Genomic DNA, 144,179 nt, shown 5'->3' with positions numbered 1-144,179 from the left:
ATACAAGCATCATTGGGCTACAGAGGAACTGCCCTAGGCAGCACTCAGGCAACATTGGGGCAAAACTGGGGCAGAATCTTACAAGCAGTGGGTCAGCATCTTACTAGCAGTAGGGCAGCTCTCGAGCACAGGAAGGCAAGTTTCAGAAAGGACAACTAGGGCAGCATAAAAGATGCAGGATGTGCACAGACACAGCCCAAAGTAGCAACCAGGCAACATTGTGGCTACACTCATTCAACAGTGAGGCTGCTTTCCAGCTCTAATGCAGCACTAACACGGCACTTGAGCAGCACTAGAGCTGCACACAAAGTAACCAGCGCAGCACTCAAACAGCTCACAGGCAGCCTTAGGCCACCATGCAAGCAGCACTGCCACTGCACTCAGGCAGCCCTGGAGCAACGTACACGCAGCTCTGGGCTTCACCGACGCGACCCTATGCAGCTCTATGCAGCTCTCAGGCAACATTGGGCCTCACTCAGTCAGTACTGTTATAGCATTCAAGCAGAGCTGTAGCAGCTCTGAAGCAGCACTAACACAGCCCTCAGAAAGCATCCAGACCTCCCTGAAAAGCCCTTGACAAACAATGAGACTGTGCTAAGCAAGCCCTGGCGTAACCTAAAAATAGCTCTGTGTTGCACTTATGCAGCCCTTTGCAGATCTCAGGCAACATTTGGGCCTCACTCCTCCAATACTGTTACAGCATTCAAGTAGTGGTGTAGCTGCATAGAGGCAACCATGGGGCAGCACCTAGGCATATCTGGATTGCAGTCGAACAGCACTGCGGCTGCACTCAGGCAGCATCCTGGCATGCTTGCCGCACGCTCGAATAACACTGCAGCTGCACGCGTCTCAGGTAGCATCCCGGCACCCCTGTAGCACCCTTGAACATCACTGCAGCTATACTAAGGCAGCATCCAGGAATCCCTGCAGCACAGCTGATTAGCACTGGGACTGCCTTCAGGCAACATCTGTCATTCCCGCAGCACACTCGAACAGCACTGTGGCTGCACTTAGGCAGCATTCCCAACATCACTGCAGCACACTCTAATAGCACTGCTGCTACATGCAGGCAGCATCCCGGCATCTCAGCAGCACACTTGACCAGCACAGAGGCTGGACTCAGGCAGCATCCTGCTATTCCTGCAGCACACTCGAACAGCACTGCGGCTGCACTCAGGCAGCATCCCTGCAGCACCATCAAACAGCATTGCAGCTGCAATAAGGTGCTTGCCTGCAGCACACTTGAAGAGCATTGCAGCAGCAGCCCCGCAGCCTAACCTCACAGCACTGTGGCTGCCCTCAGGCAGCATCCCGGCATCCCTGCAGCACACTCGAACAGCTCTGCGGCTGCACTCAGGCAGCATCCCGGCATCCCTGCAGCACAGTCTAACAGCACTGCGGCTGCATCCATGCATCTCTGCAGCACACTAGACCAGCACTGCAGCTGCACTAAGGCAGCATCCCAGTATCCCTGCAGCACCATCAAACAGCATTGCAGCTGCATTCAGGTGGCATGCCTGCAGCACAATTGAAGAGCATTGCAGGAGCATCCCCGCATCCCTGCAGCCTAACTGCACAGCACTGTGGCTGCCCTCAGGCAGCATCCCCACAGCACACCTGAACAGCACTGCAGCTGCACTCAGGCAGCATTCCTGCAGCACACTTGAACAGCACTGCACCTACACTCAGGCAGGATCCCGGCATCCCTGCAGCACCATCGGACAGCACTGTAGTTGCACTGAGACGGCATGCCTGCAGCACACTAGAAGAGTATTGCAGCTGCACTTGTCTCAAGCAGCATCCCTGCAGCACACTAGACTAGCACAGATACTGCACTCAGACAGCATCCTGTCATCCCTGCAGCACACTGGAACAGCACTGCAGCTGTACTCGTCCCAAGCAGCATCCCTGCAGCACACTAGACTAGCACAGGGACTGAACTCGGGCAGCATCCTGTCATCCCTGCAGCACAGTCGAACAGTACTGTGGCTGCACACAGGCAGCATCCCTGCAGCACACTGAAACAGCACTGCGGCTGCACTCAGGCAGCATCCCGGCATCCCTGCAGCACACTAGACTAGCATAGGGACTGCACTCGGGCAGCATCCTGTCATCCCTGCAGCACAGTCGAACAGTACTGTGGCTGCACTCAGGCAGCATACCAGCATCCCGGCATCCCTGCAGCACACTGAAACAGCACTGCGGCTGCACTCAGGCAGCATCCCGGCATCCCTGCAGCACACTGGAACAGCACTGCAGCTGCACTCGTCTCAAGCAGCATCCCTGCAGCACACTAGACTAGCACAGGGACTGCACTCGGGCAGCATCCTGTCATCCCTGCAGCATAGTCGAACAGTACTGTGGCTGCACACAGGCAGCATCCCTGCAGCACACTGAAACAGCACTGCGGCTGCACTCAGGCAGCATCCCGGCATCCCTGCAGCACACTTGAACAGCACCGCAGCTGCACTCCGGCAGCCATTCTTCGTATGCAGAATCCCTCTTAGAGACAACAAACGAGGATCACGTTTGCTTTCTGTAGACTCTTTAGTTTCAGGCCGCAAATGTCCCTTCCTCAGGCAGCCTTCAAATGCAAATGAAACTACTATTCACAAACCAGAACACCATGTAAGAAAACTGGAGGGTGCGAGTGTGCGGGACTAAAGTGTTCCAGTACCTGGTAAACCAAGGGAGCTACAGGAAACGTGCAGTGTTGAGTTCTGTTGTCAGAGGCCAATCAGAGCCACCACCTGCAGGAAAAGGTGGGCGACATGAATGAATGATTGAATTGAACGAGTTTCAAAGGATAAAGAACTAGGGGAAGCTGCGGGCTGGAGTTACAGCTTGAATGTGAGGTAAAAACAGATTTTAATACATATTAGGCAAAAACTCAGATGCACGGAATTTCCTACCGAGGATGCTTGATAATTGTCTGGGGAAGTGATCTATGTGGCCCTGGCCAGGTTGAATTTGAAAATACACACTTTCTAAGCAAAAGCATAGACCCCCTGAAATCTAAACGACAATTATATGCTGCAAAAATGTATGGTGCAAACATACCAAGCACACAATAATATCCGACTAAAAAAATCGATATGTTAAAAATTCCATATCTCAGAGAAAAGCCCGTCCCACTTATTAGATATCTGTACGAACTCTAAAACGAGTGGATCATTTTGACTGTGGTTAAATGTTCACTGTATGGGCATACTTCTTCTGACCACTTTTGTTACTCTATGTTGTTGCGAAATAAATTTTAGATTTTTGTCGGCATTTTACCCCTGACCACTAACTCTCAAAGGGGCTGATTTAAGAAAAGTTATTGCGTCTCTTAGTGCCGCACCCCCACCGCCACCATGTGTGCACCGTATTTAAAATACGGGGCACCATGACGCATGGTAGGAGGCCATAGCGTCAACATTTTTAACACTATTGATGTACTGTTCAGGGTTAACGACAAAAGTTTTGTGCTAACCCTGAACAGTACATAGGGGCCCATTATAAATAATTGTGTGGCCCTTTTTAATGGCTGCTCTGAGCAGGCATTAAAAATGCCGGAAAAAATGAAGCAAAGAAATCTTTTAGATTTCTTTGCGCCATTTTTTCAGATCCACCAGCGTACATTATGCCTGGCACAAGGGGTTACAAAGTGGCGCAAAGCATACATAGCACCACTTTGTAACTCTTTTGCAGCGATTTTCGCCTTGTTGGGCCATAATAGTGAAAGAAACAATGACGCTAATGTGGCACCGGGAGGCACTAGACCCCTTGAAATCTGCACCTTATCCTAAATCAAAGCACCAGTCTTTCGCAAGGCCTCTTGTTTTTTCTGTTTTTTCAGTGTTTCTGCCAGGTGGTATGGTATTCCTCTTAGTTTATAATCTATTTAATCCATTTAGGCCATGCATAGGTATCTTATTGCATTTTCCTTAAATAAGCTGTTCTCCTGAGGTGGAGCTCACTAGCCTTGTTCTTGCAAAATATTTCCTCGTTGAGGCGCGCTCTTTGAAGCCGCTTAAAGAAAATAACCGTAATCAGCCTGCCTCTTTACCTGGATGTGCTCAAGTGTTTTTCTGTAGCAACATGTTGAAAGGATAAGGTTTAGCCCTGATGGTAAGTAGCGCCCTCGCCATTAGCAAAAGAAACATTTCCCTTCATCTGTGATTTGTGAGAGATTTGCCTGACAGCGGCAGGTAGCAGGGAGTAGCTCACCTGCAGCAGAAGGTAAACCGCGACTGGATCCATGTGGTGGGTACTATTGCAGCAATCCCTTGGTCAGGGAGCAAGGATGTTCAGCGTAAGTTTAGGAGGGCTGGATCTATGCAAGGTTTTCACTACACCCACATAAATTTACACACAATTAATCTCAAAGGGACTTTGAGCCATATATATGACCCGGTTTGCGTCGCTCTTGCACCACGCAACATAGTGCAAGAGCGATGCAAACCTTGACTCAGATTTTTGAAGCCACATCAAGCCACTTTGCACTGTTTTGAATGGCTTCAAAAATCCAGAGTAATGCAATGCAGCACAAATTGCTGAGTTGCCTTTCCCCTGCACCAGGGAGGCGTTCCATGGACGTTGCGTGAGTGTCCGCACCCAACTCCCACGGTTTTTGATGTATTTCCAGATTTCCCAAACCTGGTAAACCTGAGAATGAGCCAGAAAGATACGCCTCCCCAGGAGAGGCGTAACAATGAGAACTATCTCTATTTCTCCTCATTTTTAACTCTTTCTATGTGTGCTGCATTTTGCTACACTTGTGGTGGAACAATCAGTGCTGCAGTCCCCGAGGGACACTTAACTTACCTTACGCCAATTGGGAGTAAACCAGTACTTTTGAGGGTTAGAGCTTGTGCACTGAGACCTGGGCAGCAAGGCCCAGTACATTACAGAGTCATTACATTAACATCTAATAGTCAAAATATGGGGGTAAAAAAAATGTGGGGGTGAACCTGCAAAAAGCCATTTCCCCACACATTTGCCAAACTCAGATTAGGGATCCAGTTTTAAATGAATACCCAGGAGCACATCTTTCCTTTTATACAAGTCTTGCTGTCAAGATACATAAATCTGCTGAGGCTCACCCCCAGGAAGAGTGGTGGCCTGGTCCCCCTTAACTCAGCAGTCAAGCGGAGCTGAACAACACCTGTGACAGATTCACCTGACCATTCAGAACATAACCTGTCTCCTCTCACTTAGACACATAAACACCCTCCCAGTGCTCTTTTATGACGATCTCTACACACTGCCATTGCAGGCCCGTGGCCTTCGTTCTGTTTCTGGGGCGCACGTTCAGCCTAAAGGGTATTTTGGAACCAGGGTCGGACTGCGACAAAAATAGGTTTGGGCACCAAGATAAACATGGCCCCCTTTTGCGAACCATATATTTATTTATTTATGCATTTTTATATAGCGCTGACATTACCCAAAGGTGTAAGAGTGTTTTATAAAAGAAACAGAGTATTACATAAGGAGATGATATCATAAGGCAATCAACATTACCTGGGGCGTAGAGTTACATCAGAAAACAAGCACGGTAATACAATCCTAGGCCCAAATTTACAAGTAACGACGCATCACTGCATTGTGGCAGTGACGCATCAAAACAAATTGCACGCAACACGACATAATCCTACACCATGGATGCGTCATATTTACAATATGGTGCACCATGTTGTAAGGATCCTGCCTGCGCCCAAAAAAATGACGCATCCTGGTGCGTCATGTCATAAACAATTCTGACATATCTGCCGCAAAAGTGGTGCAGGCTCAACTTGCGGCACGTAAAGTGACGCAAATCGACCTTGAGTCCGTTTTGTCTATTAAATGCATTGAAAAAGTACAAAACAGATGCATTCAAAAATACAACTTTTCCAAAAACCTCAGCAGACAGCAATGGAGCAGGCAGCAGGCAGTAGCAGCAGAGACACCAGCTAGGATGTTCAGGCAGAGTCACAGGGGAAGAGGAAGTGTAACTTTAGTGATGAGGAGAATAAAGCTTTGATCACGGAGGTGACACAGCACCAACACCAGCCATTTGTCACCTCCAAATTGCCATTGAGGAGAAAAGAGGCTATTTGGAAGGCCATTGTTGAGAAAGTCAACAGCGTGGGACAAGAGAGAAGGACCATTATTGACTGTAAAAAAGCACTGGCACGATTATAAGCGCAGGATGAAGGAAAAACTGGCAAACAACATGAAGGCAGCAATGCAGACCGGAGGAGGGAGCCCTGCACCCCAGGAGGAGCTGGATGCCTTTGAGGAGTGGGTGGCAGCTGTCATACCAGATGGGTTGGTGGCTGGAGTCCCCAGATAAGACAGTGCAGCAGACAATGAACTGACACCAGCATAGGGTAAGTAACAATAAGGGGAAATGGGTGTCACAAATGCAAGGTATGCACTGCTGCTAGCTATGTCCCAAGGCTCTGCTGTACTGTCTGCAGGGCATAGGGCAGGAATCCAGAAATGCAAATGAAAGGTCACTCACACTGCCCAGTAAAATGTTGCACAGCTCAGACAGGCTCCGTCATATGTACCCAGAATAATTTGAAAGTGCAGCAATAGCCCATCCAAACATGTGCATTGTGGGACATGTAGTGCAATGCACAAAATCAGGGCCAAAATAAGTAACTCATGACACATGGCAGTAATGCAAGCATTCTTGCTTTGCTGCCCTGTGTCCAAAGAACAGGGCAACATGCACAATATCTGCAATATATGCTGTATTGCTGTCCTCTCCCCTGCACTGGTGCACAGTGAAATGATATGCCCCAACACAGGGATCCTTGCACCATGGTGCAAGGGTGCCTGTGTTGCGGGGATGATTGTTTTTGTGCAGGAAGGGGCCCCTTCCTGCACAAAAACAATCCAAAGAGGAGTTTTCCTGTTTCTATGTGTGCTGCCAAAAGTAGCACACATAGAAAGAGGAAAAAACGGGGAGAAATAAAGATATTTCACCACTTTGTGTCACTTCTACACCACCCCAGGTTCCCAAAACCTAGTAAATCTGGAAATGTGTCAAAATCCATGGGTGTTGCGTGGGAACACCCACGCAACACACATGGAAATGCCTCCCCGACGCAAAGTAAGGCAACGCAGCAACTTGTGCTGCGTTGCCTTTCACCATATCTACAAGGCCATATAAAGCCTCACAAAGTGGCTTTGTGTGGCCTTGTATATATGGGTCAGCCGCCTGCACCGCCAATGCATCAAAAAAGCGATGCTACGGCGGCGCAGCCCGCTTGTAAATATGGGCCAAAGTGTCAACTTGACACTTATTTTCCATTTGGATCGTGTTAAACATGGATCTGTTAGGTGACATGTCAAAATAGACAGCCAGCACAAAGGGCAAGAGTCAGTGACGTTTGGATACTGATGTGGATGCCATCAGTCAAGTGGCAAACAAAGTTAGATACGTCACAACTTCTAGCACTACTACCAGGTGGGGTACAGATTTCACTAAGGTCCACAATAGAACACATGCATATCGGGTATCCACACCTATTGATGTTGGTTGGTTGGTGTTGAAGCCTCAGAGATGACATGTAAATGTGCAAGTGAATAGAATACAGTTGAAGGATGTGTCACCCTTTGCAGACACTCTAATGAACCAAATATTAACTTGGATGTCTCTCAGTGCTACCAAATATACAAGTGTGACATCCACCATAGGCTAAGATTTTGCACATAGTGCCCATTGTTTACAATAACGGTGCCAAAGAAGACTCCATGTCACATAAATGTTGTGACAGAAATAGGTGCAACAAGTGGCGTACATACCCGCACACATTTCTGCAGTATAACACTTAACTGATGGTTAGGGTTGTGCAGGATAAGCAAACTGTTGCATGAGCATAAAAGTCTGTCTGGTCATACACTGGTTGTAGTGGGAATGCAGACATACTGTCATGATAAAGCCAATAACAGTGTAACTTGCACTTAAAAACTCTGTGTAATGTACATCCTGGAAAACAAATTCTTATTGAAGTCAAATAATATACTGAGGCAGACAGTCAAACAGTTTAGTCATACCAACATCTCACAAAGAATACCCTCAACATTGTTCTCTCTCATTGCAGAGGATGTACCCATGCCTCCTGAGCAGCTGCCTGTCCGGGATGACGATCTGGCTGAGAATGACAGCTTGCCCACCCTTGAGCAGGACACTCTCCGTGAAATTCTGAGCTCCCTTGGCACACCTCCTCCTGTCACAGCAAGAGCCAGTAGCGTTCCTGGGTCTTAGCAGCCCCAGCCCTGGACTCTGAGGACCCCCAAGTAGTGTTTCAGCGTAGGGCGGTAGGAGTTCAGTGTAAGATGCTAAATGAGGTGCGGGTGGGGATGGAGACCATGGCGGGCACCCCGGAGGCAGACAACACAGGTGCCTCAGTCCAAATAAGGACACCTCAGACGCAATACCAGGCACCCACACTCCACTTTGTGGACTACAGCAGTCCCTGGCTGATATCGCTGGTGTCATGAGGCAGAGGCATGAACAACTGCCCTGCCAAAGAGGCACCATCGAGGTAGCCAAAGACCTTGGGGCTATTCGTTACATCCTGCTGTCCATGGAGCGGAAGCAGGACAGATACATCGCTACTATGGGTGCCTATCACGGTGACATTGGAACTCTGTTGGCAAACCAGCAGGACATTCTTATTGCATTGCTGCCTTACCGCTAGGCAAAGAGAAATTCTGCTGTGGACTGTGGAGCCACTTTTTATGCCCCTGATGTCTGTGTGCCTCTCTTGCTCTCAACCCCAGAACCTACAACACCACACTCCCAGGAAGTAACACACACATCAGAGGATGAACGTATGGGCTTCACCACTGTTAAATGTAAAAGTTCAGATAGCAGTTTCCTATGCCAAAATGACACTTTTCCCATTGCCCTGTGCTCAGAACTATGCCAGTAAACACCACAACTGGTAAAGAGCCTTATTTCTTGTCCCATCTGTTGACCTCAACCATGTCAGAACTGTCAACTTGGTCTTGCTAGTGGCAATTTGTGAATTCTCCCCATCACTGAGACACTCCTCTACTCCTCATGACACACGCAAAGGCTAAGGCAAGTACTCTGTTTGGACATTAAAATGCAAAAAAATAGCTTAAGTGAGCCTTTGCAGCAACTGTGCCTGTCAGTGAAACAATGTTGCACATGTAAATAAATGTACAGAACCAAATCCGTGTGTTGTATGTTTGTAGGAGTATGTATGCAAGATAACATGGGGTATTGTCTGAGAAAATGTAAAAATAACTCTCCAAAGGGACACAGGTGTAATGGTGCCATGGATAAAGCACCACCATATAAGGGAATTAGGTCATGTCTGTGCATGTCTGTAGAATAGATTGTAGGCACCCAAGCTCCCAAGCACTGACTGAAACATGTCACATGTTGTCAATGTAGAGGGTGAAATAAGCCACAGTCCTGCTGGCGACCCTATCCGTGGATACTAGGCTACAAGCTACACTGCTGTGACAAGCAAATGAGGGAAGCATCAGTGGGTAATGTCCTGTCAAACAGTGTGTGAGCTTGGAGTGGCCAGATAATTGAAAATGGTGCACAATAAAAGGACCCCACAATGTATGGGGCCTGAAACAGAAACACATATAGAAATGTAGTAACAAATCCTGGTCTGGCGTGTCTCCCCTTTCACATTAAGAGTGTCACTGACATGGCACAAAGTTATCTGCACTCACAAGGTAATTCCATGACAAACCTGACACATTCATCACCACATGCATCTTGCCAAGCAACACATGCCTAAAAAAGCAATGCCAACAAATCAAAAGGCATGTAGTAACCATTACGTAGGCACATACACTGACACCTGCACAGAAAACATGAGCTATGCTTGTATGTTTCAAATAACTTTTATGTGAATTCAAACATATCCAATAAAAAACAACCTACCTACACTACCCTAACCTACTTAAAACACATATCTATCCTCAACAAAGCGATCTAACCTACACTGATAAAGCGTAGAGGAAGTCAGTGATTATCAGACATTCCTCAATATGTGGTCAACATGTTTCGCGTCTCTTATGGTCCACACGGGTCCTGAAGAAGCGTCATAGGATCCTTATTATTTTTCTAGTGAGTGTTTGAGCATTATCTCGATTTAACTCCTTTGTCATTTTTAATCTTGGCCACCACCCAACATCAATGAATAAATGATTATTTAGTGAGGGTTCTGAGCCAATTTTATTCTTTATTTGATTTTTCTCCTCTCTTTTCGGACTCATATTTGGTTCTGTGGCATCATCGATAAAAAAGACCTCCGGCAAACAGCCCCCCTTCGGGGGAGACCGTCAGACATTGCAGCGCCGGTCTGACGAGGAGCCGTCCGATGATGAAGCATGACATCTAACATGGTGTGTGAGGACTCTTGCTCCTATTAATTAGGACTCCCTAGTATTCTCTCCCTTTATCTTTCTTGGAACAGTGTATTGTATTATAAAACTGTGTTCTATAGGTAACCCTGTCGACCGTTGCCTATAGCCTGGCCTCAGTGAGGGGGAGCAGCTGGACAATGGACTCCTTATGCAGACAGTAATAGGTGATGGCCTCTTCCTCCCTCAAGGCAATCATTGAGATCAGCTGCCAATATATGGGTTCCCTTCCCCTGCGCTGCCTCTGTGGTGCGGGGATGGTGATTGTTGTGATGATGGCGGAGGTGATGTTGGGGTTGCAGTTGTCTTCTTGTTGCTATTACATCAAGTAGTTATTTTTCCATGTTGTCATAGACCTTCCCGGGGTGTTTTTGGTCTGTTCCGCTGATGTATGTGTGCCAATCCATCAGGTTCAATGCTGGTCTGACCAGGCATTACTCCTGAGGGTGCATCAATTTTATAAAAGTTTGGAAATATGGCTGCATTATCTTGCCTCATTTTGACAGGGGGAATGCCTACCTTGCATATCATTATCAGTTTCTGACAGAGTGAGAACCAAGGCTGAGCATAATCGACGCAGTGAGTGTATAAGTTATGCTAGAGGCCTCTAACGTCACACTGTGCATATGTGGTTATTGTTGCACCACCGCAGTATCAGGAAAAATGTGCATTGGTGGCACAATCTCCCTCAAAATGAGGCCCTTTGTGTCGTTTTCTCATTATCACACACGGCATGTTGTCTGGGGAGAAGGCCAATTTATTAAATCTGTGTACAACACCGGATCATTGTACGCGACAGCCATGCTTGGTCCATTTACAATATTGCATGGTCGGGCTGATGTTGCACCATTGGCAGTATATAGTGGTTCTTGTCCCGCCATGCTTTTCTGTTTACAAATGATTTGTATATTGTGATATTTCAGAATGTCTAACATATTTCCCTAGACACATTGATGAAGCATATGTGGACTGTGTGGCTTAAACAGTGTTACCAGGCACATTGTAATGGCCACATTTCCAAGTGCCTTCGTGCATCAGAAACATCACTCTTTGTGATAGTCTGGTGCCTTACACTGGTGGCCCATAGTTACAGGGCCATGTTCTCCCACCCTGTATGGCTTTTCTCGCCCTTGTAGAAATGTACTGCATCACTGCAGCATTAGTCCTTGCATTGGCTCACCCTGCAACAGGGGTGCATTCCAAGGATTTCATGTTGGGTTTTCCCACAAGACACACATGGCATATGACACCTTTCCATATATCAGTGTTAATGTTTACTGAAAAATGTGTTTACATCTGCCTCACCAGGTGAGGCATTAGGCATGCACAAATATACTCTGAGGCATACCTTTACTTCTCCATGTGTGGTCCTATTCCTATGTGTGTTGCATTCTGCAGCACAAATGGGAGGTTGAATATGACTCTCATAAACGTATACGTGCAGGAAGGTGTCCCTCCTGCCCATACACAATCATCCCCACAAACCTCGCACCATTGCAGCCCATTGAGCGCCACAACAGGGGACAAGGCCAAGACTTTGTTGTTCCTGGTAGATGAAAGGATTGTGGTCATGCCCTGCGTAAGGAGTCTGTGATTATGGCCCTAAGTGACTCAACTCACATCCATCAGACTATGAGTTCACTCTAATATCCGTACCACGTATATGGCAGTACCAGTGGGTGGCTGGACACCATACACATTGTATTGGGAAATTGATTACATTTATTCCACTGTTTGATGGGGTTGTGTTTTCTGACATTATTTGCAATGCTACACAACACAATCTAAAAGGTAGTCCTGACTTGGGCACATTACAAGAGCATTTTTGAGTCTTGTATTTTCAACAGAGCTGTATTTGGCACAGCTCTACAGTTTGCTCTTGCATGATATAATCCACCCTTGTTTTTATACATCGCAACATACCTTTGTGGCATGCCAATAAGTATGACATCAGATTGTCATTTTCTATGCATTGCAGTAACTTTATTTTAAGAATGCTTACGCATTGCAGATTGTGAGTTTGTAACTTTTATTGACCTGTACTGTGCTCCACAAAATGATTATTTTAGGATTGCTAATTCTCAGGCCTCTGTGAAGAAATGATTGACAATCTGCTTTCTTCGACGTGAACCAGCCCTTGAGGCCACATTTATATGATGGTCATCTTATTGCCCTTTTTCATTATCTGGGTCTTCCTGCTCCAAAATTTCGTCCTCCCAGGGCACATTGGTCTGTACACATATGTTGTGCAGGATGCTGCAGACCATGATGATTTTGCAGACCACTGCAGAAGAGTACAGCAATCTTTCTTCCTACAAATCAAGGCACCGGAAACGAGATTTCAGGATGCCAAATGTCCTTTCAACAGTGGACCGTGTCCTGCTGAGGGCATTGTTGTAGATGTGCTGTGCTGTAGGATGTGCATGAGGGGTCATGACCCATGGCTGCATCATGAATCCTTGGTCAGCTGTGAAGACAAGAGGGGTACAATTAGTTGATGTCCATGAAGTGTGCTATGCCCACAATCATTCACATAGTACCAGTGCTTAATTTGTAAATAAAAATGTGCTGGTGCCCAAAGCCCTACTCTTAAACGTGCGGCTGCTGCAATTAAACGTGCAAACACGGAATACTGAGGCAGTGTAATCCTGAAGCCATCTCGGACCTCTTCAATGCATTTAAAGCCACTCCCTGCCCATTCAGCTCACTCTTGCAGCTTTCTGCTTTCTCCCATTGTGGCACGTTTTCGTTTTTCTCTTCTTCCGTCTTTCCTATATGTGTCTTTTGCTTGCAGTAAATTCTTGAGGCAGAAAAATAAGTGCCGGAAATAACATGCACAAACTAAGCACTGCATACTACTATAGTTCATGATGGACTCATCAACCTCTCTCACAGTAATGGAGGTGTTGTTACACTGTTTTTCATACAAGCACTTTTACACTTCATTGGACTGACACTGTACTATACATACATTTGTTGCTGTATTAGTGTTACATTTACTATATTTTTCAATTGTGTGTGCCAATGGCATGCCGATGGCAACCTGGCATTCTCATGTATGTCAATTTGGCAATGGAGCGGACACTTCTCTCACAATTCAAATTGGTTCTTCTTGATAAGTTAGTTATGTTGGCAAATCATGGACTCATACATGTTGTAAAGAGGGGATTTTGACAACTGTTGATTATGTTGTCCCATTCCTACAAAAATATTTGGATGTGACAGTAGTACTCACTGGCATACATTGGCTACTGCCATGTAATCTTACTGAATGCATGTCATCATGTTACATGATTGTCTACACAGGGCAGTGCACTGCGTCTACTGTATTGACAGTACCACACATGTTGTATTGTTTTTTATTTTTGCACTTTGCAATGTATATGTGGGACTCACAAGACTACCCAGCCTCACTTATTTAGTAAAGTGTTGCCAATTGTGTTGTACAAGATGCATTTTTCTGTGCTTGGCATCGGAAGTTGCTGAGACTTTACATCAGTGCCACTAGACAGGCAAAATGTAGACATGGTCCATGTATGGCTGCCTGGTTTCTGGAGTGTGATTTGTGCAAAAGGGACTACCTTGCTGCACATTGTGAGCACTAGTCTGACATTTGGTATTGGTATTTGAATCACAATATTCAACCGACACCGGATGGCAGATGGGACAATGCCGTAAGGGAACTACTTTGGCAGGGGTGCACATGGCCTGTGTATGCTAGGTTTGTTATGCATCATAATTTTTCAAAGGTGTTGGATACTTAACATGGCTCAGGAGCATGGAACTTACTTGTGGACACACAGGTGGGAAAAAATGGAGGCATTTCCTTGAACAAAGTTTTGTTACACAGCATTTCCTGTGTGTTTGCATTGGTGAGGCTATTTCTGAAATTTAGAACCACGCACAGGCCATCATTCCCAGCTTGTTTCCATATGACAGCATAGGGAGTCACTTATCTGCACTACCCTACATTAACTGATATTCATATATGTGACATATGAATGACATACAGCACATTTGTGTGTCTGCTGCATGCACATTATCACAGATAGGTGAATTATGTGAACACATGCCCTCTTACATCACAGTGCAGTTGTGTCTGCATTTGGCACTCACTTCTTATGATACCATCAATGACTTCCTGCATTTGGATTAAGAAGGTAGTCTAATAACATTTAGAATATGTGCTGCATAATGCAGCACACATATGAATAGTAACTTTTGACACAAAACAATATATGTTGTCTTTGTTTTACCTCCCCAGGGGTGACATATATATGTATTTATTGTGCAGATTACCATGCTCTTGCTCATCTTGAAAAGTGATCACTGCATTAGGTGTTGGACAGATGACCTGAACATGAGGTCCATGTGACACATCCTTGATGCAGAGTGGGGTGGTGCAACACTTTGCAATACCTTTCATTTTCAGTGGTGTATGAAAACCTGTGGTAGCCCCCCCTGCAACATACATGTAGGGTGCAACCCACACTGGCCCAGCTTTTGTGCTGGTGGCACCTGCAGCAGCAGTCTATTTTTAGAGCCACACCATTACCTCCTTCTCCACAGACTCTCTCAGTGCCACTCTCCAATAGTGACCCTGAAGTCTCCATTGCCCCTCTTGGACTTACATTTATATTCCTTTTTTGTAGCACTACTCATACTTTACTGACCTTTTTGTAAGCTGCTTGGTACATGTTCTATGCAGCAGGCACTTTGATCCAATGCCCTAATTTGTGCCACATATAAACTGACACTACAGTAAAGTCCAAGTTCTCATCAGCAGTGACATTTCTCAACAGAGTAATTTTGACATTTTTATTGTTGCCTGAAAACTGCTGCATGCACAAGCAAAATAAGTAACTCGGAACACATCATATCTCTTTCTACACAGCATCCCCACCAAAGCCAATGCATTGGTCACGCAAGCCTTACACCCACACTCACACCGAGTCAGGAACTAAAAGGCCAGGGGCCCATGCATAGTGTTTTGGAAGCCCCCTGAGTTTGTCCCTCCCCTCCCTCCCCCCAGGGCCTGTGTGGGCTATTGTTAAACGACTGTGCCTTCGGTCATATCTAGGGAGCCATACGAAGGCACACAGTATGACTTACTATGGATTCATATATATCAAAGGAATGCTGTGTCTCAGCAGAGCGTAATGAAAATGGACACGCAAGCAGTACTGGCTTATTTTATATGAGGGCCACAGTAATTTTCGAGCTCTGTACATGTGTAAGTTATAGGGTTGTATTGCACATACACCATGTGCCAATTCACAGGTATGAGGGATACACCTGCTACATATGCACTGCCTCACTCGTCCAACACATATATGACTATGTTCAGCTACATAGTTTTCTGTAATGAATTAGGTTCTGTGTTTGGGATGTACCTACCAACCAATAGGCCATTTCCATATGTCCCATTCTGGAAGCAATCATAGATGATGGAATGCCTGAAGATGTAGGTATCATGTGCACTCCCTGGGTACTGTGCCAGCACGTGGATAACCATCCCTAGATGGTCCACAATTGCCTACACAGTGATTGAATATGTGTGCTTCGGCTGCAGTAGAGGTGGGGTTTTGCAGCAGGAGGCATCAGTTGCCCATGTGTGCTGTCCACTGCCCCTAACACATGTGGAAAACCAGCAATGGCGTAGAAGCCCTGCTTGTTTTCCAGTTGTTTCTGGTGTGTGCTGGGGAACTTGAGGTACTGGGGTGTTAGGCATATGATGGCATCCAGGACTAAGGGGAGGAAAGTGGAAAAAGAGTTCTGCGAGACCCCTGCCACTCTGGCTGTGGTAGTTTGGAAGGACCCAGATGCCAACATGTGCAATACAGCCATCAGCTTAGACTGCAGAGGGATGTTAGTGAACCTCTGAGATGTTGTCTGCAGCTTTTGTGCTATCTGATGCAGGAGCCGGACAATAGACTTCCTCTTGCCTATTGCATTTGACGACCTTATCCTCCCTTAGGTCAATGAGGGTAGTCCTTTGCCGGTAGATACGCTCCTTTCTCATGTGCTGCCTCTGCGATGGTGGAGGTGGTGCTGCCCGTCTTTGCCTTGGTGCTCCTAGCTGTAGTAGTAGTAGTTCCATGGTGTGATTGAGCTTGCAAGAGTGATTTTATTCATGTTCTACTTACATGCTGGTACACCAATGCGTCATTTTTATGCCTGGGTTTCCAATGTGCAGGAATTCTCATGCATTTTAGAGTCTGTGCGTCATTTCCTTGCGATGGGTCACTTTCCCAAAATCTTGTAAATATGGATGTGTCAGTTCTGCATTGGTTTTTGAGTGGGAACGCCTATCTTGCTTCTTATTAACTTAACCTGATGCAACCAGTTGTCGCGCAGGATTAAAATGACGCACAGGGTACAAAAGTGACGCATTCAAGGGAATGCATCACTTTGCAAATATGGAGCAGTGACTGCACCGCTGCTGCATAAAAAAAAATGAGGCATCGACGGCACAAGCTCCTTGTAAATATGGGCCCTAATCTTAATGGAACAGGATTTCACCTGGATTCAAATGCTTGTTGGAGTCCACTGAACGTGAGGTAGTATTAGAGGTAAAAATATTGATTGAAACTGGGGAGGAGGGGTTAGCTAAAATGTCTTTGAAAGAGAAGGGCGTGCAGTTTAGTTTTAAAGACAGCCATCGAAGTGGCGGTGTGTCAGTCTGGAAGTAAGTAGTTCCATATTCTGGTTGCACTTCCTGTGAATGATTTTGCCATAAGTCGTTCCTTTTTAAATGTCAGGGTCTCTAGCAGAGTTTGTAGGCCAGGTGACGTGGAGTGGATGTGTGCGGGGTGCAGATAGTTAAAGTGGTCTACATTGGCAAATTAGACCAGTTTTGAACTTGTAAAGACACGCTGTGTAAGTGATTTGCAAGGTATGGGGGGGCTGCATGCATATGTGTTTGATGCAGTGAAAGTTTATTGTCAATCAGCAAAATGGTACTCACATTATCAGTCTTGGAATGATAAAAGGCTAAGTGGAAATGATATCACGGTGTTGAAAATAGCTCATTACACTCTACAAAACGCACAGTTCGTCCCTCTTCATGATGCAAAACTTCACTTTATCTCTGTTAACAACATCCTTGGCCCAGCCCCGTCCTCTCCAAAGCATTGGTCCTGTACACAGTGCACAGAAGCAGTTTTATAGTAGCAGTTGGAGCCTGCAGTTCACGCCTCTGTATTTTGAATAATAACCCCAAGAGGAGACAAACAGGGTGTTATGTGCCTTTCTACACACAATGTTGAACAAGAGTCCATCTTTCGCCTGCCATCACAGCCTTAAGTCCCCGCTTCCTGGCCCACACTCAACATGACTTCCAGATGTGCTCCCACCAACACAGAGAAAGGAACAGGATCTTCCCATCATGCCTTGTTCCAGTCTAACATTTGTGGTTGCTTGTGTCCCCAGCTGACAAAGACTCCACATTCCTCCTTCAAACAAGTGTTGTGGTAAAAGCAAGGAGTGCTAACGAGGACTTGACTTGAGCACGCTGTCCTCGCGGCCTGTGAATGAAGGCACGCATGGACGTCTAGGTGTGAAGCATGCACGCTGTTCAAGCGCTGCTCACGCACAGTCACGTACAAGCGTGGGCACGTGACCCGCGGCCATGTTTGCGCCCCTGGTCGGTGACTGATGTGCGCAGAGTGACAGGTCACTTGTAGCACTGTTTGCACTCTGCTGTTGGTAACCTTTCCGTGTGTGTCGAAGGAAGAAAACAGCACCAACAGTGTTCAGGGTAAACCTCGTGCAGCCCGAAATAGCAGGAGGAGCTTGGAATGTATATGGAATTCACCCTGTTGCTAAAGCAACACAGTTGGACAAGGAGACAAAATTCTATAAAACACTAAAAGCGCCGCATCTAATTGTTTATCTTTTTGTATTGAAAAAACACGGAGAAGTAAGGTTATTTTGCCTCATTGAGCCTCCCACGGGAAGGTGTAGGCCTTTGACACAGTCCCAGGTTTACAAATCCTTGTAAATCTGGGAATGCATCCAAATCCATGGGTACTGCGTGGGAAAACCCACTGCAACGCCCATGGAAGGCCTCTTTGACGCAGAGTAAGGCAATGCAGCAACTTGCACTGCTTTGCGTTACACCATATGTACAAGGCCATGCAAAGCCACGTAAAGTGGCCTTGCAAGCTCTGTAGATATGGGCCTGCACCGCAGGTACATAAAAAAAAGTGACACACCAGTGGCGCAAGCCGCTTTTAAATATGCCCCGAGTTTTTAGGTCTGGTGTGTGCCAAGGCCATTGGATTCCTAAAATTATACTGCTAATATACTCATAGCGGCTTTCAGCTAGACAGCTTCATCCATTAGTCTGTTATTGTGCCGTTCAAGTTTCTCTTCTGCCCACTAAGACACGTGGCAAATGTCCAATCCACGTCAACCATTGGCTAACTTCACTGAGAATGACAATATTGTTTCTCTCTACAAGGAAAAGACCACTATGGCAATCTGTGCTTTTTGAAACCCAGACACGTTTGTACTGTTAGCCAATGTTTGTTTTTTCGATTGACAAGGGCCGGCAACTTTTCCCGACAATAAACATCAGCAAAAAACTTTATTAAATAAGCATTGACAAAGCCAAAAGGTTGGAGGCCAATGCCAGAGCTATTGTCTTTACCAATGGTTGTTTTATGTGTTTATTACATAAGGCGGCATAATCCATCATACATGTGAAAATGGTGTGAAAAAAGGCTGCTAATATTGCTGCATGTTGAGTATTTGGCCTTACAACATGCCCATATGGAGCCAGGGTTGTCATAAAATGGGTTTGAAGGAATAAGTGTTCAATATGCCCCAGGCCCAGCTCTTCTTCACCAACATTAAATTCAAGATTTTTAATTGCAAGTGAGCTTTCTGTCTTCACTAAAAATGAGGCCAGACCTCTAGATGGCATATTTTTTAATACTTAGAAATAAGTGCAGATTTACAGAGCTGGCCAAAATGGAAGAGACATACGGAGGGATCTGAATCAAATTTTGTTCTAAGGCCTTGAACTAACTTCTAAAAAGTCAGTGAGGAGTTGACTTGTAAATATATTTCCATACTCCCTCCCTACCAGCCTGAAAATCGAACCCACTTTAGTTTACAGACGCAATCCACTTCAGACCAGCTGGTCCTCCGTTTTCATCCTTTTTAGCCTACCTTTAAACTGCCATGACGTGTCAGTTGTCTTTAGGTGTCACAGCAGCAAAATGATACTCCTGGGTACTGTGTAATACTCTGAAGTACTTAACTATATCATGAATTCTATGTAGAAGTTACTGTGTAATTTTGAGCTATATTTGGAAAATGGTCAGAATTTCTTGTAATGCTTACCTACTCTGCTCCATAGGGAGCTAGTATAAAAATATTTTCCAGGCCAGTTTCCCCCCAGCTACCGTGGAAGAGGAGTAAGAGCCTGGTTTGGGCAGTAACATTTCATTTTCTAATTCAGGTAAGGTAGGACCAAGCAAAGAAAGATTTGTGCATGTGGCTGAATGGAGTGTTAGAAGTTTACAAAACTAAGCTTCAATTTGGTAACCTTTTTCCTTTTTTAAATAAAAAAATCTTTGCCGAACTTTACAATGTTGGCAAACGTTCTGATAAAAAAGCAGGTGAAACACGGTGTGAAAGGCAGTTTTAATTAGAGAGGAAAAAAACAAAACACATTTTTTTTGCCAGAACGTTTGTAGGGAAAAAGCTCATACAAACGCTATTTTTGTGAAAAATTTCACAAAGATCATACCTTTTGTAACTACAAATATGCAACGTTTTTACCTTTGCACATGTACCCTGACAACTTGAATTCCTCGCACTCATTGTCTTGAGGTAGATGTGGGCTGGAGATCTTACGGGTCAGTTTGCAAGCTGCATTGGCCGGTTTCTACATTTACAGTTTTGCAATGTTTGCAAGTGAGTGATGTGCTTGAAGCAACTGTTGATGCACAAAGTGATTTCCAATAACCTAAGCTGTTGTTTAGAAGGGTGTCCACCTCCATTTCCTGGATGTGCCTAAACGCCTGGGTTGAAACACTTTCTTTATCACTGTAAGGAAATGCCTCCTTGGCATGGTTGCCCCCTGACTTTTTGCCTTTGCTGATGCTATGTTTACAATTGAAAGTGTGCTGAGGCCTGCTAACCAGGCCCCAGCACCAGTGTTCTTTCCCTAACCTGTACTTTTGTATCCACAATTGGCAGACCCTGGCATCCAGATAAGTCCCTTGTAACTGGTACTTCTAGTACCAAGGGCCCTGATGCCAAGGAAGGTCTCTAAGGGCTGCAGCATGTCTTATGCCACCCTGGAGACCTCTCACTCAGCACAGACACCCTGCTTGCCAGCTTGTGTGTGCTAGTGAGGACAAAACGAGTAAGTCGACATGGCACTCCCCTCAGGGTGCCATGCCAGCCTCTCACTGCCTATGCAGTATAGGTAAGACACCCCTCTAGCAGGCCTTACAGCCCTAAGGCAGGGTGCACTATACCATAGGTGAGGGTACCAGTGCATGAGCATGGTACCCCTACAGTGTCTAAACAAAACCTTAGACATTGTAAGTGCAGGGTAGCCATAAGAGTATATGGTCTGGGAGTTTGTCAAACACGAACTCCACAGCACCATAATGGCTACACTGAAAACTGGGAAGTTTGGTATCAAACTTCTCAGCACAATAAATGCACACTGATGCAAGTGTACATTTTATTGTAAAATACACCCCAGAGGGCACCTTAGAGGTGCCCCCTGAAACTTAACCGACTGTCTGTGTAGGCTGACTAGTTTTAGCAGCCTGCCACAAACCGAGACATGTTGCTGGCCCCATGGGGAGAGTGCCTTTGTCACTCTGAGGCCAGTAACAAAGCCTGCACTGGGTGAAGATGCTAACACCTCCCCCAGGCAGGAATTGTCACACCTGGCGGTGAGCCTCAAAGGCTCACCTCCTTTGTGCCAACCCAGCAGGACACTCCAGCTAGTGGAGTTGCCCGCCCCCTCCGGCCAGGCCCCACTTTTGGCGGCAAGGCCGGAGAAAATAATGAGAAAAACAAGGAGGAGTCACTGGCCAGTCAGGACAGCCCCTAAGGTGTCCTGAGCTGAGGTGACTCTGACTTTTAGAAATCCTCCATCTTGCAGATGGAGGATTCCCCCAATAGGGTTAGGATTGTGACCCCCTCCCCTTGGGAGGAGGCACAAAGAGGGTGTACCCACCCTCAGGGCTTGTAGCCATTGGCTACTAACCCCCCAGACCTAAACACGCCCTTAAATTTGGTATTTAAGGGCTACCCTGAACCCTAGAAAATTAGATTCCTGCAACTACAAGAAGAAGGACTGCCCAGCTGAAAACCCCTGCAGCGGAAGACCAGAAGACGACAACTGCCTTGGCTCCAGAAACTCACCGGCCTGTCTCCTGCCTTCCAAAGATCCTGCTCCAGCGACGCCTTCCGAAGGGACCAGCGACCTCGACATCCTCTGAGGACTGCCCCTGCTTCGAAAAGACAAGAAACTCCCGAGGACAGCGGACCTGCTCCAAGAAAGGCTGCAACTTTGTTTCCAGCAGCTTTAAAGAACCCTGCAAGCTCCCCGCAAGAAGCGTGAGACTTGCAACACTGCACCCGGCGACCCCGACTCGGCTGGTGGAGACCCGACACCTCAGGAGGGACCCCAGGACTACTCTGATACTGTGAGTACCAAAACCTGTCCCCCCTGAGCCCCCACAGCGCCGCCTGCAGAGGGAATCCCGAGGCTTCCCCTGACCGCGACTCTTTGAATCCAAAGTCCCGACGCCTGGGAGAGACCCTGCACCCGCAGCCCCCAGGACCTGAAGGACCGGACTTTCACTGGAGAAGTGACCCCCAGGAGTCCCTCTCCCTTGCCCAAGTGGAGGTTTCCCCGAGGAACCCCCCCCTTGCCTGCCTGCAGCGCTGAAGAGATCCCGAGATCTCTCATAGACTAACATTGCGAACCCGACGCTTGTTTCTACACTGCACCCGGCCGCCCCCGCGCCGCTGAGGGTGAACTTTCTGTGTGGGCTTGTGTCCCCCCCGGTGCCCTACAAAACCCCCCTGGTCTGCCCTCCGAAGACGCGGGTACTTACCTGCAAGCAGACCGGAACCGGGGCACCCCCTTCTCTCCATTCTAGCCTATGTGTTTTGGGCACCACTTTGAACTCTGCACCTGACCGGCCCTGAGCTGCTGGTGTGGTGACTTTGGGGTTGCTCTGAACCCCCAACGGTGGGCTACCTTGGACCAAGAACTAAGCCCTGTAAGTGTCTTACTTACCTGGTTAACCTAACAAATACTTACCTCCCCTAGGAACTGTGAAAATTGCACTAAGTGTCCACTTTTAAAACAGCTATTTGTGAATAACTTGAAAAGTATACATGCAATTTTGATGATTTGAAGTTCCTAAAGTACTTACCTGCAATACCTTTCGAATACGATATTACATGTAGAATTTGAACCTGTGGTTCTTAAAATAAACTAAGAAAAGATATTTTTCTATAACAAAACCTATTGGCTGGATTTGTCTCTGAGTGTGTGTACCTCATTTATTGTCTATGTGTATGTACAACAAATGCTTAACACTACTCCTTGGATAAGCCTACTGCTCGACCACACTACCACAAAATAGAGCATTGGTATTATCTCTTTTTGCCACTATCTTACCTCTAAGGGGAACCCTTGGACTCTGTGCATACTATTCCTCACTTTGAAATAGTGCATACAGAGCCAACTTCCTACATTGGTGGATCAGCGGTGGGGTACAAGACTTTGCATTTGCTGGACTACTCAGCCAATACCTGATCACACGACAAATTCCAAAATTGTCATTAGAAATTCATTTTTGCAATTTGAAAGTTTTCTAAATTCTTAAAAAAGTCCTGCTAGGGCCTTGTGTGTTAAGTCCCTGTTTAGCATTGTCTTTTTAGAGTTTAAAAGTTTGTTAAAAGTTTTGAATTAGATTCTAGAAACAGTTTTAGATTCTTAAAAAAGTATTCCAACTCTTAGCAGAATAATGTCTGATACAGAGATGCAGGTGGTGGAACTCGACACCACACCTTACCTCCATCTTAAGATGAGGGAGCTAAGGTCTCTCTGTAATATCAAAAAAATAACCATTGGCTCCAGACCTACCAAAATTCAGCTCCAGGAGCTGTTGGCAGAGTTTGAAAAAGCCAACCCCTCTGATGATGACCTCACAGAGGAAGAAATTAGTGACTTGGAGGCCAATGTCCCTCCTCCAGTCCTAAATAGGGAGAACAGGACCCCTCAAGTCCTGTCTCCAACTGTGTTAGTCAGAAATAGTGAGTCCCTCACAGGAGGGTCCCACATTTCTGAAATCACTGAGGATGCTCTCAGTGAAGATGACCTCCTGTTAGCCAGGATGGCCAAAAGATTGGCTTTAGAGAGACAGCTCCTAGCCATAGAAAGGGAAAGACAAGAGATGGGCCTAGGACCCATCAATGGTGGCAGCAATATAAATAGGGTCAGAGATTCTCCTGACATGTTAAAAATCCCCAAAGGGATTGTGACAAAATATGAAGATGGTGATGACATCACCAAATGGTTCACAGCTTTTGAGAGGGCTTGTGTAACCAGAAAAGTGAACAGATCTCACTGGGGTGCTCTCCTTTGGGAAATGTTCACTGGAAAGTGTAGGGATAGACTCCTCACACTCTCTGGAAAAGATGCAGAATCCTATGACCTCATGAAGGGTACCCTGATTGAGGGCTTTGGATTCTCCACTGAGGAGTACAGGATTAGGTTCAGGGGGGCTCAAAAATCCTCGAGCCAGACCTGGGTTGACTTTGTTGACTACTCAGTGAAAACACTAGATGGTTGGATTCAAGGCAGTGGTGTAAGTAATTATGATGGGCTGTACAATTTATTTGTGAAAGAACACCTATTGAGTAATTGTTTCAATGATAAACTGCATCAGCATCTGGTAGACCTAGGACCAATTTCTCCCCAAGAATTGGGAAAGAAGGCAGACCATTGGGTCAAGACAAGGGTGTCCAAGACTTCAACAGGGGGTGACCAAAAGAAAGGGGTCACAAAGACTCCCCAGGGGAAGGGTGATGAGACAACCAAAACTAAAAATAGTAAAGAGTCTTCTACAGGCCCCCAAAAACCTGCACAGGAGGGTGGGCCCCGAGCCTCTTCACAAAACAATGGGTACAAGGGTAAAAACTTTGATCCCAAAAAGGCCTGGTGTCATAGCTGTAAACAGCATGGACACCAAACTGGAGACAAGGCCTGTCCCAAGAAAGGTTCCACTCCAAACTCCCATCCAGGTAACACTGGTATGGCTAGTCTCCAAGTGGGATCAACAGTGTGCCCAGAGCAAATCAGGGTCCACACTGAAGCTACTCTAGTTTCTGAGGGTGGGGTGGATTTAGCCACACTAGCTGTCTGGCCGCCTAACATGCAAAAATACAGACAGCAACTCTTAATTAATGGGACTAGAATAGAGGGCCTGAGGGATACAGGTGCCAGTGTCACCATGGTGACAGAGAAACTGGTTTCCCCTGGCCAATACCTGACTGGAAAAACTTACACAGTCACCAACGCTGACAATCAGAAAAAAGTACATCCCATGGCAATGGTTACTTTAGAATGGGGAGGGGTCAATGGCCTGAAACAGGTGGTGGTCTCCTCAAATATCCCAGTGGACTGTCTGCTTGGAAATGACCTGGAGTCCTCAGCATGGGCTGAGGTAGAACTAAAAACCCATGCAGCAATGCTGGGTATCCCTGAACTGGTGTGTGTGAAAACCAGAGCACAGTGCAAGGCACAGGGTGAACAAGTAGAGCTGGAGTCTGGAAGAATGGCCCAGCCTACCAAGAGGAAAGGAAAGTCAGTTGGGAAACCAACTGCAACACAGCAAAAGAAAGGGAACCTCTCTTCTCAGGAAGAAGTTCTGCCCTCTGAGGGAACTGAGCCTTTGGAGCTTGAACCTTATCAGGTTGAGCTCTTAGGCCCAGGGGGACCCTCAAGGGAGGAGCTGTGTAAGGGACAAGAAACCTGTCCCTCTCTTGAAGGCCTTAGGCAGCAAGCTGCTGAAGAGTCCAAAGGCAAGAAAAATGGAACGCATAGGGTCTATTGGGAAGATGGACTCCTGTACACTGAGGCCAGAGACCCCAAACCTGGTGCCACTAGGAGAGTGGTAGTGCCTCAGCTGTTCAGAAAGTTCATCCTAACATTGGCCCATGACATTCCCCTTGCTGGACATTTGGGACAAACCAAGACGTGGGAGAGGTTAGTCAACCACTTCTACTGGCCCAATATGTCCAACATGGTTAAGGAGTTTTGCCTCTCCTGCCCCACCTGTCAAGCCAGTGGTAAGACAGGGGGGCATCCAAAGGCCCCCCTCATTCCACTTCCAGTGGTGGGGGTTCCCTTTGAAAGAGTGGGTGTGGACATAGTTGGTCCACTAGAACCTCCCACAGCCTCAGGAAATATGTATATCCTGGTAGTAGTGGATCATGCTACCAGGTATCCTGAAGCTATTCCCCTTAGGTCGACTACTGCCCCTGCAGTAGCCAAGGCCCTCATTGGTATCTTTACCAGAGTGGGTTTCCCTAAGGAGGTGGTGTCTGACAGAGGTACCAACTTCATGTCAGCATACCTAAAGCACATGTGGAATGAGTGTGGAGTGACTTATAAATTCACTACACCATACCATCCACAGACTAATGGCTTGGTTGAGAGATTCAACAAGACATTAAAAGGCATGATCATGGGGCTCCCAGAAAAACTCAAAAGGAGATGGGATGTCCTCTTGCCATGTCTGCTTTTCGCTTACAGAGAGGTGCCACAGAAGGGAGTAGGATTCTCACCCTTTGAACTTCTGTTTGGTCATCCTGTAAGGGGACCACTTGCCCTTGTTAAAGAAGGCTGGGAGAGACCTCTCCATGAGCCTAAACAGGACATAGTGGACTATGTACTTGGCCTTCGCTCTAGAATGGCAGAGTACATGGAAAAGGCAACCAAAAACCTTGAGGCCAGCCAACAACTCCAGAAGTTTTGGTATGACCAAAAGGCTGCACTGGTTGAGTTCCAACCAGGGCAGAAAGTCTGGGTTCTGGAGCCTGTGGCTCCCAGGGCACTCCAGGACAAATGGAGTGGCCCTTACCCAGTGCTAGAAAGGAAGAGTCAGGTCACCTACCTGGTGGACCTGGGCACAAGCAGGAGCCCCAAGAGGGTGATCCATGTGAACCGCCTTAAGCTCTTCCATGACAGGGCTGATGTGAATCTGTTGATGGTAACAGATGAGGATCAGGAGGCAGAGAGTGAACCTCTCCCTGATCTTCTGTCATCAGACCCAAAAGATGGCACAGTAGATGGAGTGATCTACTCAGACACCCTCTCTGGCCAACAGCAAGCTGATTGTAGGAGAGTCCTACAACAGTTTCCTGAACTCTTCTCCTTAACCCCTGGTCAGACACACCTGTGTACCCATGATGTGGACACAGGAGACAGCATGCCTGTCAAGAACAAAATCTTTAGACAATCTGACCATGTTAAGGAAAGCATCAAAGTGGAAGTCCACAAGATGCTGGAATTGGGAGTAATTGAGCGCTCTGACAGCCCCTGGGCTAGCCCAGTGGTCTTAGTCCCCAAACCTCACACCAAAGATGGAAAGAAAGAGATGAGGTTTTGTGTGGACTACAGAGGGCTCAATTCTGTGACCAAGACAGATGCTCATCCAATTCCAAGAGCTGATGAGCTCATAGATAAATTAGGTGCTGCCAAATTCTTAAGTACCTTTGACTTGACTGCAGGGTACTGGCAAATAAAAATGGCACCTGGAGCAAAAGAGAAAACAGCATTCTCCACACCTGATGGGCATTATCAGTTTACTGTTATGCCCTTTGGTTTAAAGAATGCCCCTGCCACCTTCCAAAGGTTGGTGAATCAAGTCCTTGCTGGCTTGGAGTCCTTTAGCACAGCTTATCTTGATGATATTGCTGTCTTTAGCTCCACCTGGCAGGATCACCTGGTCCACCTGAAGAAGGTTTTGAAGGCTCTGCAATCTGCAGGCCTCTCTATCAAGGCATCCAAATGCCAGATAGGGCAGGGAACTGTGGTTTACTTGGGCCACCTTGTAGGTGGAGGCCAAGTTCAGCCACTCCAACCCAAGATCCAGACTATTCTGGACTGGGTAGCTCCAAAAACCCAGACTCAAGTCAGGGCATTCCTTGGCTTGACTGGGTATTACAGGAGGTTTGTGAAGGGATATGGATCCATTGTGACAGCCCTCACTGAACTCACCTCCAAGAAAATGCCCAAGAAAGTGAACTGGACTGTGGAATGCCAACAGGCCTTTGACACCCTGAAACAGGTAATGTGCTCAGCACCAGTTCTAAAAGCTCCAGATTATTCTAAGCAGTTCATTGTGCAGACAGATGCCTCTGAACATGGGATAGGGGCAGTTTTGTCCCAAACAAATGATGATGGCCTTGACCAGCCTGTTGCTTTCATTAGCAGGAGGTTACTCCCCAGGGAGCAGCGTTGGAGTGCCATTGAGAGGGAGGCCTTTGCTGTGGTTTGGTCCCTGAAGAAGCTGAGACCATACCTCTTTGGGACTCACTTCCTAGTTCAAACTGACCACAGACCTCTCAAAAATGTGAGTAGCACTGCTTATGACCCTAAAACTCTGAAATTGCAACAAAGCCCTTGGGGCTCAGTGCAACATTCAGAGACTTTTCAGGGTTTTAGTTGTCAAAGTTGTAAGACAGAAACAAGCAATTAAGTTATGGCTAAAAATGAAATAATTGATATTAGCTGCAGGCGCTAAACATCTTCTCCAAGACTGTGAAATTAGCCAACTTCCTACAATTCTATCTGTCATGCACTGGATAGCTCAGTCAGTCTTGACCTTTATATCAAGAGAAATACTATGGCCCAGATTTATGAGCTTTTGAAGCAGGGCAGCACAAGTCACCTTGCTGCGCTGCCCTGCGTCAAAGGAAAAGGGCAGGAAATGCACCGTATCTATGCAATATGGCACATTCCAGTCCTTTCACACTGTGCTGGCACATTTTGGGGTGCCCAGCGCCAATGCAGGCACCTTTGGACCACTGTGCAGGGCTGTCTGCATTGTAGGCAGGATTGTTTTGTGCAGAAAGGAACACTTTTCTGCACAAATACAATCCTGGGAGGCGGTTTCCTCTTTCTATATGTGCTGCAGAATGCAGGAGAAAGAGGAAAAAACAAGGAGAAATAAAGATATTTCTCCTCATCGTGCCTCCCCTGGGGAGACGTCTGGTTTTGGTGCATCCCTAGGCTTTCAAGCTCTTGTAAATCTGGGTATGCATCAATATCCATGGGTTTTCGTGGGAACACCCACCGCAACGCCCATGAAACGCCTCCCCTGCACAGAGTAAGGCAACGTAGCGATTTGTACTGCCTTGCTTTACTCCTTGCTTTGCGTGGCCTCATAGATATGAGTGCAGGGTTTGCACCGCCGCTGCATCACTTAACGCAACAGCAATGCCAGGGGCTCATAAATATGCCCCACAGTGTGCTAGATATCAGCTGCTCTGCAGCGTCAGACGCGCCATCCCCAAACACGATTCAAACCTTCTGTACAGACACTTACGATATATCACAGAGAATATGGGAATCCTCAAACAACAGGACCACCTAAGTGCAGCCGAAATCCTCCCGAGCCGCCCTCTACTTCGCAGGCAGGCTGATCACTCTTCGGAGAAGATTTGACAGAATGACTCCCTAGGGCGGTTAACACTTGGATCTCGCTCCACTTATAAAACGGCTTGTACCATATACTTTGAGAAACACGCGAAGCAACTGAAACACTGCGCACGAAAACAGAACTGTCCAGTAGAAACCTCAACCATGAAACTAAATCAAAACTACTTGTCAAACACTTGCTTAAAAAATGTCCACCATTAAACTAACTCACCTTTTTAAGGACTGCACATCAGATCTTCAATGCACCCATCTCACATAAAACATGTTCCCTCTTTGTAAGTCTTCACAGCCACAGTGGTCACCTAGTAAACATCTCTGACTTCATTCACGCCTGCTGATAGACACGTCCTATCGTTGCACTGCTGCTGATTTCTAATGTATAAATCCTGCCAGTTGCACCACAACAGTACTTGACAAATTGTGTCCACTTCTTATCACTATGCAGAGGTTTGAGTAACCTCTGTGTCTCCTGCAAGTACTAATCACACCCTCACCCTGTACTCTTTCCCACAACTGCTACCTATTGCAAACCTATATACACACCTTACTATTGTACTGCTGTTAAAGTGTAGCCACTGCTGACTACAAATGTAAATGCCCTGGGCTTACACTGATGCCAAAGATCTATATAGCTTTCCTTGCCTCACTAATGTAGTTATGTGAGTTCTTTTCCACTTGCAGGTTGTGTACAAGTTTGTATCTGAATACCCTTTGCTGTAAAGCGTCTGGCAGTATTGGGGTTCTAGAATACGGTATCAAAAGATCAAAATCAATTCTCAACGTTACACACAAGCTATCAGCGCTCTTGGAAATCATACTCTTCTCAGTCAGAAGATTAGCAGTAGCAAAGGTAGCTTTTGTTTGGCAGGAGCGGCCTCTAGTGTATATTTCGTAGTAACGCGTGTGTTTTGCATGCAGAAAAATTAAGGCCCTGTGATTTTAAGAAAAGTGGCGCTGCATCCAATGCAGAGCCACTTTTCTTGCGCCCTTTAGCGCCCCCTAACGCCACTATGTGTGCGCTGTATTTAATGTATGGTGCACCATGGCGGTAGTTAGGGAATTAGCGTAAAAAATGTTGACGCTAGTTTGGCGCTTTGCAGCATTAGCGTCAAAAATGTTGACGCTAATACTGCAAAGCACTTGAGGCCCATTATAACTAATTGTGTGCCTCCTTTTAACACCTGCTCTGTGCAGGCAATAAAAATGCTGCAAAGAAATCTTTTTGATTTCTTTGAGCCATTTTACACCCCCGTGAATACATTATGCTTGGTGCAGGCATAATGTGGTGCAAGGGGTTACAAAGTGGCGCAATGCATGCATTGTGCCACTTTGTAAATCTGGTGCGGCGATTTTGGCCTAGTTGGGCCACATTAGCATAAAAAAATGATGCTAATGTGACGCAAGGAGGTGCTAGGCCCTCTTAAATCAGGGCCTAAATCTTTTTAGGAGTTTGCAAAATTCTGGTCATTTGCATCCTCGTAATTACACAATATCTTCGCATAGTTGTCCAAAATAAGGAGTAATTACACTAAATTAAAATCTGTAATTTGCGCTATATTTTAGTACGAAATACGTCCTCCCCTCCAGTTTTTGCTACAAGGACATATTTAAACAAAAGTATAGAAAACAACAGTGGCTTGAGTTCTGTTGATCCCATGCATTTGGGGTGAAAATATTTACAGCAAATGGCACTATTCATGGTATATTTTTCAGTGAATGGTGCAAAATCATGCAAAGGAGCATAATGGTGTAATTCGGGAATTTTGCATAACAAGCGTAACACAAAATTCCAGAATCTACGTAAATCATGCCAGTGCCATTTGAATTTTGCCTAGGCTAAGAGTCTAAACCGGATTCTAAAAGAGGCCCATGGCGATGCAGGAGCAACAGGGGCCATAGTGCAAGCATGCACAATGACCCACATCCCCTAGTTTCTTAGTAAAACAAACAGCTAAAGTTGGGGTGGAATAGGCCCCTCACAACACGAGGTCCTGGTGCCACTTCACCTGCAGCACAATTGGAAGCTTTTCCCGGATACAAGAGCAAACAGTAGTCCTTAGTTTGTGCCGGTGTTTGTAGGTGGTGGGCACTAGCACTCAGTTTTGAGAACCATGACTTATCCGTCTTTATTAGATTATGACCCAGAGCAAGAGAGAGAAAGGCAGAAAAGGTAGAAAGGACAAGAGAAAGAAATATAGGAAAATATTGGCAAACAAGAAAAGCATGGATGAAAAATAACCTGCAAGAGTCAGATCAGGGCGTTCACAGGTGGGGGTTGGTGAAAGAAAGAGGCATCATGTAGATTTATGACCAGTCATGCTTGGCATATGGCAACACTGGCATCTGTAATGCTGGTGGCTCCTAAGGATACCGTTGTGGCTCTAAACGTAAGGGCATGCACTACCCTTGCACCATCCTAAGGGGCACAAGAGCGATGCAACTCTTAAGTTGGATATATCAAGCCATGCAAGGCCATCTTGTGTGGCTTGATAAATCTAGAGTAACGCAACGCAGTGCAAATCGCTGGGTTACATTATTCTACCTGGGAAGGCGTTTCACAGGTGGAGCGTGGGTTTTCCCACGCATCCACCCATGGATTTGGGCACATTCCCAGAGTTACCATTACTGGCAGACATGGAAGTGTGTCAAAATGCTATGGGGCTTATTTACAAGCCCTGAGCGCCACCGGAGCGTCACTTTTAGTGACACTCCAGTGGTGCTGTGCCCTTTTCCAGAATCACAAGGTGAAGCTAAGCCACTTTGCGTGGCTTAACGCCGACTTGTTAATATGGACCCCCCCCATGCAGTTTTCTGCGGCAGAGGGGTATGCAATGGGTGTTGCTATGGGCGTTTCCATGCAACACCCATTGCTTTTTACACTGCCCCAGATTTACGAGAAATTGTAAACCTGAGGCAGTGCCAAAAACTAACACCACCCCAGGGGTTGCGTTAGAGTGGCGTAACAAGGAGAAATACTTTTATTTCTCCTCAAATTTGCTTTTTCTCTGTGTGCTGCATTCTGAAGCACACATAGAAAGAGCAAAACACCATTAATGACTGTTTATGTGCAGGAAGGTGTCCCTTCCTGTACAAAAACAGTCATTAAATAATGACGATTTGCAACTTCTATGTTTGCTTCATTCTGCAGCACACATAGAAGTAACAAATCACCATTATTGATTGTTTATGTACAGGAAGAGACACCTTCCTGCACATAAACAATTATTCCGTGCAATGCAGGCACGCTTGCACTATAGTGCAAGGGTACCTGCATTGGCACTAGGCAGCTAATTTCTGCACTAGCACAGTTGGAGAGGTCAGAAATGCGCCGTTTCTTGTAGATTTGGCGCATTTCTGCCCTTTCCCGGTGGTGCAGGCGGCACAAGAAGACACTTGCAGGAGACACAGAGGTTACTCAAATCTCTGATAAGAACTGGACACAATTTGTCAAGTACTGTTGTGGTGCAACTGAAAGGATTTATACATTAGAAATCAGCAGCAGTGCAACGACAGGAAGTGTGTAGCATCAGCAGGCATGAATGAAGTGAGAGATTTTTACTAGGTGACCACTGTGATTGGCTGTGAAGACTGGCAGTGAGGGAACATGCCTTATGTGAGTTGGGGGGCATTGAAGATTGGATGTACAGTCTTTGAGAAGCCCCTATGTCTCCCCAGGTGAGGCATAACGAGGAGGAATATATTCATTTCTCCTTGTTGCTTCCTTTTTGCATTCTGCAGCACACATAGAAAGAGTAAAATGCCTTGGAGGATTGTTATTTGTACAGGAAGGTCCCCCCTTCCTTCACAAACACAATCCTGCTTACAATGCAGGCACCCTTCCACCATGATGCAAGGGTGTCTGCAGCACATTGTGCGTGATTGTGGGTAAAAGACAGGAATGCACCGTATTGTGTTAAATATGGCGCATTTCTTCCCTTTTACTATCATGCGGCACAGCAATTGACTTGTTGCGCTGCTTGATTTTTTTATAAATATGCCCATTACTGCTTTACAAAGTAAACTCTGTCGAACAGTATTCACGTCCATTTTAACAGAGTGATGATTGGGAGAAACCGTGGCCACTCCCGCTTTCCTTTAAGAACCTTTGAATGTTTAAAAAATTGTTAATGACGTGTGCCAAAGGGCCACAAAAACATTCATACACATTACGCACCATTTTTAGTACCAAGACCTGCTGCAAGTGTTATTTGTGCTGCGTTTTTGTACCAACTAATAACTATGGAGTTCAAATGAACCTTTAAGGTATCAAATTGTTTTCTAGGTTCACATAACAACTTAAGATGCGATGTGAAAACCTCTCTCAGAGCCACACGAGCAGCATGAGATGGGAATGGCCGTCAGACCATGCTGCTCTGCTTTCAGTGACAAATAAAGATGCTGCATGAAGTGAGCCCTATTTCCTATCACCCGCTGCTATAAACAAGTGACGCCTCTCACCCAACTTTCCCTCATGGGGCCTCCTCACTGACGCACCCACCCAAACAGACAGGTCCGCCTGTGATTGGTCCAGAATGGCAAAATGCCACATTTGTGGCAGAAGCGGGCTGTTCAAATGCCAATTGCCATAAATTAATATATGTCTTACAAACCATCAACAAGACAGTCTTTTTAGGTTTTTCTTAAATTGGTTTATTAAAGGCCTTATTTCCAAAGTGAGAGGCCACGTCAAAAAGTATCCCTCCACGCAACGGGCCAGGGGACATTAGTTCTTCGAAAGAAATGATTCATTGATTCCTAATTTTAAAAGAATGTGTATAAAACAGCTACAGGTCTCAGTACTTGCAGGTGGAATACTATGTAAAAGTAAAACCGAGGTGACAAACTGACCTGCAAAGATATCTGGGCCAGTTAATGACGATGCAAGGGTGTGCTGTCTACGAGTGCCCCCTGGTGGCCTCATGGCAAATCCTACTTGCCGGTCGAGCCTGCCTTTGCTGCTCGCTTCATCCCACCCATGACTCCTGTCTACAGATCACCCATTCGCCAGGGAGCCTGAGGGAGCAGAACCCCATGTGCAGCGTTCTGCACGAATGCCATATCCCGCCGTCTGCCTCGGCGTAGCCAAAACCCAAGAGGAAGGCAGCTCTGGCCACCATCCTCTGAACGTACCTGCCACATTTCTTAAATCCATGCGTCACCTGCTGCTCCATACCAGGTGTTTCCTTTGAATTCTGGGACTTGTAGTCCTGTTTTATAACAGAATAAATAAATCTACAAGTCTCAGAATTCAAAGGAAAAACCTGGACTGGAGCAGCACACCATGCGTGGAACTGGGAAACTTGGTAGGACTGGGGGAGGGAGCTCAAGGGGCAGTGGAAAGAAAGAGGAATGGGGAGTGTTACGGGTACTTAAAATGCAATATTTTTCAAACTAATCAACATATTTAAGGGCTTCAAAACAGAGGAGAGAGAATGTGTGTTTTTGTCAGTGTGGGTATGTAAAAATCACAGGTGAAATTCAATAGACTTCATATTATCCGACTTAACACACTTGTACTCAGCTATTTAGTACAGAATACATTTTTAAAGGGGTGTAACACCCCCAAACAACCCTCCCCTCCCCCCCTAGGGTGACCAGATTTTGAGGAGCAAAAACCAGGACAGGTCAGAGATAAAAGAAGGACTAATGACTTTACACTCACTTTTAGATCTGGGAAGTCCCGTTTTTTTGCGCATCTTTGTGAATGTGTGCCTATACATGTGTGTATATTTACACACACACACACACATTTACAATACTATAGACAGGACATATAAAATTAGCTATGGCTTGGCCTCCCACCCTGCACCCCCAACCCGCCCCACCCACCTCTCTGCTCCCCACTCCGTCTCCCCGCTGGGAGCAGACAGGGGACTTTGTTGCCTGACAGTAACAGATAAATTACTTTAATTATTGCATACTTTGTAGGCCTCTGTTAAAGGAGAGCATACCTTGAATTTATGCATCGTTAGATAATCCGACCTTTGTCCCAAAAACCGGGACATTTATGTAATGATCTGACCCTTGTCCCAAAAACCGGGACATTTGTTTAAAACTAAGAGAACCGTCGGGACACCGGGACAGTCCTCTAAAAACCGGTACTGTCCGGGGAAATCCGGGACGTCTGGTCACCCTACCCTACACCCCCCACCCACCTCCCCCAAGAGCTACACCCCTGGGAGAAGGGCAGGCAGCTCTGGCCACCATTCTCTGTGATCATGGGGCCCAGTCGCCCGCCAGCCTAGTTCCCAGAGTCATTGGACATATAGGGAAGGCCAGTTTGCAATGTGCCTGAATCCATTTATGCTCCCACAAGGAGGACTAATGAACATAAATTATGTCTTTATTACAACCTTTACATCACCAGCACAATCTAAGTGGACCCCATCACCAGAGGGGAGGAAAGCCTGGCTTTCTCGGGCACCGGCATTCACTTAGCTCCTTCAGGAGATACGTGAACACAGATCCCTGCAGCCAGAGCCTCTCTGCTTCCTGCACGTGCACTGAGTGACCCAACCTGTCTGCATCCTGCCTCGTGCTGCTGGTCCAGGAGCCTTCAGGGTAGCTGGGGAGGACAGGACCTTACTGGGGCCGCAGAGGGATCACTGCTGTTGTACCCCTTCTGATGGGAACTGCTGAGACATTGTGACCCACATCCAGTGCACAAACTGGGACGTTTATGAGTCCCTTATTACGGAGTGGGACCTCTTTACCGTTTGACATGTGGACTGGATCACCAGACACACTAAACTTTTGGGGCCTCATTTACAAGAATCTGACACATCAACATCGATGCGTCAGGTTTCTTAGGCTTCCCTAAGATCCCCTAATGACGCCATGAATGTGCTGTATGCACAATACAGAGCTTTATGGCGCACAATTTCACAGATGCATCAGAAATTCAGACTTATCTTTTGGTGCTAAACTCACGCATTGCTGGAGTAGCGTTGTTAAAATGACACTACTCCAGCAATGCAATGCGAGTAAGCTCCAATTGGAAAATGCCCTGCATCAATTTTTGCGCCTGCTCTGAGGAGGCAGTAAAATTTTGATGCAGTGAAGTCGTAGAATGACGCAGTGAAGTGCTGTAAATTTCACTGCATCAATTCTGCTTGGCTTTTTTGCTTGGGAACGCCTACCCTGCATACATTATACCTGGCACAGGTATAATCTGACACAGGGCTTTACAAACTGACACATTTGGCCCAATACGTCCGTTTGTAAATCTGGAGCAGTGCGGTGCCCTTCTAGCGCCACCACTGCATACAAAAAAATTAAAAAAAGCATTTGCAACGCAATGGGTCTCGCATTTGCTCCCTTTAGAGCTATTGCCATTGAAAATTCCTAACTAGACTTGTTATGCCACATAAAATGAAAAGTAAAGCAGTTGCCATAAGCGAGCTGATTCAAAGCGCCATGGCCGCCATGAGCATGAGCGCGAATAAGAGACACAAAAGGAAAAAGAAGTTAGCTCACAGTCAAACATATCAGCAAATGTGCAATTATCTATGTAACAGGGTCAGTCTGGAAGGCGGTAACAAAACCTCCCCAAGGAGGGACAAAAGTAAACCATTTACCAATGATAACAAAGGATTTTTGAAAGGCAAGCCCACGAACGAGTGAAAGTAATGGGCATGAGGTGGGCGTGGTTAAAAACCCACAATACTTAGAACAGGTCAAAGTGCTTGCGCGCTCCATCTAAAATTGACGCAGTGGTGGAGCAAAGGGCTTGTAAATGAGGCCTTGGCTTTTGCCAAGTGCATCATTTGGGCCATCATTGCCCCTTAGACACCTGGGTTGCATCTGCTTTCCCTTTGAATTCCCAGTTGTTGCACAGACTTTGCCTATGGCTTAAACTGTTAGGGGCATATTTATGAGAGGCTGGAGCATCACTTTTTGCGATGCTCCGGTGGCGCTAACCTCTCAACCATATCTATGAGGCTACGCAAAAACCACTGTGCGTGGCTTTGAGTTGCTTCGTACATATGGAGTAAGGCAAGGCAGTGTAAGTTGCTTGTTGCCTTACTCTGCACCAGGGGGGCGTTCCATAAGCGCTGCAGTGGGTTTTCCCACATAACACCCATGGATTTTGACGCTGCCCCCAATTTACTTAATGATGTAAACCTGGGGCAGCGCCAAAACCATACGCCTCTCCAGGGGTGGCGTAACAAGGAAGAATATTTTTATTTCTCCTCGTTACTTCCTCTTTATATGGGTGCTGAATTCTGCAGCCGACATAGAAAGAGGAAAAAGCCTCTGAGGATTGTTTTTGTGCAGGAACGTGCCCCTTCCTGCACAAAACAATCCTGCATGCAACAAAGACCGCCTTGCACCATGGTGCAAGGGTGCCTGCGTTGGTGCTAGGCAGCACATTGTGCACTGGCGCAGGGGGAAAGGACAGGAATGCATCGTATTACATAAACATGGTGCATTCCTGCCCTTTCACATTGGTGTGGGGCAGTGTAGCAAGAAGACTTACGGCATTGCCCTACGTCAATTGCCCACAAATACGGGCCTTAGTTTGTGGTTGCAGTCTGCCCATCCTTCCTACCTGTGCCCACCTACCCAGATGATATCCTCTCCATTGACAGTGGTGCAGGCAGATACATGTTAGTTACCCCCCCCCCCCCCCCCTTACTTGTTGCAATTCTCTTCACCTGACAGGCCTGCAGTTTCCTGTCCTCTGTCCATGTCCACAGCAAGACATTTTTTCCTCAATTCTGCCTTCTGACCCTTATCCTCACTAATTTCCTCTTTCCTGGAGCTCTCTTGCCTCCCTTCCCTTCTTTTGCTTCTGGTCCTTAAAACTCCATTCTGCATCACCAGCTCTCCCATCCTGTAGGCATCATGTTTCAATCTTCGCTTTGGGCACCCTCTCGTCACATCTGCTCTGCCACATCTCCTGCTTGCGTCTCCTCCTCCATCCAGCCATACACTGTTTATGTGCAGGAAGTTGTCAGTTCTGCACATAAACCGTCATTAAATAATGACAATTTGCAACTTCTATGTGTGCTTCATTCTGCAGCACACATAAAAGTGATGACTGTCCACGAAGCACCTCTGTTCGCTGCAGTCCTTCTCCCCTACACAGCCATGAATTTTAATATATTCATATTCCAGGGGGATGTAGGTGTATCCCCAACTGAGGCCAACCCACTTGGCTACTTACCTGCTAAAGGCCAAATTTGCAAACCTTTTTTGCTGTTGCAAATTGTGCTTTTTTGATATCTCGTAAACCCGTTTTGCTATCCAGACAAGCATTTTTGACTCTCAAAAGAAGATGACTGATCCACACTGTGTTGCAATGAAGAAGACACAGGAAAGGATCCTCATTTCCAACTGAGATGCAGTAAGGCATACCTCGATAGTTTTGAGCCACAATTGCAACTGTAAATCATTGAACCGGTACTGACATCTGAAAGTAGGTGGTAACTCATTTCCATAAGTGGATGGTGTTCTCCTGGGATGCTTTCCCTATTATCAATCATGCTGGGAGTCTCTGGCGGCAGGGATGGCGGGGGGCACAGATAGTAGGCAGTGGTTCCCCGGGCAATCTGACCACAAAAACAGTAAGGCACTGAATTATTCACCCAAATGGCCAAACGCTGCCCCTGAGCCCCATTACTAGACAGCAGCATCGTTACTTCATCTCCAACGAGCGTGTGAGAAGGCAATAGATACAGCTTACCTGTCAGTAAGTAGCTGAAAGAGAAGTGAGGGGTGTGGCAGTGTATATGCTCCCACCTTGCTCTTGGGCTGATGCTCAACCTCCCTTCCCCACAACACACTTACCTCCCAGTTTGGAGTGTGTGGTATCAGGCAGTCAGGGGGGTTCAGCAAGAGTAGCAACAGGTAGAAAGTCATGGAGGGATACCGGCCTTACCGTGGTATGAAGGACATCACTCTGGCGATGAAATGACAGCTGAGAGGAGAGGATACCTGGACAAAAGGAACACCACAGATCGTTTCACCGCACAAGGCAGAACTGCAGCAGGTTAAACTCACGGATGATATTACTGGAAACAATGGTCCACGTTTCTGACAGCCTTGAGGGAAAAAAAACTAATAAAAACTAGAAATGCTTGCGAGCCAGATGAAAGCAGCAGAAAATAGCCTAACACCACTTTTGACCAGGTATCATCAACCAACATCTTCGGAGAGTTCAAAAGATTCCAGTGTATTTGCTAGGAACCTGAGGCGGGTCTTGTCTCCCTGCATTTCAAGAGTATATTACCTCAGACAGTGAAGGGGACCAAGTTTACAGTGGCAAGAGTAACATGCAAAAGCTATTCAAATGGTCCTTCATTCTCACCTCAAGAAGGGTAATGGGAGAACAGAGGGCTTCTCGTTACCAAAACAATGTAGGCTCGGGAGATGGTCCAGAGAAGGACTCTCTGCACATAAGACGTAAACAAGCAAGTTTAGAGTAGACTCACATTTCTACTACTCAGAGCAAGAACAAGTGTGCAGTGCCCTGGGAGTGTACGTAGAGAGAGAAGCTACATTACGAGATGATTTGTATTATGGCACTCAGGTCCTCACTGGCGAGAGGACGTACTAGAAGATGTAAGTATTCGCCGTTGAGGTATCAAAATGTGGAAATCTAGGTAAAATTACTAGTAAGAGCAAGATTATGGACCCAGGTGCATGGTAGGTGGTGGCCGTCAAGACAAGTGAACAATTTAAAAATGGCTATTTATTTAAAACAGGCTTCTCCAACCAGTAGCTTGCGAGCTACTGGTAGCTCTCCAGATTCATGCAAGTACCTCTTCTGTGTGCAGCCCAGCTTACTAAATTAGAAACTTCTGTTTGTTTGAATTAATATATGCATACCAACATTGAAATGAAAAATAATTTCCTAAACCACTCAAATGCCCAGAGGCATCTTGGCACTCCTGCTAACTGAAGGAGACTACTACTAGTACAACATGTTTTAGCAAAATAGCCAGGTTTTTACTACTTTCCTAAAAGCAATCCGATTTGGACTTGCTTTAATGTATAACGGATGGGAGTTCAAGAGTTTTGCCATGCCTTGAACAAAGCTTCTCTCGCCTCAAGAAGCTTGCCTGGCCTTGGGGACCACAACTTCCATGGCTGTAGAGGAGAGCATCATTCTGGCTGGGGAGTACCAAGTGAATATGTACTTGAAATAAGCTGGCCCAGAGCCATGGAAAGCCTTGAAAGCCATGCACAAGGCTTTAAACTCGATGCAGTTTTTATGGGTAACCAGTACAGTTTGACTAGCGCCTGTGCTGCAGATTGGTATTCGGGAATTTTCAGCTCAATCATGCCAACGCATTTTGCAAAATTTGAAGCTTATTAGAACATTGGAATGTTGGGAGCTCCATTGAAGACAGTGGAGTGCTCCGGGCTTCTAATGACCGATAGAAGCCCAGAGCTCCAACGTTACAATGTTTTTCACACAGCAACAGCTGTGAACAAAAGCCTCAAGGAGCCAAAGGAGGTTTCAATCCCCTTAGGCTCCGTTAGGCCTTTGTTTTATTTATTAGAACATTCTGCCCTCTAGTAGCGGAATGTTCTAATAGGTCTTATAGCCCTTCGTAGCTGGCCCTTTAATGGCTGGTATAGCCCGCTACCGCAGGCTGTGTTAAGACTTTTTTTCGGCACGTTCAGGTATAATGCATTGCACTAATCCATCTTAGAAAGGCCAAGGGCAGTACCCACTGTTTTTTGTAGTTCAAAAGGAATGTAAGGGAGTACTTTCCTATTGCACTTTAAAGTGGAAAAAGTTGAAGTGACTGTTTTTATTTGATTTTCAGTTTATTGTCAAAATACATTCCAAGGTTTTTTTGCTTTGCTAACTGGAGAGGGTAAGGTTCCAAGTTCTTGTGGCCACAAATTTGGAGTCCAGAAATAGGTGTAATTTCAAAATAACAGTAGTTCCATCATGCCTGAATTGAACTTCAAGCAATTTTTATTCATCCAGTTGCTAACTTGCTGCATACATCTGTGAAACCTAGCAGCTGTACCTTATGGATTGCTGGATATGGTAACAACAATGTGTGTCATCTGCATAAGTTATTACAGAAAACCAAAGGTCTTTCTGAGCATGATCCGAGTGTGACAGAGTATGAATTCAAGAACGACAATGTTTGCATTTTCAGAGCCCATGAGCTGATGTTTATAGAAAAATAGCAACATTTCTAAAATATATTTGAAACTTATATTTGAATAATAAATCATGAGGCATATGGGAGACATAACATTAACATTATTACCTTGATACCGGGGGCATTGCAGGTAATGCTCTTCTTTAACTCATGTAGAGACACTCCAAATTGACAACGTCCATTTTACATTACTGCTGGCAACCATTCCCGATAGCAACAAAAGGGATAATGGACGGAGTGTTGAAACTTTTCAAGCACTCACCCCCAGTCACAGATCTGGGTTTAATCCATCATTCTTCTGCTCACTGTGCCACCCCAGTTTGGACCCAGCCATATGTAACTCAGTCTTGACCCTGTTCCCCATGGGAACAGTCCAGCCCAAACTGCCAGGCCAGGTACTCCCTGGACCGGAAACAAGCATCTTGGGACCGGTTTCAGGGTATCACCCTTCATCAGCCAGACTAGCTTGAATCCAGTGGCACAGTAAGCAAGGGACCCACGTCTGGGCATACCCTTCCCACTTAGGGCAACTTTAGCAACACAAAAGGATGATGGACGGAGTGTTGAAACTTTTCAAACACTCACCCCCAGTCACAGATCTGGGTTTAATCCATCGTTCTTCTGCTCACCATTGTTACACCTGCCTGAAGTAGACCCAGCAGTTTGCTGCAAATCCCTGTCTACACTTTTTGTAAATAGAGATTTGAGGCAAAATCCATAGGAAGTTGCACGTGAACACCTATTACCATTTACTATTTCAACACAACGTAGGAAGCTCAACAAATAAAACTCCATCCTTTTCCTATAGAGGGCCATCAGCAACCAAGATCAGAAATAATTGCAAGGCCAAAGAACCAATCTACTGCCAAGGGCACCTTTACAAATCACACCTAATAAACTTCTGACACCTTCACATCTCTTGCCCCAACATCACAGTAGTCAAAAGCTCTTTTCATTGAATACAAAATCTTATTCTCTGATATCATCATGGCCAAAGTCACTTAAATAAGGTGTCTTCCTTTCACCCCTTTGAGCACCTAAATTAGCAACCTTTCAAAGACATGGTTGATTAAAATCCTTAAGACTTAAATGTTTTGATCAAGCAAGACAAAAAGGTGGCTGTGACCGGGTAAGGTCTGTGAGAGACAGAATACAAGGAATATCCATCCCACATTATGCTTGCTTTGTCTGATTTCATACCTTGTGCCACAGTGCTAGTAAGCCTCTGCGCTCCCAGGTGCGTTAAATTGGACCCAGGCAGGGTTCGGCTCATTTCTTAGCCAAACTTTCCAGTCTGTGAAGAAATCAAGTTAATTGCCTAAAGTAACTCCTTTCATAGTAGAGACTGTCGAAGAGCAGATTCCTCAACTTGTGAATTTCCAGAGGCCTCGGATGTGATGTCAGGGCCACTAGGTCTATGCTACCTCTGCGGGCTGACATCAATTTCATTCTGATCTTTGTCTGCGCCACCAGGCACACAGCCCCAAGAACCAGAATGTGCCAGTGTGCACATCTCTAGGTTAGGATCTTTTTAATGGACTAGAAGTTCATTCCATAAAACAGGGAGGAGAGTGGGTGGACGAGGAATCTACAGTTAGATAAGGTCTCCACCAGAAAATGCGCTACCAAGGGAAAGTAACTTGTTCTTCAGATAGAGATTCCTAACCACAGATTCCTCGCCTTGTGAACGGATACCAAAGTAGTACCACCCCAGGGGGTGGGACTGTGGAATAGCTCAGACCAGGAAATGCTCCAGGATATAGTGGGCTATGTGCCCACTATATCCTGCCTGACCTGGTTATCCAGGCAGCAGTACTTCATGAACCCCAAGCCAGGAGGAAAAAGACTGAGGGAGAACTGCCCTGGGAACTCAAATGCACAGACGTTTGGACACTGTGCATCCTCTGCAGTAGCGAAAAGATAGACAGGTTTCTCCCTATTGCTGGAAGATGCCATGTACCACCTACGAGGACAACTGCCATTTGTGGTCTGCTAGGCTATAGAAGCAGAGTTCATCCGCTCTGGCATTTAAAAATCCTGCCAGGTGTTGAGTAACCAGGGAGATGCCCTGAGCATTCTGCGACTTTCAACGTAGTAGTGCCTCCTAGTACAGGACCCTAAACTGCACTGTTTGCTGCAGCACCATGTGGAGTTAATGTTGTCTGTGAGAACCTGTATATGTTCCCTCTTGATGGTCAGGAGGAACATTTTCAGTGGCAAGTGAGTCACTCGCAACTTCAGCAAGTAGCCTGATCACCTCTCCCATGTGGCCTCCCCAGGCCAGTGACAATATATCAGTCACAACTGTTCGCTCTTGGTGGGGCAGAGAGAACTGTCTGCCCCTGGTCCAATTGTGGTCAAGCAGTGTCCACTGCAGATCTTTCATGGTCTCCTCTGACACCCAGATGGACTCAGATAGGTCCTCTTTGTGCTGAGCCCACTGACAATTCAGATCCCACTGCAGTACTCACATGACACCTTGTGTAGTAGACAAGTAGCTTGCAGGAAGCCAATAAGACTCAGATCCACTGTTCCTGAGTCCCAGGAAAAGGGTTGAAACATCAGGATCATAGCCCAGATACCCTGGTTCGTTGCGGTGGAGGAAAGGCTTTGTACAGCACCATGTCCAGTATGGCTCAGGAGAAGGGGAGCCGTTGCAAAGGAGGCAGATGTGAAGTTCAAAGGGTGCAAATTGAGAATGTAGCAAAGGCCTTCATCCTTTTTTGGCACCAGAAAGTAACAGAATTAACAGCCAGTCCTGCTCGCTGCAGCCGGCACCTTCTCTACAACTCTGCTCAGAGTATGGAGAAGTGGTCCTCCGTGAGGTAGTGCGGTATAGGTGGGATTTCTGGGGGTTGGTACATAAAGGTTAGGGAGTAACCGTATTCCATAACCTGGAGCACCTATAAGACAGGTACGATGCTCCTCCACTCAGAAAGGTGATGCAACCTGCCACCGGGCAATCGTGTGCTGCAGAGAGTGACAAAGTGGTTTTGTGGTAGCCGTGGGAGTGGTTCCTGAGGTTAGGATAGATCGTCGCCCCATAGGACTTGGATGCTGTCAGCCTGCTCCCAGCTTCTATCTTGAAAGGACTGAAAGGCCTGTTGTTGAGACATGATCTGGCATCGTCTCTGGTGGCATCCCTTGCTGAGGTCTCGAAAGGGGCAGAATTGCTGGTGAAACTGTTGAAGAAGCAGAACGAAGGCTAGAGAGAGTGCTGTAACTTTGCTCTATTTAAGCCGCTAAGGTTGAGTCCGCCATTCGTTCCAGAAAGGCACAAGCGGTCAAACTGCATGCCCATCAGCAATAATCAATCAAGGATTTATGAAGCACAGCATATCACCCGTGAGGGCCTCGAATCGCTGAAAAAGCAAGAAGACAGGAGCAATAGCGATTCAGCAGCATGTGGAGTGCAGGGCCTGGGACCTGCCAATTGCTGGACATACTTAGAAAAGCTTGTAGAGTGAATCAAAGGCATGGGGCCGAAGCTCCACACTGGTTCCAGACGCTCTAACCCCCGTAAGTCAGCAGTGCCCAAGCTTGAGCAAACGGAGTACTTCACTCTGTCTTAGTTATCTTGGATAAGTCGCTGCAGAAAGTAGGCCAGATGTCATCTGGGACAACAGGCAAGATGTCTGCTGCTGTGTACCACAACACATGCCAATAAATTTGCAGGAGGCAGCTGGTATTGCCTGCCCTGAGGGCAAGGCTGGCAGATGAAAATATCTGCTTAGCGAATCTCTCCATGTGTTTTGACTGACTGGCGGGATGGTCGCAAAAGAATTGGGGGTCGAGACGACTTGGGGAAGCTTGCACCACAAGGCTTTACTGAGTGAGATGACGCAGGAGAAATCCAGCTCCCCAAGAGCAGACCTATGCTGCCTTGCCACCTATCTCCTGGTTTTTTCCAGGTGCCCATCAGTACATCTGTAAGGATTTCATTAAGAGGCAGTAGAGGTTCTGGTTTGTTTACCCTGAATTAAGGATCTCTATAAGTATATCTGTGGTGGCCGCTTTTGTGGGCAAGGTAAAATCTAAAAATTCTGCCACCCTCTTTAATACTATAGCGAAGGAGGCTGACTACTTTGATGGCATATATCTGGGTTAGGGGAGAATAAACCAATGTCAGGACCACAGGCACTCTGCAAGTCTCAAAACAGGTTCATCATCACATGGGGTATCTTTAGCCTCATAGTTATCTTGCAGCAACAAGGTTTCAGGGTCAGAATGTGAATACAGGCAGGTTGGTTGTAGCTGAACTTTGGAGTCTGATAAAATGATAGGTTTTGCTTCTGGCATCGATGCCAAGGCCTGGGCTGGCTGATTCAGGTGTTGCAGTGGTACTGGAGCCAAGTTCGGATAAAGGGCAGGCCTTGGATCGAAGTCAAGCAGCACAATCTGTTTCAGGGGATGAATCAGTCTGTAGTAACCAAACGAGTCCACAGTGGATCCTTGGACTCCAAAGGTGTGCCAGAGGAATACCAAATATTTTTTCAGAGGGCTGCTCTGTTTTTAAATTGTAGAGCATTACTGATGGCCCAGGGAAGTCTGGGCTTGTCTTGAGCCGTGTCAGAATCGGTTCCTGATACAGGGACTACTCAGGAGGTACTGGGGCACTGTGTGACTCAGAGTGGTGAAAGTAACGGTGAACTGTGCATGGTCCTCTTATGTTTCTAGATTTTTTTTTTTTTTCTTACTTGCCTGAGCTTCCTGACTTTGAAGTTGAGCAGTTAAAAGATCGGCCTTGGGAGCACTTCCGCGCCCTCAATTTAGAATGAGACTAGGTCTTCTACACCTTCCTTCCGAGTTCCGCGGTGGTGAGTTTGGCTTCACGGTCATGGTCGGCCTTGTGGTTCATTTTTGCACAGCAGCCACACAACATTAAGTAGTGCTTAGAACCGAGACACACATCAAGGGGGTCTATCACCAACATCTGGAGATGTCAGTCCACTACATGGTTTTAACCCTGTAGTTGTTGGAGGCGACCCATTTCTTGCACACTGGATAAAGTTTAAGAGAAGAATTTCTGTCAAGTTGACAGGATTTGAGGAGCTCCAGATTCATGCTGGAAGGCGCAGAAAGAAAGGAACTGACTTCAGCAGGCAGCGGTGTCACACATATAGCGGCCTCAGCATCACATCTGACATGTGATGGACCCACCGTGGAGGCACAATATACCACCAATAAACACGTAGAGGATTGCTATAAAAATTATTCTCCAGATCCAGTCTCACACCTGGGGAAATTCACATGGTGAGGAATCTCAAGTTAGATGTCTCTATCAGAAAATATGATCATACAACCCTCTGGAGGTACATGTGGGGTTCCTCTGTGTTGTTTCTATAAGTTTTTGTAGACACTAAACCTACTAGAACCTGCTTCACTATACCCTACACCAGTGATACCCAACATTATGCTTTCTTTTTTTAATGGAAGACTAAAAAAACGACTGAATGAGAGAGCACTTCCTCAGAGAAAATAGTACGCATGGCAGATAGCAACAAGTTGGAAACTATTGCTTTGCAAAGGCTGGTATTCAACAGCTTTCACTATCAAACTATCCAATGTCAAAAGAATAAGATGCATGTTTGGCCCCACCGGACAATGCAGCCCAGTTGAGCGTTATCATTAATATTTTGTTAATTTAGGTATCCCTAGTTTGAATTATACAAGTTTGTTAATTTGGGTATGTTTCAAATATAAATACAAAATTGCTGTTAAACATTGCAATGTGATAGTTCAGCTTGCTTGGTTAGTATTGTTGCTGTTATTGAACACTTCATAGAAATTGACATCTTGATTTATTAGTTAATGTTTTTAAAGAAGCAATGTTTCCTTTGATATAAGTACATGAAAGGCTAGAGCAGCCTCGCTAATAATTATTTTGAAAATGTTTAGAAAGCGTATAGAAACTGGAACAAATTGTTGGTAGAGATAAACTATGATCCACAGACTTGAAACAGTCATCCAGTAGCCATAAACAGGGTAGGGAGAAGGCACATCAAGTCCTCTTACCAGCTTATCTGCCCGTTCAATGACACATAGCTGCAGGGGCAAGAATAGCAGCTGCAGTTTCATTACTGAACATTGTTTCTCTGTTCATAAAAGGTATGCTGGTGCAGACCATCTATGAAACTCAAGAAGGCCCCTCTTTGGTGCTTAGCATGGTTAGCCTAGGGAAAAGAAGAGCTGGTATAGCAAGGTAAAAAAGATTTAATACTTTCATAATGTTACCCCGTTTCCTGTTATAACAAATATCACTGCCACTTTATTGCTAGTTCTATAATAGTTGCCATTCATTTTGTTTGCACTAGGATATGATTTTGATTTTAATTAATCTAGAAAATAAACTCCTAAGGGTGGCAGTCTGTAATGGGAATGATGTCTACCAGTGATGTATACTTTAAGAGGGAAGGGCAGAAGGGGTGGCCAGTCTCAAGTTGTGGATAATTTTTTTGACAGCAAGTACACGATCCAAGTTGAAAGATCAGGTCTGTGCCATGCATTACCTGATAGGGGATGCAGAGGGCTTTGAAGAAAATACTTTGCAACAGACAATTAGTGTTTGAAGCCCAGGTGATGTGGTTACAAATGCAGATATGCTGAAGCTTGCTTGCAGCTGCATTCCCTTTAGTCTGGGGCCTGGGTAAAAGTAAGATGGCACTGAGGTACAGTTCACTGGTATGACTCTAATACTCAAACCCCAGACACAGTGCGCCCTCATCCATCTGCTCATACAGCGAGACTTGTGCCTCTTCTTAAAGGGACCCATCCCAAGCCCTCTACTGTCACAGACATTCCTTTATGTGCACTCCACTCACTCACTGACCTCAAGAAGTCCACGACTCCTTGAATACTAGAACAAAACTGGCTTTGGGAAAAGCCTTCCATTCTTTGTCCATCTGCGAGCACATGCCTTGACTGGTCCAGGAGCATGGTGCTCCACAACACCCACCATTTAGGCAACCTAGACTTCAGCAGCTATTCCCACCTGAAGCCTAGCCGGACCACCTTGAGCTTGGTCTGCGCTAAGGAACAGCCTTCAGTGCCCAAATGAGAACTCAACATCTATGCCTCCCCAAACAATGCTTCATTCCTTCGAAAAACTATCTTGAGTTTTAATCTCTAGCCCCAGTTTCTGCCACCACATCCTATCTCTTAAATTGATTCCATTTCTCTTTCTTTGAATACCACACTACCAACCATACAAAAGGGAAACCCATAATAAACAAGCCTTGGCAAAGACAATGGTCTGGCTTTCACTTTAACAAAGTGCTTCTTTATTAAGTAATGCTTTTGTTTACCTGGTTGAGTATATTCTAGAGTGGGTGAATGCAAAAATCAATCAAAGGGTAGATAAATTAATGGATTAGCGATTGGATGCACGGGCAATTGAGTGCATTTATTGCTCATTCATTAATAACTGGCTTGAATCTGTGTAAACAAAAACATTCAACATAAGACATGAATCGGTGAATGTTTAACGTGATCTTTGTCTTCTCTTCATGCTCATTCACTCCTTGCGGCATCTAAGAGAAAACCTATTTGGAGGAGGAACACCAGTTACCAGTGCATGTGAACAGATGACCATAGGGCACGAGAAGACTCTGGTAATATCTATATCAGTGGTTCCAAACCTTTTGACTTCTGTGGACCCCCAATTTATCATTACTGGATCCTGGGGACCCCCCACTGAATCTTTATTGGAATCCGGGGACCCCCTAATGAGTCATTGCTGAAAGCTGGGAACCTAATCTGCTAATAATATTTAATTTTCTAAGCAGTTGGGGGACCCCCTGAGGAGGCTTCGCGGACCCCCAGGGGTCCCCGGACCACAGGTTGGGAACCACCGATCTATATAATTTCAATGAAAAGGATGTTGCAATGAGAAACCATACCTGCTTAGAAACAGAATTGTGTGTGACAAAGAACAGTGCGTTGACTGACAAAGAGTACTTTTTTGATGTAGTCTATCACTCATGCACTGCAAGGCAAACACTCCTAGCGAGGCAGAATGACACACCAAGTGGAATACTCTTCTGGGGAAAAGCCCACTGCGTAGATTTTTAAGAATTTTAACATAAAGGTAGCAGACAAATCCATCTATAGTCAGACCTAAAAATTACTTTGGAGCCCAATTAGTGGTAAAAGGCACTATACACATGCTAGCATAAAATGAATCTTCTGTAAGGAAGGACAGGCTGTCTGGGTGCTACACCCATAGAGTGTCATGCCATAGGGGACAGGCTAAATTCTTTATTTGTGATAACTGTGGAAAAATGCCTGAAAGAGACAAACTGTTGGGCATTGACTTACTGTATCTGCACGCTGATTATGCCCAGGACAAACCTGCAAGATTGGCTCTGGATTCCTTGTATCACTGGTAAAATGGTCACAGGTTATCCCAAAAGTACACAAATAACATATCACGCACAGCAAGCACCACTGAGATATGCCTTAAATGGCCATCATTAAAATCACTCACCAGTAACATAACTTCCTACACAATTCTGTGCTAACACAGAGCAGACAACCCAAACAGACTGGAGTCAACATGCTCACAACACTACTGCCAATAAATAACACACAAACTTCCAACGCAACATATTAAGCAGAATACATCACACACATCCAGCGCTGGACAGATTTAACACTTCGATGGACATCAGTATGCCCACAACAATGAACAATACCATCAAATTTTCCCATCGCCTAACAGTACAGAATAGTAAACATTTAGAACACTCACCCTACAGAGTAAAGATACGTCAGTAGATGGATATGAAGACTCCCCAGCATCATCGAATATACTTCCAGAAATTCACAAACATACAAACCCATAAGGAAACATGCAAGTCAATTAACCCAGTAAGTATTTAAGCTTCATGACTAGATCTTTTCCCAACTAATTTCTACATTAACATAGCAGGTAGCCTCACACTGGCTGCTACATACCTCAACTCGCGAACAAGAGTCTGTGGTCTGAAACAGAATCCCCAAAAACTGAGTGAGAAGGTACTGAACCAGATGGTTGCGGAAGGGCTTTCCCAACACAGAACACACCATATAAATGCAAGTAACTGTTCCAGAAGTAACAGCAAAACCAGTTGCCAACAATAGACCTCGGATGACCAGTTGCTAAGTCGCAGAGGTTGTTCAGTTAACAGGTCACTCAGTCCATGTGGAAGCCAAAACATGAGTTCAGCAAGCCAGTTAGTAGGAGTCTGTCAAATCTGTAGATGAGTCAATGTAGGGAGGTTGAAGGTCGGCTGAGGAGGCAGAAAGTGAGTGCAGGCGGGAAGGCAGACGAGCCCAGTGAGGTAGGGAGGTATCTGGGGCAGATAGTTGCGCAGCGGGTTAAGAAAGAGCTAGGCAGGTAAAAGCAGCGGGTGGGGGATGAATTAGGATAAAGCGCATGAGGACACACAGCAACTGTAAAGGTGGCATCAATTATCAAGGCAGAGATCAGGTCATGAATACTCAAGAACAGGTTTATTGTAGAAAAGGAGCCAATGTCCTACAGGCCCTGCTTCCATGAATCCCAGACTCCAACTGGCTTGGCTGGAGTTGTAAACCATGGAGAAGGAACACAGAGCAATGAGTTTTACATGAAAGTAAATATTGCACGTTTGTGCATGAGCCCAAGTAAAACATAAACATAGGAGAGAAATAGACAAAATGAAGGTGACCACTAAAGCAGCTCAATCGCCGATTTCAAAATCGTGGCAACAGCTGCAGCAAGCCACCGGAAGTGGCCATGTTACTGTTAGACTGATTTAAGACTTGCCATAGAGAATATTAGTTCACTGACAGCTTACACATTAACAGAACTGAATGAGTATGTACCTCTTCAACCAAACACACCTTGTACAGTACAGCCATTGTGCTAAAAAGCAAGTGTGATTGGTTCAAATGAAAAAAACAAAGAAATTGCATTCCTTTTGATGGTACTTAAAAAAAAAATTAAAAAAAAAAAAAAAAAACTTCAGATTGTACATCAGACAAAATATTTCAAAACTGGATTCAGGGTGGGAGAAAAGTGCTGGGAAAGCAGCAACCATGTTGTCAGCTCTCACAGGGTGTCTGATGCCCATCATGACCATGTAAGGAAGGGCATTATTGTGATGAACTGCGGCAGTTGGAGAAGAAAAAAAAAAGGGGGGGGAGACAAATGTGGGTGAAAAGTGCAGCAAACAAGAGAAATGCAGGGAATATGGTAGTTGATATTGGCAAAGAAACTGGGAGAAGCATAAGGGGCCTCAACATTTTTTTTTTTCAATATGCATTGGAATTTGCAGGGTATAACTCGATGGGTAGGGATTTGAAAGTAAATTCCTGAGGGTGGCGAGATGCCTGGATGTATAGGGTTCTCCTCAAGTCAGGACTCCATGCGAGGATCCCGCTAAGCAAGAGGAAACGGGTTTCAGTCTTGCATAAAACAAGACCGATGCAATTGGGACTGAAACCCAAGAAGTAGAAAGGTGGGGATGATGTTTAGAGCAGCTTCAGGACTAAGAAATGTAGATAACAAATACTGCACGCATTCACATGGGAGAGAGTTACAGAAGAGTGTAGAGTAAAAAGGAAATCTTTGCAGGCAGGTAAAACTTGTCTTGGACACGCACGTTTATCAGACATGTCCTTTTAAGGGTCCTCCCTAAACCTTTAAGATGCCTTTTTTTTTTTTTTTTTTTTTTATAAAAGAGTCACAAGCAATTCCGAAGTATAAACGTTTCGGCGCATTCACTTAAATCACGTATCACAAGTACTTTTTGCCCTTTCTTTCACCTTAAAGTTAAGTAAGTGACAAAAACTGCAAAGAGAGATCATACCCCAAAACCCAATTTATTTAAATTTGATCCATCGTATGCCGGAAAAATAAAAGGGTTACGAGACGACTTTAACAGACACAGCTGAATTCCTGTGCTTCAAAAATCACTTTAGGTCAATGACCACCTGGATGAAAACTTTTTCTCATTTTTTATTATAAAGTAAAAACAAAAAACATTTTGTTTATTTCTTCTTTACATTTCAAAGACAGAATTGCATTGGTATATGCATTAATTCAAGGAACTTTGTCCAGAGAAGAAGGGGGAACATTGGAAGAAAAAATAATACACATGTAGTAACTTAACTTGCCGTGAAATTTATGTTCATGACATGAGACTCCCCCACTCCAAATAGAAACCAGATTTTAGTATATCCAGCACGTCCTTTTTAGCGAAAGTTAGACAGATGACAATACAAAAATGGGGAAAAATAGGGACAACATTCTTTGGGCTGTGTGTGCCCAACAGCACAGACACTTTAATCTCATTAGCTTTTATTTTCTATTTGGACAGTGCGAAAATTACAAAGCGTCAAGAATGTTATCAATTTTGGTGACTAGCTCCTGGCGCTTGTTCGAATGTGCCTTCTCGTTTTCCAAGTAGGAGTCTTTCTTAAGCTTGCCAGCGACCAACCGCTCGGCCTCCATGGACGACTTCAGCACAATCTCCTTCACATGAGCGTCAAGCTTCTGGATCTCAGCCACCTTTCAGAGGATGGAATACTTGTTAAGACACTTCAGTATTGTTTTGCTGTAGTCATTTGTTAGGTTGTGCCTGTCTTAGCCATCTTAAATATCACAGGTTTGTTCGTAAAAACACTTGTGCTATCTAGTCTAAGAGCGATGAAAAGTTAAAATAAAAAAGGGATGCTAGATATACACAATTCCACAACGTGCTACAATTCCAAAGAGCTGTCAAGATTGACTTGCCCTCCACTCACCCAAAAACATTAACTGCCCTCTGCTTTCAATGGAATGGTCAGAGAAACAAGATTTACTATTCATATGACATTCAAAGCAACTTCAGAAATATTAGCAGGGATACCATGTTTATATCATGAATACCCGATTGTCTCCTAAACTATTGTGGTGGCTTTATTAACACTCGATTCTCACAGCATTTGTAACCTTAAAAGTTAAAGTGGTTGCTTTAACCCAACAATAAACTAATTTTAGTAAATATCTAAACAGCTGCAGGGGAACCTACGATGCATCTCTTACCTTATCACACATGTCTGATCCTTCCGCTTTGAGCTTGGACTGTAGAGAGGCGATCTCACTCGTAAGAGCTTTGTGCTCCGTTTCCAATGTTTTTTTACCACTATTTAAAGTGGAAATATCCCTGGACTGCTTGTATTTATTCACTGCTTCATCAAAGTGGCGGTACAGTCCAAGTCTCTTGTTCACCAAGGTCAGAATCTGCTCAGTGATGCAGGCCACCTTCATCCTGGCTTCAGCCGCTGGGTCCTTAAGAGGGAATAAAGGACATGAATATTCAAGGACAATGCAAATGATAAGATATGCAACCGCACCCTGAAGGTTTAAGGTAGTAAAGAGCAGGTACTGGTTCACAGAGCAGGACGGAAGGTAAAGGGTACATAGATTCAAGAAGGAAGCTGGACACAAAGGTAGTAAGTGATGCAATTTGGTGAAGGGAATGGATTAGATGTGTTGTTTGTGGTATCTAGAAAACATATGAGGGAGCTTTCTATTAGCATGTCTCGTGAATGAGGAAGAGGACACTGCATGCAGACAGATTTAATAGACGATGGGTGCATTTAGAGGGTAAAGTGTCCAGCTCAGTTAGACAGGGAGGATACAATGAGGGTCCCAGGGCAGAAGACTGGATGTTTTATTTTGGGGGTGGGCGGAGGCACCAGAGGGTAAACCACTCTGCTTTATGGCATCTGTGTTAAGTATGCACAGTGCAACTGAGAATGAGGCCCTTTCTCTTTTTAATTAAATGGTCTGTAACCAGGACAAGAAATCTCAAGGGAGGAAGTTCAACAGTCTACTTGGGCTGGAACCATCATAGATTTCCAGCCTTAACAGGTTACGTCTCCTCCACATGGTATAACTGGGTCACAAGACATTTTCAATCCAAAGAAAAACCTTCCTCTTTGTTGCTTTGAATTCATCATGAGCCTCAGAAGCATTTAACAATAAAATAAATGAAAACAAAACAAAGCAAGCACGAAAGATGGGCAGAGATCAGGTTCCTGCTCCACTTCCTGCACAGCTTTCCTTTATGATTCCTTGCTGCTCGCCCAACCCTCTAGAAACGTCACATTTCCTTCCTCAGTCCCCCCAAATGATTCCCCTCAAAGTCACACGGTGTATAGGCCATATTTCCTGTTTCAATACTATGTATGTACATTTCAAACCATTAGGCCTCAGTTCCCTACTCTGCATTTAGTACCAAAATATTCTACTAGCTGCCCTTTAACAAGGGCATGGAATCGGTTGCTGAAGATCCAGCGGTCCTGGTGCTTTCAAACAAGTAGCATCACTGCCAGTAACAGAAGGGAAATCTACACCACCAAACTTTGGAGAAACCACACAAGCAGATGCTACTGTCCTGTTTCATTACCTCATATAGATGTTCTTCGTGGCCAAGAGAACCATGGCCATGTGGTGATGACAAAGTTTGCTACATTTACCAAAGCAGTCAAGTGATTCAGGGTGGGTTACCACGCTTCGCAGGGTTTTAGGGCGATGAGGGAAGGATAACTGTGTGTACCCAAAAGCCTATGCCCTGATCCCGCTGCCATTTTTGAGGACATCTTATTCATTGGGCCAAAAGGTAATAGAGTAGTTATCTCACACTACCCACCTTTACAACTCATCAAAAATATGACAGGAGCAGGAACAAAGAAAACGCAGTGATTCCACACCTTCCAAATTATATGGTAATGGACATCAACATGCCAGGCAGACTACTTTTAAAGCTACGAGTCCTAGAATACTTCAGTTAACTTAAAAGATCATTCAAACCCCGTCGCAGGGCTAACGTTCGGAGGCAATACCTTTTCATGCCTCCACCAGGCCACTGCAGTCTAGTAAGTATCCCAACTGCTAACTTCCAAGGTAACGTCCTTGTGGGAGGGAAGACAAAAAAAAAAAAACTCAGGAGCAGCCTTTCCACAGAGAACAACCTGTCCAGGTTGGAAAAACAACTTCTTGTTTTAAATGAAACCTGATCACAGTGCACAGTCTTTAGTGTCAGCGGTTCTATTTGTAAATAGTAACTAGAATGGCTAGGCCAGGCTTATGTGTTTTTGTCTATATGAGCAGTGTTTTTTTATTGTTCTATCTGCTTTATGTACGGAACACCGGATGAAGCGCGTAAAGCGCATAGTAAACTGAATGTAAGGAAGCCGGTAAAAGTGTGAAACGCAATTCTAAGTCACTTGTAAACTCATGCAATGTCATGCACAATAAAAGGAACTTCTGTATATCAATATTATGCATAGGGAGAGTGGTTTCAGCACTTGGTGCATTAGTGTAAAAACAGACAAGGTAAAAGCAACAAACAACTTAAGAGGGACAAGTGTGCAAAATAAATCTGGATTTTAGACACTTGGAACAAATAAATAATTGAGGAACCCATTTAAGTGAAATGCAGTTTTGAAAATTTCCCATCTAAAAATGTATCCCATTTGTGTACAAAAGCCTTTAACATATACACATTCATTGCCTAGAGGGCCATGTGAAGTCAATGCAGCACGACTTTACACAGGGTAAGACTGCATTACAAATTACCGGGTGTGTCATAATGCTACAACCAAGGTAGAAGCCATCAACCAGACAACTTTACCTGTAACAACTGGCTGGCATCTTTATGATTTTGTGCTGCCGTCACATAGTGGCTGGATCCGGTCTAGTTTAAATCCTTTAGAAATATCAACTCCGTAAAAGCCCACAAATACTTCTTGTATCCAGACCCTTTGCGAGGCTAAATTAATCTCAGGGCTTTTTGCTGTCTTAACACTTTCTTAATATTGTGCGCGGCCAAATCAATGTTTGCAATGATATAAACCCTCACTCATCGTGATAAACAGAGCAACTTGTGAAGTTAGGACATCAAACAAAAGGCAAAAATCAATATCACAGGAGAGGTGCATTCTAGTACATCAATATTTCTGAGCAGTATTGAATGATTTTTGAGAATCGTGAGTATCATAAAACAGGGGAGTTAGGTTTTAGAAAATGCCGTTCACATGAAGATTCCTTAAAGCTGCCTACTGTTATGTTTAAAAATGTAAAGAAAGAAAACCGAGCAAAAAACTTTCAAGTATCCAAGTAAGTTGGCTAAAAGATCAGTAGCCTCTGCTTTACCTCCCGTAGAAGGCGACTGTGTGTTCTTTCTCGCATAGATCTGTTGGGTTAATTGTAACCACTCTGGAGAACCTGCGCCATGCACCCCAACTTTCATCTCAATACGGAAAGTGCGGGTTCAAATTCAGCCACTGAGAAACATGCATTAAACATGAGGTCCTTTCAAGGCTCTCCTGGCACAGGACTGTCCTCAAGGCAAAAAGAGGGTTCTCTGTGAAGCCCGGAAAGCAGGAAGGAGTCAATGGAGAAGAATCCAGGCTCTAAACAAGTATAAGCCACATTAAAGGAATAAAGTAAGGCATTTCAGTTAACCTATAATAACAGGACGCGTGATTAAATAAAGCCTATACAAAGGTTTCTATTGATTACTAGCCTGGAATTATGAAGCAGAATGGCAGAGGATTCTAAGAAAAATAGCAATAAATATTTACACCAACCTATTGATTAAAACGGCATCTGTGACAACAGCATAAATGTGGAAGAAGCGCCTGGGACTGTGCAAAAATCTAAAGTGAAGGCTCAGAATATGTCACTGAAACTGAATCTTGATTGGTGGGCAGCTTCTCCGGAAAGGCAGCGGGTCAAACACTGTAACAGGGACTATGGGTGAGTGTTCTACCCACAAATCCACATGTTCACTCTATGCAGGTACTTTGTGGACTTTACGGGGCTGTTAGGGAGTCTGAACTGAAAGAGGCTGAGACAAACAGTTTTGGCTTGAGGTCTATTCAAGGCCACTAAGAACTAACAAATGCTCCAACTACAAACGCATGGGTTTGTGTATGCATGGGGATGAAGGCTAGCACTAAAAGATGATCTAGTCTTATAACAGATAAAACAGTGGGTGTTGAGGCCACGGGCTGGTTTATTCGAAGGCAAATCAACTGGCTACTGCCAGGCAAAGAATAAAGGCAAAAAGAAGAAAGTTGCCATTTTGAAATAAAACTAGACACAAATATGCATAAAAACTTTTGTTGGGTGTTTTCAGCATGTGGGTCACAGTATTACAATACAACACCACTGAAACAGTCTACCCTGAGACAAGGCCATTAATGGCAGTGCTAGAAGAATACATCTGCTCGTAGTTAAATAATTAATTCCAGGAACAGTCCTTAAAATCCGTGTATCAACTTGTGATCTTCCAACAACAAGTCAAAAGAGAAAAACATAAAATCATGGAGAGAGAACACAATTAACAGCCTACACCCCCTCACACTTTACTTCACAACAAGGAATCCCTCAACACCACCAAACCAAGTGTTTAAAAGCTGCAGTGGGAGAGTCACATTTGAGCTACTTGTCATGAGCCTAAGTCCTACATCTAATGGTGGTGAACAATGGGAGAACAAGCATAAACCTTGTAAACATCCGTACGAAGGAACACCTACGTGTACAAGACATTCAGGCAATTCTCATCAGGGAAGGAGAAGGCTCTGATCTAGGTTCTGCTCAGAGGAAGAGCATGATGAAGTTCCATAAAAGGACATGCACGTCCTCCTCCCATTTAGTTGTTTAATCTGTAGCAATGCTGCCTTCGCTGCTTCATCATGGGCTCACAGAGAACAAGCTTCTGGCCATCATAAGTGCTAGATTTTCAAATGAAGATCTTGTACAAAGCAGATAAATTTTTTTGTTTTAAGGAGGTTTCAAAGTAAAGTTTGAATTAATTTCAAAGCTTGTGCAATCTTATGTATATATTAGGATCACAAGGGTGAATCAGCACATGTTACTTATATACTGCAGGGGTCTGAGGGGCTCGAGGTTTATTCTTCAGGAGTCCTAGGTATAGGTTATCTTTGTCTAGTCATGGTCCTACAATGGCTTGAGCTGTTGTGGCCACTTTTAGGGAGGGAGCGCACCACGGCTTACCTAACCTCCCTCAGGCTTGCATTCCCATTGACAGTGTGCTCATACTCAAGAGCATCAGCTAAATGGGGCAGACAGACTCACTTTCTATGGCACCACAGTTTCCTAAATCCACTTGCATTCTAGTAAACAAGAGCAGGTGCTCTTGCCATCTGCACAGTGAATACAAGCATGAATGAGCAAAAGACTGAAAACATTAGAACAAGTAAACAAACCCATCTTTTGTGCAGTAACTGTCATGGAGAAAAGCAAACAACAGAAACTGAAAGATTCAACCAGAAGCCTGGGCGTAAAATAGTTAAATCGGTATAACATGCTTAAATCCCAAAAGTGATGCACTGTGAATGTCTGGGCTCCCCTGTTTAGGAAGGAGCAGCAACTGATCGCAGTGGTAGTGACTAACAGGCAAAGGCCTAGAAGCTTATTTAAAATTAATAAGGACACACATTTTAAAGTGTTATAAATCTTTCTCTGCTGCTTCAGAAAGTATGGTTGAGTTTTTCGTTTCAAGAAGCAGAGATCCAGTGGTCAAAAGATATGCATAGATTTCAGAATTGGGTGGCAAATCCGATGAGAATCAGTCCAGCATACGTTGTGAGATATTTTTTTTAAATGTATACAACTAGTTCTAAAATAATTTTGATATTGTTGTATGACACGGAACCAGAAATCTACTATAATCATCCGCTAATAGAAGAGCATCTGAAAACAACTGAATAGTCCTAGATACAAGACTAAAATATCCAATTGTGGGAGGAAAGGGGAGATCTATTTGAAGGAAGACATTTGTTAAAGTAGCTGCAAACTGCAGATGTTACTGTAATGTTGGTCTTTTGGAGATGCACTGTCTTGTATTACTAGCCTCTTACACTCCACAGCTACCCTTGTGAATCAGTGTGGGCGGAGCCAGTGCACAATCCAGTGACAATACAATCCATCTTACGAGGATTGTGGCCAGGACAGATCTGTTCTCGAAAGACTCCGTTTCAGACACCTCCATGTCCTTAGTGTTATTTCAAAAGGTCATGTACGGGTGACACTCCTGAAACATTTGAAATTTCCCTCAACACAGAGGCTGTATTTCCTGGAAAAAGAGCCTGGTACTAGAGGAGAACTCAAGGACAGATCAAACGTGCTTCGTTTCATAATTAAGGTGCTAGCATAAGGTCTTTGAGTACTTTTCTTTCAATTTCCAAACAGAAGTTGTTGCACAAGGGTGGACAGTCGCTTGAGAAGAAAGTTGCCAGTTTAGCAGCAATCCAAGTCAAAGGGTCTAAATCTTGGGTTTGTATTACTATCCCAGTCTACATTAGTTCGCCTTTGTGGAGGTGGTCACCTTCACAACAGCACTGTTTTGGCCTTTTGGAAGGCCACCCCCAGATAAGTCTCTAAGTTGTAGGGTCACTGAAAAGATTTATGGGGAAGACTTCAGTGCTGGTTAGCATTGCTCACATAGGTCACTGAAATGTTCCTGCGCTTCCTTCTAAACTTCTTGTTCAATGATGTTCGGCTGCAGAATGCCTCTTCTAAATATACTAGGAGCTGCATCAGTTTGGGTAACACATTCCACTCTAAAACCCAGTTTCAAAGTTTGTATTCCAGTGGACATTATAACACAGAGTCCCCTTCAATGGGAGAACAGTATCCACACCACAGGCCCACCAGTTCTCATTTCTAAACAACAATTTACAGAAGTACTACTCTTAAAATGAGATGAAACAATCCATCTTTTGTTTTAATAAAAAAAAAAAAAAAAAAAAAAAAAAAACACAACAACAACAACAACAAATTAGATTCTTGGAACTGGAGCAGAAACAAAAATCATGTTACATAAATATTACCATAAATAATAAAATACCTTGGTGATGGAGAAGTCCAGCCTCACGTAAAGAATCACAGTGAAGAACAGGATGTAGAAAGCTCCAACAACCAGCAGAGGCTCCTGCAGCATCAGGATCTTATTAAAAGTGTAATGCACCTAAAAGAAAGGTTTTTATTCACTTATTATTTGTTTTCACAGTAAAATGCACACGAGAGAAAAATATATACCTTATAATTAATAATATTTACATGCAACAAACAACATGCAAGCCAGGGTGGAGCGCACGGTCGTCAAGAGAGCAGGAGGGGGTGGTGAAGCTGAGGCAAGGACTGTAATGAAATCTGGGCCGCGTAATCAGTGGACATGTGGAGAAAACAAAAACTAGTAGTGGACTGTAAAGTATATATTACAGGTGTTCAGAGACTGGCAAAGTTAAAATAAATGAAGTATGATGTTGGTGATTTTTTTGGTGACTGTACATTGTTCATATAAATGAATTACTTTTTTTCACTTGATTGTTTTAATAGTGAAATACAAACGAATGCTCATCTCTTTGAGATACTGCAGAAGAACGAGCTATTTGTCGGTGTTTTCAGCATGCAAATCGAAAGAATTACAATACAGCACCACTGAAACAGTCTACCTTGAAACCAGGCATTAATGGGAGGGCTAAGTGAATAAATGCTCATGGTTAAATGGTCAATTCCAGGAACAATCCTTAAATTCGTCTACCACCTTGTGATCTCCCAACAACAAGCCAAAGGGAAAAGCATCAACTGATGGGGAAGAACAAGTTTGCCTGCCTACTCCTAAACTTTATGTCAGAGAGAAAAAAAAACATTTCCCTCAACACCACCAAACCAAGTGTGTAAATACTGCAGGGTTGCGTCACATTTGAGCCACTTTTCATAAGCAGAAGTCATACTTTTAATGATGCTGCGTAATGGGAGAACAAGTGTACCCCACGGTGACATTAATATGAAGGAATGCCTAAGTGTAAAACTGTAAACTTTGCATTTGTATAGCGCACTACTCACCCATTAGGGTCTCAAGGCGTTGTACACATACCGCTGTGGAACCCCTCCTGGCTCTTCCCTGTGAGACGCCCACTCCTGGACAGCCCCAGGGTGAAGCCAGGCATCCAAGCGCTTTGAGGACCGTTCTGGAGATTAAGCAAGCTATTGCCCAGAGTTACAGAGTGGGACCCATTAATTAGATTAGGCACCGAGGTGAGAATTATCTGGTCCAAGGGAATTGAGCCCAAGACCTGCCGAGGTGGGAATTGAACCCTGGTCCCAGACCAGATCTCTGCATCAGGGTCTGCCGCGCTAACCATTGTGCCACACTTCAAGTGTACAAGGGATTCAGGTGACTTCTCATGTCAGAAAGGACTCATCTCGGAATGAGACACTTGAGGTAGGTTCTACCTGAGGAAGAGAACGATGAAGTTCCTTAAAAGGCTATGGACATCCTCCTCCTAATCAATCATTTCAACTCTTGCAACACTACCTTTGCTGTATAAACCCATTATTTACGAGATCACAGATCACGAGCTTCTTGCCATCAGAAGTGCTAGATCTTTAAACAAGGATCTTGTAGAAAGCAGATGCAGAACTGTTTTGTTTTCAGGGCAATTTCAAAATGAATTTTCAATTAGTTTCGAAGCATGTGTAATCTTACAAACATTAGGATCACAAGAGTGAATCAGGAACATTACTTATTTACAGATGGGTTTTGAGGTGCTCGAAATGTATTGTTCAGGTGTCCTAGGTATAGGTTATCTTTGTCTAGTTATGGTCCCACAATGGGTTGAGCTAATGTGGCCACGGCTAACGAGGGAGCGCACCACGGCTTACCTAAACTCCCTCAGGTTTTCATTCCCATAGAGACAGAGTGCTCATACTCAAGAGCATCAGCTAAGTGAGGCAGGCAGAAACACTTTCTATGGAACCACATCTTCCTACCTCCATTTGCATTCTGGTAAATAAGAGCAGGTGCTCTGGCCACCTACACAGTGAATAAGAGCATGAATGAGCAAAAGACTATAAAAATACAAACATTAGGTTTCCATTACCCATCCTCATGTCTACTTCTTCAAATATTTAAAGTCTGTTTTCATACAAACTGGACCAAATGGGCCCTTATCATACAGTGTCACCTCTTTGCAGAAGAGACTGCATCTCACCATGTCAACGGTGAGTCATTTTTAACAATATAGGGTTTAATGGCTATTTATAAGAAGGGCTGCATGTGTGGTTGTAAGTAAAACAACTCTACAAAAAAAAAAGACCTAAAACTAAAAGCTTAAGATAAAACCAACAACAGAGGAACAGGATGAAAGTTTAATCTCTTAACGAGAAAATTCTCTCCTTGTAGAAGTGAAAGTTTGAAATGTATGACGCCATGGCTGTCTTTCAACAAATTCAACACTTGAGAATTACTAAGATACAGGATCCTTTTTTGCCTATTCTTTGCCCTACAAGTTTAAGTGTGTCTCCTGTGTTCTCCATAAGCACAAAAAAATTAAGATAACTTAAAGGGAAGATGTGATTACCGGGTAACTAGGTTTTATTTTTAACATTACCATACTGTTAACTCTTGACAGAATATTCTATATGTAGTTACATATTTTACTGCAACTGATAACATTTGTAGGACCCTTTTACACTTTGATAAAAAACAGTTTAAAAGAAAAATAAGAGGGAGTGTGGGCCAATCCCTTGCTTATGGGGGAACATTCACAGAGCAGGGTTGCAGTAAAAAAAATTATATTATATTATATATATATATATATATATATATATATATATATATATATATATATATATATATATATATATATATATATATAGGAGTTGTGTATTATAGTAATAGTGCCCATGCAATGGAGTAAATATGTATGTACATAATGTGGTTTAAAGCGATATATTTACAAATTTACAAATGGTCAAGATCAACTTCAAAACGGCTACAGGCTCCCGGGGAGGCGGGCGGGCGCATGTGAACCTGCAGCGTCTTATGCCACGAACAGATGTACACTGGGTAAGTGACATTTTCTGTTCAATGGCATGTGTAGCTGCAGATACACATGCTTTGCATAGACTAGTAAGCAGTTATCTCCCCAAAAGCGGTGGCTCAGCCTGTAGGAGTTGAAGTTGTTTGAAATAAAGTTCGTAGTACTGCTTGTCCTACTGTGGCTTGCTGTGTTAACACATCCACACAGTAATGCTTGGTAAACGTATAAGGCGTAGACCATGTGGCTGCCTTACATATTTCAGTCATTGGAATTTTTCCTAGAAAGGCCATGGTAGCACCTTTCTTTCTGGTTGAGTGTGCCTTTGGTGTTATAGGCAGTTCTCTTTTTGATTTGAGATAGCAGGTTTGAATGCACTTCACTATCCATCTGGCAATGCCTTGTTTGGATATTGGATTCCCTGTATGAGGTTTTTGGAAAGCAACAAACAATTGTTTTGTTTTTCGAATTTGTTTTGTTCTGTCAATGTAGTACATTAATGCTCTTTTGATGTCTAATGTATGTAGTGCTCTTTCAGCTACAGAATCTGGTTCTGGAAAGAACATTGGTAGTTTTACTGCTTGATTTAAGTGGAACGGTGATATGACTTTTGGTAAGAATTTAGGATTTGTTCGTAAAACTACTTTATGCTTGTGTATCTGAATAAAGGGTTCTTGTATGGTAAATGCTTGTATTTCACTTACTCTTCTTAGAGATGTGATGGCAATTAGAAATGCTACTTTCCATGTTAAGTATTGTATCTCACATGAGTGCATGGTGGTGTTCTTGGTGGGATAATTCTCTTCAGACCCTCCATAAAAGCCTTTATGACTGGGATCCTAAATAGTGAAGTTGAGTGTGTAATTTGCAGATAAGCTGAAATTGCGGTGAGATGTATTTTAATGGATGAAAAAGCTAGCTTTGACTTTTGTAAGTGCAGTAGGTAGCTGACAATGTCTTTAGCAGATGCGTGTAAGGGTTGAATTTGTTTATTATGGCAGTAATAAACAAATCTTTTCCACTTATTTGCATAGCAATGTCTTGTGGTTGGTTTTCTAGCTTGTTTTATGACCTCCATACATTCCTGTGTAAGGTCTAGATGTCCGAATTCTAAGACTTCAGGAGCCAAATTGCTAGATTCAGCTATGCTGGATTTGGGTGTCTGATCTGTTGTTTGCGTTGAGTTAACAGATCTGGTCTGTTTGGTAGTTTGACATGAGGCACAACTGAGAGGTCTAGTAGTGTTGTGTACCAAGGTTGTCTTGCCCAAGTTGGTGCTATAAGTATGAGTTTGTTTTGACTCAATTTGTTTACCAGATGTGGAAGGAGTGGGAGAAGGGGAAAAGCGTATTCAAATATCCCTGACCAACTCATCCATAACGCATTGCCCTGAGACTGATCCTGTGGGTACCTGGATGCAAAGTTTTGGCATTTTGCGTTTTCTTTTGTTGCAAATAGGTCTATTTGTGGTGTTCCCCATCTTTGGAAGTAAGTGTTTAGTACTTGGGGTTGAATCTCCCATTCATGGATCTGTTGGTGATCCCGAGAGAGACTGTCTGCTAACTTGTTCTGAATTCCTGGAATGAACTGCACTATTAGGCGAATGTGGTTGTGAATCGCCCAATGCCATATTTTCTGTGCCAGGAGACACAACTGTGTTCCTCCCTGTTTGTTCAGATAATACATCGTTGTCATGTTGTCTGTTTTGACAAGAACGTGTTTGTGGATTATTATAGGTTGAAATGCTTTCAGCGCTAGAAATACCGTTCTAAGTGATTTATGCGAAACTGTCTCTGCTGAGTGTCCCATTGTCCTTGGATGCTGTGTTGGTTGTGGTGTGCTCCCCAGCCTATCCTGGAGACATCTGTCGTTATTACATATTGTGGCACTGGGTCTTGGAAAGGCTGCCCTTGGTTTACATTTATATTGTTCCACCATTGAAGCAAGGTGTATGTTTGGCGGTCTATCAACACTAGATCTTGAAGTTGACCCTGTGCCTATTGTGATGCTAGGCACTGTTGTAAGGGCCGCATGTGCAATCTTGCGTTTGGGACAATGGCTATGCATGAGGACATCATGCCTAGTAGTTTCATCACCATCTTGACTTGTATCTTTTGTTTTGGGTTCATGGCCTGTATTACATTGTGAAATGCCTGTACCCTTTGTGGACTTGGAGTGGCAATCCCTTTTGTTGTGTTGATTGTCGCTCCTAAGTATTGTATTTGACACGGCTGAAGGTGTGACTTGTAGTTGAGTGAGAAACCTAGTTTGTGAAGGGTTTCTATGACATACATTGTGTGTTGTGAATACCGTTCCTGCGTGTTGGTTTTGATTAACCAATCGTCTAGGTACGGGAACACATGTATTTGCTGTCTTCTGATATGAGCAGCCACTGCTGCCAGGCATTTTGTAAAAACTCTTGGCGCAGTTGTTATCCCGAATGGCAACACTTTGAATTGGTAATGTACCCCTTGGAATACAAACCTTAAGTACTTTCTGTGTGAAGGATGTATCGGTATATGGAAGTATGCATCCTTTAGGTCTAGTGTTGTCATGTTGTCTTCTTGTTTGAGCAATGGGATTACGTCCTGCAGTGTCACCATGTGAAAGTGATCTGATATGATGTAGATATTTAACGTACTGAGATCTAATATAGGTCTTAGAGTTTTGTCTTTTTGGGGTATGAGAAAGTACAGTGAGTAAACTCCTGTTCCTCTCTGATGAATTGGTACCAACTCTATTGCATCTTTTTGCAACAACGCTTTGACCTCCAGTTGTAGAAGATCCATGTGTTGTTTTGACATAGTGTGTTTTCGGTGGGACATTTGGAGGGAATTCTAGAAATTCTATGCAATAACCATGCTGTATAATGGCTAGGACCCACATGTCTTGTTATTTCCTCCCAGTTTTTGTAGAACTTGGTTAGTCTCCCCCCCACTGGTGTTATGTGTTGGGGATTTGTGACGCCGAAGTTTTGGGACTTTGGAACTTCCCTCTACTCTTTGGGAACTGTCCCCCTCTATATTGTCCCCGAAAACTTCCCCGCTGGTATTGGCTCTGATAAGTGGGCCTTGTTTGTGAGGTTGTGGGTTCTGTGCTTTGCCCTCGAAACCCCCCTCGAAACTGTGATTTCCGAAATGTGCCTCTGCTCTGTGGGGAGTAGAGTGCGCCCATGACTTTGTCCGTATCCGTGTCCTTAAGTTTTTCGATAGCAGTGTCCACCTCCGGCCCAAACAACTGCTGTCCGTTAAGTGGCATATTCAGCACGGCTTGTTGTATTTCCGGCTTGAATCCTGATGTACGCAGCCATGCATGTCTCCGTATTGTCACTGCTGTATTTACAGTCCTAGCAGCTGTGTCTGCTGCATCCATTGCTGACCGTATCTGATTGTTCGAGATACTCTGTCCTTCCTCCACCACTTGTTGTGCTCTCTTTTGGAACTCCTTGGGCAAATGTTCTATAAAATGTTGCATTTCGTCCCAATGAGCCCTATCATTTCTCGCCAACAAGGCCTGTGAGTTGGCAATGCGCCATTGGTTGGCTGCTTGTGCCGCCACTCTTTTCCCCGCCGCGGCGAACTTACGACTCTCTTTGTCTGGAGGTGGTGCATCTCCTGAGGTGTGCGAGTTCGCCCTCTTGCGAGCTGCCCCTACTACCACTGAGTCTGGTGTTAACTGTTGTGTGATGTACACAGGGTCTGTTGGTGGCGGTTTATATTTTTTCTCCACCCTTGGAGTAATGGCCCTTCCTTTCACAGGCTCCTCAAACACTTGTTTGGAGTGTTTTAGCATTCCAGGTAGCATGGGGATGCTCTGGTACTGGCTGTGTGTGGACGACAGTGTGTTAAATAGAAAGTCGTCTTCAATTGGCTCTGCATGCAGGGTGACATTATGAAACGCCGCTGCTTTTGACACCACCTGTGTGTAGGCGGTACTGTCCTCAGGTGGTGACGGTCTAGCTGGATAACAGTCGGGACTGTTATCGGACACTGGCGCATCATAAAGATCCCACGCGTCTGGATCATCCAGACTCATCCCTGTATGAGTTGGGGACTGCATCATTGGTGGAGTGGCTACCGGTGATGGTTGTGGAGAGCGTTGTGGAGATGGTGGCGGGGTTACTTGTCTTGCCACCTTTGCCTGTGGCTGCTTGTCTTTCTCTTGGAAGGCAAGTTTCCGTTTCATTCGTATCGGAGGGAGAGTACTGATCTTCCCTGTCTCCTTGTGAATGTGGAGCCTTCTTTGGGTGTAATCTGGCTCCATTGTCTCTAGCTCCTATCCAAATCTATGTGTTTGCATTTGTGAGGACAGGCCTTGTTCCTCTGTGTAGGAACTTGTTTTCGGTTCCGAGGCCGGATGTTTCGGTACTGAAACCTTTTCGGCTGCTTTTTCGGTTCCGACGACACTTTTTTGCTCTTCGGTGTACTGATCTCTCGGTGCCGACTTGTTTCGGTGCCGCCCTCTCGGTGCCGAGATTGCTCTGACACGGGGTCGAGTCTGCTCTGTGCCGGTATCTCGACCGGAGTCGGATGACTTCGACACATGCATGCCCTTTTTCAGTGCCGATGCTCGGTCACCTATTTTTCGGGTTAAGCCATGGCCTGCCGGCAGTGGCGTCCCCTGGGCTTTAGTGGTCTTTGCATGAGTTTTGTGTATCGACGTCTTACTCACGGTTTTCGGCGTCTGTTCAGGATCGACCTCTTCTGAGTCCGAATCCTCGATGGAGAAGGTTTCTTCTTCTTCCTGTTTTTGTCCTGTCTGCACCGACGCCATCTGTAGTCTTCTTGCTCTTCGGTCCCTTAAGGTCTTCCTGGACCGAAACGCTCGACAGGCCTCACAGGTATCTTCCTTGCGTTCTGGAGACAAACACAAATTACAGACCAGATGCTGATCTGTATAAGGATACTTGTTGTGACATTCGGGGCAGAAGCGGAATGGGGTCCGTTCCATTAGCCTTGAAGACGCACGTGGTCGGGCCGACCAGGCCCCGCCCGGGAATCGAAAACCCCGAAGGGCCGCCGGAGCTCTTCAAAATTCGGTGTCGATCTGTTGTACCTAACCCGATACCGAACGCAAACAATACCGTCAAATTTTCTGAGATTTTCACTAACTTTCCGAACCGAAACGCGGAGCGAAGAGGAACACGTCCAAACCCGATGGCGGAAAGAAAACAATCTAAGATGGAGTCGACGCCCATGCGCAATGGAGTCAAAAAGGGGAGGAGTCCCTCGATCTCGTGACTTGAAAAGACTTCTTCGAAGAAAAACAACTTGTAACACTCCGAGCCCAACACTAGATGGCGGGATGTGCAAACCCAACACTAGATGGCGGGATGTGCAAAGCATGTGTATCTGCAGCTACACATGCCATGGGGGGGGGGGGGAGAGAAGGAGAGAAGGAGAGAAGGAGAGAGAGAGAGAGAGAGAGAGAGAGAGAGAGAGAGAGAGAGAGAGAGAGAGAGAGAGAGAGAGAGAGAGAGAGAGAGAGAGAGAGAGAGAGAGAGAGATTGAAAATGTCACTTACCCAGTGTACATCTGTTCGTGGCATCAGTCGCTGAGATTCACATGGTATGCATGAGCTCGCCATCTGGTGTTGGGTCGGAGTGTTACAAGTTGTTTTTCTTCGAAGAAGTGTTTTCGAGTCACGGGACCGAGTGACTCCTCCTTCTGTGCTCATTGCGCATGGGCGCCGACTCCATCTTCGATTGTTTTCCCCGCAGAGGGTGAGGTAGGAGTTGTACTATAGTAATAGTGCCCGCGCAATGAAAAATGTAAGTATGTACCTATTAAGGGATTAAGTAATATATATACAAATGTACAAAATTGAAGGTAACTTCTGAACTGCTACAGGCTTCCGGGGAGGTGGGTGGGTCCATGTGAATCTCAGCGACTGATGCCACGAACAGATGTACACTGGGTAAGTGACATTTTCAGTTCGATGGCATCTGTCGATGTAGATACACATGGTATGCATAGACTAGTAAGCAGTTAGTTCCCCATAAGCGGTGGTTTAGCCTGTAGGAGTAGAAGTTGTCTGAAATAGAGTTCTTAATACAGCTTGACCTACTGTAGCTTGTTGTGCGGATAGCACATCTATACAGTAGTGTTTGGTGAATGTGTGAGGCGTAGACCAAGTGGCTGCCTTACATATTTCCTGCATTGGGATGTTTCCTAAAAAGGCCATTGAAGCACCTTTTTTCCTTGTTGAATGTGCCCTGGGAGTAATGGGCAGTTGTCTTTTTGCTTTAAGGTAGCAGATTTGGATGCATTTAACTATCCATCTGGCTATACCTTGTTTTGATATTGGGTTACCTGCATGAGGTTTTTGGAATGCAATAAATAGCTGTTTAGTTTTTCTGATGTTCTTTGTTCTGTCAATGTAGTACATTAATGCTCTTTTGACATCTAATGTATGTAGTGCTCTTTCAGCCACAGAATCTGGCTGTGGGAAAAATACTGGTAGTTCTACCGTTTGATTTAGATGGAATGGTGAAATAACTTTTGGTAAAAATTTTGGATTAGGTCGTAGGACGACCTTATTTTTATGTATTTGTATAAAAGGCTCTTGTGTTGTGAACGCTTGAATTTCACTTACTCTTCTTAGAGATGTAATGGCGATGAGAAAGGCAACTTTCCAGGTTAGGAATTGTATTCCGCAAGAGTGCATGGGTTCGAAAGGTGGGCCCATGAGTCTTGTTAGAACCACGTTTAGGTTCCATGAAGGAATAGGTGGTGTTCTTGGTGGTATAATTCTTTTAAGCCCTTCTATAAATGCTTTGATAACTGGTATCCTATACAAGGAAGTTGAATAGGTAGTTTGCAGGTATGCAGATATTGCTGCAAGGTGTATTTTAATAGAAGAGAAGGCTAGCTTTGCTTTTTGTAAATGGAGCAAGTAATTTACTATATGTTTTGGAGTTGCATCTAGTGGTTGTATCTGATTATGATGGCAGTACCAAACAAATCTTTTCCACTTACTTGCGTAGCAGTGTCTAGTGGATGGCCTTCTGGCCTGCTTTATGACTTCCATACACTCTTGGCTAAGTTGTAAGTGTCCGAATTCTAGGATTTCAGGAGCCAGATTGCTAGATTCAGCGATGCTGGGTCTGGGTGTCTGATCTGTTGGTTGTGTTGCGTTAACAGATCTGGTTTGTTGGGTAGTTTGATGTGTGGTACTACAGACAGATCTAGCAGTGTTGTGTACCAGGGTTGTCTTGCCCACGTTGGTGCTATTAAAATGAGTTAGAGTTTGTTTTGACTCAATTTGTTTACTAGGTAAGGAAGGAGAGGGAGAGGAGGAAAAGCGTAAGCAAATATTCCTGACCAGTTCATCCATAGGGCATTGCCTTGGGATTGCTTGTGTGGGTATCTGGACGCGAAGTTTTGGCATTTTGCGTTCTCTTTTGTTGCAAATAAGTCTATTTGTGGTGTTCCCCAGAGTGTGAAGTAGGTGTTCAGAATCTGTGGGTGGATTTCCCATTCGTGGACTTGCTGGTGATCTCGAGAGAGATTGTCTGCCAGCTGATTCTGGATCCCCGGAATAAACTGTGCTATTAGACCAATTTGATGGTGGATTGCCCACTTCCATATTTTTTGAGCTAACAAGCTTAACTGCGTTGAATGTGTTCCTCCTTGTTTGTTTAGATAATACATCGTTGTCATGTTGTCTGTTTTGACAAGGATGTATTTGTGGGTTATGATTGGTTGGAAAGCTTTTAGTGCTTGAAAAACTGCTAATAATTCTAGATGATTTATATGCAGTTTTGTTTGATGTATGTTCCATTGTCCTCTTATGTTGTGTTGATTGAGATGTGCTCCCCACCCTGTCATGGAAGCATCTGTTGTTATTACGTACTGTGGCACTGGGTCTTGGAAAGGCCGCCCTATGTTTAAATTTATACTGTTCCACCATAGAAGCGAGAGGTAAGTTTGGCGGTCTAGCAACACCAGATCTAGAAGGTGACCCTGTGCTTGAGACCACTGTGAGGCTAGGCACTGTTGTAAGGGCCTCATGTGCAGTCTTGCGTTTGGGACAATGGCTATGCATGAGGACATCATGCCTAGGAGCTGTAGTATTGTTCTTGCTTGTATTGTTTGATTTGGAGACATGTGTTGAATGACTCTGTTGAAATTGTGAATTCTTTGTGGAGTTGGCGTTGCTACTCCTTTTGTCGTGTCTATTATGGCTCCTAGATATTGCTGTACTTTGCTTGGCTGAATGTTGGATTTTGCAAAGTTGACGGTGAACCCTAGTTTGTAGAGGGTTTGTATGACTTGATTTGTGTGGTTTGAGCATTGTGTGAGCGAACTGGTTTTGATTAGCCAGTCGTCTAGATACGGGAACACATGTATTTGCTGCCTTCTGATGTGTGCAGCGACTACTGCTAGGCATTTTGTGAATACTCTTGGAGCGGTTGTTAAACCAAAAGGCAATACTTTGAATTGGTAATGTATTCCTTTGAATACAAACCTTAGATATTTCCTGTGTGATTGATGTATTGGTATATGGAAATATGCGTCCTTGAGGTCTAGGGTTGTCATGTAGTTGTGTTTTTTGAGCAATGGTAACACTTCTTGTAGTGTGACCATGTGAAAGTGGTCTGATTTGATGAATGTGTTTACTACTCTGAGGTCTAGAATTGGTCTCAGTGTTTCGTCCTTTTTTGGTATCAAGAAGTACAGTGAATAAACTCCTGTGTTTATTTGTGTGCTTGGTACTAATTCTATTGCATTTTTTTGCAGTAGTGCTTGAACTTCTATCTCTAGAAGCTGTGAATGGTATTTTGATAAATTTTTTGATTTTGGTGGTATGTCTGGGGGGAATTGCAGGAATTCTATGCAATAACCATGTTGGATAATTGCTAGGACCCATGTGTCTGTAGTTATTTTGTCCCATGCTTCGTAATATTGACGTATCCTCCCCCCCACTGGTGTTGTGTGGGAGGGGTGAGTGACGTGTGAGTCACTGCTTGCTGGTAGTGGTTTTGGGGCTTTGAAATCTTCCTCTATTCCTAGGGAATTGCCCCCCTCTATACTGGCCCCGAAAACCTCCCCTGTACTGTCCCTGGTAGGTGGGCGGTGCGGACTGTGAGGTGCTAGCTTGTGTGGCCTGACCCCGAAACCCTCCTCTAAAAGGTGTTTTGCGGAAGGTGTCATAAGATCCTCTGCTCTGCGGGGAGTAGAGTGCGCCCATGGCCTTGGCAGTGTCAGTGTCCTTCTTGAGCTTTTCTATGGCTGTGTCGACCTCCGGACCGAACAGAAGTTTTTCATTGACTGGCATGTTAAGCACTGCCTGCTGAATTTCTGGCTTGAATCCAGACGTTCTGAGCCATGCGTGCCTACGGATGGTAACCGACGTATTAATGGTCCTCGCGGCTGTGTCTGCTGCATCCATGGAGGAGCGTATTTGATTGTTGGAAATGTTTTGACCCTCCTCAACAACCTGTTTTGCTCTTTTTTGCAGATCTTTTGGGAGATGTTCAATGAGATGCTGCATCTCATCCCAGTGGGCTCTGTCGTATCGCGCTAGCAGCGCTTGTGAATTTGCGATGCGCCACTGGTTTGCTGCTTGGACAGCAACCCTCTTCCCGGCTGCATCGAACTTCCTGCTTTCTTTATCTGGGGGAGGTGCATCCCCAGAAGTGTGTGAATTTGCCCGTTTTCTGGCAGCCCCTACCACCACAGAATCTGGTGGCAGCTGAGAGGTGATGAATACAGGGTCCGTAGGAGGCGCCTTATACTTTTTGTCCACCCTAGGCGTCACTGCCCTACTTTTAACTGGCTCCTTGAAAATGTCCTTTGCATGGCGTAGCATGCCTGGGAGCATCGGCAGGCTTTGGTAGGAGCTGTGGGTTGAAGAGAGGGTGTTAAATAAAAAATCATCCTCTACTTGTTCCGAGTGGAGTTCCACATTATGGAATAGTGCTGCTCTAGCCACCACTTGTGAGTAGGCTGTGCTGTCTTCCGGTGGTGATGGCCTAGTTGGGTATGTGTCTGGGCTGTTATCAGACACTGGTGCGTCGTACAAGTCCCACGCATCCTGATCTTGGTCATCGTGGCTCATGGCGGTGTGAGCTGGTGAATGTGACGGGGTGTAAGTTGGCGAAGCCGGAGTTACAGGTGGAGGTGAGGGAGGAGGTGTTACCTTTTGTGCTGTTTGTTGCTGAGAAGTAAACTGAAGCGTTCTCTTTCGTTTGACAGGTGGAAGGGTACTGATCTTCCCAGTCCCCTGCTGAATAAAGATACGCTTTTGCGTGTGATCCACGTCAGTGGATTGCAGTTCTTGTTCAAATCTATGTTTCTTCATTTGAGAAGACATAGAATGCTCTTCAGTATAGGAGCCAGAAACAGGGTCTGATGTCGCTTTTTTCGGCTCCGAAAACCCTGTTGATTGTTTTTTCGGCTCCGAGGTAACCTTCCTCTTTTTCTGTGCCGAAAATTCTTGGCCTCTATGGTCTTCGGCGCCACTGTCTCGGCGTCGATCCGTGTCGACACCGAACTCTCGGTGTCGATGCTTCTGTTTAGCACTCTCTCGGTCCCGAGGAGGCTGCGTGCCGGTGTCTCGACCGGAGTCGGACGATCTCGACACTGAATGGGCCTTTTTCGGTGCCGATTGTTGGTCACCGAGAATTTGGGTGGAGCCATGGCCGGTTGGCAGTGGCGTCCCCTGGGCCTTCTTTCCTTTTTTAAGGTCTGATCTCGACGTCTTACTCACAGTTTTTGTAGAGTCTAGCTCGTCGGAGTCTGAATCCTGGATGGAAAAGGATTCCTCCTGTTCCTCTTCTGTCTCGAACTGTCGACGCTCTTTTGGCGTGGACGCCATCTGCAGTCTTCTCGCTCGACGGTCGCGCAGAGTTTTTCGGGACCGGAACGCCCGACAGGCCTCACAGGATTCTTCGCTGTGCTCGGGTGACAGGCACAGGTTACAGACCGAGTGTAGGTCCGTATAAGGATATTTGTTGTGGCATTCGGGGCAGAATCGAAACGGGGTCCGTTCCATCGGCGTTGTTCTCCACGCGGTCGGGCCGACTAGGCCCCGACGGGGTGCCGAAATCTACCCCGAAGGGCACCGATGCGCTTCGATGTTCAACGCGTCGTCGTATGTGTCTATCTCGAACCGGATCGCAACGATACCGTCGAAAATCTTCCGTTTTCAGCTATCTTTCCGTTCCGAAACTCGGAGCGACAGGAACACGTCCGAACCCGATGGCGGAAAGAAAACAATCGAAGATGGAGTCGACGCCCATGCGCAATGAGCACAGAAGGAGGAGTCACTCGGTCCCGTGACTCGAAAACACTTCTTCGAAGAAAAACAACTTGTAACACTCCGACCCAACACCAGATGGCGAGCTCATGCATACCATGTGTATCTACAGCGACAGATGCCATCGAACATATATATATATCTACGTTGGCCAATACAGCAAGCCATGTAGAGTAATGCAAATCGAGCAACTTGGTCCTCAGCGCACCATTCATCTAGATGCATTTATATTTAATCCTAAAAGACATAACTGGCTGCTGAACTAGTAATTAAAAATATGCGCTGCACGTTCAGCACAATTGTGATTTATACTGTCAAGTAGCAGTCCTGCATCAAATGACTCAAGGAACCTTTGAGTCATCTACAGACAGCAGCCAACATGAACAGGGCATATTCGTAGAAGGCCAACAATATATTTCCATGTAGCACTAGCACACATGGTCAAATAATGTGGGTAGGTGGAAAGCAGCAACACCATTTCAAGAAAAATCTTACAATACAAAGCTCAGAAAGCATAACAGCGGTATTCGCCATTAAAAGAAACTCACCACAACATCTTGAATGTGCTGCTCTACCAGGTTGCTCTTATGTGCAACTATAACAGGACGGCCAAATGTATCCAAGTAGGTGTAGTGCAGCTCATCTGCGGACCGATCGATATCATAGGGGCTGTCCACTTGGATGTTCCTGCAGATAAGATGACATTTTGTTACCTATAACCAAGTGAATATTGAAGACACACAAGTGTCTTTAAGCATGTCAAAATTCAAATGGATTGTGATTTGAGCATCAATTGCTCACCAGTTATGCAACGTGAAACGCATTCTAAACAAATGTTGGCAACTTGAAATAAAACTGTTACAAAGTGACAGACAGTTATAGAATTTGCTGAGACGCATAATGGAATCCTAAGGTATCTGTTAGGATTTCTTTTCAATCCTGTAGTTCATACTCTGAATGATCCAAAGCATGGAAAAATACTCCTTGTGTGACTACATGTGCAGGTATGGTTGACAGATGTGGGTGTCTACAGCTTCTCTGCACATGGATTTTATTTTTCTTCCAGTTTCATTTCAATTAAAAAAAAAACCTTTCTGTAGCCTGGTGTACAAGTAAATGAAAGGTTTTTATTTTTTTTTAAGTGAAGATGCTACAGAAACATCTTCTGATGTCTGCGTCATAGGTTTCCCATTTAAAATCTGTAGTAGTGAGCACTGGGTCACTATCAGAGTTCCTCACTCTTATCCCTAGTTTCCCTTCTTCAGGTTGTTAGGATGTATGATTGTGGAAAGACAAGAGGCTTGTCTTGATGGGTTCTGTTCAATGAATGATACAGCTGATATAGGTTCCCTACGAACACTTTGTGGTAGTTTCTCCCGGTCCCTAATGAATCCTAGACACCAATATGCTTTTCGGGACCCAGATGATATTAGACCTCAATATTTTGAGCCACATGAGCCGGCCTTTGCAGGAGTCCAATAGTCACTTTGTTTTCCTTATATGAACATTTATGCAGATGTTCCGTAAATCTCTCATTTCTACATTTACTTTCCACACACATGATCTCAAACTACTTAAAAGCCATCCATCACTGGACGGATTTCAAATGACGTAGCCAGTCATCGAAATCTACTTTACAACGACTCTGACGTGACATGCCTCCCTTCCCTTTACACATCCTTCCAAAATCACAACTCCAAAGCAATCCACCAGAAACCTGAGCTTTTATGTTAACACTTGAGTATGGAAACATTTCTGACCAACACAGCAGGCCAGCCATATTCACATCTGTAAAATCAGTCCACACATTTACTTCCACATTCTCACAATACTGAGATCCTCATGCTGTAAGCATATCAGACTACTATAACAGTTTTATGACAGATCTAAGACTATGCTCCTTAGCAACTTGGACAAGGCCTAAACTCTGTTACACTGGCTCTTTACAATGTCCTCATACACCCTCCTACCTTTCACTACCATCAACAACCCTGACAACGTGGACTGCCGCTGTTTACACTTTACTGCTCTATGGCTTCACCCCGAAATAACGCTCGAGTCCAATATGCTGCAATCTTTAGCTTATGCTCAACCAACCTTAAATCTACTGTCAAACCTCCATCTTTCGGTCTTTATTTTATTTGGTGCCCTGCACTAGAACTCTCCTCCTGCTGAAATACACTTTCTCCAGCTCACTCTGCAAACCTCTTTGAAGAGGGCTCTTTAGGATGATAAATAACCACAGCGTAACCTTAGTTATACACGAAATATACACTGGCATAGCTATACTGAACACCCACCAGCCATGGAAACGAAATCTTACTGTAAATGTATCAAACTGGCCCAAACATGTGCAGTGTAAAAACTGCTAAGTAACGTTTTTCGTGTGGAAATGCTTCAGTTCATACACCACAAACATGTGGGTAGAGCTATAATGGCTTTGGGTCATTTTCATAGTATAACCAATAGTACAACACCTACATATTACAATGTGGCAATACATATTGTAGCGAAATAAAATGAAAATCGGATGCACTAATTTAAGGAGGGCTAATACAAAGACAGAACTGGTTTAAGACTGAAAAAGACAAATGACATTTTAATGAAAAGCCTGTAACCTCAAGATATATTCCTAATAAGGCTAATCAGGTTACAATATTTCAACGGCAGGACTTTAAAGAATGTCCTTAGAAAGCAAACAGTACTGAAAAATATTAACTGCTACACAATAGTAACAAATTAGTAAAACACTAAGGTTTCTACTCTCTGAAAGAATATACTAAACAAAGGAAGAAAACCTTTACTGTCCAACATTTAGAGTTTTGTGACCATATTAAAAATTATTAAACAGACTGTGTCAACCAACTAAGTTTTTTTGTAGGATTTCCTTATGCATTAATGGTTTACATCCACAAGTTATCTAAAACACTCTAACCAACATTCATAAACGTTATAAAAACGGGTATCAGTGTACTGAATATTAGTTCCTTCTATTTTCTCATGAACTCAAGAAATATTTCTCTACTTTTGTTCACTGAGAAGGAGTTGCTTCTGTAGTATGTTTTACTATTGCAGGCTTCAATTTATGGCCAATTCTGTAATAGTTGGGCTCCATGTTTAAAACCTGGCTGAGCTCATAAATCTAGGAAAGGATATTCTGTTGTATTACAGAAGTAACAATAAGTGACCATCACTAGACTACAATGCTAGAGGTGGGTGAAGACTTCAGGTACACGAGAGGCCTGGCGTATTTGGAAAAAGTTTGTTTGCATCGGTGAGCTCAAGTATTCCTAACAAGGTTGCCTTGCTCTTCTGCCTGCCCTGGTCCCTGCTGCTTACGATCTCCTAACCTAGGAGATGGTAAGCAGCAGGGACCAGGGCAGGCAGAAGAGCAGTAGAGGCCATACTCTATCCGCAGGGAGAGACCAAGAACAGGTCTAGTTGAGCTGCTGCTCTCCAGCCCTGGAGCGGTCCACATTTGTTTGTAAAAATGGATATAAAATTTTAAAAAAACATCCTCACTAGCATTGCACTTTAGGACAGCAAAAATGTTTTTAAATAAAGATTTGTACTGGGGCAATTCTAAGACTTTTGCAACTTTTGCCACACCTTGCACCCAGATGCAAGACTAGATTACACTCTAGGAGTTTTCTTCGGGTGTAAAACACCAAGTGTGGTCTAGAAACGCACAGAGACCCAAGCTGTCATAAAAGTTTCAGTTTTTTGCAGAAATCAATACTTCTACGCCAAAAAGATTTGGATTGGCAAAACAAAAACAAGAACATACTGATGTAAAAGATACATATTTGCAATTTTGGTCTCTTATAAAGAACTACTTAAAAATACACTCTAAATCACCAAAGGGATGAGGGCGAAGGTTCGCAGGGGGATTTGAAGATTTAATGTGAGCCATGATTTTGAAAGAATATTTGCTCAGGTATCAGAGCAAGATGAGGAATAAAAATGTTTGCAGGTTGAGGAAATAAAATGCTAGTTTGCTTACCCAATAAATAAAAACCTAAAATCCTTTGTGAACTACATTACTTCTATTCAAAGATTGAGGATCATTTACATCTTATGCCATGACTTTTAGCATACGTTTCCCATCCGTGCCAGTTTAACCAATATCCTTTGCAGAGAAGCAGACACAATGATATGACTTACTTGGCTCCTTCTGGCAAGATTATTTTCACAGTTAGAGAATCAACCAACTGCTCATCGAAGATATGGTCAATGAGTCTCATCTTTAACGCATATTGATCTCCTGTTGAGAGAAATGTGCATCATGATTAATATATCTAAACTACCCCCCAAAGAAAATTACTGCAATCAAAGCCTCAACAAATCTGGCAGCACTGCTGTTCTAAATAATCCATTGTGTTCCCATTGTCTAGTTATCTCATTACAGAGTGAGAAGCAGAAGTCTTTACATTTTGCAAGATGATGAGATACTATTGGTTTTTGGTCCATTTAGCGAGTTACCAATCTACAGATCTAAACAGGTCAAACAAAAAGCTGGCAATGAGTGCTGTATAATTTTCTTCTGACTGAATCGCACACTAGCTGTGAAATAACAGTAGGTGAATGAGGCAACAACCAATATACCCACGCACCAATCACTCATACTGCAATACACAGTGAATGACAGTAATGCAGAGGAGCCCATGTACTAAAAATATCTTGCTTGAACCTCATCCTATGCACTAGTTCAAAAAGAGGATCCTTATTTTTTTTTTATTTTTTTTTTTAAATACCATCTCTAATTTCCAGGAAGGAGACAGGTTCCTAAAAAGAGGGCAGAGGCGGGTTTTGGGTAAGATAGTGTTGAAATACCTCTACAAATCCATAACTACTGTGAAACAACAGGATGGCTGAAATTATATTTTAGTAAAGAGTAATGTATGTTCACAGATGAAAACTGTGGGGAGAACCTAATCAAATGTGACATACAATATTAAACAGCAGTACTGTGTAAGTCCTCAGATAAATCTCAATCTAGGTACCAGATGCAGAAGCCCTCTTTCACTTTTAGGTATTTGAATAGTTTGTCATTGGTCAACTTGCCTCCTTCAAAAAAGTACAATGGGAGAAGCCTTCGAATGGCAATAACGTAGGTATTGGTGAAGGTAGCCATGCAGCTAAAATTAGAGATGGCGGGCTGTGGTTAAGGACCTCGACTATCTTGTCTGCAAGGAAGCCTCCTGCTCTGTTATTGAGAGAATGTGGTCTAGATGGCACTATCAGTGTGGGAACTTTGTGGCAATGAGTATCATCTTCATACAGCAAAGTTTCCACACTGATAGTGTCATCTAGACCACATTCCCTCACAAAAACAGAGCAGGAGGCTTCCATGCAGCCGAGATAGCGGAGGTCCTTGACTACAGCTAATACACAGCTGTATGAAGATGATACTCACTGCCACAGTGTCTGAGCTCATTTCGGAAGACTGTTGGCGTGGGTGTGATGGACTAGGCACATACTATCATACTGTATGGGAAAGTCCAGCACTGCAAGGCTTCTGGGCGGAAGTGGTGGCATGCACGTGTGAAGCAACTGGGGGTTCAATGACTGCCACTGCAAAATGTCTTCTCAACATGTGGAGCTCAATGGACATGACTCGCATGGCACTAATCTAGTGGATATTGGGTCTAATGGTTGCCTAACGCAATATTGCATAATTGTCTGGGGCAGAGTAGCTGCCACAGTTTGGAGACTGGAAGCGGGACATGGACTGGTGCATGCGGGCCAAAAGGGTGGTCTATGAAGGGTGGGGTTGTCCCCGGAAATGGTCGAAAATCTAGGGGGCCTGGAACACCTACAGGGGTAATATCTGCAATTATTTTGCTGCTTCTGGTCAATGTGGGACACTGGCTGGCCCATATAGATACTCCACAAATGTCAGCTGAGTGGGTGGGAGGTCAGTGTCGATGGTCTTGAGCTGTGACGCTTATTCGCTCGAATGAACTGTGTTTACCAATCTGCTGTTCACCTGTGTAGGAAGTTGGCTCTGTATGCACTATTTCAAAGTAAGGAATAGTATGCACAGAGTCCAAGGGTTCCCCTTAGAGGTAAGATAGTGGCAAAAAGAGATAATACTAATGCTCTATTTTGTGGTAGTGTGGTCGAGCAGTAGGCTTATCAAAGGAGTAGTGTTAAGCATTTGTTGTACATACACACAGGCAATAAATGAGGAACACACACTCAGAGACAAATCCAGCCAATAGGTTTTGTTATAGAAAAATATATTTTCTTAGTTTATTTTAAGAACCACAGGTTCAAATTCTACATGTAATATCTCATTTGAAAGGCATTGCAGGTAAGTACTTTAGGAACTTTGAATAATTACAGTAGCATATATACTTTTCACATAAAACACAAATAGCTGTTTTAAAAGTGGACACACTGCAATTTTCACACTTCCTGGGGGAGGTAAAGTATTGTTAGTTCTTGCAGGTAAGTAAACCACCTACGGGGTTCAAATTGGGGTCTAAGGTAGCCCACCGTTGGGGGTTCAGAGCAACCCCAAAGTCACCACACCAGCAGCTCAGGGCCGGTCAGGTGCAGAGGTCAAAGAGGTGCCCAAAACACATAGGCTTCAATGGAGAGAAGGGGGTGCCCCGGTTCCAGTCTGCCAGCAGGTAAGTACCCGCGTCTTCAGAGGGCAGACCAGGGGGGTTTTGTAGGGCACCGGGGGGGACACAGGTCAGCACAAAAAGTACACCCTCAGCAGCGCGGGGGCGGCCGGGTGCAGTGTGCAAACACGCGTCAGGTTTTCAATGATTTTCAATGAGAGACCAAGGGGTCTCTTCAGCGGTGCAGGCAGGCAGGCAAGGGGGGGGGGCTCCTCGGGGTAGCCACCACCTGGGCAAGGGAGAGGGCCTCCTGGGGGTCATTCATGCACTGGAGTTCCGATCCTTCAGGTGCTGGGGGCTGCGGGTGCAGGGTCTTTTCCAGCCGTCGGGATTTTAGAGTCAGGCAGTCGCGGTTAGGGGGAGCCTCGGGATTCCCTCTGCAGGCGTCACTGTGGGGGCTCAGGGGGGACAACTTTGGTTACTCACAGTCTTGGAGTCGCCGGGGGGTCCTCCCTGTAGCGTTGTTTCTCCACCAGTCGAGTCGGGGTCGCCGGGTGCAGAATTGCAAGTCTCACGCTTCTTGCGGGGATTTGCAGGGGTCTTTAAATCTGCTCCTCTGTAACAAAGTTGCAGTCTTTGTGGAACAGGGCCGCTGTCCTCGGGAGTTTCTAGTCTTTCTTGAAGCAGGGCAGTCCTCTGAGGATTCAGAGGTCGCTGATCCTGGGAAAAGCGTCGCTGGAGCAGGTTTCTTTAGAAGGCAGGAGACAGGCCGGTAGGACTGGGGCCAAAGCAGTTGGTGTCTTCTTTCTTCTTCTGCAGGGGTTTTCAGCTCAGCAGTCCTCTTCTTCTTGTAAGTTGCAGGAATCTAAATTCTTAGGTTCAGGGGAGACCTTAAATACTCAATTTAAGGGCGTGTTTAGGTCTGGGGGGTTAGTAGCCAATGGCTACTAGCCCTGAGGGTGGATACACCCTCTTTGTGCCTCCTCCCAAGGGGAGGGGGTCACATCCCTAATCCTATTGGGGGAATCCCCCATCTGCAAGATGGAGGATTTCTAAAAGTCAGAGTCACCTCAGCTCAGGACACCTTAGGGGCTGTCCTGACTGGCCAGTGACTCCTTGTTTTTCTCATTATCTCTCCTGGACTTGCCGCCAAAAGTGGGGGCTGTGTCTAGGGGGCGGGCATCTCCACTAGCTGGAGTGCCCTGGGGCATTGTAACACGAAGCTTGAGCCTTTGAAGCTCACTGCTAGGTGTTACAGTTCCTGCAGGGGGGAGGTGTGAAGCACCTCCAACCAGAGCAGGCTTTGTTTCTGTCCCCAGAGAGCACAAAGGCCCTCACCACATGGGGTCAGAAACTCGTCTCTCAGCAGCAGGCTGGCACAGACCAGTCAGTCTTGCACTGAACAATTGGGTAAAATACAGGGGGCATCTCTAAGATGCCCTCTGTGTGCATTTTTTTATAAATCCAACACTGGCATCAGTGTGGGTTTCTTATTCTGAGAAGTTTGATACTAAACTTCCCAGTATTCAGTGTAGCCATTATGGAGCTGTGGAGTTCGTTTTTGACAGACTCCCAGACCATATACTCTTATGGCTACCCTGCACTTACAATGTCTAAGGTTTTGCTTAGACACTGTAGGGGCATAGTGCTCATGCACATATGCCCTCACCTGTGGTATAGTGCACCCTGCCTTAGGGCTGTAAGGCCTGCTAGAGGGGTGACTTACATATGCCACAGGCAGTGTGAGGTTGGCATGGCACCCTGAGGGAGTGCCATGTCGACATAGTCATTTTCTCCCCACCAGCACACACAAGCTGGCAAGCAGTGTGTCTGTGCTGAGTGAGGGGTCCCTAGGGTGGCATAAGACATGCGGCAGCCCTTAGAGACCTTCCCTGGCATCAGGGCCCTTGGTACCAGTGGTACCAGTTACAAGGGACTTACCTGGGTGCCAGGGTTGTGCCAATTGTGGAGACAATGGTACATTTTAGGTGAAAGAACACTGGTGCTGGGGCCTGGTTAGCAGGGTCCCAGCACACTTCTCAGTCAAGTCAGCATCAGTATCAGGCAAAAAGTGGGGGGGGTAACTGCAACAGGGAGCCATTTCTTTACAACCTGTCTTACTGTGCTGGGTCTTTGGTCTGCGTTATACACAAATGGGAGCCCCATTCCAGCAAGGAGGCATTGGTAACTACAGTAGCCTGTAGCTGTGGCCAACTCCTGCAATTTTGGCTTTTAGCGTTTTTTTTTTCTTTTTAGCTCCACTATAATATTGTTTTACAAAAACTATGACAAAACTAAACATGTGTTGACAAACAGCCTATGCCAAATCATCTGGCTTTACCAATGCTTGTTCATAGTGTTATATTTTGATCTGTGGGTTGCACAGTGTTGTTGGTATTGTACAGGGGATTTTATGTTTGCAACCCAGCAGTGCTGAGCGGCTAGGCATGTCTTTTTAGCCCCTTAAATTGTTCGCTCTGAAATGGCAGCACAAACACATTGTTTTGCATCCTCTCATTAAATAACCTAACCCACCCAAAGAGCCCAGGGAAATTACCTTCTTGTGGTTTTGTCCATCTAACTGTTCACCTTCTTTTGCTGTTAGGCCAGTGTATATATTTGCTGCCTGCCTTGTAGGCTCTCATTGAGGCCACGAAGAAGTTTAGGTTTGGAGCTCAGATAAATCCATTAACAATTGGGCAACAATGCGCAAACATACAACAGTTTTAAAAATTAGGCTACAATGGTACGCTAAAGCACCAATTCTAGGACTATCCTGGACTACTTACCAAGGTTATAAAGGTATTCATAGCTTGGCAGGTTGTAGCCAAGTATATAATGAGTCTTCCAGCCTCCAAACAGGGGAAATCGGGGACGGATCTCCATTTCAACCGAATCATCTAGAATAAGAAGATGGCTAGTGGAGATGTTGCCAATCTCATCTCGGTAATACACGTCCTGAGCAGCAGCCGGAAGGATGGTCTGTAGAGGAAATAAAATATGCAAAATACTTAAAAATCTTTAAAGCGATATCCGATTCTTTTGGTTATGTTTTTACATATGGGCTAAGAGAGTGTGGCTAACTCAATATATCACTCTACTTTCAATGGTGAACACCTGCACTTTTTTGGGCTTTGGCAGGCTGCCACCTGGAAACCCCTCCCAGACACAGGTAGTTCTGAAAACTAGACATCTAGGGGAGTCCAGGGGAGTGTACTCCACATGCATAACACACCATTTTCTTATGCACAATGCCCTGCAAACCTCAAAAACAAGTTGACTAAAAACACATTTTCCTCACATTTCTGTGAGAAAAGCTACTGGACTCTGCGGGGAGCCACAAATTTCCTACCACACCATTTCCCCAAGTCTCCCAATAAAAATGGTACCTCACTTGTGAGGGTGAACCAAGAGACCTCAAAACAAAAAGGCTCTAAAGTACTCCATGGAGAGATCAGCAATAGGGTTAGCTGTGGGACTGTGGGCTGTGCTTGGCTGCCACTCATGGAAACCTACCAACCACAGACATTTTTGGAACGTAGACAACCAGGAGATACCAGGGTGGTGTGCCTTGAATGAATCCCATGATGTTTTCTTACCCACAATGACCAGCAAACCACAAATGTTGCGTGAAATCACGCATTTTCCTTACACTTCTGTGGGTGTATCAAAGGTCTGCAGGATATGTATCGGATAAGAAGGCTCGGTCTTTTTAGATACGGCAAGTACACCTTGCTTGTATGTCACTGGGCTTTTGCAGGGATATAGGTACGTGTGTGCATCTGCAACATTTTGTTTTACTGCAAGATGCAGGTGTCTCTTCAGCATGTATGTGTGTTTGTACAGTTTCTTTGCAGGGGTGTGTCTGCAGGGTGGGAGGGCTTATTGGATGGCCAAGTCTCTTCAGTGTGAGTGGATTCTTTTAATGACAAAATGTAACATAGCAGCGAGTGCGTATGCAGGCAGGAGTGGCAGATTTTGGGAGGAGGGTGAGTGGCAGATTTTGGGAGGGGTGGGATGTGTGTCTGTGCATGTCCTTCTCGTTACACAGCGTGTATGTCAACAGGTGTGGTTAGAGCTCTTAGGTGCTGTACCTGTCCAGAGATTTTACAAACTATCTAAAGCAACAGCAACAAATCAATCTTCTCCGCTCGTCCTTGACCAGCAGAGTTCCACGAGCAAGGCAGCGCAGGGAAAAAAACAAGTAACAGATATTGAACAGAGGGAATGGGGAAAACCAAGAAGGAAGTAAAGAATAGGAGAAACCTATAGAAAGAGTATATAAAATAATGGGAAAAAAAAAAAAAAAACTGTAAAAAATAAAAAGGAAAAGAAATGAAAGAATGGACTAAAGACCAGTATGGTATGTTAAAACAGGTAAAGAAAAGGACATCATGAAAATATTTTAAAAAGGTGTAGAAAAACCAGCACGCTTATCACATCGTAGGCTGAAATGTTAGATGCCACAAAGAATCTATCCACTGCAGGGTTCATGTGCAATGTGAACTCTGATGCAAATCTGTGTTGAATATTTCAATGGTTTAATAACCACCTACACATTTAACCTGCAGGTCACAGGTTCACACCCACGTCATAAACCTATGGGTAAATGCACCTACAGAGTATTCAGATTACAAATTCTGAGCTCAGGGGGTTAATGCAATGACAGTAGATGTAATGTGTTGGCTATAGTTTCTAAAGTGCTAGATGAGGGAGTTAATGCACCTACGACCAAAGTTGTCTGTATCCGGTCTTTTACATGTCATAATCTTAATAATTTAGCTACCTTTCCGTACACCACCGACCGAGCTAAACATCAAGAAGGTAATGCACACAAAAAAAAAAAATCAATGTTGAAACACTCCTAAAAAGCACCAATATCACACCAAAAGACACAAATATCACACCCTGCACGTCCTCAAGCGTTCCGGGCTTGTTTTACACTCGGGAAGGGACGTTTTACTTTTGCACTGTTGTAAAACATTCTCTTTCTCTAGCATTTTAAATAAACCAACTTATAATGTGGCTCTTTCAGCACATGTTACTGATTTAAGGAATAGGGGGGGGGAGTGAGTTGCTTTCCAGGACAGGTAGATTCGAGTAGCATTTGCCCCTATGTTAAGTAGCAATTAAAAGAAATCAAAGCAAGAGACTCAAACTAACTTTAATATACAAAAAGCAGAATCAAAGACAACCACACTGTAAGCAGCTTCCGGCTTAGCCGAGGTCCCAGAACCAGGAGTTTACAAATATGTGTTGTCAGAAACCAGGAGTTACAGGTTTGCAGAAAAGGTGTTTCGTACATTAAAGTGCCCTTCAGAAAGGTGGTTGGGTGATAAATCAAGAGCATTCAAAGTAAGAAATGCTCTGTTAAAGTGGGGAAGGAACCAGTGCCTGCCACTTACTGGGAGTGAAGCATGATTATTTTACGGTGCACTCATTTAGGGGGACACCATATACACACGGCTTTCATTCCAAATGCTGCTCAAATGTTTTACGTACACAGCAGCTTAAAGGTACTAGCTGAAATAAAGCGTGTCATTCCTCAGCACCTTACTGCTACACAATGCTGAAGCTATTAAACTCAAAATGCAGCATCAGGGTGAACAATGGGCTCTGGTCATCAAAAACACTGTGCCAGTGATAGCCGTCTGTGACTATATATGTCCAGTTCAACCCAGAGTGCATAATCCACAAAGCCCTTCTTTGAATAGGCTGGGAACACTTTAGAAATTCAAACTTAGCATACCTAGAATGCAACTGTTCGCACAACAAAAGGCGGCAGAGTTTTCTCCTTACACTGTGCTATGCTGTAGAACCCCTGAGCTGCTGGAAGTTGACCATAACCTCTCACCAGAACCTCTAAAATGGCCTAGAGATCCACTTCTCACCTGATCCAAGCGTATGACGCCTTCCTTCTTCAGGCATCTTTCTTGCCTTTCACGCTCCTAAGCCTATTATCTTGGCACAGGGCTCTTAAAATCACCATCCCAAGGATATACATGTTCTGTCTAGAATAGTTCCCAAGGAAACTTTAACAAAAAACAAAATGACTTAGAATTCTGGTATTATACAAGACCCAATTCGTGATGATTTCTTGGAGCACTCTAAGTGCACATACCCTTAAATGCCACGAGAAAATCCTTTATACAGCCCTGAACTTCAATTCACACGGATCTGTGACTAACACATGGACACAAAGCACAATGTTGTCAAACATCAAAGCCCAGCTATGACGTTTAAGCCATTTCATTGTCCGGGTACCAGAAACTTAAGTCATCGATTTTCAGAAACTAGCTTCTCACGGGTACTTGGGATCTGCATTTCTCAAGTACACGTTCAGTGAACCGAACAGGTTTTGAAAATTGATGCTGTGTCATAAGTTGCTTAGAGAACTGAAGGCATCAGTGTAACTACAGAAATATCCCCTGTAGTCAGAGGCAGCAGAAAGCTTAGTATTTTAAGAGTACAAGGTTACTTCATACCTTAAAAGATTTGACAGAAGATATTCCGCTATCAGGCTGCCTCTGGTAGTCATATCTTGAGAACGGGCCCTTAAGAACTGCGCCTGTATGCTTCAAGTCAACGGTCTCCTCCACAGCAATGTTCCCCCAGTGAGACACTTCGATGAGCCGGGTCATGCTGGCAATCGTCAGGAAAGGGCTGTTATTTTCATAATGCACTTTAAGGGGATCCTTTCAGAAATTAAAAGTAAAAATATCAACTACTTCAAAAGTAATACAACATACAATATAACTGATTTTCAAGAAGGGTAATTTAAAATTTCGTATAAAGATCAAAAATGCTAACCAAAAACTCTGAACAATAATATCTATATTAGCAAAGTGACAGCAGCAAGCGAACAGACATGCACAAATGTTTTCATGAACCATTTCACGATAGCAGGTTAAGATATTTAAAACATTACTTAAAATTTAAACCAGAGCACACATCACACCTCTAGAAAGTTGGCTCTGTATGTACTATTTCAAAGTAAGAAATAGCATGCACAGAGTCCAAGGGTTCCCCTTAGAGGTAAGATAGTGGCAAAAAGAGATAATTCTAATGCTCTATTTTGTGGTAGTGTGGTCGAGCAGTAGGCTTATCAGAGGGTAGTGTTAAGCATTTGTTGTACACACACAGGCAATAAATGAGGAACACACACTCCGAGACAATTCCAGGCCAATAGGTTTTTGTATAGAAAAATATATTTTCTTAGTTTATTTTAAGAACCACAGGTTCAAGATTTACAAGTAATACTTCAAATGAAAGGTATTTCACTTAGGAACTTTGAATTAGCAAAATAGCATATACAGTTTTCACACAAATTACATTTAGCTATTTTAAAACTAGACAGTGCATATTTTCAACAGTTCCTGGGGGAGGTAAGTGTTTGTTAGTTTTTGCAGGTAAGTAAACCACCTACGGGGTTCAAGTTTGGGTCCAAGGTAGCCCACCGTTGGGGGTTCAGAGCTACCCCAAAGTTACCACACCCACAGCTCAGGGCCGGTCAGGTGCAGAGGTCAAAGTGGTGCCCAAAACACATAGGCTTCAATGGAGAAGGGGGTGCCCCGGTTCCAGTCTGCCAGCAGGTAAGTACCCGCGTCTTCGGAGGGCAGACCAGGGGGGTTTTGTAGGGCACGGGGGGGGGACACAAGTCAACACAAAAAGTACACCCTCAGCAGCACGGGGCGGCCGGGTGCAGTGTGCAAACAGGCGTCGGGTTTGCAATAGGATTCAATGGGAGACCAAGGGGTCTCTTCAGCGATGCAGGCAGGCAAGGGGGGTGGGGAGGGCTCCTCGGGGTAGCCACCACCTGGGCAAGGGAGAGGGCCACCTGGGGGTCGCTCCTGCACTGGAGGTCAGATCCTTCGGGTCCTGGAGGCTGCGGGTGCAATGTCTTTACCAGGTGTTGGGTCTTTGAAGCAGGCAGTCGCGGTCAGGGGGAGCCTCGGGATTCCCTCTGCAGGCGTCGCTGTGGGGGCCCAAGGGGGTCAACTCTGGCTACTCACGGTCTCGTAGTCAACGGGGAGTCCTCCCTGTGGTGTTTGTTCTCCACAAGTCAAGCCAGGGGCGTCGGGTGCAGAATGCAAAGTCTCACGCTTCCGGCGGGAAACTTGTGTTGTTTCAAAGTTGCTTCTTTGTTGCAAAGTTGCAGTCTTTGGGGAACAGAGCCGCTGTCCTCGGGAGTTCTTGGTCCTTCTAGATGCAGGGTAGTCCTCTGAGACTTCAGAGGTTGCTGGACCCTGGAAACGCGTCGCTGGAGCAGTGTCTTTAGAAGTGGGGAGACAAGCCGGTAGAGCTGGGGCGAAAGCAGTTGGTGTCTCCGTCTTCTCTGCAGGTTTTCAGTTCAGCAGTCCTCTTCTTCTTAGGTTGCAGGAATCTAGTTTCCTAGGTTCTGGGGTGCCCCTAAATACTGAATTTAGGGGTGTGTTTAGGTCTGTGAGGGCAGTAGCCAATGGCTACTGTCCTTGAGGGTGGCTACACCCTCTTTGTGCCTCCTCCCTGAGGGGAGGGGGGCACATCCCTATTCCTATTGGCAGAATCCTCCAAAATCAAGATGGAGGATTTCTAAAGGCAGGGGTCACCTCAGCTCAGGACACCTTAGGGGCTGTCCTGACTGGTGGGTGACTCCTCCTTGTTCTTCTCATTATCTCACCTGGACTTGCTGCCAAAAGTGGGGGCTGTGTCCAGGGGGCAGGCATCTCCACTAGCTGGAGTGCCCTGGGGCATTGTAACACAAAGCCTGAGCCTTTGAGGCTCACTGCTAGGTGTTACAGTTCCTGCAGGGGGGAGGTGTGAAGCACCTCCATCCAGAGCAGGCTTTGTTTCTGTCCTCAGAGAGCACAAAGGCTCTCACCACATGGGGTCAGAAAATCGTCTCTCAGCAGCAGGCTGGCACAGACCAGTCAGTCCTGCACTGAACAATTGGGTAAAATACAGGGGGGCATCTCTAAGATGCCCTCTGTGTGCATTTTTTAATAAATCCAACACTGGCATTAGTGTGGCTTTATTATTCTGAGAAGTTTGATACCAAACTTCCCAGTATTCAGTGTAGCCATTATGGAGCTGTGGAGTTCGTTTTTGACAGACTCCCAGACCATATACTCTTATGGCTACCCTGCACTTACAATGTCTAAGGTTTTGCTTAGACACTGTAGGGGCATAGTGCTCATGCACCTATGCCCTCACCTGTGGTATAGTGCACCCTGCCTTAGGGCTGTAAGGCCTGCTAGAAGGGTGACTTACCTATGCCACAGGCAGTGTGAGGTTGGCATGGCACCCTGAGGGGAGTGCCATGTCGACTTAGTCATTTTCTCCCCACCAGCACATACAAGCTGGCAAGCAGTGTGTCTGTGCTGAGGGAGAGGTCCCTAGGGTGGCATAAGACATGCTGCAGCCCTTAGAGACCTTCCCTGGCATCAGGGCCATTGGTACCAGGGGTACCAGTTACGAGGGACTTACCTGGATGCCAGGGTTGTGCCAATTGTGGAGACAATGGTTCATTTTAGGTGAAAGAACACTGGTGCTGAGGCCTGGTTAGCAGGGTTCCAGCACACTTCTCAGTCAAGTCAGCATCAGTATCAGGCAAAAAGTGGGGGGGTAATTGCAACAGGGAGCCATTTCCTTACAACACCCATTGGCAGTTTCCTCAGCTCCTCTGTAAGATATAAACAGACGGCCCACATTTTGAGGCTGCTTTTGGGCAGAGGTAAGTACAAAACACTTACAACTATATGTACAATTACTGAAAAATCCAGCCATACACAGCATACTGTGCTGTTCAATGTTGACTGGGCACTAGGTATCAGCCTGCTTGTCTCATGTTTACGCGAGAGTTGCCCTTATACGTATCGAAGCTCAATGCATTAATGGCCTTTCACCATCACAAAGCGAAGAGTAAGGAAACAGGTAGACTCAATTGTAATGAATCAAAACGACACAAAATTTCAAACCAGTTGCAAGTGATAATATTGCAACTCAGGGATAGGATGCTACATAGGGCCCTCTTCTTCGTTGCATTTCACAAGGAAATACAATAAAATATCACACTATATATTGTGTCAAGTCTGTAACATCTGCCCAGTGCAAGCTCACCTCGGGGACAGCTGTGGGCACTGGAGAGAGCAGACACTGGTCTGATGGACCAGTGCAAGCGTCTCGCCTCCTACTTCTCGATGTCCCTTTCATGGTTTTGGAACCGCAGCCCCTTTATGAAACAGCGACTGCAATAAAGGCCCTTCACAAGTATGACCACAGAACTGGAGGTGTGCTGCGCACTGCCACCTCCTCAGTTTTTCTGGCAGCATCAGATCCCTGCAAATGAATACAACCAGGCTCTCTGCCCTGTGGTGGACTGGTACACCCACACAGCAAGAACAACTGGCAAGGTCACAATGAAGGTGAGGAGCAAACCCCCCTCTGCGATGCCACCTGCATGCGATGCAGCTTGCCCCTAATATTCGGCTGAGTGGCACCAATTGTTTTTTCAGTTGAAAACACTGAACTGTATTGATTTATAAAACTAGGATGCCATCTGGTGACCAAGCAGTGTATACGCGGCACTGGAATTAATACAAACGTAAAACAATGTATTTGCTAGACTGTCCATTGTTTCATTAGCCGTTCTCTGCCTAGATTCTGGGGGTCTATCGCACCAACAGGTGACAGTCGTGGCTGCCCACCTCGTTTGGTGAGAATACAGGGAGTGCTGCCCTCGGCGATGAGAGCCAGAGGTGCAAACAAACAGCGTTAAAAGAGAGCTGGCTCGTTCCCCTTCCAGGGGGTCCTCTGTAACATGTATACAGTAACTTACTTAATGAGATCAGTGAGCAAGACAACTGGATTTTCCCCACTGCTAAATCTTTTTAGTGACGAGGCGGCACGACCGTATTGTTCCAATCTTATTACGCGGATCCTCAGTAAGGAATGCTCTGTGAAGTCCATAAGAGCACAGCCTGCGAGGTAAAGTCCTGCAGAGTAAATGACTGTAGAACCTACAAACCTTAAGCAAAACTTACAGCTCTGTACCTACAGGCATGGCTTGGGGTCTCTGACCTGGGACAAGTGGCAAGGGTTTAAAGGGCTCTTTCTACAGTCTGCGCGCAGGAGATAACCCCGAGCGTGTGGACCAGCTTTGGAAGTGAGACACGATGAAAAAGGCCTCTGGATATGGGACAGGCACTGCAATAAAACATCTGAAACCCTTGCATTCTTCCTGAGCCTCACTGTACTTTCCTCCAAGTACAATGCTGCAGGCCTAAAGAAACCCTTCCATCTGGCACATGGTCTAGTGCACATTTTCTTGGCTAAAGAAAGTAAGGTACAACTGCTGTGTGTAAACTGAGCTGAAATTTCAATTAGGAAAAAGACTGTCACCCCCTCAGTCCCAATTGTTACAAACAAATTAGCACAATGCAGGGAAGTTTCAATTCCTAGCGAAGTGGAAGTAGTCTTGTGCAATATTCCAGTGTGAGCGAAAAAATTAAGTATCAGATTTGTACAGTTAAGAAGCTAAACGCAGTCTTTCATACTTCAGAATTACCAACGTAACCCAGTTGTATCAACCAATAAACATTTACACCCACTTTATGTACCAGGACTGCGTGGAACACTACTGAGTGTCCAATGTCCATCGGGTGTCTGGTACCCAGTGAAATAACACCGCTCATGCACACCACCACCTCGAACACTGCAGAATCAAGGAATAAACACAACAGACAATGCAGCAGTAAATAGTGCGTCTCAACATCTACAAAGTGGGGCTGCCAGTCAAACCCTCAGAGACAATGCTCAAGCATCTGTCTAGAAAGACGTCACGTTGTTGATGAAGTTAGCCATTCACAGAATTCCTTTATGGGCTTCCAAAGCAGTTACATTGGCAATAGCTAACATACCCCAATTGAAGCAAGACAGTGCCAAGAGGTACTGCGATTGGCAGATATAGCGCTTTGTATAACACAGAGACCAAGAGACATTACCTGACTTAATGGCTCGATGTCTTTGAATGGTCCATACTCGATGACATCTTCTGATCTGCTAGGGTTTCCGAGCTTGGTGTAACTCTCAACATTCCTGGAAGCAAGCTTCACCCGGGTTGTTTGGGTCTTAGTTGGGTACGGTGAGTAGAAGTAATGATTCCCCTCAAAAATTACGAATTGCTTCTCCGCCTGAGTTATGTGCGTCGGGTAGGGCTGCAGGACATGTGTGTAGACTGCCTCTATGGTGACTTTCGTTTTGGATCCAGGAGAAAGGGACGAGGGCAACTTAATCATGTAGTGCTTTACACTGAAAAAGAAAAAGTTACATGTATTCAATTAGACATTCAATGTGTCCGAGTCCAACATATTGGCTTGGAAATAATTGTGCACACCTTTATGACCATAAATGGACTATGGCTTGCGGTCTTTCTATATGGATTCAAAGATGATATTAATAAAGAAAAAAGTATTTCAAAGGACAATATTCATTCCATTCAAAATCCTCTTGGAACAAAAATCTGATGTCCTTATCAGGCAGACATACATCTACCACAAAGGGATAGCAGAGAGATGTTTTCCAGGGCAAGGCCGCACCTTTTTCTACTGAATCATACAGTGGACAATCCCAGATGCAAAGTGTTTACAGCCATCAAAAAAACCTCCACTTGCAATTACCAGGTAAAAATTTGACATTTTTAGTTTAGTAGAGGGGCGACGTAAGCACTGGATCCAGACCTCTCTATTTCTTGGTCTGCAAACATAAAGCCCAACAGAGAATACTTCTATAGTTGGCACAAGTGAAAATGCCATGCATCTCTGTGCAGTGTATTTTAACTGAGTCCAAATAGTATTGGACTTTATAGGCTTCTGAGTGAAGCAGCCCAGTACGCATCGCTCGGAAGCAGGTAGGGCCGATGAAACAAATGCAACATCTGCACAGTATGTATGAAAGCCATCACATTACCTCATTCTTTCAGTACTTAGGGGGTCCATAAAATGGTGGGGTTAGAAATTAAACAAGCATTTGCAATGCAATAGGTCTTGCATTAGCAAGAGTTAGAGCTGTTGGCGTTGTAAATGATAATGACAATCTCGCCTTTGGGGACCTTATAAATATTTAGCCATGCAGCACATTAAACCTTTATCAGAAATAAACTGCTTTTGTGCATTCCTTCATACACTTGCAATTAGACTGTAATGGTCCAAACAAGCCCTACCGAGCACCACATTAAGAACAGCATTTGGAAAAAACATGGTCATGTAACCATATAGTGAGCCCCTAGAAAGCATAATCACATGAAAAAAGAATGACAAAGAACATTACAGTGTAACCATATAATCAGTCCCTTGAGGGCATATTGTATTACACATTTTCAGACCTAGCAGGCCTTTTAAATATAATTTAACTGTAGAGTCGATGGCACAAGGGTGCAGTGCCGCAGGTCGTTACTAGATGTCCCTGTAGAGTCAACAGCAAAAGGTGCAGTACCACTAGTCGTGGCTAGATGTCCCAGTAGAGTCAATAGCAAAAGGTGCAGTACCACTGGTCTTGGCTAGATGTCCCTGTAAAGTCAACCGCAGAAGGTGCAGTATCACTGGTTGACTGAGTTAGTGGTGCCTTGGAGCAGTTATCATCCTTCACCCCCCCCTGGAAAGCATAGTACATACACATTTGCAGGCCAAGAAGGGCTATCAGAATCTTATTACAAATAAGGCCCTTGTAACACCAATTCCTCTCCGCTGCAAAATCAAAAGTTCTAGCCATAAGAGAGTTTAAATATACATTGAATGGTTAAAGAGGTCATGCTTTTGAGCCCCTTCTAACCTAGAGTGAACCAGAAGATAGCCTGGACGGAAAGGGCATATTGTTCTGAATGTTTTGGTGGTGGTTCCATTGTCCTAGGACCTCCACAGGCTGAATTATATGCAAAAATGTGTTGTAAAAGGAGTGGCTGCAAAGCATTATGGGGTCAGTTTCCCTGAGTGCAGTGAATATTGTACTATCAGCTCTCTTGCTGGGCAGGGAGAGCTGCTGTTGAGGATTCAATACCTGGGACGATTTCATGCTAAATAAAGCCACACAATAAAAAAAAATGTACAAAACACACACAAGTCACACCTACATGGATTTACTAATTATGTGAAGTAAGGACCAAGTGAAGGGCAAATGCGGAAAACGAGCCGTGCACGAGTGCATACTGACAAACACGAGAGGCAGGGGGAAAAAAAAAATAGTCTGCCAAAACAACAAAAAACAATCCAGGCATAATTAAAATGTACTGGGCCGGTGCTCCTCAGCCAAGGACAGAAAGTAACGTATAGGCAGCAAAACAAGAGCAAAACTGCCTTCAACCTATTGTAAGCGGGAGGCGGGAGCAAAGTTCTTTAATAATTTTAACAGGTCTTTGTCTTGGCTCGACCTAAAAAGGGAAATGTTACTCACCCAGTAGACATCTATTTGTGGCACGTAGTGCTGTAGTTTCACATGCTCTGCATGCTCCTGCCATCTAGTGTTGGGTTTGGAGTGTTGCAAGTTGCTTTTTTTGAAGAAGCATTTGAGTCACAGGATCAAGTGACTCCTCCTTCTACGTGATACTGTGCATGGGCATCGACTCCTTTCTTAGATTGTTTTCCCGCAGGCGGATGAGAAAAGGAGTGTAGCGAAAGTATAGCAAAAGATGTCCATGCTAATGTAACTATATATGTACAACTATATATAAGTATGAGGTAAAAAACTGCCACAGGCGTCCGGGGAGGAGGGAGTGAATGTGAATCTACTGCACTACATGCCATGAACAGATGTCTACTGGGTAAGTAACATTTTCCATTCAATGGTATGTGTGGCTGCAGATACAAATGCTCTGCATAGACTAAAGCAGTCGCTCCATAAAAGCGGTGGCTAGCCTGTGGGAGTTGCAGTTGACTGGAAAAGTGTTCTTAGTACTGCTTGGCCTACATTAGCTTGCTGGCGTGCAAGTACATCTACATAATAGTGTTTTGTAAATGTATGTGGTGTAGACCATGTACCTACTTACAAATGTCAGCTATGGATATATTTCTAAGGAAATCCATAGTGGCTCCCTTCTTTCTGGTACAGTGTGCTCTGGAGTAACAGGAAGTTGTCTTTATTTTTGCTTTAGCATAACAAGTTTGAATACACTGTAATATCCATCTAGCTATTCTGTTGTTGGATATTGGATTGCCTTTATGAGGTAGTGAAAAGGCTACAAAGAGCCGTTTAGCCTTCCTAAAGTCTTTAGTTCTGTCAATGTAGAACATTAATGCATGTTCAAGGTCTGAAGTGTGAAGGGCTCTTTCAGCAACTGAGGCTGGTTGCGGAAAGAAAACTGGTAACTCAATGGATTGATTAATATGGTACTGAGAGACCACTTTAGGGCGGGACTTCGGATTAGGGTGAAGAACCACCTTGTCCCTATGAATTTGGAAGAATGGTTCTTCTAATATTAATGCCTGGAAATCACTAACACATCTGAGAGATGTGATAGCAACTAAAAAAAACACTTTCCATGAGAGGAACTGAAGAGGACATGAGTGAAGTGGCTCAAAAGGATGACCCATGAGCCTGGTAAGGACAATATTGACGTTCCATGATGGTGCAGGGAACACTCTTGGTGGAATTACCTGTTTAAGGCCTTCCATGAATGCGTTGTTCACTGGAATCCTAAAGAGGGATGTATGTTGTCTGTTTTGTAAGCATGTAGATATAGCTGCAAGACTTAAGCGAATGGAGGTGTAAGCTAAATTAGCTTTTTGCAGATGAAGTAAGTAGCAGACATCGTCTTGGACAGTAGCTATAATGGGGTTAGTGTGTTTGAGTTGATAGTATAAAACAAAGCTTTTTCACTTAACAACATAACATGCTCTGGTAGTGGGTTTACAAGCTTCTCTGAGGAGGTCTATGCATTCTGCAGGCAGATCTAAGTAACCAAACTATGACCTCAGGAGCCATATAGCAAAGTTGAGAGATTTAGGGTTCAGGTGCCTGACCTTTATTTTAAGTGAGGTCTGGCCTGGTGGGAAGCTTCTCGTGGGGGACTACTGAGAGGTCCAGTAGTGTGGCGAACCAGGGCTGGTGTGCCCATGTGGGAGCTACAAGGATCATGTTGAGACATAATCCATCAAACTAGAAAGGGAATGAGAGGGAGAGGTGGAGGTGGAAAAGTGTAGGCAAATATCCCTGAGCAGTTTATCCATAGAGTGCTGCCCTTGGATAGAGGATGTGGGTACCTGGAGGCGAAGTTTTGGCATTTTGTGTATTTTTGAAGGACTTGCGGGTGGAGTTCCCTTTCGTGGACTTGTTGATGCATCCTGCTGAGTAGGTCTACAAAGTCGTTGTCCGTTCTTGGGAGATACTCTGCCACTAGGTGAATGTGATGGTTCAGAGCCCATTTCCATGTTGTCAGAGAGCTGTGACAAATGGAGTGACCGTGTCCCCCTTTGTTTCTGAAGGTATTACATCCCCAGTATATTGTCTGTGTGGAGTAGTACCAGAGGTGTGGAATCCCTATAGCCCGAGGCCCGGGACATGTTGTTTGGGGTCATGAACAACACATTTTTAGGTTTATTTTGTCCTTGGGACAAGCAGGCCCACCCCCCTGAAGCACAAACCCTTTGGCTGTTAGTTTACAGGGAAGGAAACTGTCTGCAGTTAAGATAATATTTGTGTCCGTATGTTAATGCTGCTCAAACTTATTACAGTGAAATTTTAGGTACTATTGCTTTGAAGCACCATTTAGTAAAAATGTGTTGATGCATGCCAGTATTTTCAAAAAATATTCATAACAAATATTCATAACGGAAAATTAGTGAAACCATTTTCAACAAGTATATGGGAAACATGAAAATAAACAAGCACTAGCAAAACCAACCTATCAGACATTGGTGGTCAGTCTCTTGGTTTTGTCAATGTGTCTTGTTTTGAAATGGAATTCGTAACACTTTATAGTTGTGGGAGTTGCTAGGCCCTCACCATTTTAACAAACATAGGCAAAATGCACACAAAAAAAAGTTTGTCTCTAAAAGCACACATTGCCACAGTAGTTCCTAGCACTGAACAAAATTACTTTGTGTGCCAACATGATCCTTGTGTAAGAGCAGAATGCTATCACTCACAGTAAAGCCAGCCGATAGATTGATAGAGAGAGAAATAGATTTTTAATAAAAACCAAAATGTCTTGGTTAACGCCAGGGCTAATTAGGGGCCCAATTCTTAAAGAAAGTCACAAAAGTGCACCCATGGTGTATGTCTTTACATTAGTGACTCATGAATTCACAAGAATAGACCAAGAAATCACACTCCTAGAAAACATTTCTGAACTATATTTTAGCACGATCAAATATGCATGTGTAGATTTGCTCATCCGAAAATCTAGTGTGTGTTTACAAGTTCAATTTCCCTCCAACCACTTTTTTTCCCCAACCCTGGAAGAACATCTACTTCTGCACTTGTCAGGAATAAATTTCCAACCTTTCTCCGTATGGGAAAAGATTAGAGAGGAGCTGGTGAAACTCCTTAAAACATGCCAGTTAGTAGGTTTGCACAGACTCAAAGGCATTCCAGCCCTGAAACTATTGCTAACTGCTTCATCCAGCCCCATTATGTAGATCTGCGGAGAGGTGGCAAAAAAAGGAAATTGCTATGGTAGGACTTAAAATTGCTAGTATTCAAGCCCAACTATAGTATTAGCCCTGGCATAATCAGTGAGGCTATTATTAGAGTGCTTACATAATGCGATTGCTGCCGTAATGACTGCACTACATGGCACCAAAAGGACAGGTAGATTTTTTTTTCACATGGCAAGTAGATTTATAAAGCAACCTGTCCCATGGACAAGTAGCTATTTTGTTAAGTTCCACACCCATGTAGGACAATTTTGTGAGAGGTGATAAATGTTTTCAGGGCTAGAAATACTGCCTGAAGCTCTAGGAAGTTTATGTGTAGGGATTGATGATGAAGATCCCAATTGCCTTGTACTGAGAGGTCTTCAAGATGAGCACACCAGCCTGTGTGTGAGGTGTCTGTGACCGCGATCTGAGGCTCTGGGTCGAGAAAAAGCCGCACTTTCAACAGGTTGGTGGTGTTCAACTACTGCAGAGAGCAGTGAGTATAGCGGTCTAACAACACTAGATCTTCTCAGTGACCCTGTGATTGAACCCACTGAAGAGGCAGACTGCTGTAGAGGACGCATGTAGAGTCTGGCATGGGGAACAATGGCAATGCAGGAGGCCATGGTCTCTAACAGGCCATCACAGTCCTGACCATGTATAATGAGTTCTCTCGCAATTGAGGGAGGAGAGACTGAACGTTGTGAATATGAGCCGGACTGGGTACGCAATCCTCAACTGTGCATTGAGTATAGCTCTTAGATAAGGCTGTATCTGGAGAGCTTGAAGGTGCGGTCTGAGAAAGTTGAGTGAGATATCTAAGTTGTGCAGAAGGTTCACTGTCAGAGTGTGGCGCTGGCATTGTGGGGTGGAGGGTGGCAAGACGTAAGTAGTCACTGTTTAGATGCCGATGTAGAGGTGCGGCGGTGGCACTCTTACTTCTATAGGTGCCTCTATAGAAGCCTCATAAGAAAGAAAAGGAAGGCAGTCTGACCTGAGATGTGGAGGCCTCTGAGATTGTTGGCTTGTAACCATCTCTGAACGTGGGGTAAAGAAAAGTATCTCTTTGGGAGGGGGACTGTAAAGCACCCATGGCCTTTGCAGTATTGGTGTCTTTTTTCAGCTTCTCAAGGGTGGAGTCCACTAGAGTGCCGAACAGATACTTACCATCGAAGGGCATATTTAGTACAGCTTGTTGTACCTCAGGTTTAAAAGCTGAGCATCTAAGCCAGGAATGTCTCCTTCCAAGGGCACTAGTATTAATACCACATGCAATGGTAAACACAGGGATAGCCAGTGGCTGTGTACTAAGATGGTGCGCACTTCCAAAAAATGTTTCTTCTTTGCTGGTATTAAAATCCAAAAAAGTGCATATTATTGACATTTAGACATATATAGTATACAGAGTGCCAGAGTAGCTCCACACCCAGCCACAAGGTGTGGAGATTGTGATCCCCAAAAGGTCCACAATGAATAAATTAAGCTGAAAGAACCACAGCACATCCAAGCATTCCAAATGCAAGTCCTTAATTCTTCTTGGTTATTCAATGAAAACAGCAAACGTTGTACCAATCCATGTATATACAGCTGACACGTGTTTCGTCGTGAAAACGACTTTTTCAAGGCTCATTAAAGACTGTAAGTTATTTGATCTGTGTCACAATATGGTCGTCTTGTAATATTCGGTGTAGAAGTTGCTTATTACATGTGTGGATATATCAATATATATTTGACGGTACACCTTGGTAATGAATCAAGGTTTGTACCAGGACCATGATAAGTCCAACAGTTGTGTGTTCGATCCTGTTTCTTGTTTGCAGTGGTCAGAAAATGCAATGGTGTCCGCAGCATCCAGGGCACACCTGATGGAGTTATTACAGACTGTCTGCCCTTCTGTGCCAATCTGTTGTCCCCTTTTGTGGTGTTTATCTAGGACATATTTGAGGAGATCCTTCATCTCATCCCAGTAAGCCCAATCATATCTCGCAAGTGAGACTTGTGAGTTGGTGATGCGCCAGTGGCGGTCTGCTTGCACAGCCACCCTATTACCTGTGGCGTCAATCATTTTGCTCTTCTTATCTGGGGAAGGAGTCTTCCCTGTGGCCTGATTACTGGCCTGTTTACGAGTGGTAGTAGCCACAACAGAATCTTGCGGGACCTGTGATTTTATCAATGGCGGACCAGAGGGAGCAACTTTGTATTTTTTATCAACTCTAGGGGTGATAACCCTAGAGTGGACTGGTTCCTTAAAAATGTCTGCAAGACAAACCATGCCAGGGAGCATGGGGAGGAACTGGATATCCCCATGTGTGGACAATAGGGTATCAAAAAGAAAGTCCTTTTTCAATGGGGGCCCTGAGAAGCTCGACATTGTGGAAGGCAGCTGCTCGAGCAATCATCTGCTGGTAGGATATAGCCTCCTCTGGCGGTAAGGGTCATGCGGGGTACAAGTCCAGTTCTGTGGAGATCACGGGGCCAGGGTCATGTGTGTCCGGTGGATCTGGGTTCTGCTAGGTCTAACCCAAATCCTCCTCAGTGAATAACTGAGAACCCTGTGGTGTTAAATCTCCTACAGTATGAGAGGCAGGTGAATGGGGAGGAAGGTGGAGGAGGAAGGTGGTGGAGTTGGTGGACAAGGTGATGGTGGTGGAGGAGGAGGAGGAAGAAGAGGAAAAGGCTTGTGAATAGTGGTAGCCTTGTCCATGGTCCTCTTTGGAGGTGGTGGTGATGTGTCCAGAGTCTCCTGAAATGATAGTTTCCACTTTAAGGTAACAGGTTGGGGGGGGAGGGAGGGAGGAATAACGTGCTCTGTACCCTCCTGGATGAGGAGTCAGCACTGACAAGCGACCATGGTCTCTAAAATGGGTTCAACAGGAGATGGTGTGGCCAAAGATTGGAGTCTTTTGGCTCTGAAGAGGTTGATTATCTGGTTTTCTGGGCTGTGCTTTTTCGGTTGGTGGCCTTTCGTCACTACCGAAGCGGCTGTGGAGCTTGGTCAGCTCGGTGCCAAGGGTCGAATGGAAACTGCCACTATGTCCTGGATCGAAGCTTTTGAGTTCGATGTCGAAGTGATGTCTTGGCAATTTCCGATGGGGTCATCCAAACCTGTTTTCCAGAGCCCACCATAGCCTGGTGGCAGTGGCGGTCCAGCGACTTCGGAAAGGGGACTTGTCAGCATAGCATATTGCTCGGTGCCACGTGTTGAGGTAGCCCCAAACAGGCAAGGACGCCCTGAAGAGTGTTCTGTCGATTTCGGGACTGACGGAGTGAGATGAGCGGGAAAATGTGAGAAAACGTGATCGAGAACAATACCGTTGATGGAGTAAAGACGGAAAAAGAAGGTTTCTAAACTAGAGCGAAGGGCAGAGGGAGCAAAAGAGACACACATTTGAACCAGAGAGCGGAGAGAAAACAATCTAACAAAGGAGTTGATGCACATGCACAGTATCACCGAGAAGGAGTCACTCGATCCTGTGATTCGAAAATGCTTCTTCGAAGAAAACACTCCGAACCCAACGCTAGATGGCAGAAGCACGCAGGGCATGTATATTTACAGCCATACGTGCCACTGAATATATATGTATGAGAGACACACACACACACAGTTTGACTAGAACTGTATTGAGTATGTAAGATGAGCAATATATTAATACTAGTAAAGGAAATAAAAAGCAACTTTTGTTCTTTTTTTCAGCAATCTTTTAAAAAGCTGTAAAAATACATTTTCCATCAATGAAGGATGAGGACAAAAGAAATTGAGATATAAATATGGCATCACACTGTGGTAGCTCATGTTTTGAAGATGGGCCTAGGATGAGGGGCTCTGAAACCAGTCCTAAAATTACAAGCTAGCCCCTCTGGTGCACAGAAACAATACGTTTCTAGCATCAGAGGGGTAACATCGGAAGACGTGAGATTTGTAGTCGTGAGAGAGATAAGGTGGTAAAACAGGATTAGAAAAATGCATGGTGAGGCATCATAGTTTAGCGAGCGCCCGAGGCACAATGACCTTGATGATAATTACACCCACCTCGCCCGGACTGCAGGAGTTTGGCAGGTAAAATAAGGCCTCCGTTTGAAGAGTAAGAATTAGTTTGTTCTAACGATGCTTCAAGTCCTGCGTGATAGAGGCATTTGAAGGGAATGCCAGTTTTCATTTTCAGCCACTGAAACGAGATTCATGCTCCAAGAGCGTGATCCCGGTTCATGGGGCTCTTAGCCCAAGATACTGAAGTTTTATATGTTTAAACCCACAGTTCACCTCAAGTTAATGACCACCCACAATGATGTAGGGCTCCGCTGACAGAATAAAATTAACCATCCTTCCATAACAGGAGAGGTGACAATAAATATTTTTGGGATGAGCTGGCGAGGAATGATTCAATATTTAAACACTACGACGTTAGGGGTGTAGTCTATGGAGGGGATGTAAAGTGGTGATATTTGAATTTGTCGGTATTATACCCAAGAAAGATATATGCCAGTGTTTTTTTAATGTTAGCATTAAAACTGGTCTGCAGCGTTGTCATTTTTCGAGCAGCAAATTTAGCGTAAAAATTTTAACAAAATACTGAACAGTATAATGTATTTTTCATTTTTGCCAGTGGTTTTTCAATAAATAACATTTTGCACAACGGGTGGTCAGGCGACAAACTCAAAAGCCCCTGGTAAAAGTTTATTGGTGATTGCAGCCAATACTGCTGACAAATTAAAATACCACAGAAAATGAACAATGTACAGTATAACGGCCGCTGAAGTTAAAGTCACTAACAGTGCATCCGGGTCAAATTTTGCTTACCTTTTACCCTTGACTTTAGATTCACGTATTTCCAAATGACCATCCTCTTCGCCCTCGCCTTTAACCTAATCAAAATTAAAAATAATGCAAATCAGATATAAATATTCGTATACGTACATAAACAGAGAAACAATGTGCACTGCTTGAAATCACAGGTGGAATTTTTATTTAAATACCAAAGCCTCGACTGGGTGTTAAAAAGTCTGCACCCCGAGAGAAACCCCAGTAGGCTAAACATGCCAAAATCTAGTAGAGGAAAAGATGGTCATAATAATACCAGTGCGTGGAGCTTTGGTGCTCGAAGCACCAAAATATGCATGTCAAGGCACACTTCTTAGACAAAACTGGTACTAGGCTCTACTTATTGCACCAAATGAGTTGTATGATTTTATCGGTGTGATAAATATTGCCTCCTACAACAGAGCACGCCTAATAGAGGGGTTAGTATTTTAATGGATGATGGTGCAAGTCTGTTTTCAGTTATCCATGGGAGAGCTCAATATCCCGTGGCAAAACATACACCGAAACATAAAGGGATGGACTGGTCACACTAATTAGTCCTGCTAATTAAATAGCTTTTTTGGAGATACAAAATTAAATTAACCAATCTAGCTAACATGAGCCCTTGTCAAGTAGGATTCTTACAGAGGAGGAAGATGTGTAGTATCCTGCCTTGCCAGTGCTCTGTGTCCCTGCTGACGTTCACTGGAAGGTTTACATGTCACTGAGCCTGTTGGCCAAAAAGAAATCCCATACCCCGATGCTGGTAGGAGAGAAGGTAACCCACTTTGACTCCTCATCATGAACAAGGAATCACACCTTATGCACACGAAGTCTTCCTTCTTCCAGTTTGCAAGGAACTTCTATGAGATGCAGTGCACAGTGTCCTTGCAGACCTAATACAAAAGGTCGCATTTTCAATGAGAGAAAACAGATGTGAAAAAACCCAGCGAGTGCGTTCTCTCAATGAGGTAATGGTTGTTTCTAAGGTTTGTCATCCGTATCACCTGAATTCTTGAGACGTCTACAGCTAACCATAACTAGGGAATATCAGAAGCTTAGAAGCTTTGGATGACAAACAAAATGTCGTTCAGCTGACCGTTTTCCAGGTAATGCATGTATTTTTAATAACATTGGTTAGAAACTTATAATAGCTTTAAATTTGCGTAACAGCAGTTTGTTATTTCACTGATGTTTTTTAAAGATTTTTTTGTAATTCATTTGTATTTACCCTGGACCATAGTACTCATTGCCAATGTCTACAGGCCCTGGACACAAGATGTGGCCTGACGCAAAATTCTACACCCAGTAACTCCTCACACAGCGAGGACAGCGCAATGCCATGCTCCGCAGGCACTAGGTATGACTTTTAGCTGTGCATCTTGAGTGCCACTGTCCCAGTACCAGCTTGTCATAAGGTGCATCCTTAGCTATATCCTCTGCTCAGGATCACAGACTCAAATACCTAACACATAGCGCTGCTGAAGTCAAACCCTCAGCCCACACTAGGCACAACTTTCAGCCAAAACAAAAGAGCATTTTTATAAAGGGCTTGGTCTTTGACTATGTCAGGGTGCGTGCAGCCAATGCCTTATGCCCACCGATGCCCGGCAGGGCACAGCCAGAGTCCTTCTGACACATTCTCAGTCCAGAACTTATTTCTGAAATATAGGGGCATGGTCTCACGGTGGCATTTATTACATTCCAGATGTCCAAAAAATCCCAATGATCTAAAACTACTTTCTCCACTTTTGCAAAACTGCACATTATCAACACCTAATAAAACGTATGTAGAGATCTGATTTTGGAAAGTTATGTGAAGTTTTGCCATACACTGAAAAAGCATAAGGAATACAAAATGTTTTTATTTTTTTTATTCAGTACCTCAATTTCGAGTGGCCCTAACTTATCCCTTTTATTTCACCATGCCCGGAGGTACAGTCATTTGGCGCCCTGGTAAGGTCAAGGTGGAAAAATAACGGGGAACTAGACTTTAAGGAATCTAATTAAGTAACAAATGTTTCTGCAACAAGTGCTCCTAATCTCGTTCCACGCCCACTTTCAAACAGATTTTGACAGCTTTCAACAGATGAAATATTTAAGTTTAAAGCAAAAACATGCAATTCCGAAGGACCCAATAACAACTGGTACCAGGTGCATTGCAATGTACTGCCCACTTGCAATTGCAACAGTTCTAAATTTACTGAAGGGACATTATGACAAGATGTGCCATCATAACTCAAGGGCCAGCACTACGCCAGAATAGGTTACAATCATGTTGAGGTGTCCATCATGCCACAATTTGCATTTAGGTATGGATGACCACAGCATATCCACAATGGGTAACTCATTTGCCTCTTACCTATAGCATTCAACTACACACAAATATTTATTGATGTGCAGACCATTAAAAGCATACAGAGCGCAAACCACTATAACATTAAACAGCAAATACATGAATAAACATTGCCACCCATAAACGGTTACAAACCTATGGTACTTCCTTCCAACACGAATGCTCAAGCCATCCTAGTTATAGACCCTAAACAACGTAATAATAATCCAACACATCTACAGAGCAACAAAACAGCACATCACAATATCAACACAATAAAAATAACCTTAAGTCCCTGATAGCAAATGAAGTGTTACCAACATGTCTTCTTCAATCCCACTGTTATCGTAGTTGTCTCATCCATTCTGACCATTACATTATGTACCCCACTCTATACTGGTTCTTCCAAACAACCCAATCGTGGACATTTAGGACACTCCTCTATTCCAGCTGGTATGCCCGCTGCGGTGCTCGTGATCCTCTCAGTAGGTTTTATTAATTCAACAAAAAACAAAAACAAAAAAAAACAACAACACACACGCAACCAAGCTAGAAAACGCAATTGTATTATTGTGTTGTCTTGTGCTGTAGCCTCTTGCAGTACGCTGGTACTGAATTGCTATTTGCCTTTTGTACTAGTGTATTATGTTATTAAGTTGCGGTGGTAGGTCGGCAACTTTTCGTCTGTTCGTCCTTTAGTATGATGTGGACTATTGGCCAATAGAATCTTATGCAGAACTTTAACCACACAAAAGTCATTCAGAGCAGTACAAGGAGCCCCAGGCTGCTGTGAGAAGCGCTACACTGACAGAGCTGGCCTGGCTAGCGCCTAGTGCTGTGAGCACGTGACGGTCCGCTGCGCTCGTGCAGGCCCCGCTGCTCTCTGCTGACGTGTCCAGACCCCGGCGCACAGGCGGAAGAGCCCGCGGCGGCCTCGGATTGGCCGCCTCTCCCGCACGGCGGCCGCTGATTGGCCGCCTCCCCCGCACCGCACGCTACTACTTCCTCCAGGGTCAGGCAGACGGCCAGGCCCCTCCACGGAAGCGTGTACTAATCACGGGCTGCGAGCTTAAGAGCTGCGGTGACTCTGCTATAGATGAGCTTATACAGGGGTCCGCAACGAAAGCACTCACCCTTAAACTTCGTGATGCATGCATCCGAGAGGGGGGAAAACGTGGAATACATCCATGATACCGAAAACGGAGGCTTTTCTGAAACCTTTATTGTTGCTGTGAGAAAAAGTAATAATACTACACAGTAGCGTCCTGAAACACGCCACGTAGACTAAAGTACTTAATTGTCGGTGGAAAGTCTTTGTCTTAACTTAAAGATAAAAAAAACTGGCACATTAACCAGAGGGAGCTAGAAAGCAACGCAAGGGGGATGGGACAACGATCACCAAGGACTGCAGTGTGACGTCCATTTAACAAATACACAATAACAAGCTGCTCCAGGTGCCCAACCTAAAATATATTATACCGGGCCTCTGTTACTGTGCATTAATCCCTGGAGTACAGGGGAATATGCACCGTGCATGAATGTACAACTGAAGACTTGAACCTCTGTGTTCCAAAGTCACCGATCAATACACAAGGAAAGCAGCTCGCCCTCCTATTCATCTGTATCTAGAGTTGCACACATCGAGAGTTGCAGCACATGGTGTATTCCACGTCTTTGACTGCAGTGGGTGCAACACTTTAAACCCACGTTTACCCCTCGCTGGGTATCAACCATAACAAACACTATCCAGGTAAAAATGAAACAGTCCAGCAGATGAATATGAAACAGACCACGAGCAATTAAACAAATTAACGTGCAGTGTACGAATAGGGCTGACAACTTACACCACAGCAACGATGTAGAAAAACACACTTACGTGCGAACTAGTTTCAAAAAGACCACACGTCAGCCGTACAACCGATAGTAATATTAACGTGCACGAATGAATGAAAAGAACATCTACATAAACGTCCTGATTAGAGGCTAGTTGTGACGACCCACCCGCCCTGCAAGACACACTGCTTCAAGTACCTGCCCTTCACTAAAATGCGTTATAGCCCATGGTAAGGAGTCGCCTTAAAACGTCCGCATACAAACCGCACACACTAGTTTAGAGTCTACAACTATGTTTCATGCATGGGTGATATTGCACGAAAATGCTTGAAGGGGGACAGAAACATATCACAATAAGAAACAAAGCACCCCTTAATTCTAAGCAAATATAGCATCTTAACCAACCAGGAAAGCATGAATAACCATAAGTACCTATACTTGATTTACATAGTGCATTCCTATAACTGCACTTCTATCCATATGTACTAACGCATAACTCCTTCACTCTAATTTAGCACGGTTTAGCCTGGGTATCACAATGCCTTATCTCCGACTTGAAGTAGCAGGCTGTGAGATGCAGGTAGCAGAACACACTGAACCACTGCCTGAATTATTTCCTAGAAAAATTCGCCCACGTCTGCCAATAAGCAATAATCCATGGCAATGTGTATTTCTTAATTAGTAGTGTTTGGCTAATGAAAATCACCTTTTAGTTGGGAGACCTTTACAATCCCAACCTTGCTCACATGTCTTCATAAGTTGTCTAGCATTAGTTTTCACCACTGCGGTAGAATAACAGACGACATTCGTGATTTCGTCTAGCTTCCAGACAATGTACAGAAAAAGGATGTTATACAATGTGCCCTAGTAAGTGGCTGCAATACCAGTATTTCACAGGCTGGTTAACCATCTCTCCATAAAGACTGAATGTAGATTAGAGCTCGTGTTGCAAGGAGTAACAAGCAATTAAAATTGAAAATTTTAGCAAGTGAACGTTCGAGAAATCGACAAAACACAAAGAACCCCGATAGCGAGATTCGCTCCCTAATGAGCACTGGCGAGTAATGGGTCTAGTGCATCAAAGGAACGTGCACTGGAACAAGTAGCATCTTCCTGAACAAGCGCCAGGAAACCTGTTCTGCTGGGGGAAAAATCCTGGGAAGGAGACAACAAAATAACTATAAGCAGGGCGACAAGAGACGTATGACAGACGCAGTGTTGCCAGAAGTGAGCAGAATGAAGAGCAGGGAAATTGTGGCCAAACACTGGAGTCCCAGAACTGGTCATGAGTGGGGAGTTCTAACAGTGAGCTGTAAGCAAATATGAAACTTTTGTTAAACAGTAGGAAGTTGTAACGTTATCACTTGAGGAAGCTGATCCGATAGTCCAGCTCGATCACCAATGAACTATTCGAAACAGAGTAGTGAGAACGTGTGGATGAAATGTATCCAGTGTGGAACAGGCAGAATCGGACAGGGGTGAAGGAGATTAATTAATGTTTATGAAATAGGAGGCTAGGTAACAGTGCCCCATGTTCACTTAATGATGGCACTGCTACCCAAATAATGTTGTGGACACATTCCTAAACTAACATGAAAATCACATATCTTAAATATCACCGCCATCCACTTGTGAAGCGTACCAAAAAAATAACAAGATAAAGAACTGAAACTAAAGTTACTCGGGGAGCGAGCAAATTCCATTCATCTTCGGGGCTTAATCACTATCTGTCTACTAATACAAACATGTCTTTACATTATGTCGGGTGTAATGGGTAGAGCACATGGCAAAGATGTATAAAATACATATGTGTTAATAACTACAAGACATCCGGCAGAACAAAAGGTAGGCATCCCGGTTAACACGAAGTCACTGCTTTCAAACGCACACCTGCTACCACCACACCTGACCACCCATAACATGTTGCACACTCAAGGTGCATGAATGTCACTGGCAACGTGTGTGCATCAGTATAGTTCCATGTACTGAAGACTATATTGCTTACTAAAACAATTGAGCACTTAATTGACAACAAAGTCTTAAAATAATCACTGGACACTGTAACTCAATGCACCGTCCAAAGCTGTGCATGCGAGACACACACACGATCAAAATTGCCCCTCATTTGTGCCCCTCACCTCTCCTTCCACCGATCAGTACACAATCCCTGGGTGAGACAGCACCCATCCATCCTATCTCTACAAGTGACACGGACGCTACTGACCGTAGTTGTGTGCTTACTGCAGCTTGGACATAGACACTGTATGAATGGCACCGATCCCCTGCACCCCAGATGTGTGACCTACCGCATCCCCAGGGGAACACCCCCAACTGCACATGCAATGCACACAAGTGTCGCAACTGTCAAGCGGGTGGACCATGGACCCTGGTCTTCAGCACCGAGTCTGCCTCTGCCCCCTCCAGGCCCACTCTCCCTTGCCACCATGCGCAGAGGTAGGTACTGACCCCCAGGTAGGCCAGCCGGTTCTCCAGGTCGGGCTCCAGCGCCACCAGGAAGGAGTTGGCGGCGCCCGGACCCTGGCAGCTCAGGGTGACTTCGGCCGTCACTTTGGCCAGGTGGGTGCTGAGGTCCAGGGTGCGCTTCACCTCTTCATTCAGCAGCTCCTGTGCCTGGCAGAGGCAGAGCAAGGCGGCGGAGGCCAGCAGCAGGCGGGTCAGGCAGCCCTCCATGGTGCAGACGGGTGGACAGAGGCGGCTGGGGAGAGAGGGGGACTGCGGCTGCGCTCACTCTGCCGCTTCCGTCCCTGCCGCTGCTGACGCTTCACTCAACCCGAGGCCAAACATGGCGGCTGCGAGGCCCCGCCTCCAGGGGAAAGGGGGACGGTGTGCGCAGGCGCACGGTGCTGTCAGACTCAAGAGCTAGAACGAGCCTTTACAGGTCGTATGTCGCAAGTGGCGGCCACCTTGGGGTTGAAACACCTCAATTAAATTCAACTAGTTTCAAGAGTAGTTCAGTGACATGACAGGTGTACAGGGCATTGCTTAATTTTATCTGATGGGACTTCCTGGCACTCATTTTTCGGGATCGCCACTCAGTTCTTCTCATCGGACAGTAAGAGGGAGAAAAAACACCGAAGGTCCAGAATCACAAATGTAAAACTTACACTATGTGTACATTTACTATTTTTTTGGGCTGTTAATAAAATACAAATTACATTGTAGTAATAGTAATTTTACAACTGTTGAGACTCTGCACTAGTGGTGGAGTCTCAGCACATAAGAAGATCAGTCTGTCCTATCCTTTTATGCATAGATGTCAATAGACCCGATTCAGGCAGGAGACTTCCAATTTTTGGAGCCAAGTATGGCTTTATGTGAGCTGCTTCCAGTCTGAAATTGCCTTTTTCTTCGATGGAAGTCAATAGGGGCAATACATTCTCTCAATTTTTTTTTGTTTAATATTCCACTTTCCTTGAATGCAAAGTCTCTGCATTCATAAAATTACTATCTGTAAAATTAAACTCATAGTTTGTTAAACTAAAAAATATAGTACTTACGTTTGTGAATCAGGCCCGCTATGAGGAAAGAAGGAGGAAGAGAAAGATGGGAAAACCATCTGAAAGCGAGAAAACCGAAACCCACACAATGAGATAAATTGTCCGGAAGTGTCTAAAACTGAATTAAAGAGGTTCAAGGTGGAATCAATACAATGCAGCCTTGGTGTTCAGCGCTCCAACATTTAATGGTGCTTCTGAGCAAAGCTGTAGGCACCAGCACTCATTATTTTAAAAAATATGCACTGGTTCAATGATTCCAAAGATGAACTGCAAATAGCAGAATTAATAAATTGTTTCTTCACAGAAAATTATGCTAAAAAACTAACTCATAGTTCAAAACATCTGCTTACGCAATATGCCAACTTTTAGAGACCCATAAAAGAGAGGTATCCTATAGAGGAAAAATCAAATGGATTTTAATCCCTACCTCATCATGCATTGCATTGGTTGTATTTTTATGCATAAGGAAGGTAAACTAATAGCATAATTTGTTTAAAACATTTGAGATTCCCAACTAATTTGGGAGTGTTGGCATGTATTCTCATGTTGTAGGGCTGCTACCTGACCGGTAGTTTAGCTGTCTTGTCTGTATATTCATGTCCATGCCACTAAAAAAATTGGATAGATAAGGAAATCCCATATATTCCTATTTAGAAATATAAACCTAAAAACATTAGCTGCAGAAAGCAATTAGTTATCAAGCATCAGCAATACCACTAGATCTGGCTTATACATGAAATTCCCTCTATTTTTCATTGCAGTTCTTTTTCAATATTACTCAAATGTAGTTCAAGGGCATTAGAGTACTTTACATAATCACTGCATTACAATACATATTTTAAGGCACAGAAAGATTAAGTGATTTGTCCAGAATGAATAGGATGTTAAGCCAAGACCAGGACTCCAACCTCACATGGTCTGACCATAAGGCCACAACCCTGACCTAGAATCATTGATGTGCCTAGACACTCAGTAACTTATACATGCATCCTGTCACATATAATTGCACTCATATATCCATTAGTTTGCCCAGTGACTCATTATTGCAGAAACCTACTTACACAATCACAATAAAAGGCACGTGCAAACACAATTACATAGGCATGGTGAGCATATGCTTGCAATACCAAAATTAAACAAAGCAGTGTATTTTTATTTTTAAGTTCCCGCATCACCACCACATTTAGAACAAATATGTTGGCCATCTTGGAATGGTAAACATTGAAATTCCATAGACAATATCATCCATGACGGTTGCATGAGATAGAGAGCACTGCAAATGAAATGAGCAGCAAGCAAGATGCCTGCTAGCAATGTCCAAGGAGCTATAGTATGCTTTTAAAAATGAACTTAGAAAGATAAAAATGGAAAAAATGAAAAGAGAATTCTAAAAGAAGAAAATTTAAAACAAATCAACCGACCTAGCAGTAAAGCGCACTCATTCTGTTACTCTAAGGCACAAGACATCCAAAGACTGAAGTGGGCTGTTCCATGCTGTATGCAGTTTCATTATAGCTAAGCATAGACAGGTATCGGTGGTGTAGAATAATGTGGGATACAGCATGGAACCGCAAAAAAGTCCATATGAAAGGAATCAGATCACACACCATAATCATCTGACACAACAGAATTTAAAAGATCACCCGCTGACTGGAGTTTTGGAGCACAACAGCTTTACATTTTAGACTGCTAGCACCTGAACTTTAAAAAATGGGCAAGCAAAACAAAGAGATCTGCTAGAATTAGAATCTGCGGGTGCATGTGACCTGTGGCCCTTTGGATGAAAAAGAACTGCTTCATACTTAATTGGGAAAGACTGAGATTGTCATGTCCACTAGGGTAAATGGTATATGGTTGGATGACTGGTGGCCACTCAAGCTTGAAGAGGCTCCTCTCCTAAGAAGGAGGCCAGAAATCGGGGCATCCTTCTAGACAATACACTTAGCATGAATGCACATATTACTGCAGCCCATGATTCTTGCTATCAGATCCTAAGTATCCTAAGGAAAATATTTACCTGGCTCCCCCTGCATTGTAGGCAGCTTATCACACAGGGCTTAATTACGAATTGATTAGACTATGGCAATGCCCTATGTTTGGGCATTGATGCCTCTATTCTATCATGGCTCAGAATATTGCAGCCAGATTGATTTGCTGGCTGCCACCAAGAGCAGCTTCAAGTACCCAATTTAAATCTCTTCACTGACTGACCATAAGAAGGTGTATTATTTTCAAGTTTTCAAGTTTTTCTTTCATGTCTATAGAAGGCTTTATAATGGCGACCTTCATTATCTCCACACTTGCGCGTCTGTTTTTACCATCGCAACAGGGCTCTCCGATCATCCACCCTTGCTCGTGGTCAACATATCCACCGAGTTAGAAGTGGGGGTCACTCCTTTTTCATACTTGGCTTCCTGGCATTGGCACAAACTTACACTTGCCATTTGTTCATGCCTGTAGCTAGATTCCTTTAAAAATGCATTTGAAGCCTGGCTTTTTAAAGTAGTAGTCTAGTTGGTTATGTCTAGATGTTCACTCTGTGCAGCTTCAGCTGCCAGGATACTCTCATGGGAGTAACATTTTGCTTTACAAAACACTCTAAAATAAGATAACAAGCCATAAGGGCAACCTGTAATCTGGTCAACAGAATTCTATTGTATGCACCAGAAACATGACCCAAATAAAGTTCTATTTACAAAATAATTTTTGGGGGTTAAGCTCTTACAGATGGTTTACCCAAGACAAATATAGCATTTTTAGATTTTGCCAAATCCAGAAACAAATAGACTAATTGCTGTTTGGAAGATACAAGTATTCAAGATGGTAAGGCAAAACATCATGATAGCCCTTCTGGTGAACAGCCTTAGAGATTGAGTCAACCCAACAAATCGAATGTGCATTCTCCATTTCCAATGCATCAGTAAGAATATGTCTAGTAAGTACATCATGATACACACAAAATAAAGTCCTGTCGGTATCGAAAACTGTTCTGGAGAACCTATATTTCCTTAAGGGGCCCAAAGTCATAGCTCAATACACAATAAAAGGGAAAACAAGAAGAAGAAAAACACATAGCCAGGAGAGAAATAACTGCACAGAGCATTTATCATGTTCAAGGTACATTAGGCAATCTATGTACATCAACTAAGGTTGCGCCAGCGTCAACATGTGCAGAAGTGTGACATAAGTGCTCATGCAGGGTGACATGTGAAAGATAAAATTATTAAAAATAAAAATACAAATAAAATGAAAACGCAGTGCGCAAGCCACCTGCTGGACGTCTGCCGGTTCAGTTTTAATCCGATTCACAGAAGGCACCTAACAGAATTCCTTAGAAGTCCGAAGAAGGAAGATGACCTTTAGTCCAGGCAACCAAAGAGCATGAATGTTTCGACTCTATATATACTTGGAACCTTCTAGGTGGGTCTTCATTAGGACGTGGGGGGTATAAGCAACATTATGTTGCATGAAACAACACCTTCTGAAGAAGAATTTACAGAAGTTTTAGGACAGCAACTCTGCTCGTCCTATCAGTATCCCTGTGAGAGACCTTCAGATAACTGGGCTGATAAACTTTATAGATTGTTGTTTGGAAACCCTTCAGTCAATTTAAAACTGGAATAAGCTACAACAGGTGCTCGCCGTAAGTGCAAAGTAACGCCCTTTTCGTAATTTAATAACACAAAAATCTGCAAGCTCACATGTGCAATGCACATTTGCAGTAGTTTGCGTTGCTTCCCATTATCACACCGGCTTATATCTTTGTTTGTGTTCCACCAAATAGAAAACCTTGATCTGGGAGAAGTCTGATGTGCTGATGATAGGGTAGATGGCTGGAGGCCATCATTGTTAAGCAACCCCTAAACTGAGTAATATACTGACATAGATTTTGATTGCATGTTGCATCTGCGATCCTGTATTGAATCATTCATTTGCCTTATCTACTACTGAACCTAGGTTCCTTCCAAGAGGAGTTTTAATAGAAGGTGAAAGGCTTTTGCCTTATTGTTATGCATGTTGCGAATGAGTAGACAGGCAGGAACATTAACAGACCTGAAGAAGGCCTTAGACCCATAAGGCTTTAAATGACTGCAATGTATACAAAACACCTCTGCATGCCTGATCCTCGACGTACCCCGCTACAGCCACATCACTCCCATCCTGAGAGACCTACACTGGCTCCCCGTCAACAAAAGGATAACCTTTAAGCTCCTCACCCATGCACACAAGGCACTCCACAACACCGGCCCAGCCTACCTCAACAGACGACTCACCTTCTACACCCCGAACCGCCAGCTCCACTCAGCCGACCTTACCCTCGTCACCGTCCCTCGTATCCGAAGAGTGACCACCGGCGCCAGATCCTTCTCCCACCTCGCCGCAAAGACCTTGAACACCCTCCCCTTGCTCCTAAGACAGACCCAAGACCTGCTGACCTTCAGGAGGCTACTCAAGACCTGGCTGTTCGAGCAGTAGCAGCACCCCCCTCCACTCAGCGCCTTGAGACCCTCACGGGTGAGTAGCGCGCTTTACAAGTGTACTGATTGATTGATTGATTGATGATGGCTGAAAGATGTTGGCTTATGTATGGGGAGTCAAGCCATTGATATTCTAATCCAGCCCACAGCTGATTTTAATCATATCTAGGGTACTCAAACAATAAAGAAAATCCCTTGGATATACCCTACGACTTTTACTCTTTTTAATTTCTCTGGATCCATTTTGTAAATCCAGTAGTGATTTATATAAGACCTCCCAGCTCTAGTTCAGTCAGCCATGGTGGTATTATCCTACCATGGTGTGCATAGGCGCCGGTGATTAAGCGTGCCACTACATAAAGTGGGTAGGGCATGTATTCCAAATATCCTTTGATTCTCTACTGGACCTAGTCAAACCTAGTTGCCCATAGGTGTTTTGTGTTGAAAAACAAAGTTACAACAATCAGTGTTGGAGGACAAGGGAACACTACACAGGTGTGGCTGAAAAACGTGGTTTGTCACTTTTAACTGGGAATTGAGCCTGATTGTGCTGTTCATCTACTGCCTGGGCTATAGATTTGAGTCTGGGAAATGTGGTCTTTTGAGTATGTATTTTCCATTGTTTTGTGTGCCATCTTTTCTAACTTCCCAGTATCTTGTGCACAAACATAACTTGCGACCTGACAAAGAATCTATTGAATGAATTAAAAAAGAGTGCCTGAGCAGTAACAGTATGTATGAAAGGCTAGTTTTATTGGGCTTAGCTATCCTATTAAACAAACAATTCTTGAAGACCATTTTAATAAGAATTAAAGGTTAACCTTGCAAGTGGCCTGTCACAATGCTGAAACACAAGTGGCAGCATTTTAATAACCTTTGATCTGTTGAGCTAGAAACATTTTTTACATTTGCACATCACGCAGCATATGATATATTGTACCACAAGTGGAGCAAGACCATAATTATGCGGAAAAAAACAGTGTGGCAGGAGGATCCCATAAATCCTGTGACCTGAGAACAGATTAACACCTTTCTTTAAGTCAGGCTTCTTTTCCTTGTAAGGCAGTTAACAAGCATTGGGAAAGCCAACATGTCTGGTCTCAGAAAGCTGGTGCTGAGTTTAGGTTTTTCATTGGAAACAATCAGCCACAAAATAAAGAGTAGAAGAGAAAAAGAAACCAAAACATGCAGTGGCCAGAAGGTGGCGGCCAAATACTTGCAATAAAACTGTTAACTAAAAAAAGAACTAAAAATCACACTGCGTATTAAAATAAAAGTACATGCGCTTTCTAGCAGACAGGTCTAATTAGAACAGACATAACATCTTCCTTATTGTTAATGCACATCACATGAAAATATGGTTGTTATCAGTGGAAATAAAAAAAAGCATTATTAGCTTTACACTACTGTAACCCGAAGACATAGTTTAAATGGACAACAACGACAAATAGTATATCATGAATGGAAAGAAAAGCGCATTGGCAGAATGAAGTATTGGCACATCAGCCCTGGCACTGAAGTTCACTTCTTATTATGCAAATGTGCTCACCTGATTAGGAAAAAATGCCATCTCCCACAGAGCAAGAGAGCCAAAGGCAGAAATAGACTGACCCATTGCCCAGTGCTGTATATTATGGTGGACAGAAGCAAAATGTGAATGGCATTTGAACAGACCAATGGATAAAGAGATAGCAATAATAATAATAATAATTACAATAATAATAATAAAACATATGAGACCTAGCCTGGCAGTTTAGGCTTTAGGAGCAGGACCAGGGCTCCTTTGCATTTGGCTGAAGTGGCACAGTGAATAAAAAAGATGGATTCAAAGCAGGTTCCATGGGAATGCCAATGATGGAGACTTTTTGCTTGCATTTCACCCATCATGTTGGTGTTTTTCTTAGTGAGACGCCCTCAGTGTGACAGAAGTGCTGAGACATTGGTCCCATACTCACCGTGCCACAGTCCTCAAGCCACACCTCTCTGTTGAGGAGTAAGAAAGGGTGAACCTGGGCTGAGCCTGCTGGGGTTGCAGAAGAGACCTGACCTGGCAGTCCATGCTGGACTGCTTCCATTGGAGCAGGGCCAAGGCTGATTTTCATTGGCTGGTCTCTGTATGAAATGGCATAATGGGCTAAAAACAATGGACTGGAATGTGGCCTGAGCGATTGTCAGTTGCTGAAACTTTTGCAAACATTCCACCTATCACCTTTGCATTTTCCTTAATGGATTAGATTTGGACTCTCAATTCAGAAGCATATTTTATACAATGCTCAGAACATTGTGTACAGGGCCTCCAATGGCATTGGATCTCTGTTCTTAAGAGACACATTCTTTCAGTATGCGTAAGTTAAGATCCACCTCCAGTGGGCTGTTTTTCTTACCTTCGTTTGGATTGCTCGGCTAAGAGATCGAGCTTTCAGAGTGATAGCTTCCCTTCTTTGGTAACCCTTGCCTCTTATTTTCATCTTGAATCTCACCATCTGAAGGCTCTTCAGATCCAGTAATGTATGCGGTCATGCACCCATGCACTGCTTTCATTGCTTTATATAAAAGTGGCATAAAACAGTGCTGGCTGTATGAGCACTGTGTGTAAGCAGTTTAACATAACACAGGGTAACATAATGTGACATGACATAACAAAACAGCAGTAGATTTTTAACTCTTTTGGTGGTGGATCTGGTCTCAGAGGTGAAGGATTTAGTTATGTTATCTAATAACTATCATTGTACACAACAAATCACGTAGGGTTTCCCTGTGCTGGGCAGCAGAAAGGAAAAATAACCCAAAACTGCAACACTGCTCACAACTCATGCTACTACACATTTAAGTTTTCAGAAGCATTCACAAGGAGAACATATCATAGGTTCTCCTCAGTCCCAAATTGAAGGACTTTCCAAGGGCAGGAACTAGCAAAGAAAAGGCTGTCCCACCCTTTCTGGATCTCCTAAACCGAGCAATATTTTGCAGGAAGGCAAACATAGAATTTTTGCAGAAATTGTGTCTCATGAATAAAGGGTTCTTTTTAAATGATCAGCAGGTCCTCAGCTCCTCTTTCATTCCCGAGTGACGCCGTGCATCCTTAGTTCACTGGGATCTGTAGTGACCTCAATAAGTTTCATGACAGCCACCTCTTCCTCACAAATGATGCATGTCTTCGCAGCTCCAGAAGAGAAGCAGAATTTTTGATGCTGACGATAAGGTCCATGATGTTGCCGCTCACGTCATAAATGCGCATGCCAGTTGAACCATCATCAATGACACCCTTTTCAACGGAGCTCGTTGGTCTCAGCTTGAGGCTGTCATTGATTGTATTTTCAATGATTGGTTGAAGATTGAGATCATGGTTGTTGTTTTGGCCCTCCTCGATGAGGTCATCATCGATATCCTCAATAGTACAGCATCATTGGCAGTGAGAGAAACTCTCATGCAGGGTTTATTGCTGATTACGTTCTCAAGGACAAAGACAAAGACGATGAGGCTGCAGGAGTTACTCAGGTAGGAAAAGGCTCTGAGGATGAAAGTTTGGCAGGTATCACATACACCACATAATTCACAGCTTTACCTATTGAAAGCATACATTTATCAGATATCGTATTGTGGTGGGCCTGTATCAGACTAGAATCTGTAATTTACCTCCTTTGCTAGGTGATGTACTATCTTTAAAGTTTGACTTGAGCAGTCTCTGTATGAGATACTTTGGGCATCTTAGAAGTGACATACTGCTCACAGACCAGAGTGGGTGGATGCTTTGGCCATTTGTCATGTCAGAAGAAAGCTAGGATCCCTCATATAGAAAATAAAAGCTGTTAAGTGCCTTAAGAATCCTCTGTGAGAAGCATGTGCCAAAGCCCTCCACATAATGCTTCAGGAAGCAGTAAGCAGACTGAGCGCGAGGATCATGCGCGCAACGTGTTCGCTTTTCTGTACAACTGTGTGCAGGCTCATGGGTCATCTTGATGAAGAATTATAGAGTTTGACTTCTGTTGCAAAACTGAAAATATGACGAGATCTGGTTCCACTCTTGGAGCTGGTTCTGCCCCTAAGCAGCAGGTGACAAAAAATAACTCAGTTCTCAAAACAGAAACTCAAGAGTCAAATCATGGTCGTCCATGTACCCCATACTCTGTCATTGAAGAAAACCTCTTATTTGCCTCTGAGTGACACCACCCGGGCAAATGTCCCATGAAATAAGGTGCCATGTTTTTTGCTACAAGGGCGGGTTCCCAGCACATAACACTAATCCTGTTTGACTCTACATAGCATTGTTTAGCACTCTGGTGGACATGTAGGGGTGACAGAATTACCTCTGTATGCATGCATCATTCATTTGTGATGTTTTCCAGGCCTGTTCTTGACAGTGCAGTACTTGAAAGACATTTTAGGGCTGCCCGCAGGGGCAACTAGATTCCCCTTATATTCAGCAATCTGTGTTCATGGTGACACATGAGAAGAGGTTAAAAGGCCACTTCCACTCATGTGGCAAAAGTCCGGCCACGACCATGATATGACTCGGTAGCAAACTGCAGGAATTATGACATGAATTACTACCATATTTCTAGAACATTAGAAGTGCCACAGTTTGACATGGTACTCAAGGTATTGCTGCTAAAATAACAGTCATCTAAATAGATACTAGGGGTGAGCGGAATGTTTTATTCCATCTGTGGAATTTGGCGACTCAATGTTACTCTTGCAAAACAGAGATCCGCTCGAATTACGCCAAGTGATAGATTTTTTTTCCTGCAAGCCTCTAGAAATGTGAGCAAGATTTGGCATCCCCTACTGGCATTTTCCCACCAAAGCAGTTGCAAGCAGTCGTAGTGAGAGGGCTACTTCTCGAGTTGAATTGCTATTGAGTACATTTCCTACTTGAGCGGCAGCAAAATCAACTTGAATGGCCGCGCTCTCTTGCGCTCCGCATAGTGCAGTGTGCGCTGCTTTTTCAGCCCTGCTTGCGCTATTGGCTCTAATTGCAATGCAGCAGTGAAACTCCATGAGTTCTGCCCACCCCTATTAGATAAGGACCCTTCTTAGATGAAGTAACACAAACGGATGATGGATGGAGTGCTGAACAATGCAAACACTCACCCCAGTCACAGATCTGGGTTTAATCCATCGTTCTTTTGCTGCCCATGCCATTCCAGTTTGGACCCAGCCATATGCAAATCAGTCTTGACCCTGTTCCTCAAGGGAACAGTCCAGCCCGAACTGCCAAGCCAAGTCCTCCCTGGACCGGAAACAAGCATCCTGGGACCGGTTTCAGGGTATCACCCTTCATCAGCCAGGCTAGCTTGAATCCAGTGGCACTGTAAGCACAGGACCCACATCTGGGCATACCCTTCCCACTTAGGGCAACTTTAGCAACACAAAAGGATGATGGACGGAGTGCTGAACAATGCAAACACTCACCCCCAGTCACAGATCTGGGTTTAATCCATTGTTCTTTTGCTCACCGTGCCACCCCAGTCTTCTTAGACGAAACCTGTGCACCAAAGACCTCAATCGACCATTATGTTATTGCAGTGAATAACCATGCTGCTAACACAATTGTACATTTAAATATGATTTACATAAAGAAACAATGTTTTTCACTTTCAAAGCTGTGATGTCAGGGCTAGAAAGGGGCCTACAGCTTGCATAGACCACCGCCTACTATCCAATAAACGTTTCCTTTGCATTTACAAATTCCCTTTTATGATTGGCTTATCACTCCAATTTCGGAGTCATAACGTATCAATATTTTGTGACGGATTGCGGTTGTGAAACACTGATACCTCACATGCCGGCTCAACAGAAGAGATGCCCACAGAACACCCCTTGCAAACAACGAACTGATATGAAGTGCGAATCCCATTTTAGCAGTCATTAAAAGTTTTACTTAAAATGGGATTGGTATATTACGAAAACGCATTTTTGCCGGTGCACACTCCAATCTGAAGTGTTTGCGACTGTAAACATGATTGGTAGACCTAGTCCTAGTGGTAACAAGCACGCCATTGTTGGATAGTGATGTGGTTTTATTGCGTCTATAGCACAGTAATAACACCTTACTTTAAATTACAAAATTGTATTAAATTAACGAAATTTGCTTATCACACATTGAAAATCATTTTTACCACTTCCGCCCTTGCATGCAAGCCGTATCAGTAGTGAATGTAGTTATCATGTTATGCGAGACATTGCTAAAAAGAAACAGACCCTCTGCTCAGACCACAAGGTGGCAGCAGAGGACACACATTAGGATGCAGTCCAGTATTGATAGATTTGCAGCGTTCCCGCTCTCGTTCATGATGTAAAAGTGCATTCCCCATCTCTCAGTCAGAGTTCTCAAGAGCATCCCTACCCACCATGCCTCACGCTCCTGCGCAGGCACTGCCACGTGCCACTCTGTTGTGAGGAAATGGGATACAGTACTCCCTGCCGAACATTAAATAGTCACCCAGGAGTTCTGTCAGCAAATAGAGAAACGAGACCGAAGGCCGAGTTCCTTTAAAAGGTCACGAAACTCCAAGATGACTTGCAATATCCTCACAATTCTAATCATTGGGGACCTTATTCCTTATAATACACGGTCAAACAATCACCCTTCAAACAAAAGGCTTAAGTTTTGGGGCCTTGCTGTTTTATTTAAAAGAGATGAGATGTTTGCATACATTAAGTACTAAACTGTAGTACAAAATGAAACGCACCAAAAGTAGTTGAATATTGGTAACCAAAAGATATTAGAATCCGAGTAATGCAAGTCAGATTAGAAAAAAGAAACACTGTTGCTCAGAATGTGTAGAAACATGCAGACAGATTATATTTTATAATTACAAAAAATGTGCAAAAAATACATATATTGCCATAAGTACCTCCTTTCTGCTGATCACTCTGCATCTAGAAAATGCAGAGCAGAAGAAGGAAAAGCCAGGTTTCATTTTCACTATTTACACTGCGGCTTTAGCTGCATGTCCTGTCTTTCTCCTTAGCTGGTTCTGGTATTTTGAGGTCCTAACTCATCTATAATAACTTATTACAGTTGAGCAGCTCCATTATTTCTTTATTACAGGCAACGCGAGACTCCACAATTCACATGTGATCAGGAAATTAGAGATAGGCTTTTATACTGGGATTGAGACTCCCATGTGTTGTATCCACATTTCTCAACAGTCTAGAGAGAAGTTGCTCACGTCATGACCCTTGAATTTTCCATTAGAGTGACTTCGTGGTAGCCGAGCATAGCGATTGCAACCACTTTGCTGCTGCTGCAGCCATTGTGATTAAATAAATGTTTTTACTGATATACTTGAAAAAACTGCCTTTAGCTCCTGCTCGTTTTTGTTAAGTGGCTGGTTCTGCCTGTTTTAAATCAAGAGCTTGTATTTTTATTAAAAACCCTTGCAAAGCCACAACGGAAAACATTGTCACTTTGTGTAGGTTGTAAAGTTTGTTAACTCAGGGCATTTTTCTACAGTTGTGACTTTAGCGTCTTTTTATGTCACATATACATTTGTATAACACCAAAAAAGTCGTTCATCAGAAGATATACTAAGCAGAAACACTTATGGCCTCATTATGCGTGGCCCAGAAAATTGTCCACTTTGCTCTCCCAAGCTTCTAACACTATTGGGGACAAGTCACTTTGAGTACCAAATGAGTGCCAAATTATGAGTGGTAGCCTGAGGGTCTCTTTAGATGTAAAGTTACTGGAGAGCGAGTAAGGCCATAGATGATTTGCTGATAATTAATCCCTCCACCTCTGGTTTCTCTTTTACATATTTTACCTTCTTGGACCAGGTGAAATCTCTGCAATTCTGGTGAGGCAGCTAATAATACTTACCAGCACCATTGGAACTAAACTGGATCTCGGAATAAGGCCTTCAAGGGGAATTTATGCTTTGGTGGCCTGGCTGTCAAATAACCTTTGTGCCAAGGGCATCGCCTCTGCTGAACCAACAGCAGTTGTGTTTTTAGGTCTCGCCTAAGACATCGCACGTAGTGTCTGTTGCAAGAAATACTGTTATCTTACAGTGGACTTTGAGTCCAACCATTGATTAAAATTGGTTGCCTTCATTGTCACTCTCCTTTCCATGCTTCTTATTAATTGTCCTTCCTCTTTTTATGGTTATTCCTAGTTCTGTGTTTGTCCCGCATCTTTAGTATGGATGCATTATTATGTCCTTCCACTACTCACTTTTTCAAGCACTATTTTTTTCTTTTTGTTTAAGCACTCTACAAGAGTGCATGCTCTCCTACTGTCTTCTTTGTGTGCTTCTAACCCTCCTTGCCATGCTCCGTGTTTCTCTCTCTCGCTCATGTGCTTCTCTTCCACTCTCCCCACGTTGCCTTCTCACCAAAGTGCTTTTTTATCCACCAGAGCCACCCTGCTCTCTTTCACCCATTTGATCCCTGTACATTGGTCCCCTGTGTTGCTTCTCCCAACAGCTCACATGTTGGTTCCACCCAAACCTGTACCCGCAAGGGTATCGTGACACTGAGCAGGTGTGTGTGCCTAGCCTTGCCTACGGCAGGCTGGTAAACTGAAAAGCCAGGTCTTCAGCTTCTTGCAGAATTCAGTTAGAGAGGAGGAAGTTCTGGTGTGTGCAGGGGAAGGTCGTTCCATGTTTTACAAGTGATGCAAGAGAACACTCATCTTGCTGAACTGGTTCTGTGTATGGTGGGATGTGGGCTAGTAGCGGAGGTGTCTGGATGTTTGGTGGAAAGAGATGCAACTGTTGAGGTAAGTGGTGCCTGCTTTGTGTAGTACCTTGAATGTGGGTGTGAGAAGTTTGAATTGAGCACAGTTGTGCATCAGGAACCATTGTAGTTCCCTGAGGTGTGGTGGGATGTGATGTGAGTTCTGTGTGGGAGGTTGAGGATGAGTCTGGCTGGCGAGTTCTTTATGGTTGGCGATCCCGGCACATAGTCCAACTTGCTGGTGAGTGACACCCTTTCTAGTGTTGCTGGGGAGCCATTTGAAGATCTTCCTCAACATCTTCAGAGTGTGGAAGCAGCATGCAGTTATGGCGTTCACTTGTGTGGTCCTGTCCACTTTTCTGATGATGATTGTTCTGAGGTTCCTCGCATACGTTATGGGAATGGGTGCGGGTCCAAGTTCAGGAGGCCACCAGTTGGGATCCCATGGTGCGGTGTTCTTGCCAAAAATCACTACTTCTGTCTTGTCGGTGTTGAGCTTGAAACAGTTGGCTTTCATTCAGTTAGCGCCTTCTGCCATGCAGGTGGTGAACTTGTTCTCTTGTGTTAGGGGTCTTATGCAAGAGGGAGAGTATAAGTTGCATGTCATCGGTGTAGAATAGGATACTGATGTTGCGTGCATGGATTACATTGCCAGAAGGATTGTGCATGCATTGAAGAGGGAGGAGCTGAGCGATTAACTTTCAGGCAGCCTACAGATGAGTTTGGGGGTTTCCGATGAGTAAAGTGCCAGGGTGACAGCCTGTGCTCTATCCATTAAGAAGGAGCAGATCCAGCAGAGAGTGGGTCCGGGGGGGATGACAATCAAATGCAGGCACCTGATGAGGACAGGGTTTGAGACTGTATCAGATGCTGAAGAGAGGTCCAGTAGAATGTGAGCTGCTGTGTCTCCTTTATCTAAGATTATGCACATGTCACCTGTGTCGCCGATGAGTGCTGTTTCTGTATTGTGGTTTTGCCTGAAATCACTGAGATGGTGGATGCCAAGGTGGTTCTTGAGGCATTAGTTGATTAGTTTCTCTGTGACCTCTGCCGGTATAGCAGGAGTGAGAAGGGTATGTAGTTGGCCTGGGTTCCTCTGTGTACCAGCTAGCCCGTGGTTGGGCTCTTGCCTTTGGGAGCCAAAGTGGTGGTGCATACAGTGATTCAGTTATTGTGGGGTTTGATGGCTTTCGGCAAGTCGTTGGTTTTGTCAGGCTAGTGTTTGGGTACAGCAGAAGCTCACTCCTCTTCTGAGATGATTTGTCAGCTGCAGTGCGCAGTTCAGGTGGTGGTAGGTCTGTAATAGTGCAGAATGGGTATGTTGAAACTCACAAAGGCATGGTCTGTTCAGGTCACAGTTACTGGCTTGTCAACTGTGATGTTGCTGTTTAAGGAGAAAATCGGGTCCAATAGGCATCCAGCAGTGTGGGTGGATTCAGTAACATGATGAGTAAGGCCAAGGTTTCTGAGGTTTTCTAGAAAGGGCATAGAAGTTGGGTTGGTGCAGTCTTCTAGGTGAATGTTAAGGTCTCCAAGAAGGAGAAAGGTGCTGGCTTTGAGGATGATCAGTGCAAAAACGTCCATGACACCACTAGTGAAATTGGTGCGGGTCCTGGTAGTCTGGTGTGTTCTGCCCAGGGAGAAGTTGGCTGTGATTTGTATATTAAACCTGAAGTGTTTGATGTAGCTGGTGGGATGTTCATGTAGAAGGTGCAGCTATTGTATCTTTGAAAATGATGGAGTTAGAAATGGGGTTTCTGGTTGGTAAGGGTATGTACCTAAGTTAGTGTTAGAATTTGGGTCTCTAGTTGGCAGTGGTATGCACCCTGTCCAAGTAGGGACCACAATCCTAGTTAGGGAAAGTTAAAATACACGACCTAAATTAAACTGTGCTCACCCTCTGGTAGCTTGACACAGAGCAGGCAGACGTAACTTAGAAGGCGATGTGTAAAGTATTTGTGCAACACACACCCGGTAATCACCGGAGGTACACCACAAAAAGACTCCACACAGGTGTAGAAAAAAAAACTTGTTTATCTGTATAACTCAAGATCAGAAAAACAGAAATCTAATTAGTTAATTATTAGTTCTCTAGTTAACTATAGGGTTAAGCAAAACAAGAGTGATAAACAATTTCTGGAATAAAGAGGTGGTGCCTGGGTCTCCTTGACACGAGTGCACGTTGTCTCCACAGACTACGGTAATGTCCGGTGTGCGCTCTTCTTAGAGAGCGGCTGAGTGTTAGGCTCCCAGGTAAGGTTTTCCCAAGCGCAGTCACAAGGAAACAGGTAGGGACTGTGTGGGAAATGTGAGGCAGAGGCCAGAGTAACAAGGGGGAAGTCATTGCAGCAGCCCTGGGCATTGAAGGTTGGAGCGGACAGTAAAGTGCACAAAGTCGCCTGGGGCCTTTGATGAAAGCGGGTACCCAAGTTCAGCAAAGTCACTCAAGGTTGTTGGTGAAATGCGGGTGGCAAAGTACAGCAAAGCTGCCAGGGTGGTTGATGGAAAGCAGACAGTGAAGTATAGCAATGCCGCTCTGGGTTGTTGAAGGAAACAGGTGGCAAAGACAAGCGAAGCTGCTCGAGGTTGTAGAAGAAAGTGGCCAGCAAAGTCCAGCAAAGCCGCTCGGGGTTGTTGAAGAAAATGGGCAGCAAAATCCAGCTGAGGACGAACAAGGTTGTTGATGAAAGCGAGTGGCAACGTGCAGCAAAGACGCTTGATGTTGTTGATCAAAGTGGGTGGCAAAGTACAGCTAGGCTGCTCGAGGTTGTTGATCAAAGTGGGTGCTAAAGTACAGCAAAGCCACTCAAGATGATGCAGAAAGTGAGTGGCAAAGTACAGCAAAGCCACTCAGAGTCACTGTAGGCTGTGGCACACAGGGCAGTGACAGCAGGGAAATGTCCACTTTCTTAAAGTGGCAATTCTAAAACAGTAGAAAAAGATCTGTCTTTAACAGTAGAGAGGATTTATTATAACTATTCCCATGGTACTAAACATGATGCAGCTGCTCCTCTCAGATCAGGAGTTACAGCTTAAGAGTATTACAAAGAATTCCCAATGCTGGCCCATGGGAGGGGCAGGCCTCACAGTAATGAAAAACAACTTTGGGAGTTTTTCATTACCAGGACATGAAAAATGAAAAAGTACATGTCCTGCCTTTCACTTACAGGGCACCCAGCCCTATGGGATACCTAGAGTCTACTTTAGAGGTGACTTATTGTCACGATTCACCCTGGGCTTACCGTCGGTATCAGAGAGGGATGATGTGCGGCCTCGGTTCCTGCAAGTCCTGCTCTGACAGAGGTAGGGGCGACCCCTTCCGATAGCCACGGTGCTGTTGACAATAGTACGCCACCACAGTCCGTGCCCTCCAGAAGGAATCCCAGAGGAAAAACCCCAAGGGGAAAAAACCTCCAACAGGAACTCCCTGGAACAGAAGGAGGACACAAGGAATTAGCACTCAGGAGTCTGGAAATACTGGAAAGCCGAGGAAAAAACAGGAACAACTGGCGTCTAAGTGAAGACCAGCCGGAGCGTGACCACCACAGCAGAAGTGTTGCAACGCAATGAGAAGAAGAAATGATTCCCCTTATATACCCCTAGACAGGAAGTGATAGACAGGAAGTAGTAACATCACCATTTTGGATTGGGAAGGGGCTATAGCAAGAAATAGGAAAAGACACCATAGTATAAAAGGGAACAGATGCATGCAGGGAAAAGGGAGGTGCAAGGTGTGCTGGGAAGGAGAAGGCATGGCTCCAGGAATCATGCAGGAGGAAAGGAAGGCCCAGAAACGGGGCACCCGGTAAGTGGACTCTGGGGGGGGGCGCAGACACCCCATGGCAACATTCACGTCACGCGCAGTGTGCGGCGAGGACCGACGCCCAATCCTGGGCCTCAGGCCTCGCTGCATCAGGAGAACAGCGCGCAGCCAGAGAAAAGGCCCGCCGCGTGCCCCGCGACCTCTAACGCTGCTTCCCCCGTGGCCTGGACGGGAGCCGCCGCGGGCCGCGGCGGCACTACACTTATATGAAAGAAAAGGGGAGTATAAGGCTTGGCAAGAGATTTTAAATGCCAAGACAGAGTAGCAGTGAGACTGCACACAACGGCTTTGCAGTAGCAGGCCTAAGGCATGTTTACAGGGCTACCTGAGTGGGTGGCACAGTCAGTGCTGCAGGCCCACTAGTAGCATTTAGTTTACAGACCCTTGGTATATGGTATAGCACTTGTAAATTAAATGTGCCAATTGTGGATACACGAATGTTACCGTGTTTAGGGGAGAAGCACATGCACTTCAGCAATGGTCAGCAGTGGTAAAGTGCGCAGAGTCCTAAGGCCAACAAAAAGTTACAGCAACAAAATTGGAGGAAAAGGTAAAAGGTCTGGGGAAAGACCACCCTAAGGATGCTAGGTCTAAAACGTTTCCCCCCGCAGCTGAAAGTGGGGAGAGGTACCCAACCTCTAGGGCGTTCTCATCACAAGGCAGAAAAACCTAGATCGACCGTCAGCATTGACGTGGTCTGCCCCAGGTCTGTGTTCCACCCTGAAGTCAGTCTCCTGTAGGAACATGGACCACCTCAACAGTTTTGGATTCTCGCCCCTCACTTGCATTAGCCACCTGAGGGGCCTGTGGTCAGTATGAACCAGGAAATGAGTGCCAAATAGGTATGGCGTCAACTTCTTCAGGGCCCAAACCACAACAAGAGCTTCCCTTTCTATAGCACTCCACATCTGTTCCAGAGGAAGTAACCTCATAGAGATGAAGGCTACAGGTTCACTCAGGCCTTCTCCATTGAGCTGAGACAATACTGCCACTATGCCATGCTCTGAGGCATCAGTTTCTACAATGAACTCTTTGGAGCGGTCAGTGGCCTTGAGCACAGGAGCTGTGCACATGGCTTGCTTTAGGGAGTCAAATGGTTTTTGGCATGTCTTGGTCCAAATCACATTACGGGTCTGCTCTTTGGAAGTCAGCTTAGTCAAGGGGACAACAATGGTGCCATATCCCTTAACAAACCTCCTATAGTACCCAGTGAGGCCCAAGAATGCCCTGACCTCTGTCTGGGTTTTGGGGGCTTCCAGGCCATGATAGTTTCAATCTTGGCCTGGAGGGGTGGCACCTTCCACCCCTACCCACCAGGTAGCTTTGATAGTCAGGCCTGCCTGACGGAGGGCCTAAAGCACTTTCCTGAGGTGGTAGAGGTGGTCCTCCTAGCTACTACTGAAGACAGCTATGTCATCCAAGTAGGCAGCAGAGAAGGCCTCCAACCCAGTGAGTACCTGGTTCACCAACCTCTGGAAGGTGTCAGGAGCATTTTGTAACCCAAAGGGCATCACTCTGAACTGGTAGTGGCCCTCTGGGGTGGAGAAGGTTGACCTCTCCTTGGCTCCTTCAGTTAGGACGATCTGCCAGTACACTAATGTAAGTTCAAAAGCACTTAAGTACTTGGCAGCCCCTAACCTGTCAATCAGCCCATTCGCATGGGGGATGGTAAAAAAAATTGAGCCCTCTGTAATCCACACAGAACCTCAGTTCAGGTGAGGCAACCGGTGGGGCAGCTTTTGGTACCAGAACCAGAGGGCTGGACCAGGGGCTACTGGACGGTTCTATCACCCCGAAATCCAGCAACTTAGCGACCTTGCTCTTGATGCTGGACCTCTCCTTATCCAACAACCTGCAAGACTTGTACTTGACAGGGAGGTTGTCCCCTTTGTCTACATCATGGGCACCCAGGTGGGTAATCCCAGGAGTAAGGGATAATAGAGAGGAGAACTGGTTCAGTACTTAGCAACAGTCCCTCTGGTGTTCAGGAGTCAAAGTGGGGGAAAGGACCACTCCTTCCTCAGACCCATCCTTCTCCTTGGAGGCTAAGAGGTCAGGTAGAGGTTCACTCTCCTCCTCACCAGCTCCATCAGTCACCAGCAACATGGTGACCTCAGACCTCTCAAAGTGGGTTTGAGGCGATTGATATGAAGCACCCTGTGGGGTTGCCTAGGAGTCTTAAGATCCACCACATAAGTGACCTTACTCTTCTTCTCAATCACCTTGTAGGGCCCAATCCAGCAATCCTGGAGGGCCCCAGGTTCCACTGGTTCCCTCACCCACACTTTCTGTCCAGGCTGGAATTCCACAGTGGTAGAATTTTGGTCATACCACTCCTTCATTACAGCCTGCCTGGCTTCTAAGTTGTCAGAAGCTTGCTTTCACAACTTAGCCATTTGGCAGCAAAGGGCCAGCATGTAATTCCCTACATGCTGAGAGGCTTTCTTGGAAGCTTTCTCCCAAGTCTCCTATACCAATCAAAGAGGTCCCCTGACAGGGTGCACATACAGAAGCTCAGAAGGGCTGAAACCCACTCCCTTCTGTGGTACATCCCTGTAGGCAAACAACAAATAGGACCAGAGGATATCCCTCTTTTTCCTCAGGCCTCTGGCAGACTACTGATCGTGCCTTTCAGGGTCTTGGCGAACCACTCAACAAGCCCGTTGGTGTGGGGGTGGGAAGGGGTGGAGCATTCGTAAGTTACTCCACACTCCTTCCACATGAACTGCATATAAGCAGACATGAAGTTGATGCCCCCTGTCAGACACCACTACCTTGGGGAAACCCACCTGGGTGAAAATTCCCATAAGGGCTCTTGCCACTACAGGTGCAGTGGTGGTCCTCAGAGATATGGCCTGTGGGTACCATGTGGCATGATCCACCAGAACCAGGATAAACCCGTGATCAGAAGTAGTCTGAGGATCCATAGGCCCAATGTGGTCGAAGCCTACCCTTCCAAAAGAAAAGGAACATGTACTGCCTTTCACTTACATGGCTACCAAAGTGCTCAGGTTCCTAAGACCAACAAAAAGTTATAGCAACAAAACTGAAGGTAAAGGCACAAAGTCTGGGGGAAGACCACTCTTAGGATACCAGGTCTAACTGCCAGGCAGAACCCACCACTCTAGTCAGGGCAAGTAAGTTACACACCAAAGATAACCTGTGCTCACCCCCTTGGTAGCTTCGCACAGTCAGTCTTATCCCCAGAGGCAATTTGTAAAGCGTTTGTGCAAAACACTCACACCAGTGACACAATAAATACACCACAAAAAAGACTCCACATGAGATTATATAAAATAATGGTTTCTATTATTATATATATATATATATATATATATATATATCCAAAAACGACCTAAATCAGAAATACTGTGCATATTATCAAGTAGTACCGTTATCCTGACAGTGGTAGTGGCAAAACAACATACATTGCAACCTCAGGGCATGAAATGCAATAGTTTGGTTAGGAAACACACATAAATCACCAATCACTACCATTGGTAGACCTGTCATCCTTGGTGTGGTCTCCCCTAACTTTTTGCCTATATTTCCTAGGTTGTTGCTATGTGCTGGACTCTGTTTTTGTTTTTGTTACTCTGGGCATTTTACCACTGCTGACCAGTGCTAAAGTGGAAGTGCATCCTATGTGAAATTGTATGTGTAACTGGCTTTTCAATAATTGGCATATTTGATTTACTAGTAGATCCCTATTAAAGTGCACTAGAGGTGCCCAGGGCCTGTAAATCAAATGCTGCTGGTGGGCCTGCAGCACTGATTGTGCCACCCACATGAGTAGCCCTGAAGACATGGCTCAGACCTGCCACTGCAGTGTCTGTGTGTGCAGTTTTTAAACTGCCAATTCGACTTGGTAGGTGTACCCACTTGCCAGGCCCAAACTTTCCCTTTTTATACATGTAAGGCACCCCTGAATTAGGCCCTGTGTAGCCCGATGGGCAGGGTGCAGTGTATGTTAAAGGTAGGACATGTACTTGTGTGTTTCTACATGTCCTAACAGTGAAATACTGCCAAATTTGGTTCTCACTGTTGCAAGGCCTATATTTCTCATAGGTTAACATGGGAGCTGCCTTTAAATATCCTTAAAGTGCAGTTTGCCTTTGAGAGCAGATACAAATATGGAGTTTGGGGTCACTGAACTCACAATTAAAAAATACATATTTTAGTGAAAGTGGTTTTGGGAATGTTAGTTTGAAAATGCCACTTTTAGGAAGCAGGGATAGCAAAAAAACGATGGATTTAGGCCCAGATCTCTGTACTGGGGGTGAATGTTTGACATTGTTCAGCATTCCATCCATCACTTGTTGTTTTTGCATTTGTCACCTTAAGTGGGAAGGGTATGCCCAGACGTGGGTCCCGTGCTCCCCATGCCACTGGATTCGAGCTAGCCTGGCTGAGGAGGGGGGATAGCCCGAAACCGGTCCCAGGATGCCTGTTTCCATTCCAGGGAAGACCTGGCCTGGCAGTTCAGGCTGGCCTGTTCCCATGGGGAACAGGGACAAGACTGATTTGCATGTGGCTGGGTCCAAACTGGAATGGCAAAAAAATGATAGATTTAGGCCCGATCTCTGTACTGGGGGTGAATGTTTGACATTGCTCAGCATTCCGTCCATCACTTGTACTTTTTGCACTTTTAGAAAGTAGGCATTTTCTTGCTTAAACCATTCTGTGACTCTGCCTGTTTGTGGATTCCTTGTCTGGGTCAGACTGACAGTTGGACTGTTTGTGCATCTCCACTAGACAGTGACTCAAAAGATGCTGGGGTGTATCCTACATATCCTGATGGGCCACCTGGGCTAGACTGGAGGGAGGAGTGGTCACTTACACCAGAAAGGGCTGTGCCTGCCCTCACACAGAGCAGTCTCCAACTCCCTGGTGTGTGTCTGGAGTCTGGCCTGGGCAAGGCAGGATCCCCTAAACAACAAAGACTTTTTTTTGAAGTTGGGCAACTTCAATGGCAGAAAGGGGTATAAGTCATGGACCCAAAACCCCAGACTTTAGATTACTTCAAGGATTCAAGAGGAACCTCTGCCAGGAGAAGAGCTGAAGAGCTGAGGAGAAGTGCTGCCCCTGCCTGTGACCGTGCTTTGTTGGGCTATCCTGCGGTTGCTGCTTCTGCCTGTGAAATGGAACAAAGACTGGACTTCCTGCTTGAGGGGTATCTCCAAGGGCTTGTACTGAGCTTGCCTCCTGTTTTTGAAGCCTCAGGGACAGCAAAGTCGTCACCAACCAGCCTCTGAGTCTGCATGATGTGGACTCTAGCTTGTCAGAGAGTGCCATTCCAGTTCCTGGGCCCCTGGAAGTGAATTTCTGGCGAAATCCTGTGAAACGACACCAGACGACTGCATACGACTTCCCTAAGGACACCGCTGCCTGAAGCCTGTGATGCCTCCTACATCTGGATCTGTGGACCTTGCTGAAGCGAGACAACCCCACCTTCAACGTAGGCCCGACGTTGCTGCAGCCACTGACGTCCGCACAAACTCGTGCGTTGGAGTGTCGTACACCCGATGTTAGTGAAACCCGACTCCTCCACAGCGCCTGTGACCATGTGACGTGATCGTGGCCCGTGAGGTTGCACCGCAGCATCTTGACTTCGCCGGACTTCGACCATGCCAGAGGTGCCCAGGGACCGACTCCTCGCAACTGACGCCGCCTCACCTCCACCGCTCCGCAGCAAGGACCCGACGCCTCTTCATGATTCCTCCACTCCTTCGCCCTGCAGCACCGGAACCGACGCCGCATTTAATCCAGCGATGCAAAGCTCCCCGATTCCATGCAGCGGCCTATTTTCCACATATTTTGCTAAGGTACTGTACCTGGGGGTTCGTGTGACACCGTAAACGGCACCAGTGGTGTCGCATTGTGGGAAACTACTCCGTCACAACACCGCTTTAACATCAGATTGCAGCATTTGTGCCTCTAGGAACTATTTTTGTGTCTTTGATTGCAAAAGTCATATTTTTAATTGTGTATTGTGGATTTTTATTGTATTTGGTCTTGTTTTATTTAGATAAATATTTACTATTTTTCTAAACCTGTGTGGTGTCCATTTTGTAGTGCTTCACTGTATTACTGTGTGTTTTGATACAAATACTTTACACATTGTCTCTGGATTGAGCCTTTCTGCTCATGCCAAGTTGCCCAGAGGGTGAGCGGGGGTTACCCAGGTGTGTGTCTCCTTTACCCTGACTAGAGTGAGGGTCCTTGCTTGGACAGGGAGCAACCTGACTGGACACCAAATACCCCATTTCTAACAACCATCATAAAGCCATAAATCATCATGTATCATCATTGGCGTACCAAAAGTCATGAGCCCACATATATATTCAGGGACTCCTGCCCCCCTATTAGTGGGGTTAAGGTACTCCTCACAAGAGAACCTGGTAGAGAGTGGAAGGTAGGGCCCAGAGGCACAGTAATTTTTTAAAACCGTGGCAAACTCCGTAACGAGGGCCTCTGTGAAGGACTCACCCTGAACTGCCACTAGCCTGCAAGGATAAGAGCTCCAGGTAAGAGCTAATGGGGGTAACCCCAAAGCCTGCGAATTGCTGGTGTGAGAGTCCTCTCTTGGACCCTTACAATGCAGCTCTGGCAATCCCGGGTGCTGCGAGCTCGTAGCACAGCTATAGTCCCACACAGATCCTGGTGGGTTTGGTACATCCTTCATAATGAGTTGCTGATGCTCCTGGATGGCGACCACTATGAGGACAGGAGTCCCTATATCCTGGTCGCACATCTGGGGCCATTAGGGTTGAGGAGGTTTCTGGCACGCAACGTGGAAGGTGGAGCGTGCCGTTACCTTGGCAACCTGACAACAGGAAGGCGGCAAGTGAGGGCGACACTGTGCTGCTTGCTCCAATTCCACCGTAGATCGACACAAGACCATGAGTTCGATGTAGGGGCATTTAACTCTTCTCTGTCGAGGTGAGGAGCGCAGTGGCCGCACAAAGCACTTCTTGGACTAGAACTTGCAGCAATGTCCAATCATATACAAAGGAGAATCGGCAGTCGGGTGCTCCCCACTGGTATACAGTTGCTAAGGTGCTGGTTAAGAAAAAGGGAGCACTTCACACATGCTTAATAGAAAATAAAGCACTCACCATGTACTGGTGAAAAGCAATGAGGTGAATCCATACAGCTCTCAGCAATATTATCAGAAGAATGGAAACTGAAGTGCTCCCCAGCCTCTGTGTCACAAACACACTTTAGTCCCCAGGGCAAAGCGCTGGGACGTCCAGAGAAGCAAGGAGCCACAAAACCACATTAGCTCCACGTTGGCCCCTGGGAGAATACTGGGGGGAAATACAAGGTAGGCAGCAGTGGGCAGGTGGACCAACACAACAAGTCCAGCAGTCCTGATGGCGATCTCTCCTGGCAGCACCACAGAGTTCTTGTAGAACAGAGTCAGGGAGCAGCATGCAGAAGGGTAACAACCGAAAAGCAATCTAGTGAGTCCTTTAGGCCATCAAACAAGTAGCAGGCAGCAGGGCAACAGCAGAAGAGCAGTCAAGAAGAGTCCTTTGTGCTGAGCAGCAGTCCTTCTGACAGAGGTTCAGTCCCAGTTCCAAAAGTGCTCTACAAATCTGGGGTCAAAGCCCCTGTACTTATACTAAAGAATGTCTTTGTTTAAGGGGTGACTTCAAAGGAACCCTTACAAGTGCAACACAACACCTTTCAACCCGGCCCTGGCTTCAGACATCAGTAGGGGGGTAAATGAGCCAATTGTGTACAGACAGGGAGTGTTCCAGTTTGGCGTTCTGATACTGGATGAACATTGCGCTCCTGAACAATTGAATGTGGAAGTCAAGAAAATATAAAGAGAGCACATGCTCGTCCTGGAACAATCCCTATCTGTACACGCAAGACTGAGGTGGTCATTCTGACCGCGGCGGTCGCCGCCCGCCATGCGGTCACCGCCAAATGGCCGCTCCGCGGTCAGGAGACCGCGGATGCCATTCTGGCTTTCCCGCTGGGCCGGCGGGCGACCGCCGGCCCAGCGGGAAAGGCCCTGCAACGAGGAAGCCGGCTCCGAATGGAGCCGGCGGAGTTGCAGGGGTGCGACGGGTGCAGTTGCACCAGTCGCGATTTTCACTGTCTGCAAAGCAGACAGTGAAAATCTTCATGGGGCCCTGTTAGGGGGCCCCTGCACTGCCCATGCCAGTGGCATGGGCAGTGCAGGGGCCCCCAGGGGCCCCACGACACCCGTTCCCGCCATCCTGTTCCTGGCGGTAAGAACCGCCAGAAACAGGGTGGCGGGAAGGGGGTCGGAATCCCCATAGTGGTGCTCCTGGGCCAGGGGAAAATCGGCAGGAAACCGCCGGTTCCCCTTTTCTGACCGCAGCGGAAGCACCGCCAGCCTGTTGGCGGTGCTTCCGTGGTCCCCGGCCCTGGCGGTCATGGACCGCCAGGGTCGGAATGACCCCCTGAGTCCACGCCATACGTGAAAAGACAAGCCCTGACAATTACCTCATTGGAATAGATTTGCCTCACATGTAAAGATTGAAATGAGCTGGCTATTTACAACCAGAGGGTGGACAAATGATCCCCTTGGACCAGCACTGAATGTTTAGATTGAACCTACACAAAATAAGAATACTTGAATTTGATATAAGGGGATTTTTTATGCGTAGAACCATTCTCCTCTGGCATTATTTGGCATCCTAACTCTGTTATGCTAACCCACAGACTAATGCGGGGAGAGCATATAATTTTGAGTAATTGATGGGACTCTGCGATTAGTATTTTTTTGAGTCGGAATATACATATATATATATATACATATCTATATCTATCTATATATCTATCTATCTATCTATCTCTCTCTCTCTCTCTCTCTCTATATATATATATATATATATATATATATATATATATATATATAAATACGTGTGTGTGTGTGTATAAATATATGTAAATTTCCCTGTAACCTGATGTTATGGTAACTGTGTTGTGGATAATTGTTTTGCTGTGTATGTAGTTTATTTTTCATCATTTTTTCGATACATATGAGATATTGTACATCAAATGCTGGCATTTTAATTGTTGGTTAAAGGAGATGGTGTGTAAGGATTTCAAAGTATATAGAATAAGAGGCTAAATTAATTGTATATTGACACACAGGATTGAAGTACTGTTTTGTGTTTTTTAATTAGTTAATCGATAATTGGTGGGGTAATGTTTGTTTTTCACTTTCTAAAAGTGGCATTTCTAAAATAGTAATGTAAAATCCAACTACACAAGTAAGCAGGATTTCACTCTACCATTCCAAACATACCAAACATGCCCACACTACTCCTTTCAGATCAGAAATTACCACTTAAAAATATATAAGGGAATTCCTAATGCTAACATATGAGAGTTGCAGCCCTCACAGTAAGGAAAAAACGAAATAGGCTGTTTGTCACTACTAGCACATGTAGAACATAAATGTACATATCCTATCTTTGACATACACAGCACCTGGCCCATAGGACTACCCCAGCCTACCTTAGGGGTGACTTAGGTGTACTAAAAAGGAATTTAGGCCTTGGCAAGTAGTTTGAAATGCCAAGACAATGTGGCAGTAGACTGCACATGCAGGTCCTGCACTGGCAGGTCTGAGACAGGTTTGAAGGACTACTTCTGTGGTGTCACAGTTAGCGCTGCAGGCCCATTAGTAGCATTTAATATACAGGCCCTGGGTATATGGTATACCACTTTATAAGAGACTTACAGGTAAATTGAATATACCAAACAAGTGTAAGCCAATCATACCAAGTTTCAGGGGAGAGAGAGCAAATGCACTTTAGAACTGGTAAAGTGCAGTGGTAAAGTGCCCAGAATCCTAAAGCCAACAAAAAGAGAGTCATGAAAATAGGAGGAGAAAGGCAAAGAGTTTGGGCATAACCCCCCAGAAAGGGCCTTTTCCAACATATGGCAACTCCACCTCCTTGTTGTGCCCTATGTGTGTTGGGTTTTACCCACCAGGCCCATGTCACGCTTCCTTTGTGGTGCCTCCCTGACCTGAATAACCCCAGTCATGCTTACTACCCTAGTGGTGCATCTCAGGCCCCTGCTTGCTCTATGGTTCCCCCCTGCTCAGGTCTGAACCATTGGCCCTCCTGTTGTGTTTCTATGCAAGTTCCAGTTTAAACCTGCAGATATCACGTGCCCAGTTGGAATAACCTTGTTTCTGAAGAACAGTGGATTGAACCATCATGCACTTGGGTTCCATTCTAATGGTCATATGTAGATTACTGTTTGCACCTGCTACTAGGAAGGCCCATTTCCCCTGTTATGCAACACATGTATTTCCCACTCCTCAGGTTCACAGGTTCATTGGAATATTCCACGCCTCCACGTGGGCCACATGTCCTTCTGGAACGCTCCTGTCTTCCTGTATAAATACCCTCCTTGAATCTGCATCAGAGCTGGGCTTTGAACCTGTTCCCGATGTGCACTAGCATTGTTCCTGCACTCATCTTCCTCTGTCCCAGTCCAGCACAAGTCTCTTTCCTGCAATTGTCTCCTGATTCGCCCGGAGTTTCCAGCACTCCAGTATTTCAGGCCCTTCTGAAGACTCTGTGATTCTGGCGTCTGCGACGCTTCCAGTATTCTCCCCCATGAGTTACGACTTTGCTTCTGCTGAGTTCCTTGCACCAAGTTTCCTGTCGTTTTGGATTCTAGTTTCAGTGTTGTGTAAGGCGAGTACTTAACTCTTAGGTTAGTGCATACTAAACCATAGACGTGATATTTCAAGATATTCTTCCTGAGACATGATCCTGATTTGAACTCTGAATATTTGTGGAGTATTGAGCCCTCCCTCTGAGGCCCAGTGCTAGATCTCTTGCTATAGGGCTCTGAACTCTTCATATACAAACTGAAAGTTTGTCATTGTGTTCTGGACAAGTTGTATCTGGCACCTTGGAATAGTTTCTCAGAGACTGTAGTTGTATTCATTCAGATTTGGACTTCCTGTATTTTCCAGAGTTCCTGAAGTTCTTCATTTATACTTGAATTGGTTGCTTTTCTCTCTTTCATTTAATGTTTATAACGATGCCTGTAAGTGTACCCGAAGTGTAAATAATTGTTGGGGTTCTAGGTAGGGAATCGTAGGTAACATTGTTTTTTGTTGCTGTACTGTAACACATCTGTATACAAGCTATCGAGGTCCAGGGAGCCCTAACCTTCTAGGCAGTGTACGAGGCAGTCGAGCAGTTCCCGCAGTGACATGGGTTCCTCTTTTTCTTCTTTCCCCCAGGGACTGTCGGTGGAACCAGACAGTCGTAACTTGTTACATTGCTCAGCCCCACTTGGGATTGGAGGTCCAGCATCATCCCCGTGATTGGAACCAGATGAGTGTTTGAGAGCGTGAATTTTCTAATATGTTTATTAATGGTTTTCGGATTAATAATGTGTGATGAACTAATGTGTAAAACGAGAAAACATTTAAAGTTGTTGTTTTTCTGTTCTTTGCAGAGCAAAATTATATTCAGATGCTGTAGTTATTTTCCATGATTCCAAGCTTCAAAATAATAAATGTTTCCAAGCTTGTGTAGATGTATCCACAGCTACCCCTAGCGGGTTACGGGAACATGTCTTACAAGGTCATATATTAACTGAGCGTAGCATAGGTTCGAAATTTTCTATTGTTTGAGAATGTTACTAATATCTGGTCTTTCTTCGAGAATGGAAGTAAAGTAGCAGAGAAAGTTTCTTCCTGAGAACTAGATATGCGAGAGGCAGATGAGACAAAGGAGTCACAGACGAGATGGAAGGAGAGTGTATCTACTGAAAGAAAATGTTATAGTTAGCGTAGGTTTGTCAAGTTTAGGACATCAAATTAGTTGTTGATTGGCGGAAATGAAAACACCCCATAGATTGACCAATCAGGAGTTGATTAGATTTTAGTATAATAATCTGTGTAGACTAATTAGAGGAGAGAAAGAGCTTGGAGTTCGTTGGGAGTGTGTGAACCGTGGGTTCGCTGTTCCTTGAGAGCAGACAAGTGTTGCGATTAGCTGTCGTTAGGCCTAAAACTGTTGATGGTGTCCTCAAGTGGAAGCTGATCATTTGCTGTTACTACTATTGTGGTAATGTATGTTTTTAAATGTGAATTGTGTCTCTCTTGCTTTTCAGGTACCAACTGCAACTAATAATTACATTGCTGTACATTATTAGTTATATATATATTAACATAATTGAGTTAAGTGTTTCCAAATTCTTTTCACATGAAGCCCAACATGTAATGCTAATTTGTGGTTAGTTAGGAAAATAATCATCTATTGCTTATGATCTGGTTTGAATTCATTTGATGCTGAACTAATATATTCTGTACCATCATTACCGGTTTTTGTATTATTAATAAGTGTTATTCTTTTGCAGATAATTTGTTTAACTGTATTAATCAAATTAACATACATACGCCATTTCAATGAGCAGCTATTGACTCTATATACTTATCATTTGTGTTTGAAAGTTATCTACATGACCGTAGCATTGTTAATGTAGTGAAATAAATGTATGTATTCTTGTTACAAAACTGGTGTGATTATTGACTGAAGCTTTATAATTTAGAATATTGTTGATTTGTTATTGATTTATAGTTTTTCACAATTCCCATTGGTGACATGTCCTCAAACGTATGTCGCTTCGATCAATGGTCCACTAGCTCAGGATCCATTATATAGTATTGATAAAAGTTTGGATTTCGTAACGCGCTCGCAGTTTTTTGGTATCAGATTACGGTTACGTCATTGTTTTGATGATGTCATAATGGGACTGTGAGGTTCGATCGTGTCAAAGTGGTTTGTTCTTTCTTTCTTTTTTCAAAAATTTACATGATGAGTGGCTAGTTGCTTTAAAGTGACTTTCCCCAGTTCTTGTAAACCCACTAGGTTGATGGGTATGTTCTTGGCAGTATTTGATTGTAATTGAATGAGGTGTATAGAGTGTTTGTGCTTGCACAGCTTTAGCTAATTTGCAGATGATCATGTTGAATATGAGTTTAGAGGAGTAGGAATACTCACATTAGTGATTAGATGGAGTGGGCGTACTCCTATAGGTATGAGAGTAGTGTAGCGGTGTTCTTCATTTGAGTGTGGCGCTTGTTGCAGGAAAATATTATCCACGTGATTGGTTGTGATGACAGACCTAGAGAGAGAGGTCTGGGACTCCGGGGTTTATTGATAAGTGTAAAGAGGCACTTGGTATATGTTGTAATTTGTTCATTTAGTAGGCTGATCTGCCGGGATTGGTAAATCAAGTTTGTGAGAAATTGGCATGAATGAAAATATACTGAAGACTTGGTGAGTACTAAGTGCAGTAGACAATAGTCCAAGGAACAGTGGAGTAGTAAAATTTGCTGGTCAAAGTTTACTCGCGATTGTGGGAACTGTGAAAAAGGAGTAGGCAAAAGCTGAAGGTTTGTTTTGAAGGTTCTGAAGCGTTTGTGTTACCCTACCTGTAGTAAATGAGTGAATTTGTTTTCTTATTTTTGAGATAGCTCGCAAATTAATATTGCGTTGGTTGTAGTATGTGTGAGTTGTGAAAGGGATAGTACGATAGACTTTGTTAGCGTTTCAGCGAGGGTGCTGAGGGTAGTGAATGAGTTGAGCGTGACGTAGTGGTGCCGAACTGGGATTGGTTAGTTGTCAGGAAGGAGTGGCACATGGATTCGTTAATCAGTACGGTAATAATGTAATGCGATCGGAAGGCAAGGGGGTTGAAGAAAATTGTGGGATAGCAGTCACTTCACATGATTGGTTATCCTTTATTTAAACTTGTTTATTGTTTCTTGAATTGTTTTTGAAGTTAAACTTTTTCTGTGAAGATTGTTTTAGAATAAATTGAGTCAAAAGGAAGTTTTTCAAAGCTTTGAAATGTGCGTTGAGGGGTGATGAGTACATTCCGGTATTGAAGGTGAGATTTGTCCACCAGAAAATACTCCAGCATACATTGTGTTTGAGAAGAGAGGTGCAGCTGCATGTCTTTGGTTGAAGCATTGGGTCAAAATAACAAAGGAAGAAGGTTGTTTAGCCTTTCCGGAACATGGTACGTTCAATTTAGGAGTTTTGGATAATTTGAGAACAAAGATGTACAGTCTTAAACTTCCCCCGAGGCCAGCAAAATATGAAGCTTTAGCTATATGGTAGCTGGTAGCAAAGGAACAGAAAGCTTTTAAATACGAAAAGAGAATGAAAAGGGTAGAGAAATCGTTGACTGAAACATTATGGGATGAGGAACAGAAAGAGTGGAGATTAGGTACATTACACAGGATTAGGTTATTCCCAGTGAGAACAGGTGAAGATGAAGTGAAAACAAAAGACGGAATGACAATGAAAAAGAAGAGTTCATTAGAACAGAATGCAAAAGAGACGAAAAGGGTTATGTTTAATGAGGATGACACAGAGGAAGATGAGGTGATTAACCATGTCGTAGAGACATATCTTCCGCCCAATATGAAGCAGCAGAACATGAGTGGATCGAATGGGAGCGGTATGAGTAACGTAATTCCTACTGCACCCTTGGCATCAGAATCAGCAAGGGGTGACCTGAGTCACAAGAGAATACAGATGCAAGGTAGTTTTAATGACTCGTTGAGCAATAGACAACAGATTACAATGAACATTCCTGAGGTTCAGCCAGAAGCTCAGACAGTGAGGACACCGGCAAACATAGTTTTGTCACAAGGATGCCAAGGGACGAGGTTACGAGAGCCTGTACATTTACAGATTCCACAGATGCAGAACATAAGAGCAGAACAAACATTAGGAGCAGGAACACTGATGAATCCATGAGTATAACGTAGTTTACTCTCCATTAACATAGCAAACATAGGAATGGAAATCTTAAATTCAAATATACAACATACAATATATTTCAATTTAGATAATTATTATAGCTAATTAAACATTCAGTTCACACATAATATAATCAACATAGAATCAACCAAAAAAATGTAATACAACCCCCTAACCTAAATGCAACATACATATATGAAAACATAAATAACATACCAGTAGATACGCAAAAATAAACAAAAAACACAGAACCAACAAAATCACAAAATAGTATACATACAAATTTACAGCCGCCTCATACATGTGAGGATATTTAAACAGCACAATAAAGTTACTGCTTTGATGCTACAATTATGCGTTGTAGTTTGGATTGTATAAAATTCAACATAATAACAGGCAATTCTAGGTTATAATTTCCTGATTCAAATTCTCGTGTTACAGGCCTGATTGTAGCCAATCCTGGTCAGGGCTTCAAATTTGCCAATTTCAAACACTTCATGCCAATGTTCAAGACATGCCAATTTACAAGCCACATCTTGTAATCTGCCTATCAAAGAAACATCAAAATTATTCATTGCAGTTCTTTGCATAGGGGGAAGGCTCAAATCATGTCAGATTTGCAACCAGACCAACTCAAGTGACTTAATTAAGAAAAAACACTGATAAAGTGCCCAAGATCAAAATCTATAAAACCAATGCTTAATAAAGGTAAATAAATCTAAAGATCCAAGGAAAGCACCATTAGTGTCCAGCAAAATGCTAGATAAAGTGCAGAAATAGAATCACCTATAGCATAAATGTGTTGGATTACCACCGAGAGAATCTAGTCAAGAATAGTAAAAGACTAGTTTGTTTATATTAAAATAAGATAAAATACCTTAGATATGAAAGAACTTAGATATCCCTTACAGGCTGGATTAAACACTCTCCAACTTCAAATTTGTACAGAACCATTTGGTGAAATCAGCTACCAATTTTGTATCTACTTTTGGCCAAAAGTCACTAACAGGATCTAATCCAGTTACGGGCAATTACAAATGTGGCCAATGCCACGCCTGTGACTCAGCCATTGTTGCAAAAGAGTTTACATTCAATGATAAGAATATCCCATTTATGGACATGACTAATTGTAGATCTAAAAATGTAATTTACTTGATTATTTGCCCCTGCAACCTGGGATATATAGGTGAGACCTCCAGAGAATTTAGAACTAGGCTATCGGAACATAAATCTGCGATTATGACACAAAAGATCAACGCCCCCCAAGTTGCTCATTGGTTATCTTTAAACCAGAAGGAGGTAGATATCAGGTGGATTATTCTTGAGAAAGTACTGACAAGAAACGATGTGGACCCTGAAA

General features: G+C 44.6%; 1 protein-coding gene across 1 annotated transcript; it reads right to left on the bottom strand.

Moving 5' to 3' along the window:
* Positions 1 to 52,073: 52,073 nt before the first annotated feature.
* On the bottom strand, positions 52,074 to 110,339 carry RPN1 (ribophorin I). Its single transcript, XM_069206237.1, has 10 exons — positions 109,987 to 110,339; positions 103,353 to 103,417; positions 92,930 to 93,236; positions 87,434 to 87,643; positions 83,738 to 83,930; positions 78,541 to 78,640; positions 74,925 to 75,063; positions 60,138 to 60,257; positions 53,297 to 53,542; positions 52,074 to 52,780 (listed from the first exon to the last, which is right to left on the bottom strand). Exons 1-10 carry the CDS (start codon positions 110,209 to 110,211, stop codon positions 52,598 to 52,600), a joined length of 1,788 nt encoding a protein of 595 aa, XP_069062338.1. The 5' UTR covers positions 110,212 to 110,339; the 3' UTR covers positions 52,074 to 52,597.
* Positions 110,340 to 144,179: the final 33,840 nt, after the last annotated feature.

The sequence above is a fragment of the Pleurodeles waltl genome, chromosome 9 (genome assembly GCF_031143425.1).
Source record: "Pleurodeles waltl isolate 20211129_DDA chromosome 9, aPleWal1.hap1.20221129, whole genome shotgun sequence".
Lineage (NCBI taxonomy): Eukaryota > Metazoa > Chordata > Amphibia > Caudata > Salamandridae > Pleurodeles > Pleurodeles waltl.
Note: the sequence above shows the minus strand (reverse complement) of the source record. Positions and strands in the feature narration are given on the sequence as shown.

Coding starts and splice junctions, on each gene's coding strand:
- RPN1 (XM_069206237.1), bottom strand. CDS start 110,211: ATGGAGGGCTGCCTGACCCGCCTGCTGCTGGCCTCCGCCGCCTTGCTC. Junction 75,064..78,540: donor ATCTTGCCAGAAGGAGCCAA/GTAAGTCATATC, acceptor TCTTATCTGCAG/GAACATCCAAGTGGACAGCC. Junction 52,781..53,296: donor GATCAGACATGTGTGATAAG/GTAAGAGATGCA, acceptor ATCCTCTGAAAG/GTGGCTGAGATCCAGAAGCT.